At 40.4% G+C, this 136,113-nt stretch overlaps 3 protein-coding genes and 1 pseudogene across 3 annotated transcripts; 1 reads left to right on the forward strand and 3 right to left on the reverse strand.

The window, feature by feature from the left end:
* The first annotated feature begins 372 nt into the window (after positions 1–372).
* On the forward strand, positions 373–58,291 carry dock5 (dedicator of cytokinesis 5). The gene is made up of 51 exons (XM_084727834.1): positions 373–547; positions 12,857–12,940; positions 13,152–13,192; positions 13,827–13,882; positions 14,154–14,250; positions 16,242–16,390; positions 16,522–16,657; positions 16,756–16,913; positions 19,063–19,144; positions 20,379–20,508; positions 22,284–22,356; positions 25,229–25,371; positions 25,534–25,659; positions 25,795–25,919; positions 28,676–28,774; positions 29,025–29,097; positions 29,192–29,295; positions 29,519–29,699; positions 30,860–30,957; positions 31,068–31,157; positions 32,931–33,031; positions 33,176–33,310; positions 33,402–33,513; positions 35,478–35,548; positions 35,778–35,884; positions 36,062–36,198; positions 38,393–38,488; positions 38,681–38,779; positions 42,218–42,388; positions 42,511–42,611; positions 42,696–42,754; positions 42,995–43,149; positions 43,310–43,395; positions 43,771–43,927; positions 44,065–44,105; positions 45,434–45,524; positions 45,646–45,765; positions 47,230–47,319; positions 47,805–47,909; positions 48,203–48,344; positions 50,305–50,386; positions 50,498–50,582; positions 50,754–50,840; positions 51,925–52,101; positions 54,072–54,155; positions 54,237–54,374; positions 54,604–54,776; positions 54,957–55,104; positions 57,207–57,366; positions 57,639–57,757; positions 57,880–58,291. Exons 1-51 carry the CDS (start codon positions 505–507, stop codon positions 57,979–57,981), a joined length of 5,619 nt encoding a protein of 1,872 aa, XP_084583960.1. The 5' UTR covers positions 373–504; the 3' UTR covers positions 57,982–58,291.
* A 7,740-nt stretch (positions 58,292–66,031) lies between these two features.
* Positions 66,032–68,705, reverse strand: tas2r202 (taste receptor, type 2, member 202). The gene has a single exon (XM_084729412.1). It carries the CDS (start codon positions 67,892–67,894, stop codon positions 66,917–66,919), a length of 978 nt encoding a protein of 325 aa, XP_084585538.1. The 5' UTR covers positions 67,895–68,705; the 3' UTR covers positions 66,032–66,916.
* Positions 68,706–78,536: 9,831 nt separating this feature from the next.
* On the reverse strand, positions 78,537–90,204 carry vsig8b (V-set and immunoglobulin domain containing 8b). The gene is made up of 8 exons (XM_084727835.1): positions 90,088–90,204; positions 89,707–89,786; positions 81,110–81,270; positions 80,788–80,989; positions 80,423–80,575; positions 80,198–80,320; positions 79,306–79,444; positions 78,537–79,198 (listed from the first exon to the last, which is right to left on the reverse strand). Exons 2-8 carry the CDS (start codon positions 89,777–89,779, stop codon positions 78,955–78,957), a joined length of 1,095 nt encoding a protein of 364 aa, XP_084583961.1. The 5' UTR covers positions 89,780–89,786; positions 90,088–90,204; the 3' UTR covers positions 78,537–78,954.
* A 45,320-nt stretch (positions 90,205–135,524) lies between these two features.
* The window catches only part of LOC146319788 (leucine-rich repeat transmembrane neuronal protein 4 pseudogene), a 2,084-nt pseudogene continuing 1,495 nt past the window's right edge, over positions 135,525–136,113 (reverse strand).

The raw sequence follows: 136,113 nt of genomic DNA on the forward strand, positions 1-136,113 counted from the left end.
AATGTTGTAAGATAAATGTAATGGAGTAAAAAGTATAATATTGGCTTACAAATTGTAGCCAAGTATAAATCTAAAGTAGCATGAAATGATAATACTTGGGTAAAGTACTTTTAGTGCAGTACTTGAATACTTAGTTACATTCAACAACTGCAGCTACTAAATAAATGTTAAAACTTGTTGCCAAAGATGAAACCCTGTGATGTCATGAGTGTCGGGGGTGTATTCGGCTTGTTGTTGTTGTGGTTGTTGTTGTTGGGGTAGTTCAGTTTAGTTTGGGAGCCTCCTGCTGGTTCACGCCTCTCCTCCTCCCCTCCTCCTGCCCTCCTCTCTCCCCCCTTCTCCTCCTCCCCTCCTCCTCCTCTCAGTTCACAAGTCATGATGGCGGAACTGTAGAGCCTTCGGGACGAGCAGGAGTCCAGCACCGCCCGTCCTGTTCTCTTAATATTCCAGCTGTTGTATATATTTATTTATTTATTGAGACGGCTCCACACCTCCGCCGCCGCCATGACCCGCTGGATCCCCACTAAAAAGGAGAAGTACGGAGTCGGTAAGTTTATCTAACGGAGCTACAGACGTGTGTGTTTGCGCTCGGTGACTGAGTGAACTCCCAGAAACTTGAAGGGGAGGAGGACTCTGGAGTTGGAAACACAACTTATTGGCGACTTTGTTGCGGTTGGTGCAGGTCGAGTATTTGTTACACTGTAAAGTCTGATGTAAAGTTATTCCCGTGTTTTCCCTCCATGTTGTTGTTGTCCCGGGAGTGTCTTTGTGGATGTTTGGGTGTGAGGAATAACTTGTCCAACTGTCCAGAAGAGGTGGAAGTGAGGAAACGTGGAAAAGAGCCAAGAGTTCAATGAGCATACCACTCATTCTTGTGTTTAATCTCACTGAGAGGACTTAGTTGAAGTTACAGTGAACTTCATTGAATCCTCATTTTGCTGGAAGGTCCCCTGGAGCCCCCCTGAAGGACCCCTGTAGGGCCCCATGTGGGAGCCTGAGCTGTGACTGCATGTCAGATAAGAGACTGAATTTGCATAGACACACTGAGTCACATAGCCGGGCTGTTTAACTGGGTCTGTCTTCTGAAGCTATATAACAGGTTTTATGTTCCTTATAATCAAGGCTGGGACCAGACGCCTATTTGATATGTATCATGATTCTCAAAGGTCCAGTGTGAAAGATTTACAGGCAGAATATGGCAGAAATTGAGTATATCATAGGGTTGTTCTGATGGTGATACCGGTTCAGGAAATTGCCCCTGATCTGCCCAAAATGCTAAACCTGTGTATCAGTGAGTGTGTAACTCTGTGCACCGCTCTGATACCATCTAATTCAGTCCCTCTGGGAAGTTGTGACGTTGCGATCGCAACATTTCCTGCACATTCAACCAATCCCCATGAATTCTGTGCGGCTTCGCAATTTTGCCCAAACTCTGCAACTTTTCCGCAAATTCGACCAATCAGCGTAGCTTCCTGTGAGCTCCACCAATCACAGCAGTCCATCCCATGCAAATGTAGCACATGTAGGTTTCAATGAACCGAGTCAGTGTTTTGTTTTATTATTCTTTTTTTTTTTTTCATTTATATTTTATAATTTTGTGCTGTTTTTGAGCTCGAGCTCCAGAAAGATTTTGCTTCTTCATGGAATACCCCTCAGGTTTACTTTTTCATTTACTAATTTTTGGGGAACTTGAGTCTTTTTGGTCGAGCACTCAGAACAGAGTGTGGTTATGTTCCCTGTGGAACAAGCTGACTCTGATTTTCAATGTATTATACAAAACAAAAGATCCTGCAGTTTCCTATCTGTTGGAAAAGTGACAGGGTCAGCCCTCATTTAAGCTGCACAGGAGAGGCTAACGTTAAGCTAATGCTAACACTAGTTATGAACTTTACCACATCAGCTTGGTGCGATCGCATCCCTTTCTGAAGCTTTGAAATACATCCTTGAACTGTCTGGTCCTACAGACTTAAAAAACATCTTCATTTATTAAAGATTCCTGCAAAAAAATCACACGTAGTAATTTTGACATGCCTTTCAATCAAAATAAGAGTAATGATGTAAAAATTATCACTACCTCTAATATTGTAAATCATTTCACAGAATTCTTCAGCCCTAATGAACCGAATGAGAGTATGTCGTGGAGCGACACCCCCAAAAGTCACTCAGCCAATCGCAGATAGCCAATATATTGATCCAATCACTCAACCTTAAAATAAAATTGAAATAAAATGATGCATTTAGCTTTTTCTGCTTATCAAGCTTGTGCCATAAGAAAATAATACATGAAATCAGATATTAGTCCAAAATAAGTTGAGCCTTCAAGATCCAGACGCAGCAAAACATGAAAAAAAATTAACACCCTTGAAAGCCGTCAAAACCCTGACCATGATCATATATAAATGTGGTAAAGGTAACGTTTAATTCAATAAATAAAAACTTCATTCAGGAATCTAAAAATCAATTAAACAGCAACACAGCTGACACTATTTTCTGTGTTTCTCAAATAGAAAGTGCCACTCAGCAGCGAGAAAAAAGCAGTGATGAAGTGCTGATGTCCTGCCCTTCCTTAACCCAGAGGGTTTCTATGTATCAACGCCATCGTGCAGAAACCCACGTCAGGTCACATGGAAAAATGTTTTCAGAAGGACTCGGGGAAAATAGCATTTTGTCACTAACACACGTGTACTTTGACCCAAAAATTGATTGTTCACGTCTGAATACACAAGGACTAGCATTGGGAAGCTACAGAATAATATAAAAGCTGTATATTTTGACCATTTTTAAATTTTGCATTGCAGTAAGGTGTGGCCCTGTACTATGTATGTGTGTTTGTAGGCTCCTGCTATCAGGTAGTCCTCCTCCACACCCTGAAGGCAAATGAAGAGCTCAATGAGAAATTCCTCTCAGGTTTACTGAAATGACTTTATTGTCAGTGCAGGTCGGCTGGTCATTGGCCGCCTCACTGAGTCACCGCTCAATCTGAGCTTAAAGCTGCAGACACTCCACAGACAGACGGTGTTTTCCTGGTGTGCAGCAGATGTGTTACACATGAAGAACAGCCTGTATGTGGGGGCAGAGAAAAAGCCTGGTGTGTTATAGTGAATCAGACTCGTCTGTGCGCTCTAACCTGGATCCTCTCACAGACTTTATCTCCGGCTTTAAAGGAAGCGTTGTGAGCTCTGCTGCTGTTGTGACTAAAAACAGTTTTAACCCACAGATTCAGGTGGGTACGGAGGCCCTGCAGCACAAACACGCCCCCTCTCAGTTCTGTATGACCTTGTTTCAGCAGCTGATGTTGAGGAATTTTTCCCGTTAATCCTTTTAGATCCCTGTATGGCGTTCAGAACTGTTGCTCTGCGTGATTGTGGCATTCTCCTGACACTCGCCTCAGAAACAGGGCAGGAGTCACCAACACTGTATTTAATCCTTAAAATGCCATCAGACCCTGTACAAGGTCTTACATTTTTAATCCGATTAGTCAACCCGGGCTGCGCCCAAATACAGGCAGCCACACTTTGGGATGAAAGACGAGATCGCACGGTTTCTGATAATATCAGTAATATCATGCTAGCTAACAGGGAAATGTGGGTAATAAGGGGCTTAAGTAATCACAATCTGTAATGGTGAATTTGTGACACCATCATAATCAGATAGTTTCCTCATTCTTACATCCTGAGGAGAAAACTGCACTGGAGACTTGAGTGAAGCATTAGACTCAGCAGGTGAAGAACATGCACTCCCTCGTTAGTTTAATTTACTGCATCTTTTACATTGTTTGCATCCATAATGACTCCTCAAGGCTTTATTTGCTTCCAGAGCAAGGTCAGCTTAATAAGTAAATGAATTTTATCAAAACCCAGACACTGCTGGACATCTGTATTGACAGCTTACATGGACAGCATCAAACATTTTATACCCTCACTAACTAACAGGAAAAGGGGAACACTGTTCACCCCCAAATCAAAAAGTATGTATTTTACCCCTGGCCTGTAGTGCCGTTTTTACTATCCAGATGGTTTGGGGTGAGATGCAGAGTTTTGAAGATATCGGACACAGAGATGTCTGCCTTCTCTGTAACATAATGGGACTAAATGACACTCGGTTTGTGGTCCTCAAAGAACCAAAAAACTACATAAAATACATTTGAAAAACTGAACAGCTGTGTCCCTTTCTAGAAATCATGACCTGGTTCCTCAAGATAATCCACAGACCTTGTTGTCAGCAGTTTAATGTGAACTACATCTAGTAGAAAAGAAAGTGGTTCTGCTAGATTCTACTGCAGAAAGAAATCAGTTCCTCAAACCAATTAATAAATCATAGAAATTCTCTTTCTGATGAAGCAACATTAGCTGTTACTAGAATAACACACCCGAATCTCTGACCAATCTGTCTGCTGTTGAGTTGCATTCTGGGTAATGTAGGCGTCAGGTTTTGATGAGGAAGAGGAATACATGGAATAAAAAAGACAATATGTCTAGTACTACTGCATTGATTTTGATATTTTAAAAAAAGAAAAGTGAATTCAGTTATGTTGTAGGACTGCAATGCTCAGTTTGCGGGTGCTCTTTAAAGGGTAGTTCCCAAAAGTTTTTGAACTGATCCAGTAGGTCACCTCAGAAATGTCACAGAAGTTGGTGTTTTTAAAAATCAAAACATCACACATCAAGCTAACCCTTTGAGGACCAGCAGCTCCCACATTGTGAGGTAAAATGAAAAAAGTTGTGTGAAAAGCTCTGTTTGTGGGAACATTTTGCATAATGTTGTCAGACACTCAGAATAACAGCCTGTGCCTGTCAGTGGCAGAAACATGCACTTTTAGCGTGGATGTACTTTGACGGATGCATTCGGCCCCAAGGATTGCGTTGCAGCAATTGAAGCCCGTTTCACTGCCGACATTTGAATGCTGACTGGACCAGTTCCAAAACTTTTTGTCACTATTAGTCTGTAGACACCAAAATAATTTAAAATAGAGCCCAGGTAAAAAAAGAGAAGACATTTACAAGATCCTCCACAAATTAGTTAAAACTTCTAGGAGCAGATTTGCTTCTTCTCCCTCAGTGAAAGGTTCATATCTTTGGATATGTAAATCTGTTTCATTATAAAAGTTAACAGCTGGATGAGAGATGTCTTCAGCTTCACTGACCGCTGAACTCTCACTGTAGCTACACTGGAGGCATCAGCTCAGCTCTCCACGGCACGCTTGTGTAAGTTCCATATTGGGCCATAATTGGCTTCAAAACAGGTTGTCATGTAATAATTCATGCTCACATATAACCTGTAAACTCAGATTTAAAGGGATAGTTCACTTAAATGAAAATTTAGTCATTATCTACTCACCTTCATGCAGATTGAAGGTAGTTTTTAGTCCACAAAGTCCTGACATGCTGTTTGCACACCGTCACACCACACACACCTTCAGACAGTGTGCATGTGTGTGTGAACATGACTCCAAGCTAAGGATCATGTCAGAAAGACTTGGATAACAGCAGACGAGCAGTATGGAGGAACCCTCAGTCGACGTGAGGTTGAGTAGATAATGACTGAATTTTCATTTTTTGGTGAACTATCTCTTTAAGGTGAACACAGAGAAACTCTTCACCTTCATCAGATGAACGTGTAAATTGCTTTCTACACAAAACACAGTGATGCTAAATCATCCAACTTTACTTGTTGTTTGGGCAAGTTGATCAGAAATCTACTTGCCCAAAGTTTTTTACCTGCTTCTTTTATTTGTTAGTGGTTAAAATAAAAACAAACACTGAAGTTATTTGTCACGTTTAAAGGGCAGCACTGTCTATAAAATGTCAGAAGATAGTTAAATGTCCAATGTGATGTCCCTAAATGTCTCCTTCTGTCAGTCTAAAACCCAAAGACATTCAGTTTTATATGATAATAAATTAAGAAATGTGGGAAATCTCCATTAGAGCTGCAACGATTAATTGATTAATCAGCTATTACATTAATTGCCACCTATTCAGATAATGGATTAATCTGTTTGATTAAATTTCTTAGACAAAAAAGTTCAACTTCTCTGATTTCAGCTTCTTGAATATGAATATTTTCCAGTTTCTTTAATCCTTTGTGACAGTAAACAGAATATCTTTGGACTGTGAGTAAAACAGGACATTTGAGGACGTGAGTCATCTTATGCTCTGGGAAATGTTGACATTTTTCACAATTTCTGACTTTTTCAAACAAACAACTTTTGATCGATTAATGGAGAAAATTAGGTGCAGCCCTATGTTGTGTAATAAAACTTCAACTATCCCTTTCAATATTGTTATAATTACTACATTTTGATCCATTGCAGCAAAGCCCTGGAGTTTGCATATTCTGTGTTCTTATTTATATTGTATAATAATGTGTTCATAATAATTATAATTCCTTACAGTTGCTTACAAGCAGCAGTCCTGTAATCACCTCGACTTCTCTTCAGGGAGCTGCCTGTCGAGCCTCTGAAGTCGTAAAGACTGACTGATGATTGCACTCTCTGTGGTCGTTTGAAAAGGATTTCAAGCATGCAGCCGCAACTTCTGCTTTGTGAAATTATGCAACAAATAACAAATAAGTTTGTGTAAAATGATGAACGGCTCAGAATTGTTTGCTCTGCAGGTGTTCTGTGCAGCGTGGGCGTCTTATTTGCAAAACAAATCTGAAGCTGTTGGGATTTTCAGCCTCCGTAGATCAAAATCAATACATCCCTGTTTGTTCATTTCACAATGTCAAATCTGATCGCTGGCAGTGAGATACATGTTTCCTCCTTCTCCGGTCTGTTGGACGGAGCAGATGGAGGGTCAGTCATTTAAAACTCAGACATAATTTCAGAGTAATTCTTGAGGAACCTGGAGTAAAATGTCTTTCTCCTTCAGATAAGGGAATTGACATTTTCTTTCTGTTAAGCGTTGCAGCAGCAGGTTTTTAACCAGAATTAAAAGACAAACCCTCACTGGTCTAATTTTATCCCTTTTTGCTCTATTAGCTTTGAACTTGAGAATTAACTTTCTGATTTATGGATAACCTATAAGGACTTATTAGCTGGAGCACAGTTTTAAGAGCTCCAGATCGTTTCTGGCTGTCTAGACAGGAGACGGGAAGCTTTTCTGCCGAGGCCTTTATGTTTTGAAATGTCCTGCCTGAGGAGAATTGGCTCAAAAACAACCTTTAATAGACTTGCTGCTTTTACCTAATGGATTTTAGTAGAGACACTGTACTTCTCCCTGCTGTGGTAGCACTCAATTTTAATGTGCTTGAATACTAGTTTCATAAGGGTTTTATATATCACTGAGTGGTGGCTCACTGAAGACATCTATACACTCATAACATAAATCTCTGTTTATGTAATACTGTCATAGATTTGAGGGATGTTTTTTATGTCTGATACCGAAACCTTTTTCCCCTCTCTAACAACTTAGCTGTTAATAAGACTTAACAAATATTCTACTCCCCTAAGAGAAGAAATGCACAATAAGTCAATTAATCGATTAGTTGGCAACTATTAAATTAATCGCCAGCTATTTTGGAAATCGCTAAATAGTTGAGTCTTTTTTTGAATGTGAATATTTTCTGGTTTCTTGACTCCTCTGTGACATTTCTTTATTGATGTTTTTTCACACACAGGACTTGTAGCAGCATTTTTGATTGGTCAGGACCATTCAAACATTCAAAATGTCATTTAAAGGGACAGTTCACGCCCCACCAAATCAAAAACACATATTTTTCCTCTCACCTGTAGTGCTGTTTCGGTCGTGAGACCTATTTTTATTAAAGACCAAAAGCAAAAAGGTGAATTGTAAACACAATGTTTTGAATTTAAGTGTCTTATTTTTCACCATTTTATAGAAAAGCAGCTATTAATCAATTGAGAAAATAATCAACTATGAAAATAATCGACTATGAGAATAATCGTTAGCAGCAGCCCTGTTTGTTGTGTACTTTCATGATGGTTTGCATTTATTGAACAGTTTTCTCATACGAACATCGGCTGATACGTCCAAATCAGGTTTTTTTCTCTCTAATATTGGTAATGGCATCAGCCCCAGAAATCCAACATGTGTGGCTCTAGTTTAGGCTGATTGATTGACTTTTTTCTGATATCTGATCCAGTGATTTTGGCCAGAATCAGACCGATATTGATACAAAATATCTGATCATCACATCCCTAATTTTAACTTAAAATACTACTCTTTTTTATTGTGATGATTTGATCTTTTTGTGTGTTAAAATGTTTGAGCTCCATTGTACAGGTAAAAATGATGCTGGTTAGTTTGGCTGAAACAGAACGTGTTTTTTGCAGCGTGCAGCTTCCATCTGCCGCCATGACTGGACTTATATATTTCATCTCTCTCATGTATTAGACTGAAGGATTTTCCTGCTGAGAGTCAGAATGAATCCACTGGACCTATTTTCCCTTCAATTGTATGTTCAAGGCTTGGTTGCTAGGCTCTGCATCTTGCAGCATCATTTTCCTGTGTGTGTGTGTGTGTGTGTGTTTTCTTTTTCACTTGTTTTGTGAGTTTTCTCATGGCCAGAGCTTCTAATAGTTGTTGACATGTCGCTTTCACACCCAGTCAGTGATGAGAACAATAGATTGTGACTGAATTGTGTTGAGCAGCTGCTCACACTGAGCCGTGGTGTTCTTTAATTGTTTTCTAATCGACTTCTATGATAAATCGTTTAGGTTGAATCAGGCTGACTCTAATTTAACATTAGCGTGCGCGTTCACTTGAACCTACACAGATAGAGGCTTTATTGGACTTTACAGCAGCAGCTACAGGCTCAGTATTCCCAGTGTAAGGAGCAGATAGTTGTACAGATGAGCTGTGCTGCTGCCGAGACCCAGACTGTTGCCTTTAGTTTAGACAGCGTGGCATCACAACACGCTCAACTGGATTCCTGCCACTGGCACACTGCCACGCTGTTGCCAGGCCCGGACACTGTGTCAAGTTGGTGAATGGACCATTGTCACTCTCGGCATGACCAGAGGCAGATGTCATTTCTTCAGTGCACGTTTCATTCGATATTGTTCTGGCTGCACAAATAATTTCCTGGTGAAAACAAAATACTCTTTTCTCCAAGAGAACTCAGCATGTCTGTCTTCTTTTTAAATAAAACAGCACAGCGTCTTACTGTGTGAGCTCCGAAGGCCCGAACTTTCTGTTCATAACTCTGTGGTTTGTTCAGTCTGAAGAGGAAACTGTGATGTGAGGAAATTCACATTCTGATTTAAAGACAGTGTTTGTGTTTTTGTAGTTTAAAGCCACGCTGGCTGTGTTGTTAAGACATCACCTGCACAGGTTCATGTGGATGAAGCCTGACTGTGAGAGCCTTCATCTGCTTTAAGGAAGAAACACTGTGCAACACCAGTGACACTTTGCTACTTTCTTTTTTCCCTTTAAAGGAATAGTTCAGGTTTTTTGAAGCGTGGTTGTATGAGGTACTTTCCATAGTCAGTGTGTTACCTACAGCATCCTGTGTTCATTATACCTGAAATCTCGATGCACAGCTGCAGTTAAAAGACAGGACAGATGTGCACTGTGTTTTACTCTGCAGCTCGTCTCTGTGAAGTCTATTTAAGAGCCGTCACTTCCCTGCGAGTGAAATCCCGGCCGTGACTTCGGCCATTTTCGCTGGTGTAACTACGCTGTCGTCATGGAAACAGATAATGAGATGGTGATAGTTTAAACTTTGGCGATATCAGCTGTCTTAACTTCTGCACAGCTCCTCTCTGCTCACCGGTGCAACTCTGTGACTGCTGGTCTGTGACACAGTGGGTCTGTGTTGATTGGTTATTAATTGTGACTTCCAACCAATCAGATAATGCTGTGGGCGGGACATTGAACCAGACTACTGAGTGAAGCACTGTATTATACTGTACAGTGTATAATTATCTGTTATACTGTAGTATAATACAGTTTAATACATATATGTATTATGTATACATAATACAGTGTTTGGAGTATACTTATAGTAATGTTATTGTAGTGTAATTTTTATTAGATATAATTATTATTACATTAAGTTACATTACTATGATAATGACTTCAGACAGACAGAGATGAAAGCCAAGTACATGTTTTAAATAATTTAACCCTAATCACACCTTTTTACATTTTTTTTTGCTGATCTGAAAAATGATCTGATGCATGACTCAAAATCATGATACGACCTGAACTGTGAATTCGCTGCACCCCTCCCTACAGCAAATGATTAGTCAATTATTAAATTCAACAGCGACTATTTAGGTTAGTGATTAATTAGACCAGCTGTTTTCTGTGAGGTAAAATGACTTTGGTTTGGTTGCTCTGGAGAGAGCGAGACTTGGCTTATTTAACAGCGGTTTCATGTCAAAGGCTGCCTGACAGCAAGGAAAGGGGATGAAAATATTTTAGATATGACTTTATTAGCTGGCTAAAATACATTTTGCTGCTGAGCTTCCTGGCTTCCTACACCGGTTCTCCTGCTGCTTCTCATGGCGGCGGCCATCTGCTGTAGATAACACACTGACTGTGGATAAGTACCTCATATAGTCACACTTCAAAAAACCTGAACTGTCCCTTTAAGGGGGAAACAAAGACGTGCCATTGGTTTGCAGGTTTTCATACTTGTTTTCCTTTTGATCTCACTGTAAAGCTTCATCCACACGAACCTGTGCAGGTGATATCTTAACAACACAGCCAGTGTAAAGTAAGATTTTAAGAGGCTGTGGGGTGCTCACGAAAACACAGTCCTCGACTGAAAACTGATTCCCTGTGGAGATGTTTTGTCTGTTTTAAGGAAAGCTTGTAAAAATCTATCAGAGAGGAGGAAATCATGGAGAGAGAAGGGTAGTCGCATTCAGTCATGTCAAGTTTTGGTATTCAGACTGAGGTGTGATAAGCTGAGCCAGTCGAAGCGTGCTGTGAAATCTAGCCTCCAGCAACAAGCATTATCACCATGCAAGTCAGGGCAGAGTTCTGCTCATAGTTCCTCTATCTCTCTATGAGAATGAGCGGCTGCGCGCTGTTGCAGCTCCCTCAAGTCATGACAAAGACCTTTGCTACAGTATTGTTTGCCAAGGTTGCTCTTTTGCAACGTCTGTCAGGTTTTGTGTTTGTGTGCACGGACGTGTGCGCGCAGACTTATTCTTTTGTGATCCCTCCCATACATGTCCTGGTTAGAGAGCTGCAGAGGAAGGACAGGAGTCGCCTCCAGGAAAGCTGTTAGGGTAATAAAGTGAGTGTAGGACGGGGCAGGGCTCGCAGGTGAGCCAGCTGGCACACACACAACCTGCAGTGTGTGAGTGTGTGTGTGTGTGTGTGTGACTGTTGACCAAAGGCTGCAGTGGTGAGAGGATATCAGAAATATAGGAGGAAGTGATGCCATCGCCTTCGCAGCTCTGCTCCTCGCTGAGGTTGTCACAAAGGTGGCAAAAGTGCGCACATTCATTACACAAGCAGAGGTACAGAAAAAAGACTGGTAAAAGTAGAAGTACTGATTCAACTTCTTTACTGCAGTAAAAATGAAAAAGTACAGGCTCTGAAATGTGCTCAAAATATGAAAGTAAAAAAATCGCCCTCTGAAGGACATTTCAGTCCCTCCAGGCCCTTTTTGGGATTGTTTTCTAAAAAAAAAAAAAAACTGCGCACAAAATGTTTCAGTTTTTTTAGCCATTATTTGGCACTGAAATTGCAGGAACAGGTGAAAAAAAAGTTGCATGTTTTACTTTTTGTACTTGTACTTGTTCTTGTTTGAGGGAGAATAAAACGGCACTCTGTTCTGAAGGTTCTAAATAACCCTTCAGAAAATGTCGATCAGTGTTTCCTAAAACTCAAGATGACGTCCTCAAATGTCTTGTTTTTGTCCACAACCAAAAATATTCAGTTTACTGTCAGAGAGGAGTAAAGAAACCAGAAAATATTCACATTTAAGAAGCTGAAATCAGAGAATTTGTGCTTCTCTCCCCTTTAGAAATGACTTAAACTGATCAATTGATTATCAAAATAGTTGGTGATTCATTTAGTCATTGATTAATAATAGATTAATCAGTTGTTGCAGCTCTACGTCGCTTGTGCAATGTCAGATTGTTACTGTACTTTGTGCATCATGTCCCTGAAATACAGACTGTGTTTTATACATGTGTTACTAACAGTCATTTCACTCTGAGAGTTGGTTTGAGTTCTGTAATTGTACTTTTTTACAGACCTCAGTTCAGTTCGGTCTTTATTGTCCTGTCTCATATATGACTGCAGCAGAACCAGGCAGTGTTCAGTGATTCTTTCCGTATGATCACTGTGTGCAGGCTGTTAATGAAAGAAAAAGAAAAAAAATATATTTTATATGCCTCGGACTTTGTTTTCTGTTTTGCCATCAAGTTTAAAATTTTGGTATTACACTTTAGTCACTGCTGCTACCTGCTGCAGCACGGTCCCATTTACTGGAACGTTAAACGCAGCCTCAGGGCATCCGTTTCAATTAAGATTCGTCAAAAAGCTTTAAAGGTTTGAGTCACACTGTTCTGCTGCACAAACACGGGGCCTGCTGTTAGAGAGCGCAGCAAGAAGAGGAATAAATCAAAGATCAAGATCCTCTGTGCTCGTGAGTCCAAGCTCTGCAACAGGGGGGGTGAATTGGTTTCCTTTTCCTGAGAGAAGCCTGTGCAAACCTCTGATCCAGAACTTCTTTAAAAACAGACCTGCTCCTCTGTGCAATGAGTGATTGGAAAGGGATTTGGGGTTTTTTTCTTAATCCACTGGACCTTGAGGAGGAACAAAACTCTTCAGTCAAACTGTCGGCCAAAATCTTTCCTTTTAAGAGTTTTTATTGAATGTTGTGTGTGTCCCTCATAATGAGACAGTCCCCCTGCTTCTCTGTCCTTCAGCAATCTACAATTATGATCCCAGTGGTGAGCAGGAGCTGTGTCTACAGGTGGGGGACACGGTGCACATACTTGAGAAATTGGAAGGTGAGTGAGCCACGACAGGCCCAGACACATCCCTGTTCAAAGCAAGCTGGCACAGGAACGCTAATGAAATGTTGAACTAAGCAGCGCTCAATATGCTCAGCATAATAATGTAAATGAGTCCAGCACGTTGTCCTGCTGACAGGCTGGACTGTCACCACTGCTGTCCTTCCTTCACTCTAACATGTTTCTGTCTTAATGAATATGTCCTCAGGCTGGTACAGAGGCTACACACTACGCAAGAAATCACAGAAGGTGAGGCCGTCATTAACCCTCTGTTGTCCTGTAACCAATACTGTCAAGTATACACAAATACACTGTAAACAACAAGCCATTACTGCAACTATTATCCTGTAACCAATACTGTCAAGTATTCACAAATACACTGTAAACAACAAGCCATTACTGCAACTATTATCCTATTATATTGTTGAGTTTTGAGTCAAACTGAAAATATGACATTTCTATCTATTAGTTTTAAGTTTGGAAATAAACTTAAACTAAAAATGTTGAGTAAACTCAGCAAAGTGAAAGCAAATAATGGTTAATATTTTGTAACTATTTAATTTTCAAGCACGTCAAATTGGGTTCATATTAGGTGAACTATTTGTGAAAATTTAGAATTTTGGGGGTTTCTCAAACTCAAAGATTGAAATTAAGTAAAGAAGAAAAGTAAAGTACCTTGACTTATGATCATAGGTACTGTTTTACTTTATTTCAAAACTTAAAGGAGGAATATGTATCAAATGCACATCTAAAAAAGTGTGTTACAGTCCAAATAGCACATTGGAGCCATAGACAGTACATTCAATAGGTTAAAATCCTGTTTAATTATTTATTTATTTAAATTTTTTTTTACAGTGTACTGATTACCTCATTGTTTCCTCAGGGCATTTTCCCAGCGTCCTACATCCACCTGAAGGAGGCCACGGTCGAAGGAATCGGGTGAGATCACATATCAGTAAACATGTCGTGAAGATAATCCACTTTGTCTTTGGTTTGCCGCCCCGTCTTGTCATTTGCCAATAACACAGCAGTGGACTCGTAATTATCATAAAGATAATTCAGTAATGCTTTTCTTGGCTGAGCAGGGAAACCATCCAACTATTTATCATGTGTACAAATGCATTTGTGTCTGTCCACATTATATGACATGATCTGTGAGCGATGAGCCACTTTTACCAACATTTTATTTTTCTCTTTTTGTGGCTGGTAGCCAGCAGGAAATAATTATTCCAGCAGATCTACCGTTGGTGCAGGAGCTTGGGGCAACACTGAGGGAATGGGCGCAGATATGGCAGAAGCTCTTTGTGGTACGTGTGCAGTGGATTTCCTCTTTCTTTTTACACCTGTTATTAATGCTGCATTCATGTGCTCCTCGGATGGTCCCATTTCCCGAGTTGGGGAGTCTCTCTTCTGACTTCAGTGTGTTGTATTTTATTGCTCAGAGCATTTAAACAACACAGTCATGGCTATTTCCATTATTTATTTTCCCTAAAACCACTAAAATATTGCTTTACTCTCCTTGTTGGTAGAGTTAATGTTAATGTTTCCTTTTCTAGGAAACTCTATGTGGACAGCAACTAACGCTGACAACCTGATATCATATTACAAATTACATGTGAGCAAAAAAATTGCTATGCAAATCATAAATTCATTAAAAGTTTCTAATCATCAACCCAACATTTAGTCCACCGTGTTTCAGCGTGATATGACATCAGCTTGGCAGGTCTGGTACCAAAAGGTTTTACAGACTTTCCAAGTTGTTGTTCCAACTTAAAGGGGCGTTCACATGAATTTTCTCAGTCGAGAGCTCATTTTTCTGATTATCTGAACGCCACATGCATGCAGCGTACCATGCACCTTCACGCATTTCGAGTGACCACTTGTGATCAGATCTCACTTCCCCACTCAGTCTGCAAACAAACACATCGCTACATCATCTTATACATAATATCTCAAGGAGCTGCAAAGTAGCAGCCAGTATTGATTATTGATAATTGGCATTTTATGTAAAATTTGACATTTTACTGTCAATAAAATGCTGACACTGTTTTTTTTTTTACAAGGAAAGAAATAATATATGATTCATTTAATGCAGAATTTACAAGAAACCACTAATGATTAAAAATTTGATCCGTAGTCATTCCATAAAATCTTTCTACTCACTCCACTCCTAAAATTGTATGATTTTTTTATTTTTATTTTTTAAGGGAGTCTGTTATAATTGCAGTCACTGCTTGAATGGTGAAATCATTAGAAACAGACAGAGCGTCTCCCGTTTAACTTGGCAGGTCGGAAAGCCCAAACGCGTAATTCACATAATACACAGTGACGCTCACCTCCGAGTGTGGTCAGAGCGGTCGGATCACAATATATCATCAGTGTATCTTGGGTGCATTTACACCTGTGTTTAAACAGGGTTTCCGTGGTTCCTTAAAAAGTTTGAAATCCAATCATTTGAATTTTAGGACGATTTTGACAGATTTTAAAAATTTATTGGATTGCAAAGTTAACGTCGCTTTTATAAAGTTGCATAACTGGCATTTAATTATTTGTGGTAAAAATGTGTATCTCTCAGGCTGTAATAACCAGGAAAGGAAACCGACATGGTACCAGTAACCACTAACTACAAAAAAAAGCATCTTCTAGAATAAATGAATAAAAATAGTTGCTGTTAATGTTACTTTGATCTAATCTTGGTAAGTGTAAGTCCAGAGAGATCTGGCTGGAGTTCAGTGCATTTAGTGCTTGACTGAAGCCTGTTGAAAATGTTTTTAATTAGAAGACCGCTGCAGCTTGTGCAAGAAAACGCTCAAATTAGGAACTTTGGGTGTAAAGACATTAGTGTTGCATTGGTAGTCATTAAGCCACCAGAAAAAAACGTCTGCTATCGTCCAGTACTTCGTCCAGTATTCACAAGGGAAGCATCACCAATGTCTCGCCCACTCTGCCGGATCTACGCCTACATTCCTGTATATTAACTCCACAGTACAATAACTTTACACGATTCAGTTGAATGTGCATGAATTAATTTACTTTACAAGTAATTCTGGGCCTCTGGGATTTTCATTAACATGCTTTGTACGTTTTGTGCTGGTTTGGATGTAGAGTTGGTCTGCATTCATAATGATTTTAAAAAGTCTTGAAGTTAAATTTTTGAACTGTCCACTTGTGATGCATGTTAATCCCAGGTGTTTGTTTTGGTGCACACAGCCCCGTGCTCCCCTCTGTTTCACACCTTTCTTACCTGTGGAGGATGTTTGAGTGATGTTCTGAGTGTATCCATGTTTTCATCTGACAGGCGAACAAAACTACCCTGTTCAGGAGTGTTCAGCAGATGGCCTACAGCCTCATCGAGTATCGATCTCAGATTGTGTCGGGAACGCTGCCGAAGGACGACCTTGTGGAGCTGAAAAAGAAAGTTACAGCAAAGATTGATTATGGAAACCGGTATGAATAATGCTTCCTTATTGTCCTGCAGTGAGTCGCCTTGTGACATGAACACTGTTTTGTTTATTTATTTGAGTCTTGGCTCTAAGATGATCTCTGTACACTCGACTGATGCTGTTTGCGTTGCTCAGGATTCTGGGATTGGACCTGGTGGTGCGAGATGAAGCAGGAAACACACTGGACCCTGACTGGACCAGTACGGTCAGTCTGTTCCGGGCTCACGAGACGGCGTCCCGCAGCGTTGATGACAGGATACAAGAGGAGAAGGTGATTTAGATTTGTTCGTTACGTCAGTCACTTTCTTCCACAGTATCTGTCCACTTCAGCTAATATCTGTGTCCGTGCACTGACCTGCTCTTCTGCAGACGCGGCTACAGAACCTGGAGATGCGCCGTCAGACCCTGTTCAGTACGGTGCACACCTACAGTCTCCTCATGAACCTAAAGAACTTTGTGTGTAACATCGGAGAAGATGCAGAGCTGCTCATGTCTCTGTACGACCCCGACCAGTCCGAGTTCATCAGGTCTGCTCACTTTAATCAAGCTGGGATCTAAATGAATCAGATGACTGCAGTTACTTTTAACAGTTAAAGCAACATTGTGCAAGATTTGGTAGTTTTTGTGGTTGTAAATGGGCGTAATTCATTTCTTACGATTTAGGGCTCTGTGATATGGACAAAATCAAATATCTCCCTATTTTTGAACTTGATATTTGACAATATTGTGACGATATTGTAGGGAGAACTATTGTTGGGTTCACAAAATATTGCAGAACAGCCAGAACAGTGTGGAATGTCCAGAGAATACGTCACTTTACTTACATGCAGCCTTTAATACCAGGAAAAGGTAACGTTTACCTCAGTTTCCAGTTTTACCACTTGGTTAGTGGTCTGTGAAGTTAGTGTTACTTAGACAAAGGTGGCAAAGGCTGGAGAACGTGTTGTGTGTGTGTGTGTGTGTGTGTGTGTGTGTGTGTGCGCGCGCACTTTTAGTGTCCTGAATTTAAAAAAAGGCAATTTCAGTTTTTGCTCAGCAACTTGAGGGCAGAAAAAGAAACTGAAGAGAAAAAAAGACGAAAAGGCACAGAGCCTGATATTGAAATAAAATCATGAATTTTCCATTAAAAATCAAATAAAAAGATGTGTCACACAATTCAGTATTAATTTGGCATCACTACGCCACATTATATGAGAGCTACTGCAAAAAACTGCACTTATCTTCTCTTCAAAGATTTGTGTAAATAAATGAATTACACACTATCAGTCAAAATAGGTGTGACTTCGTATAACTTTTTAATCAAGTGTTCACGAGTGTGAAGCAGAGCAGCACAAAGACGTTGAAAACAACTCAGGTTTTTCACTCAACAGTAATTTATTGATGGTCCCTGAGTGACCTGACGGAGGTTTCTGCAGCACTTTTTCTGGCATCTGATCAGGTCAGGGCTGCAAATAACTTAATCTGTTGATTATTTTCTCTATTAATCAATTAGTTGTTTGGTCCATAACATGTCAAAAAAGTTGATCAGCCCAAGAGGACGTCAAAAAAAACAGTTTACTGTCAGAGAGGAGTAAAGAAACCAAAAATCTGAGAATTTGGACATTTTTTACTTTAGAATGACTCAAAGCAATTAGTCAGTTATCAAATAATTGATGATTGGTTTAATAGTCGATTAATAATTGATCAGGTAGAGACGGGACGGACGGGGGGCACCTTGTAAAGTGATGAGTCAGGGATCTGTCTCACACTTTTTAATGGACTTAATATATGGACAAAGAACACAGGAGGATACAAGCACAGCAGCTTGAACAGCTTTTGACTTGTTAATCAGGTAAAATATCCACGCTGATGTGCATCAGTGTATTCTAGATGATCTTTCAGGTAGTGGTGCTCAAAAAGTGGATACAGAGGTTCAGTTCAGTTCTATTTATGTAGCTTTTTATTGCAAACACACTTTGATATATGTATATATATGTGTGTGTGTGTATACATATATGTATATATATATATATGTATATATATATATATATATATATATATATATATATATATATATATATATATATATGTTTAAACCTGGGTTATGGACTGGACTGTGATTCTGTACTGAAAGGAAAATGTTTGAGGACTGCAACTGTATTTGGTGTCTTATAAACGCGTGAGGGTTGGCCACATTTGGTGCATGACTTAAAAATAAAAAGAAATCAATCAAATCAAATGAATGTACGGGCCACAGAGTGGGAATGGCACTTATTACAAATCAGTGTGGCATCAGCATGATTTTGAAGCTGTTATTTTAAGGTCAAACACTTACATAATGTTGCTTAAAGTCACTGTTACTGTGGGTTTTGTTGTTTCGGTCTATTGGTCCAAAAAATGTCAAACTCTTTGAAGAGTCACGGGGCGTAGAATTAAATTTTTGAACCCAGTAAGCAGAAAATATTCAAGTCAAAACGTCCCCTGTGAGACAGTCTACAGGGATCAATAAGCTCTTTTAAAATTGCTTTTCAGACGATGCAAACATCTTAGAGTTTGCTCGATACTTTTGGATTTTATCTGATAAAACAGATAAAACAATGCAAAGTTTTTACATTAGTTACTTTTGTATTTTTGTATTTCTCCTGATGCCTCAGACAATATAATATCTAACTGTGATTCTCATTCAAATTCATGCAGCGAGAACTTCCTGGTGCGCTGGGACAGTATGGGGATGCCTAAAGAAATTGAGAAACTCAACAACCTGCCAGCGCTATTCACGGTAACTGAATCCCAACCGGCTGACTGTATTCCCTCTGCTGCGTCTTTAAACAGTCCAAACGCTGCCTGAAATCTGTGACAAAGGAGACAATTTGCTTCTGGAACGCTCCTAATTTACTGCGAGTTTGCCTGAATGGCTCACATTCACGGCACATCTTTGAAAATTTGAATATATTTGCTTCCATTACAACGCTGCTGTTTATGTTAATGACACAGTCAGCAGTTCTTGCAAACAAGTCATTGTGTTAATCGGCATGTGTGCCACCAGGAATTAGTGGTTCAGAATGTGATAAAACCACATTCATCGAGACAAAGAACTGAAGGTTTATAGTTATATTTACTTCCTCGAAGCTCACAAGACTGCTTTGATTTAAAGGGATAGTTCAGACTTTTTTGAAGAGAGGTTCGGTGAAGTACTTGTCCTCAGTCAGTGTGTACTCGCTGACCTCAAGACTTCAGAACTAGGGAGGATTTTGAAACCAAAGCGAGGGGGCTGGGGGTCCTACCCCAGAAAAATAATGTCTTTCATTGACTTTTGTGCACAAAACAAGAAGCAGGTTATAATTTTTGTTGTCAAACAGATTCCTGTAGATCAGCCTTTTCCAAACACTGGGTTGTGACCCACAGACCCACCTGTGGGTCACAGGAGATTTTTTTCAATTCTAATACTGATATTAGGGACTTAAAGAAAATTCTGATATTAATATATCAGCCGATATTCTTTATATTATATATTATTATTTGTATTAAACTTTGATTAAGAATAACGATGGAATATACATAAAATGATGCCTATAAAACTTAAAAAAGAGACCAGTATAGCTGTGATAGGTGGAAGTTGGGGTAACAATATCAGCTGAATAATAGATTTCTGGCTCTTCTTCCTGCACCAGTACTCCCGCTGCTTCTACAAAATGGTGACATGCCAACTGCCATCTCCTCTAGGTAATACTCTGACTATGAATAAGTACCTCATACAACCTCACCTCCAACAGTCTGAACTGTCCCTTTAAAAACATGCAGGAAATGAATGCATAAAGATGTTTGAGGGGCGATATGTTTGAGGGCTTTACTGCAGGCTTTCTTCCTGTAATGTTTGCCATCTGGTCTGCAGCTCTGCAGCCGCATGAAAGCACATAATAACAGGCCAGAGATGCTTACAGCTCACCTCCTTTTGCATTGAAATGCACCTTATCGCTCTGTATGCCACCTAAATCATCTTTGTGGTTGTCCAGGATCTGAGCAGCAGCGACTTGATGAGACAGCGACTCTTCCTGGTGTGTCAGATTATCAGAGTGGGCAGCATGGAGCTCAAAGAGGGCAAGAAACACACCGGAGGACTGAGGAGGCCGTTTGGTGTGGCTGGTGAGCTGCCTTTTCACATGTCCTAATATTTGTTTAGGCGATACAAAAGTCCAGTTCAACAAAATACTGCCCCTCCTCTCTGCTGTTATAGTTGCATGAATAGTTCTGTGAAGGTGTAAAAATGAAGGATCCATGTGCTGAATGAAATGGGAACACCTGCTTCATGACCTAGAAAATGCCTCCACTCTGCCTTGGCAAAGGAGTCGGTGGAAATTGGTTTAGCACCCGGCTTTTTGTTTTTGGCCAGATGATTAGTGGAGTTGATGAGAAATGGTTTCCTCCACTGTTCCAGCAAATGGACTGAAACCAGAGTCAGAAACAACGTTAAACTCAAGAGTCACATTCTTCAAAGCCAGGAAAAAAAAGAGAAAACTTTAGAAAGAAAAAGAGCTGGGTGGAATGAACAATGCAAAGCTATTTGCAAGCTGGAGATCAAGAACCTTCAATCTGTTTCACTATGCTGGCTGTGTGCAGTGCCAGCCAACAGGTGAGAGAGATCTAACACCTGGTTCCACTCAAACACACAGTTTGCAAAGTTATACTGAGGACATTGACGTTTAGAGCCATTAAATGGGACTTATTATACTTTCTCTTATTTTCTGTTTTATATATGATGTTCATATTTAAAGGTGCTATAACTTCCCTTAGTTGAAGTCATGAGCACAAACCGTTCTCATTGTTATGGGAATTTATTTTCACATCCACGCCATCAAACATGCAGTGAGAACTAGATAGAAAAAAAAAGAAAAAAACATTAATCATGAAATTAGTTTACGGAGCATTCTCATGGAGAAAAGCAATCAAACAAATATCTCAAACAGAAAATATGTCATGCATATAGCGGTTACTTGTTAAATTCACAGATAATTAGCTTGCTGAAGATTCACATTCTTCAGTGTGTATGTATTAGTTTATTCTGAGACAGCTTACATGCAGCCTTACTTTTCATTTTCTAGACCAAAATGCTGCCAAACCACGCTGGTTTTATGAGACATCATCTGTTCCACTTTTCACCCTGCTGGTAAACATCCGGACACGAGCGCCAGCCTGTCAGGGTGGCAGTGTAACAACTAGATGCAACAGTTAACCAGCGTTGTACATTAATGAAATATTAATAATAAGTTTAACTTACTAGTATTCCTGGTGGCAGGACAGCAGCTGATAGAACCGCTAGCTGCACCGCTAACTGAGCAAACAAGCTAATAGCAGCTACATTTAGCAGCAGTTAGCTGTTATTTTAGCAACAAGTAAATCTATCTATCCTTGATGAAACTGTGAGTTTCTCCATAAAGTACGATCCAGTTTCACCAAAATCAGTGAACAAAGCTGTGTTTTCATGCAGTAATTAGTGAGGTACAACCTCATCAAATTCACTTCCCCGTTAGCTTGAACTTAGCTGTCATACGCTGTTGAGCACATAGATACAGAAACGCAGACACCTCGCTGGCCTCTGCTTTACGCTTAATTCTCAACTGATTTTCATGACATTTGGTTTGTTAGCGGTGGTTACTTGTTGGAATTAAATTCAGTTGCTGAGGGTGATCTAATCAGCAAAAACATTAACCTTCTGTAATAACCACAACTTCCTCTGGCACGTACCAGAATAAAAATATGGAGCTGGAGGATAATGGGTCCCCTTTAAAATTAGGAAATTCATATTTTGTCTTTTTTTTTCTAGTTTTTGTAATAACTAACAGACCGGGCTGCATCTGGTGAATGAGCTTATCGTCTACAACCGTCTGTGTCTCACTGTGATGTTCCCTGTGTCACTGCAGTGATGGACATTACAGATGTCGCCCACGGCAAGACAGACGACGAGGACAAACAGCATTTCATCCCTTTTCAGCAGTGAGTCTTTTGATGTTGTCACACTTCTTATACTGTTATCAGGCTCAACCTTGTTTTGTAACGTCACACAATCGAGTACAAGTAACAGAAAAGAAGCAGAATAAGACTCGAGTTATATTTGCTTACTGTGTTCCATCACATCACGTCTTTTTCAAGGATGCAGTTCCAACTGTTGCATTTCAAGGACAGAATATAAAAAAAACTTTGTGCCATCCTGAGTGTTAACTCCGCTCAAAGACGGGCTTCAAGGCCACGTTTTCACAGCACCTCCCGCACAACGGGGGGATGAGGACAATAATACCGTTCACAGGGATCCTAGATGGAGGAGCCCCAAAAATATCTTGACTGATTCTTGACATCTAAACCAAAATTTTCTAAGGTTTAGCTCCATTTGTCTCTTCTCAGTGTGTCACTGTTTTCTTGAGGAGGTACAGACAAAAACATGTTGTTGGAGGATTTTGACTGTTGTTTCTCAGGAATTGTCAAATGTTTGGATGATGATTTTAAATATTCAGTGTGAATTTTTATGACATTTTCTAACCTGAACTAGAAGTCTTGCTTTTTGTACTAATCAGATCCAAGCCTCCTTTCTGTTTGCACATCTGTGGTGTCTCCTCAGTCAAAGTGACTAAAAGTTTCCTGGACATTTAATTTTCTGCCCTTCAGTATTAAATATAAGTACTTTCCTCACAAAAGACAAATTGTAGCACACAAAAAGCTCTCCAGCCTTGACAAATGAATTTATATTTCATTAACACTGAGTGACTTATTTGCCACTGCTGATTATGAACTGGATAATTACAAATTAATGACAAAAAGGTCACGCTAAATGAATTTTCTAATGAACAATGGAAAACATACATTTTTCTAAGCTTGAAAGAGCAGCAGAAAACCTTGAGAATTTATTTGAGCATTTTTCTCAGTTGCTTGATCATCATCTTGCCTGAGACACAGTCGGTGTTATCAAAACATAAACCACATCCATCCACACAGCGCAGTATGACACTTCATTTGTCCTGCAAAAGGCCGGAAAAACATTTAAGTCATGAGTCAGAAGAAAATATCATCAGTGGATTCATCACTGCCCTCAAACTGACGCGTCCTTTTATTTTTGCTGAACCAATTGTCTAAAGAACTGTGTCGCTGAAGTCCACTGACATTTTCTTTCCGTCTATTGTTTCTCATTTAGACTCACAAACTGTAGGTCCAGTATCCACCGCAGCCAACTGAATGTCTGCAGACACCTCCTTTACAGTAACTGCAATATAAAACACAAAACATCAAAGCTAATAAAGGGTGATCTGATCAGCTAAAAGCGTAACCTAATAAAGGCAACAAGCCCCAAAAATAACCCCTATAATAAAAAATCCCTGAAAGGCAAACAGAAATGTTTTAGGCTTAATAGTTGCTTAAAATGAACAATTGAATACTGTCGAATGGATAATCGCTGCAGCATTCTCACATATGTTTCTTTCAGTTTGACTGACTTGATGTCCCTCTATGATACTTTTGTCGTCCAAAATCAGTAACTGTGGCACAGAAAACCCCGTTTCATCCCATGTGTGTAAATCTGTTTAGATTGCAGGAGTTGCAACTGTAATCTAAATTACAAAACCTGATGATTTACACAAAAAACTACTGTAATTGAATTTAAGGATAATCTTTTATCAGTTGTTTATTCAGACATTTCTAGAGATGAAAAACTAATGACATCCAGACGGCCAGAGTTGCACTTTGGCAAATGTTATCATGCTAACATGCTAAGAACATGAACATGATAAACATAACACCTGCACTCCAAATTACATTCTTTCTACCTTTAGTACGTCCTGCAGACACCCTTACAAAGTACGTGCTGTTGCATGCAGTATGCATACAACTGTGACGCACAGCCTTTTCATAACACTGAACCTGAAACTTGCCTCTTGTTCACACATCCTTTGCAGTCTGTAGCGTGAAATTTGAACTAAGCATTTTGGAATGCAGGTTTACAATTACTGTTTTACTGTTTGTGTTTGATGAATCTGTCACACACATTACTGGCTTGCATCAGAACATGTTCTGCACGTTTGAAGGAGCACGTTCAGATAACATCCTGACCTGAGTCTCAGGCTATAGTTAATGGTCCATAAGTAAAAAGAGCTCATGTGATGCACCACTTGATAAATTCAAGGTATTTGTACTTAAGCAGTGCACTTGAATTGTATATGAAAGCAACAAGAAATGCATTTACTGTTGGGTAGGGGGGCTCTCTGAAAAGCTCCATCTCTGTAGGGATGCTTTCTATAATGTTGTTCTACTCTTAAAATAACAATCTGAGCCTGTCGGTGGCAAAAACAAACACTTTTGGTGGATGCACTTTGATGGGTACATTTTCCCTCAAGGATTACATTTCACAGCTGCCGACTGAGGCGATCTACTGGACCAGTTCCAAAACTTTTTGTACCTATCAGTCATTTAAACCCCAAAATATGTAAAAGTAGGGGCCCGATTTAAAAGTCCTAGAAATACTCTGTAAGAATCCTGATTTTTACTTGATATTTTTGACAAAGCAACTGAGAACATCTGTAATAACACGACTCTTTCATCAATTTAGATGCTACTGATTAAATGTGTCCATTTTAAAACTCACATGTATGTTTTCCTGTACTATAAAGCTCAGTGTAGTGCTGTCACTCTGCACTGTCTCTCTGTTACTTTGCTCTGTGGTAGTCAGTTGAGGTAAGTGGGGTGTGTGCAGGGATAATGGTGCATCTTGTCAGGAGATCCAGAAAGCCACACGTTGGCTTTTCAGCTCCTCGGTCGATTTGTTTGTCAACTGTCAGAGACGCAGCTGATTTTTCTTCTTCTCGTCCTGATGCTTCTCTCTCAGGATAGCCATGGAAACCTACATCCGTCAGAGGCAGCTCATCATGTCCCCGCTCATCCCGTCTCGAGTCATAGGAGAGAACGAGCCGCTCACTGCCGTCTTCAACAAAGTCATCGCCACGCGGGAGGTCAATCACAAAGGCCAGGGTAAAATGAAGTGCTCGCAGACATTGCGTTCCCCTGTGATTTCCCAGGGTCGCTTTAAATTGACCTTTTTGTTTTGAGTGAAATAAATGATGTGTGAGGGGTCTGCAGCGTGTGTCCTTTCCGTGTCTGCCTCATTGAATTTCCTCACATGTTTGCTGGCAGGGCTGTTTGTGACCCTGAAGCTCCTCCCGGGGGATCTTGCCCAAGTCAGGAAGGACTACCCCCACTTTGTGGACCGCAGCACAGCCATTGTCAGGAAAATGGGCTTCCCGGAAATCATCCTCCCAGGTGGATTGAAGTCTTTGTTGCTGTGCATCGCTCTACATACACCTCTGCCATGTTCACTTTAATTGCTTACACAAAATGTGAGAGGGTTCATAAATTCTCGGCACATCACCTGATCATCTGCTGTCCTTTTTCCAGGAAACGTGAGGAATGATATTTACGTCACGTTGCTGCAGGGAGAGTTCGACCGTGGTAAAAAGAAGACCCCGAAAAATGTAGAGGTCATACTGAGCGTGCATGACGATGAAGGCAATCCCATGGAGGTAAAACAGAGCCGTGAATGCAACAAATGATCTTTAATTTATCTTATTAAGCTTTATGTGACTCAGTGTGATCCTTACAATAACCTTTCTAATTCCACTCTAGATATTTCACTCCTGTTCTCATGCTATACTAGCGGCGTAGCTCCATGTGTAGTGATGTGAACCGGCCAGGTTCACCACATTCGTCCTACGAAACTTTCTACCAACACTCATAGTCCCCAGTTAGAAACTGTTTAGAAAAGAGCAGACACTTTCAAAAAACATTTGGCAGATGATTGGATGAACCATCTGTCTATCACGTCTTCAACCAGTCAGATCAAACTCTTCTTTCAGTGAAGAAATACTCTTCAGTTCTGATATAACTGATGCTATCACAGTATCTACACTAACCTTTTCAGGAGCCGCCATTGTTTGTTCAAGACGAGTTGTTTCCATGGACGCTTCTCGCTGTCGTCCCACCTAAAATCACGCCCGTAGTTGCCAGCAGTCCCTCTGAGGACGCTGATTGGCTGCACCACCTTTGGTGTGGACACAAACGGATAAGTTGAAGCCTACAAGATGGATTCTCATGTGATCTTGTGATCTTGTGAATCCAGCTTACCTTGCGAGGCAGCTGGATTGAATACATCACGTTCAAATACTAAAGCCTCATAACCCTTTCCCTGCCTTATAGCCTTAATCTGTCTGGCTGAAATGCCTGAGGCTTTCTGGCAGGCAGGTTTCTGAAGGCAAACTCTTCCCACAGCTGATATTGCATGGCAGTCATCCAAACATCTACACCATGGATGTAGTAGGTTGTCATAGGTTGGGATTAAGTAATAACAGCCAATCATCGAGAGTAGTTTGTGTTTTGAATGATTTAATTTACTTTATTGTGGAGCTACATTCAGATCCTCCATCCTGAGGTGAAGTTGCAGTGCAGGCAGAGGTCAAATTCCTCTAATAAGCCACGCTATGAGAACGTAGCTACACAAGCTGTCATTTACTCGAGGCATAGTGGATGCAGCACAAGCTGGCAAACTTTACCAGGCTGCTCTGTGATGTTTCTCTGCAAACGCATCACAAATAAGGAAAGCACCAAAAGAGTGAATGATGAATGAAAGGACGTTTTGCTGCCTTTTCATTTTTACTACTTAAAGTTAGCTCACTGTAGACTGGAGAAAAAAATAATTTAATTCGGTGTTCAGAGGCCACTGGCAGCTAGCAGCAACTTTTAAGGTGGAATGTTTAATGCAGGAGTTGATGTCGTGAATCAATCAACCTTAAATGTCAATATGACAACTTTGTTCACTCCATTTCTTTTTTCGTAATTTTCTTTCTTGCAGGACAGACACTTTAGTGATGATTGATCTTCAAGTTTAAAAAAAAAAAACTAACTGGGTCAAGCAACCCTAGAGAAAAGTCCTGGTGTGCTGCAGCAGCACTACGCGTTCCCTGATTTTTCCTCCGGCTCCTCCATGAGGTTGATATTTGTGGTTTTGAGTGACATGTCTATAACTGGAGAGTGATGACACAAAACTAGGTAAACACCTTCAAGTCCCTCTCAGGATGGATTGCAACAGTTCTGGTTATCTCTTGCTGCATCAGCTCAAATTTAGGTCTAAGACCAAACACCAACACTAATGACATCAGCTTCAGCTGTATGTTGTGTTCAGTGCTCATTAGAAGTGAACACAGCTGCAACATGGAACCTCGTAAACATCAGCAGTTTATACTGTCAGTGTAAATTTGTTAGTGTGCCGACTTTAGCTTTTAGCTCAGCCTCAAAGGGTTTATTCTTCTTTATAACCTTTTCTATGGATGCCCAACACTGCCAAAATCAAAAATGAATGAATGAATGAATGAATATGCCTTTAAATGAGCCAGAAATAGTGTGTGTGTGTGTGTGTGTGTGTGTGTGTGTGTATGAAATCTATTCATTTTTAATTTTATTTATCTATGATTCATTTTATCTTTGCATTTCCCCCGTATTTATTCCCTTAAACTTATTTATGTATTTTCTTTTTGCATTTCTACTTCATTTTACAAAATGAAAATTGTGTCATGCGGTCAAATAAACAGTAATTGTGTCATGCAATAATAAATTGATGTCAAGGAAAATAAACACAAAAGCCAATAAAAACTGATAAATCAATTTATAAACCAGTTAATGCCTACATTTATTTTACATTTTTTGTGCATTTAATCGCATAATAATTTATTTATTGAGCCATTTATTAATTTTTGATTTTGACAGTTTTGGATCTTGATACTCTGTGACAGATTATGCTCACATCATCTTGTATCGCTGTAACCATGGTACCGTTTTTTTAATCAGAAAATTGAACATACTTTTCACTTTTTATTTTTTTTTAGCAACAAATGCCAGACATTGTCAAATGAGATGCAGTTACTGCTATTTCTGGACGATCAATTAATAATACATTTTTAATAAGTTAAAATCTTAATGGAGATCTGATCATGACAAATTAGAACAGACACATTAAAGACCAATTGTATATCACTTCTATCATGTTAACTTAATAATTCCAAGGGCAATAAATACAGAAGCAAATTAAAGCAGAAAAATCAATTTATGTCAGATTTTATGAATAATAAAATCATTTATATTTGATTTTGGTTTTAAAAAAACATTTTCTTGTATTGCTGTGACTATGGAACGTTTTTTTGGGTCAAAATTAATTGTGAACACATCAAAGATCATATTTAAATTGTTCCTGACATCTTAACTAATCTCCGTCCTTTGACTTCTGCAGAAAGCAATCTTTCCCGGAGCCGGTTATGACGGTATCACAGAGTACAAGTCAGTCATCTACTACCAGGTGAAGCAGCCGTGTTGGAATGAAACGGTGAAGGTAAGCTCGTGTCAGGGACCTGCGTGTGCAGCAGCTCCGCTCTGCTCCCAACATCATATCTCATGTTTTCTAATTAGGTTTTCAACTGGATTTACTGTAGCTCAACACAATGAAATAATCTTCTGGGGGAGATATCTGCAGCGAATGTGCTACTCATACAAATCTCCCTGCAGATAGCATTTCCTCCATATGTATAATCCTGCATTCACACTCGCCTTAATTCCCCTGACTTTTCTCTCCTCGCTGCAAGGTGACAATTCCCATTGAAGACGTGTGCCGCTGTCACCTGAGGGTGATGTTCCGACACAGATCCTCCCAGGACTGTGAGTGACTGTGCCTTATTTGTATGACAAACACCCACATGTAATCCTGCCACCGTGTTAAATACGAATTACGCTCCCCCTGTGTGTCCTTCAGCTCGGGACAAATCAGAAAAGCCCTTTGGCATGGCCTTCGTCCGGCTCATGAGGGGAGACGGCACGACGCTGAAAGATGGCAGGCATGAACTTATCGTCTATAAGGTGCTGTCGCAAGACTTTTATTTTGCATGAAACTTAATTCACTGCACTTGTCTTTAAAATAAAGAGATTGTTTTTATCTAATTACACAAAAAATGGTGTCTTGAGTGGCTGACAGTGGGTAGATGGATTATGCATGAGTCTCCCCTCAATCGATAAATATGAAATTAGATCTCCATCGATCAATGCGCTTCATGATTTATTCCCCGTTTTATGAATTTCTTAGGTTGATGTGAAAAAGGCAGAGGATGCGAAGGTTTATCTCGCGCTGCCAGCCACCTGGACGGAGGTGGAGGAGAAGGAGAAGCAGACGGGGAAGCAGTTCCACCATTCAGGAGTGATTCCTGTGACTAAAGACAGCTTCCAGATCGCCACGCTCACCTGCTCCACCAAACTCACTCAGAACGGTACCGCGGGGCGCCTTTTTCTATTTCTCCCCAATCTCCCCATCCCCTCCTCCTCCTCCGCGATAATTAAAAGATGTCCTGTCACAAGTCGTCTGTAAGTTAACTGGAAGCTAAAACAGAGTGGAGACAGTCAGCAGGTCTGTGCACCGATCACGCCGTGTCAAAACAGATAAATTCCATCATTTACACGTTCATTTTACAGAGCAGAGGTATTACTGTTTTCCTGTGTACCGTCTGTTCCTTTTAGGAAGTTAAATTTAATATTTTAATACCCTGAAAACAGAATGATTTACAATACATAGGTTACTGGTCACAGGATTACATAATCCGGAGGTAAAAAAGGTAACTGTATTCCATTACAGTGACAGATATGAGAGACAGACGTATGGTAGGATATTGTTTTTTATTTTAAAATTTTAATCCTCTAAATAATCCCCATTTTTAGTAAATGTATCTGTGATCTGATAACTTCTGTTTTATCTGCTACTGTAATGGAATAAAATTATCTTTTTTTAAAAAAAAATCCAGATTATGTAATCTCATTCCTTGTAATCCATTACTCCCCAAACCTGATAACCAGTGAGGTTCTGTTTAGTTGGCTGTTTATGATGCTGGTCTGACAGAAATCGTGCACTGATGGTTTTTAGTTTACAGGTTTTAGTGTGTAGTTTCTCTTTAAATCCTGCGCTGGATTCGGCCTTCATGCCCTCAAAAAACTGACAACACCAAAGACCAAGTGTCCTTGCTCCTAAAATGATGAAACTCCAGGCCACAACCATCAGAGAGCAGAACAACACAACATGAAATAAGACTGACACTTTATAAAGTTCGCTCCACTCGTCATATATATATATTTGACTTTCTTAATGTATTGATAATGTCAATCTAATTATTTGAGTTACTGAAGCAATTTTTTTATTAAAAAAACAGAAAGAGCAGCTGGTGGAGGTGCAGTGTCACCATCATTTCCTCCCCCAGATTGTCTCGAAATTAATTACGCTGATCTGTGTTGCTGATATTCTGCTGATGTGTTTATGGTGATTGATGTGGATCTAATTAGGTTTGTATTAAAAGTTTCAGGCTTTTAACAGAATTGTCATAGCTGATGTTGTAACAGAGGAGGTGCTGCTCCTGCTCACTGTGCACTGATGTGTCCACAGTGGATTTACTGGGCTTGTTGAACTGGAGGTCGAACCCTGATGATCTGGAGCAGACTCTGCAGAGGCTGATGGAGGTCGAGGGAGGAGAGATCGTCAAAGTGCGTCACAAACACTCCACTAAATATTTAACATTCGACTGTATTTTATAGATGCTGTATAATGTCCCTGTTAATGGGATTTCTGTAACGGGTTTCTGTTCTGTGCTCAGTTTCTGCAGGACACTCTTGACGCCCTGTTCAACATCATGATGGAGACCTCTGAGAAGGACACCTACGACACCCTGGTGTTCAACGCCCTGGTTAGTTTGTTTTCAGGCCACAGTGTCAGTGGGTGATAGATTTAACCACGCAAAGACCCTGCAGCCCTCTGCCTCTATTTCCTTATTTCCTCATTATTTTGCTGCTCAGGATGCTTTACAAAACCAAAACGCTGGTATTTGACATCCTGGGAATGAGACTCAACAATCAATCTACTGTCTTTCTGATACATTCATGAATAGCTCAGACAAATCCCGCTGATTTTATCTTTTAAACAAACAAAAACAGAAAAAGTCACTAAACACTGTCTGGCTCTGCTTTGCTGCAAGACAATTTTCAGGCAGGAAAATACATTTCTAAATTGATCTGAGTTCTTGAATGAGGACTTGGATCTTTTCTTTTTTTACAGCGTCAGTGCATTTAATACTATCAAATGTTAGTTTTGTATTGTTTTAAACATGTATCGAAATAAGTACTGATGTATTAATACTTTTCTGTGACGTAATTGTGGGGAGATGGGTTCGATACTTTTCGTAACTTTCCAAAAAAGACCATGCAACAATCAAACTCACTCATTTATTTATTTATCTATCTGTTGGTTTATTTAACAGAGACAGCGCACATGAATAAACTCTTTCATAAATGCCTCAAGTGGCAATTTTTCATCTGTCAAAGTCATTCTTAAAACAGAATGTAAGATCAGAATTATTAAGATCACTTATAAACATGCAGAACAATAAAGAAGGAGAATATTAATGTTAATAGAAACATCATTCAGGACACCAGCATTAAATCATGCAACATCAAAGCTCATATTACAAAACATGCAAAAAACAAATGAAACACTTGACTCTCAGTATCTCTCTGTTTGTGATTCATCACACAACCATTTCTGTCACTTTTCATGTGCATAGCTGAGTGCAGCGCTATGAATGCCCTTCAGGAGACACTGTATGAAAACAGAGCCATATTTAGACCCATATTTAACAGTCGTGCAGCTTTCTGTGATGGCTGGCTTTCAACTCCGCCTTTGAGTGCACTCGTTTGAGACACCTATAAACACTTTTGCCCTCATATGTGGTCAGAAAACACGTCGCACAAACTAGGCAGGACTTGGTCTGTAAAGTGCCTCTCCTGGCTTGATTAAACGTTAAAAAAAGTAATCTCTGTTCATAAAAAATTCATATTTAGAATATTTATTACCAATGAAAAAAAACCTTTCATGTCTTAAAATGGCTGAGATATTATTCTACACCTTTGCCCTGTGTGTGGATCTATGAATATACAGATTAGCCCCGCCTCTATCCCATCCTCGCCTCCACCACTCACCTGTAGCTCCATTGTACTCGTACCAGAAAGCCCTGAAGGCAAACCTCTCCCACGTGCCCAATGTACTTGAATGATCTTATCTTGCAAATGCTATACTTGCAGCTTTTGAGGACTGTCTTTATCCTGAAAATCTTTCTTTGTGAACAACCAGAGTCAGTTTTCTGTCAGAATTATCAGAATGAAAATCTTCTAATCCAGCATCTTTGCTGTAATCAGAAGTATTTATCAGCTTTAGCTCCATTTGGACACCCGAGTTGAAACGCTAACTTTTTCCCCTTTTCTTGTATGCAGTGCAGGAATGGCGGACTCCGCCACTTAAATGCATTTGAATAGTATCAGAAGTTTGATTTCATGAAAATGTAAAGGATCATAAACTGAAGGAGTTACAAGGAAAAACTGGTTTGGCGGCACAGATATACAGTCTATATATGTTTTCTGAACTTGGACAGGCTCTGATTTAGTTTCCCCGTCTTGTTTATCACCAGGTTTTTATAATCACTCTTATTGGCGACATCAAATTCCAGCACTTCAACCCGGTCCTGGAAACCTACATCAACAAGCACTTCAGTGCCACTTTGGCTTACATGTGAGTCTTCATTCTGTCTCTCCCACCTTTGATCGCTTGTACCCCTTCGTGCTGTTTTTATTTTTAGAGCTTCTTTTGCTCTTCTTCTACACCCACTCTCAATTTACCAGCATCCCTTGATGTCTGACTCATTCACTTTCCTAGGAAGCTAACCAGGGTCCTTAACTACTACGTGGGCCACGCCGAGGAGCCCATCCTGACCGAGAGACTCTACGCGGCTCTAAAAGCCCTCAAGTACCTGTTCAGGTTTATTGTGCAGTCCCGGGTCCTCTATCTCAGGTACCAGAGACGCTGATCACAACAATCCACTTTTCACGCTCTTGATCTAATGATGACTGCTTGTGATACAATGACTGGCCTCGATTCTCAGATTCTATGGGAACAGTGAAGACGGTGACGCTTTCTTTAACTCCATTCGCACACTTTTCCTGTCCTTCAACACTCTCATGGACAGACCGCTGGACGAGGGAGTCAAGATAAAGGTAAGCTGAAGAAGAACAGGTGATGCTTTGTTTGTATATGATTGAACAGAAAATCCTGTGGAAATATTTTTACATTTCACCAATTAAAGAAGCCATATTATGCTTATTTTCGTGTTTTATTTTGGGACTCTTCTAGAGTTTACATGCTTTAATGTTCTAATGTTTTGTGTCAATGTATGTTTCAATGATGGAAACCAACAGCCACAAAGCTGTGTAGCTCGGTGAGATGAGAAAAGTAGTTGTAGTTGCTAGGTAACAGACATAAAAGTTAATAAAAGATGTTTGATTGAGTGTTAAGGATTTTCTAACCTGAGAACAGTTGGGATGAAATGGGCTGCATTCAATAAAGCGCTTTTTTAGTCTTCTGAATGCTCAAAGTGCCTTTCAATGCCTGCCACATTCACCCATTCACACACACTTTCATACACTAATGGCAGAACCATTCACACACACTCGCACTCCATTCACCATTCACAAACCGCTGATTAGTGGACGACCCCGCTCCTGCCACCGAGCCACGACCGCTTCAGATCAGGTTCTCAAAAATCCACTTTTCATGAGGACGTACAGTCAGGGTTGATGGTAGTCCATTGAAGCCATTAAAGTGCCTACATGGACCAGGATGCATTGCGCTCATACTTCTGGCACCCACTCCCACGTCACAACCCCTAGCCTTCAGAACTTTTTTCATAGTCATCATAACAGCACAGAGAAGTTTCTGTAATGAGTAATCTGTGTAAGTCAGGGGTCCAAACCTGCGGCTCCGGAGCCACATGCAGCTCTTTTGCTTCTCTCCAGTGGCTCCCTGTGGCTTTGGCAAAAAAAATCTATGGAAATTGATATATATATGTACATATATATATATATATATTTTTTTTTTACATTGTCACCTATCATTAAAATGGAAAAAAGGCTACACAGCAAATACAAACATGTTTTAATACTATATCAGCTAAAATGTGAATCACAGCCTACATCTGCTCTTTTTGTTGTTGGTTAGTGTTTAGCCTCTCAAGGCTAGCAATGAATACCAACCCCCCCCCCAAAAAAAAACCCAAAACAAAACAAAAAAGTCTGTGAATTTAATGGTTGCATCTCCAGACAGATTTCTGTTTTCTTCTTTTGGACAAACATGGCTCCTTTGAGAGTAAAAGTTGCAGACTCCTGGTATGATCCTTAGCCTCACTGCCGGCCCACTAACGTTACAACAGCTAGCTGCTGTTTTCTAATCGAAGTTACTCCACGTCGCCAAATAAATGAATTCCATCAGTTTAACAAAGGCTGTGTTTTAGCAAGAATCTGGTGATTTCAGGCAGTTGAAGAGCAGGGTTTTCTGTGGGAGTGAGTGACTTTGGACTTTGTAATTTTGTAGACGTTTAACATTATTCAATCAATCAATCAAAATTTATTTGTGTGGCACCTTTCATACAGGTGGTGCAATTCAAAGTGCTTAACAGGTGGCTGACAGATTGACCATGAGACAGAACAAGTATAGACCATAATAGAGTGAAATTAAAACGATCAAATAAAGTAAAAAGACAAAACAAAGAATAAAAACGGTGACAATGAAATACTGGTGTAACTACATGTAAATACATGCACCAAACAGCAGTGTAACAAAGGAAAAGAGAAAATCCAAAAAGCAGAACATGGCCTCTTTAATCTTGTTTCTTTCTTGAAAATAAAACTGAACTGCAGCAGCTCAGACTTTATGAAGATGTTGCTTTAATTTTCATTTTTGGCATTTTCAGTGTTGCATGTAAAATGAGTGCAGTGGTCCTGCTGTGAAAATGTGCTACGCTGTTATGGACGAGTTATTGAAAAGTTTTACAAATTAACTGCATAATAAGTGTGGTCTCCCTGTTGGCAGGCTCAGTAAGGTGAAGAGAGGCTCTGGTGAAAAGCTTGTTTTACCAGAGAATGAAAAGCAGCCTGATGAGACCTGATTCTTTGCTTTTTTTCAGGGAGCAATATTGAAATACCTCCCCAGCATCATTAATGACATCCAGACTGTGTTTGATCCCGTGGAGCTCAGGTAACTCTCCGGAGGGTTTGCACAGCAGGAAATGATAATTGCCTGCCTCAGTGCAAATGATCATATTTACCTCTGAGTAAAGCAGGCGTTATTCTCAATTCTTGCTGCTGTAAAATCAACCTGTCATGTGTGCTTCTCATTAGCCCTCCATGACAATAATTACTAGATGTGAAATGTGAAGAGCATTAAAATAGTCACAGCTGCTGTTTTCTTTTCGTTCTGCTTGCAGTGTTCTCCTCTCGAAGTTCATCGAGAGCATTCCGGACTCTCAGCTCGTGCGTCAGAAGCTGGGCTGCATGTGTAAAATGGTGGAGAGTGACCTTTTCAGGCAGCCAGGTAGGAGTCCTCCAGGCTCAGAAATCACATAATGACTTTTCACACAAGAAGAAGGGAGGGAAAAAAACCCTCTGCTCCACATTACAGCAGCACACACGTTTGTCAGGTCAGCTCCATTAAAAGGAAATGTGCCGTGTGATCCGGTGAGCACAGCGTTTCTCTGCCGTGTGTCTGCAGATTGTCGAGATGTTCTCCTGCCGCTCGTCACCGACCAGCTGAGTGGGCAGCTGGACGACCACTCCAGCAAACCGGACCACGAGGCCTGCGCCCAGCTGCTCAGCACCGTGCTGGACAACCTGGACCGCAAGGATGTGGTGAGGAGCAGAGTTCACCTTCACACACGGGGATTAAGAGTTTAAAGCGTTTGTGCACAAATTACAGAAGAAAAAACTCGTCTAGTCATAATGAGATTGTTATGGAAGCTCGTTTTCACCGAAACTGAAATGACTTGGTTAGATTGCAAAATATTGACTTGGCATCGCAAATTAATGACTCGATACAACAAAAGAACTTGAAAGACTTGGTATCTCGAAATAATGACTTAATATTACAAAATAAAGGATCAGTATTTCACTGTCATGACTTTGAATTTCATGTAATGAGGAACTTTTTCAAAATAATGACTTGGCATTTAAAAATAACTAGTATCTCACATGTTTTTCATCACACTGGCAGACATGGGCTTGTGGATCTAAGTGGCTGAAATCAGTTTCCCCCACAGTGTGACACTCCTAACAATAGGTTAAAGAGCTCAGACATCCACGGGGACGTCGTCGTCAAGTAAAACTGCTGCTGTTTTGCCTCTCAAGGAGCCAGTTGAGGTGATTTTGGGCCGCTCTTTAGTTTTTTCTGGGCATGTCCAACTGGAAGGAAGCCCGGGGCAGACCCAGAGCATGCTGGAGGGATTACATATCCCATCTGGCCTGGTAGCATCTAGTTGTCTTACCCGGAGGAGGTGGAGGATGCAGCTAAGACGAGGAACGTCTGTGCTACTGGTTTAGCCTGCTGTCATTGTGACTTCGACCCAGACACGCAATTTTAAAGTGAATGGATGGATGGATAGTTGGAACATTCAGTCACGCAGATAGTTTTGGTTTTATTTACCAAAGTTTTGAGGTCTGTGATTTCTGCCACCAGCCCAATACATGGAGGAGAAGAGCATTTCTTTTCTATTCTTTCCACAAAGGATGACCCAGCTAATCACTAGACGTTACTGACATGTTATTCAGTGTCTCTGTATCACAAGTGTGAAACAGAAAAAATGGAACAATTTACAATGCAACTAACTTTAATGAAACATTTGTGTTTGGGTGAGCTTTCCTTTTATCTACCTCTGAATGACTTGTCTGCGGTTCGTTTTGATACGGCTGCTTAGTTTTGGGACAAGCCAAGTCCCCACCGTATCAACCATGACTGAACGTCATGTCCAGGACAGACTGACCTACACACACATGTCCTGTGAATTAAAAGGGAATTCTTTGGAATTATTCCCACTGAAGAGGAAAAAACTTTTTTATACTTCATGCTGTAAAAAGCAAAAAGGTTTCTGCACTTACAAATTCAAGATTTATTAACAACCTTTCAGTGACCTGATGAAGGTCATCTGGCTAATGAACCTTTTAATTGCTTTTTTTTTTGCTTTCTATCATTGACTTTTTGCCTATGAACCTGTCCGCTTACAGGTGTGCACAAGTTTTTGCTCTCTGACAGGCATTTAGTTAATTAATCCAGAAATAGATTGGATAAAATCAACAAAGGTTATTTCTACATTCTAGATTTATTTTATCGTCGTCGTCTTGTTTACTTACATACAAAAAAGATGATTATTTCCCAGCCCATAGCATTGTAACAGATAAAAATATGTGTTTTTTGTTGTATATTGTTTGTTGTTTTTGAGTGTAGAGCCTGGTGGGGAGGATTTATATCCTGTACCAGAAGACTTTCAATAAATAAAACTATCCATCACAGTTTCATAAAAGCCTGAGGTGAAACCTTTCTTTTCTGTTTGACCAACAGTCCAAAACACAAAGACATGTAGTTAACTATAATTCAGGACACAGAAGAGCCAGAAGCAAATCCTCCCAATTTACGGGCTGATAGCATGAAATATTTGGCATTCGTGTTTGATTGATCGCTGAAATCGTTCTCTAAATTGGACTAATTGTTTCAGCTCTTATTTGTATCTTCTTTGTACTGAAGAAAACTTTTGACAAAGTGGAAGAGTGTGTGTACAAAGACACACTGCTGTTGAATTTTTAAATGTATTTTTGATACTGTGAGCAACACAAAAGAAGGTGCTTTCATCTACGTTGTACTATAGTGGAAGATAAATCTCAGAGACAAATATCTCGAAGCAAATGAAACCAAAACAAATGAGAAAATAGTTGTTGCTTTTTCCTTTTTGTTTTGTCATTTTTTTTGAAGTGACCCTCTGCAGCATGTCTCGTCTGTCTCACTGTGTGTTCAGCTGTTAATTGCACCTGAGGCTGTTCTGTTCTGTGTGTGCAGGGTCCAACCAGAGGACACGTTCAGCTGATAATGGAGCGGCTTCTTCGCAGGGTTAATCGCACTGTCATCAGCATGGACAGATCCTCCCCTCTCATTGTAAGACACACTGCGATGTTGCAGCCGTGATGTGTCCTCGATGACTAACACCGCAGCTTTCATTTCAATATTAATAATACTGAAACACAGCAGGGCAGAGCTACAACAATAACACAGATACAGGGAGGAATATGTTCTGTAAATGCAGTATTTTTTCAAATCATGTGAGTAATGGTGTCTCCTCCGCGGCAGGGCCACTATCTCGCCTGCATGACGGCCATCCTGAAGCAAATGGACGACATGCATTACGCCCACTACATCAGCACCTTCAAGACGAGACAGGATATCATTGTAAGTGTCCTGGTTCCTCCCCTGTTGGCTACATCTTGTCCTGAAACATCTCATCAATAACAGACATTAAAGCAGCCGGAGCCACTTACTGCCCCTTAAGAGAATATTGATTATAGACATTTCATGCAATGGATTGGACTGACATGATGAGGATGTCAGTGAGCCTCCATTAAGCCGTGGGAGCATTTTGTGTGTGTGTGACATGTAGCAGCGCTACTTAAGATTTGCTTACTTCGGTTTAAAGGGATAGTTGGTGTTTTTTGTAAGTGGTATTGTGTGAGGTATTTATCCGCAGTCGGCGTATTATCTACTGCAGATGGTGGTCAGTAAAATTCAATATTTATCGATCAAAAAGTTTTGGACAGAATCAGTCCTGTACAAATACTGTTTAAGTCATTTGATTATAGCACTCAAGTAGTCAACTTAGAGTCTTTTTATACATGATAACCAGAGGTGGAAGTCAGTAATTACAAATACTCAAACTACTGTAATTAAGTAGTGTGTACTTGTACTTTTATGAGCAGATTTTCTGTACTTTTACTTGCATTACATCATGTAATCTATTTAGCAGTGGTGTAAAGAATGCTGAAAATCTTTACTCAAGTACAAGTACTGCTACATTGCTAAAATATTGCTCATTTACAAGTAAAAGTACTGGTGTTAGAAATATAATTAAGTAAAAGTACACAGTTTTTGTGTATTATCTCTAAATTATGTTGCAAATTTCAATCAATCAGTTCATCGGTTATAATTTATAAGATAAAAACACACATTCATTTCCTCATCTTCTTTTTTTCTCATTTAAAGTCAAAGTTTTGACTATTGATTAAATATCCATCAGTACATCTTTAATTGGTTATATTCTTAACGGCAGTTAATTGATTAATGATTGATAATGAACATCTTTACTCCAAACCTGCACAGTTGCAGCATTTTGTCTTGTTTTCTGTTTGTATTTCCTGGTTTGATTTGATTGGCTTGTTTGTGATCAGATCACCTGATTGGCCACAAAAATGCAGATAAAGTGTTTGGATATTACTTCAAATTGTACTCAGTACTCAACTATAATTTTAGAAATAACTAAGTAGATTACATAGTGTAATGCATACTTGAGTACAAGTAAAACCACAGACTTGAAAATTTACTCATAAAAGTACAAGTACTCCCAAAAAACTACTTAATTACAGTCATTTGAGTATTTGTAATCAATTGCTTCCACCCCTGTGAGTCGATTGTTTGCATTTTCAACGATGGTTTAAGTTTCAGAAGGACTCCTGCACACCGTCTAACCTGCAATATATAATTTATTTGCAACATTTTGGTACTGGACCATCGGGCAAACCGGTGTAACATCACGAACAAATGATATATTGCAAGTCAGACAGTGTGCAGGAGTCCTTTTGAAACTTTTCAGTTGACTCTCTCCAGCACACCTGTCTTATCTAATAGATGTGTAAAATGTTCCCTTTGTTCTAAATTGACTTTCGGTTAAGGAAAACTAAAAATCTGCAACTCCAGTTTGGAGAGGTGAGTGTGACCACTGAGCAGAACAGAGAGGATGCTGGGAGTAATTTAGACTGAAGATTCTGGAGAAACATCTTTGATTGAATGTCTTCTTTAAATAATGTATTAAGCATCAGTGTTATAGGTTGTAATTACCAAGGAAACTTTCTCAAAATAATGAGTTAGTATTTGGCTTAACATCTCAAAATAATGACCTTATCTTAAAATAATGCAAAGTCTTTTCAAAATAATGAGGTAGTTTAGTCAGGGTTTTACTTTCAGGACCATCTATGAGAAAGACAGCAGCACTATCACATAACAAACAAACAGTAATTCCTCTGTGTGTCACAGCAGCTCTTTGAATTTGAGGTCAGTCCAGTCATTTACTGGGTTTCACCTCGTCTTCTTCTTTTACTTTACTCTCGTGAGACTTTGCCTCGCTGTAACCCGTCTACTTCTGCCTCCGTTTGCCGCGTGCTAATCGCCGTCAGGGGAGCATGTTGTCATGTCCGCAAAGTAATGAAGTGCCAACGTGATTTCTGCTGCTGAACTCTGAATGCAAGCTGAACTCAAGAATGTGGCAGTAGATTAAATTTACTGACACTGTGACAGACAAATGTTCTGTTGAGGTCTTTGAATGAGCTTTGAATGTCTGTCGTTGTCAGGTGACGTCATCACCTTAAAAGATAAGAAAAAAATCTCAGTTTGAATAATTCATCAGTTTAAATGGAGTGCTAAGCACCAAGAGAATGCTACATAATATGATTTTTTCATAAGCAGAATGTTTCATTAGATGAGAACGTGTTGTGAAATTCAATACTTCTTCACTTTTGGACTTTGCAACCTTCTGGATTTTTGGAAATGTTTGGACCTGTGCAGCCACCAATGAATCTAATTCTACAAATAGTATGATATCCCACCAATAGTAGCATAATCTTCATTTAAAACTGTGCACAAATAGACGTACAAAAAAAAGAAGCAGTGCAGCATTTGAGTGTGTTTGGATTTAAACCTTCTTCTCCATCACATTCAGCAGCATCGTGGCTCTGAAGCAGATAAAACCTCTGGGGCAGTCACTCTCCTTCTTGCTGATATTTCTTTCTGATATTCTTCAAAGCTTTCTCTACTTGGTTTTAGCTCAAAGCTGAAGCTATATTTTGGCTTTGCAAGAGCATAAAAAACCAAATTATTAAAAAAAGCATCTTCAATAGCTGAAATGAAATGATGGTGTTTTTAATGCGGTCAATATGAAAACCAAGGCCGTTCAAAGGAGAAATACTCAGAACTCTTGTGTATTTTGTAATTTTGATAGAAAAACAATGTTAGGATAAAATATACGCACATTTAGGAAAAGTCATGCTCCTGTAGTTACATGGGATTTATTTCAACAGAGTGATCACATTGCAAAATTTCCAAACACTCAGATCGACTGTCTTGGTAGTTCTGCACTGACATGAATTGAAACTCGCTCCACTCGCGCTGCATTGGAAGTGTTTCCTCCTTTGGTCTCAGAAGTTCGATGGGACGTTTGCATACTGGTTGTTGAATTTATTATTAGTCCCTGATGATCCACCTCAAATGCATCATACTTGCGTACAGGGCTGCGTTCGCTGTTTTTGGCAGAGCTGTCAGCTCTGCACTTGTTGCAGTCTTCAGTGTGTTCTTGTTATTCCAGACATTCTTCTTCTTCCTTTGGCATTTAACAACAGACTAGAACACTTCTTGGCGTATATTCTTTCCCTGTAAGGTTCAGAAGAACTGCACATCATGTTTTAAGAATTTCAGTGTAATAATAATAATAATATTAGACTGACTGTGGATAAGTTCCTCATAAAGCCCCACTTTTAAAAGTCCAAACTGTCCCTGTAAGTCCACTGGATTTAATTTATTATTATAATGCGTGTTTTAATTCTTTAATTCCTCTGCCGCCGTCAGGACTTCCTCATGGAGACGTTCATCATGTTTAAGGACCTGATGGGGAACGTCTTCCCGGTTGACTGGATGATCATGAACCTGGTCCAGATGCAGGTCTTCCTCAGGGCCATCAACCAGTACTCGGACGTCCTCAACATGTACTTCCTGGACCAGGCGCATTTCGAACTCCAGGTGCGTCTCGTTTCCTCGCCTTCGGTGGAGGTCACATTTTTTATTAAAGACAAAATCAAAAGGCGACGTTATGAGAAGGTAATTATGGCATTAATATTTGAAAACCCTGCTCCCCCTCGCAGCTGTGGAATAACTACTTTCATTTGACGGTGGCGTTCCTCACCCACAAGACACTGCAGCTGGAATCCTTCTCTCAGGAGAAACGAAATAAGATTCTGAACAAGTGAGATCATTTACAATTCATCAGAAAGATTATTTAAATAGAGAGAACTTAATTTAACAGCTCTTTGATTTAACTTTGCCACAGATACGGAGACATGAGGAAGACTGTTGGATTTAAGATCAGAGATATGTGGTACAATCTCGGTGAGTATTTTGCTGCTATTATCATCGAGTTTGTGGAATTGTTTATTCAGTGCCTGCCAGTAATGCAAGGGGAATAACAAGACAATATTTTATATTGTCCAGTTTCACAGTGTGTTGTTGTTTTGTTTACCACATTATTAGATTTGTCCTCTGTTTGTCCAGAAATGAAGGTGCAGCTTTTATTGCCTTCTCAAATCAGACTATGATATTTCTGTGTGATAATGCTTTGTTGTCCCTCAGGCCCCCACAAAATGAAGTTCATCCCGGCCATGGTCGGGTCCATCCTGGAGGTCACGCTGGTGCCGGAGCCCGAGCTGAGGAAAGCCACCATCCCCATCTTCTTTGATATGATGCAGTGTGAGCACAACTTCAGCCCGGGACGCACTTTCGAGACGGTAAAGAGCTAAAAGCTACCTCAGAAGTTCAACACTTTGGTGTGTGTTTTTTTTTTTTTTTTTTTTTTGCTTAAATTTGACAGAAGCTGCTCCCGGCTAAATATGACATTTGAGATGTGTATGGCAGTTTGCTTTTTTAATTCCGGTCTTATCTTTGCAGTTTGAGAACGAACTGATAACAAAATTGGATCAAGAGGTAGAAGGAGGCCGAGGGGATGAGCAGTACAAAGTCCTGCTGGAGAAAACGTAAGGAAGAGAAGCAGATCAAACAAAAACTATTTCTTTCCCTCTGAAATTTGTAGAAGTATTACAACACACACTGATCAAAAATCCATCAGTTATGCATGATAGAGGGAATCCACATAGGATTGCTTCTAAAATGCAAAAAAGGCCTTTTATGATTGTGTTTTTGAAGAAGTCCTCGAGGAGCCAGAGGGACAAGACAGTCTGTAAGCAACCTCTAATCAATACAAACCCCTCAGGGACACAATATACCATCCCAAACAATTCAGAAACACATTTTAATGGGCTCAGGGTGGAAGACTAAAGACTAACCTTTTCAACTGATAAACTAGAAACAGGCTTTTACAGCTGAAGAGTGAAGGATGATTGTGTGTGCAGGTTGCTGGAGCACTGCAGACGCCACAGATACCTGTCACAGTCCGGAGAGGAGCTGGCTCTTCTGCTCAGCAGCCTGCTGGAGAATCTGCTGGCGTACCGCACCATCACACATGACGAGAGTCCTGAGCACCGCATGAGCTGCACCGTCAATGTGCTGGTACGCCCCGAGCCTGCATTCACCAAAGGGTTAACTCTGCTTGTGCATGCACATAAAGCAATTACCTGTGCTGCTCTGCAAATAGCTTCAGAGAAAAATGCCTTCAAGAATATGTAATTAATGTTTTTCTCTTGCAGAATTTCTACAAAGAGAAAAAGAGGGAGGACATTTACATTCGGTGAGTCAGACAGACTCCACATTTACACCTGAAATTAAAATGCTTCTTGGAAGATTCGATCACAGTGGACAGCTGCGGGGTTGGGGAATATGTTCGAATTTTTCAACCGATAATGGTCGATATATTCATGCAGGTGTGTTTGTCGTCACCTGAACAATGTTGCGTTTGCTACATCCAGTAAATAAACAAAATGAACTTGCAAAATTTCCTGAAAAGAAATGTTTTCACCCCTTTTTTCCTTATTAAACAGAAAAACAAAACCGAGCACCTTCTGAATTCAAGTTTCACTCTTTTACCAAACTAAGACGAGCTTTAATTGCCTTGTTAACTCACTTCTCTAGGAGAATCTTTCCACTGTCACTGTCACAGACTCTGGTTTGCTCAAAATAAATCCATAATTCACCAAGTTAATGTGAAAACAGTCTCTACAGGCTGTTTTCCTCTCGCTCATCCTCTGGCTCAGCGGGTGTTAACTGTGTCGCTGAATAAGAGCAGCAGCTGTCACTCATGCAGACCATTAAATTAGCAAAATGAATTGAAAAACAAAATCGCCCCCCCAGAAAAACCCAGCGATGACCTGAGCCAGTTGCAGATAACCAATATATTTGTCCACTTTCCAACCCCAGACAGCTCTGAGCACATATGTTCACAGCAGCATTAGAATGAGTCTCCATATGCGTCTCGAGTGACCACTTGTAATTAGACCTCCCTTCCCCGCTCTGTATGCAAATGAACATGTAGCTACATCAGCACAGTTTGTTTTTCTCACAAAGAAAGAAATAACTTGATGTAGAACATTTGCTGAATTTACAAGAAAGGCCAAATAATTAAGAGTTTGTCCCCATCAGCCTTCACAAAGTCTGATATGATTATTTTAACTCAACAACTCACAAAATTAAACATTGCTGACTTTCACCATGAGTGACAAAGAAGCCGTGGTGAAATCAGCTGAAATGCTGCTCAGGTCAGAGAGTCCAAAAACACGTCTTTTGCATCACAGTGAATCAAATGGAAATCAGACAGCTGATCCGTGTGGACTCACAGGACGTCAGTTGAGTCGGTCCTTCAGTGTGTTTCAGGACACATGCGTGTACAAACTGATGAAAGAAGTAAATGTGGTCACATGCGGATGAGATCACCTCTGAATCTGCTCTGAGCGATCAGATCTCACAGTTTCCTTCACACCTGTCCTCAGAGCTGTCCACGTTTGATTGGATTATCAAAGACGCGTGTTAACATCAGGTGTGAACAGCCTCAGAAGCACGGAGCGTCTGCTTTTTATACCACATGGCTAACAATGTCTAACCTGTGTGCTCTCTTGTCACCAGGTATTTGTACAAGCTGCGGGATTTGCACCTGGACTGTGAGAACTACACGGAGGCGGCCTACACTCTGCTGCTGCACGCTGAATTACTGGAGGTCTCTGACACTTCAAAGCTTAAACAAGATCTTTTATGTCCGAGCTCTTTAATCTTTGCTAATATTACTGTGCCTCTGAATGTTTACCTGAATGTTAATTTATGTTAATTTGCTTCCTCAGTGGTCTGACAAACCCTGCGCACCTCATCTGATACCCAGAGATGGGGAGCATGTGTGGACCCAACAGGAGCTGAAGGAGAGGCTCTTTCAGGAGATCATCTGCTATTTGGACAAAGGGAAGGTGAGTATTAACTGCTCTGCATGTGGGCTGGTGGTAAAAGTTCAGATTGACTTTTATTTTTTGCCTAAAGCAGGCATGTCCAAACTGTTCCATAAAGGGCCATGTGGCTGCAGGTTTTCATTCCTACCAAGCCGGAGCACACCAGGCTTGACTCATTCAATCAACTGATTTCAGTCTTCAAACAGCTGATTAGTCGAATCAGGTGTGCTGTAGACTGGTTGGAACAAAAACCTGCAGCCACTCGGCCCTTTATGGAACAGTTTGGACATGCCTGGCCTAAAGCATGTGACATGTCTTTGAAAGCTGAGATTCTTGTGATTCAATTGATGCAAACCATTTTAAGATGCAATCATTCCTACAACACCACAATCAATTACAAAATTCAAGCAACTCACCTCTGCAGCCTCATACTCCAGTCGATTCAGCCCAGTGTTACGTCCCATTTTGTAAGATAGAAAGGCAGGAGGGAAACACAACACAAAAAAGCACTCAGGTCCTTCCTGTCATGTAACACCAGTAACATATTTAGTCTAAAACAAACTGTCGTGTCAGTAAATACTCTGTGGGAGCATCCATGCCGTAACCACAGCCCATAATAGCCAATGAGAATCTGTGTTGAAAGAAAGACCTGTCCTTCCTCTCTCAGGTAAAGACAGAGCCAGTCGGAACAGATAATGCGTATGATTGGTGCTTTGTTTAGCCAGTGAAATCCCGAAAATGAGCATATCCTGATTCAAAGGGTGTTATAACAAAGCTGGAACAGGGAAATTACGGAAATTTAAATAGTTGTACCACAGCAGTTGTTCTGATGCCTTTATATGCACAAAGTTTAATTCCAGGAAGCTAAAAAACATTATAATGTTTGGGGGTTTTGGGTCTTTTTTGGAAGAGATTTAGACACACCCTTAGGAAAATGTGTGTAAATATTCATTTTCTAAGGCTAAATGCTCTGGTCTCATTGTGTTTTCCAGTGAATAAGACACAGTTGGAGGTCATCTGCAGGTATCTGTTTGAAAAAAAAAAAATCAGGTGGAAATAAAGGCCTTCTACTTCAGTTTGTTGAAGCTTCTATTACTCTGCGCCAGTGGCATTTAAAGTTTACCTTTCAAAAGAGAGCAAATCCATGCATGTCCTCCAAATGGTTCAAGAACAGCTTTCAATTTACTTCAGGTATGCCTGCGAGAGGCGTTTGAGCTGAATTTGACATGAATTTACAGGACAGCGGAGCGGATCTGCCCTCTGAGTTAGTACTGTGTGGAGAAGTTACTCAAGCTCACACAGCAGCAGCAGGTTTCTTCGTTGTCGGTGTTCAGATCTCTCGCTGCTCCGTATCAACTGTTTTCCACGAGGTGGGGGTTTCACAGAGGACAGCCGTGGGAGCCAGATGGCAAAGTCTAGCCCCTGTGTTTTTATGTCCTTTTTTTTATGTCCCCTCTTAACTGAGCGTTGCACATGTCTTCTCAGATGTGGGAGAAGGCCATTGAGCTGGGCAAGCAGCTGGCCAAGATGCACGAGAGCCACATGTTTGACTTCATGGAGCTGAGCCAGCTGCTGGTAAGAAGACGCGTGCATGTGTTCCTCAGCTGCACAAACAAAACACTGTCAGATGAACACGAATGTGGAGGATTCTTGTTACAGCCTCATTAAGACTGTTGACATCAGCCTGATGAGTAATAAGAAAGCTTGAGTGTGACTGGTTGATAAAAGAACTTGAGGAGGTGGGGCAGAGATCATTTGGTGTTAACCTGTTCACCCACCTCTTTTTTTCCCCAGAGAGTGTGAGTGCTGTTGCTGTGGAGTTTGGATGAAGAATCTATTTATAAAGTCTGTCTGCGTTAGTCGTTCAGTCTGATTGTGCTCCAATAATCTTTTCTCATAATTACATAAAAGAAAATGAGAGCAAACACATTCCTCTTTTGTGAGGATGTTATTGGAATTAATTTATTTTGAATGATTTCATTTTGTAACCACTAAGAGACTAATTACAACACACCGTATATGTACCGCCGACTCACCATCTTCTTTGTCCTCCGTCACAGAAAAAACAAGCCAAGTTCTATGAAAACATAATGCATGCGATGCGGCCGCAGCCGGAGTACTTTGCTGTAGGATATTATGGCCTCGGATTCCCTTCTTTCCTCAGGGTAAGAGAATGATTATTTCTTATTTCAATAAATACAGACCTGGAGAACCCGTCATGCACCGTTGTTATGCAATGAGCTGGCTTTTTGAAACATTTCCCCAGGCAATGTGCAATAATGCCGATAAAGGTTATTGGCTTTTTGATGACACAAGAGAATGTCAGGATGAAAACAGTCCCGTCACAGCGTTGCATAAGCACACCTCTCATATATTATGGAAAATAAGCTCAGTCATAATTCTAGATTTTTTATTAAGTTTTAGTTGTTGTGTTGCATGCTGAATTTTTCTGCTGCAGAACAAGATATTCATCTACCGAGGCAAAGAGTACGAGTGGCTGGAGGACTTCAGCTTAAAGCTGCTCTCTCAGTTCCCCAACGCAGTGCGGATGACCAGCACAGCGCCCCCTGGAGACAACATCAGCAACTCTCCTGGACAGTGTATCCTTATGAAAGCCACATTTGTTTAATAAGATTGTTAGTGAGTGGCGTCAGGGAAGGCAGTGGTGTTTACATTTGTGGTTTTAAGTGCAATATTTTAACAACTGTTGGATGAATTGTAATAACCCTGATGATCCTGTAACTTTTCATTCAGAGAAATAATCAGGTCAGTATTTAAATTTGTCTGATACTTTATGACTAAATCTTCCAAAACTAATGGTGCTCCCATCAGCCTCAGCTGTACTTTGTGTTCATGCTCCTTTCAATCTTTATTTTTGTGTGTATAATAAAGAGGAACAAAAGAGAAGAAAAATGCAACAACAAAAAACATAGAAGGGACAAGAAAAACCCTGAGGAGTTGTAAAAGGAACACACCTAGCATTGAAATTAAAGACAGCTGCATGCGGTTGCTGCAATTTCCAAAAAGATGTATTTTTGAAATATATAAAAGAGAGAAAAGAACACAATTTCTAAACAAGAAGTACTAGAAATAAAAGACGAAGGAAGAAAAATAAGGATTACAAGAAGATAGATTTGCACTGCTTTCATAGAGCTGATGTTGTTTAAGATCTTAACACGTAATGTTACAAAATACACAGGACAAAAACTACACACACACACACACACACACACACACACACACACACACACACACATTCAGACAAGCTCCTGACAATACACGTCCAATACTCAGTGACTTAACAGAAGATTATATCCACCACTTATCTGATCTGAAGTATACTGTATTTATACCCAGATAACCTATCAATTAATGAAAACATTTGTAATTGTAACATAGAAAACCCTCCACAAACACAAGACACATCAACACAATCAAACTAATGTTTATATGTGCACAAACTCTCCCATAAACGACCAGAATCATAGTTTCTACATCCGTTCAGTTCTCCAGTCACAAGATGCTGCTTTAGTAACATTCAACATTTACTGCAGTGTTTTCTGTTTTCATGCGTCTCACAGCACCACTCTGGTCTTAGAAACCAGCTAATCTTACAGCTGCCAATTCATTATCATGGCCTCTGGTGAAAAAAATGCTTCTCTGGGTGGAAATTTCAACATTATTTTGTCTTTAAATCAGAAAAGAGGAACAGCATCAGTACAGCGACAGTTCTGCCTTCATCTGTGAAAATCCTGACATCAAGAGCATTAACTCCACACACCAACCAGTAATTTTAGCAGAAATCCAGTTACAGTTAACCTGTCAATACTACTACTGCTTATGGCAGTTTGAGTGTGAAGTGTGAACAGCTACTTAATAAAGTACTTTTAAATAGTCCATAATTACTGCAGAACAAAAGAAGGAATATCTGGACAAAACATTATATACTGTCTGACCAAAAAAAAAAAGTCCCCACCTGGATTTAACTAATCAAACAGGTCAGATCCTTCCATTGGATAATTACTGCAGTGATTAATATGTTTCAGCTGGTAACAAGTTATTGAACTCTAACTGATGCAGTGAGCAGCTTCTCGTTTCTTCAACAACCATGTCAGAAGACATAACCTGTGGTCGAGGAAAAGATGTGACTCTGTTTCACTCTCCGGTTCATTTTTTTAAATAACCCTCCCAACAATAATCATCAGTGGTTCCTCAGAAGAACTTAACGAGGGAAACATGTTGAAGCACATTATCAGCTGTGAGACTGAGGTGAAGATGATCTGATGGGGTTCTGTTCTGTTTTATCATATAGACACTGATCATTTATTGATAATTAACAAATGTTAGCATGTTATTCAGGTACACAGTAATATGAACATGGTAAACATCTGCACGTAACACCAGCATATTAACACTGACATTTAGAGCGTGTGAGTGTCTCAGTGCAGCCTCACAGAGCTGCTAGCTCGGCTGTAGGCTCTTGACAATTACAGATGTTAAAAAATCTGCTTTTTCTTCTCCTCCACACTCTTCCCGGTCTTATCCTTAGCTGAACCTCAGACATTCAGTGCTTTACTGTCAAGCCTGTTCTCACCGTGCCGCACCAGTTTAAAGACAAGGGGGTTCCAGAGCAGATATTAAAGTGCGTAACAGAACACTTAAAGGCTGATTTATTTTCTCGTGAATACCCTGGGATTTATAGTTCTCTGGTCAAACCGCTAACTCACCGCTGTCCTTCCCTGTTCTCTTGCAGCTATTACAGAACCAATGAAGTGGACCAGTTCCAGTATTCCAGGCCCTTCAGGAAAGGTGAAAAGGACCCAGACAATGAATTTGCAGTGAGCACTTTTTAAATTTACTTCGAACTCATATATGTAAGCACACACCCGTAAATTCACAAAGAAAACGCATAAACAAGCCTGTGTTTGTGCATGCATCGCCCTGAAGATTAATAACAGCATTAAAATGTCACCCTTTAATATTTTATTGGTATTTATTTTGCCCTACAGACCATGTGGATCGAGAGAACGACTTACATCACCGCCTATCGCTTCCCAGGGATTCTGAAATGGTTTGAAGTCAAATCTGTCTCAGTGGTAAGAAGCAGCCTTGATTCTCAGACTGTTTAATGCGTTCCCTCGATCTCATGTTGGTAGAGAGGAATCCAAAAGAGAGGCACGGTGTTATTACAGCCCAGAGTAGAACAACGTATGAACAGTATAATAAATGGGTTTGCAGCTCAATACTCAGCTTTAACTGTAATACCAGCAGCAGTGTGAGTTCATGTTAAGTGCCTCAGGTGAATAATGTAGCCAGAAGTTCCTTGTTGAATACTAAACCTCAAGTTTTTAAATACACTAGAGACTTAAAGAAGTCAGGTTAGGACTTTTTTTAATGAAACAGATTTATAGTAAATTTTGCAGCGACATTGTTGGTTTAGCTGCCGTTGTTTTTTGATTTGGAGTTATTTTATTTCTTCTTAATTACCCTGTTTTACGCTGTCTTTGTGCCGAAGTGACTAACGGAGGCCAAACTAACTACGTAATCCCACAGAGAACTGCGCTCAAAGTTTGAATTATTTAAACTTTTAACTCACTTCTGGCTGATATTTCAAAGTGCACCTGATGAGATAACAGCTGTATGTGATGACATAGCCAGGAGTGACCATAGATACATGGAAGTGACACAAGCAAAGGATGAGAGAGAGTGATGGTCGAGTCATGAAATAAACCCCAGACCTGTGATAGATCTCAGGAGAGGGATGATTTTAATAGTTGTACAAATCTCACAATAACTTTGCAAATAAAGGGTTCCCTTCTAGACACAACTGAGAGTGATGGAAGAAAAGTGTTTCAGAGTTCCCCAAACTCTACAACACAACATTAAGACTTAGCAGGATCTCGCTAGTAAATCCTGAGTAAATCCATCCTGAGTCAAACTTGACAGAAACAAAATTAAACTCCCTAAAAGCATTTTGGTTTGTCTTTCCACAACAATCACCAGCTCTGGTTTAGTTGAAATAAACTCTTAATTCATTGGATTTGATGTGAAATTAGTGTTTTGACTTAAACATGTAATACTTTGTATTTTTTGTTTCTGTGTGTATTAATGAAAACATAAAAACAACCAAAAAATCCTCAAATTCACCTTCAATGATCATGTCATTCTCCTGATTGGCAGGAGGAGATCAGTCCTTTGGAGAACGCCATAGAGACGATGGAGATGGCCAATGAGAAGCTGAGTAACTTGGTGCAGCAGCAAGCATGTGATCGCTCGCTGTCCATCAACCCGCTGTCCATGATGCTCAGTGGCATCGTTGACCCTGCTGTCATGGGCGGCTTCTCCAACTATGAGAAGGTTTGACTTTTTTGTTTTCCAGCCGACTGCACAAAGAGACAAATACATAAACAGCCCTCTTTAATTGGCTCCTCTTATTCAGGTCAAAATCTTAAAGTAACCTTGGGACAAACAGAAACAGACGGAGAGAAGCACGACTCTGCTCTGCTTTACAGGCAACTTACAGAGACAAAACTCTCAAATCCCAACAAGACGAAGAGTCTGCAGCCGATGCAGTTAACAGTCCTGACATTACAAGCTAACATGCTGCTGTGTAGATTGTGGTGACTGTATTTTTAAATCACTAAACTTACTTCAGCACCTTTCAGCACAGTGGATGCTATGAACACATCATTTCAGCTGCCAGGTACTTTACAAAGGAAGGAGAAAGCCTGTTTTAGAAAAGGCAGACTTTCTCTTCGGTATGACAGCTAACTGCTAACCATCACATCCTGTGACTCGTGTCTGTGACTCATAGTCTGGCAATGTACAATGACATATTGATTGATTGATTGACACACATACAGATGAGAGAGATTCAGACGTGTGGTGCATTGTTTGAGTTTTTATATTGGGTGAGGAAATGATGAATGAGACAGAACACGATGAAATGTCTATGTAAGTGCTGAAAACAAGTATAATATTATAATTATTCTTTTAATTGTGGAGAAAACGGGACAGTTTGGTCGTGAATGTTGAAAACTGCAGATATCTTAGTGTATTGTTTGGCTCAGAGGACACCTGGTTTGAAAGCAGGACATTCCAGGGCAAACTGGGAAGTTAACATGTTAGCATGTTGCAGTGTTAGCATGCTAACATTTGCTAATTAGGACCTCTGCAGCCCGTAGTGTACACAGTATTATTTTTCTCAGGCATGTCCCACCCTACTCTGCCCTGGATTGGCCTACCCTAACCCATACTAAATGACCTAACCCACTGAAGGCAACGAGTACTAGCCAATCAGAGTCAGAGTTGGGTGGGTCTCGACTTCACCATCTTAGAGTAAAAGATGTTAGAGTAAAAAACTGAGTACTATACTGTGAGGCTGACCTAAATGCTAACATCAGAATACTAATATGCTATGCATGTTGATATTTAGCAGGTATAATGTTTACACAGACTTTTTTTTATAATTCAGGTTTTATGTTCTGTATTTTTGGTACATGATCATGAAGACAAAAGAAAAAAAATGAGAAGAAAAAAGGACAGAGTGAGGAAACATCAATAGTTTAGGAAAGGTGGTAGTTAAGTGTGTTGCCAGGTCATGATTTCTGGAAAGAGACACTGTTTTTGAATTTTCCAGATGTGTTTTTTGGTGCTTTGAGAACCACAAACTGCTATTTACCCCCATTATATTGGAGAGATGGCAGATATTTCTATATCTCCAAAAACTCTGCAACAAAACCACACAAATAGTCATGTTTTTCCACATCTGGGTACGTAAATGATCAAATGCAGGTGTTGTTTGACTGGTAACAACATTTCTAAAGTACTTGTTAGTGGGTTATTTTGTGCAACACTTTTAAGGTATCAAGCAGCGATACCCAGCCCTACTTGTCATACAATGTATTTGGATGGATTACTGGTACCAGTCTTCAAATCCACTATGCACAAGTAGCTACAGAGTCCCCCAAAATGCGTCATTGTCCCTTTACTTCCAGGCTGTATTTGTCTGAGTTTGGCTGTTCAGGTTCAGGTTGTGTGCACAGTTGGTTCTAAAGTAATTGGTTTGGAAATGAATATAGTGCTCTCAAACACTGCCAAACTACACTAATAACAGATAAATCACACGACTGCAAACATTAATATGAATTTAAAGTCCCTTTTTCATTAACATGAGTTCAGCTGGCCTCCAGCCTGTTAGGAATTACAAAGTTTTATTCATAAGAGGGCGGCTGCGGCCTCTTTGTCACGCTGTGGAAACCTGCTCACTGTTGCTTGCAGCTTCATAGCGAGCTGCCCAGTTTTCATCCTGTTTTCATCCTCTGCAGGCGTTCTTTACAGACACCTACATGCAAGAGCACCCGGAGGACCATGAACGCATCGAGGTCCTTAAACACCTCATCGCCCTGCAGGTAAACCCCTCCACCATCGTTGACACTGGCATCAAAGCTGAGCGTGTTCTGTCGTACTGAAGCGTCCGTCTTCCCCTCCAGATCCCTCTGTTGGCAGATGGGATTCGCATCCACGGGGAGAAGACGACGGAGCAGCTGAAGCCCTTACACAACCGTCTGGTGACTTGCTTCCAAGACCTTCGGGAGAAAGTGGAGAAGCATTATGGCGTCATAACCTTGGTGCGTTGCCATCCGCAAACTCAATTTAATGTAAGAGGGTGCCAACTTAAGCTATTGGCCCTGTTGCCTTCCTATCAAACGCTTCTCATTCAGAGCAGTGTACATTATATTAGCGCAGGACCATAAATCTTCCTTTAGCCAGTCCATTGCTGCCCGAGTCCTGCCTGTCATTGTGCTCCTCCCCTGCCAAGACTCCCCGATGATGCTTAATCCCATTTGTGTGTCCCAGCCCTGCTCGCTCACCGAGAGGAAGAAGGGTCGCGTGGGCTCCGTGGTGATGCCCTACATCTTGTCCTCCACCCTGCGTCGCATGTCCACTGTCTCAACCCTGTCCAACGCCTCCTCAGGCCTCTCCAGCGGCTCCGCATCCTCAGATGGACCCTCCTGCGTTTCCTCCCAAGAGTCAGTCCCCGTGTCCTCTCCCTGCTCCCTTTGTCCGTCTGTCTCCCGTCTCCCTCTGTCTGACATTGTGTTGCCGTCACTACAGAGACTGCTCTCTCTGCTCAAATCAACAGCCCTGTTTTGTCTTTGTGATTGTACATCTGTCTGCATCTCTTTCTCTGCCTCTTGATTATTCACCAGCAGTTCCTTGTTGTCCCGTCCCAGCGATCGCAGGGCCTCGGTTTTGTCCCGCTCAGAGGAGGACAACCGGATCGCCAGAAAGAACAGGAAGGAGTGGAGCGTGAGCAAATCACAGGTCCTGCTGGAGAGACAGTCGGATGCGGATGAGGTAAGGCCTCATGTTCAGCTGCCGTTTTTATAAATATGTTTTATAATTTTATTTAACTATTTTTTCTACTTGTTTCACACCAGTTGTTCGTCCGGTGACAAACACAGTGACAGAGCTGATTAGCAACATATCAAGTGACATTTATGATCACTTATGTGACAAAGCTGCAGGTTTTACCACACACACTCTGGCATTTGACAAAAGCACAGACAAATCTGGGACAGTTCTATTTTTTCCTGTTTTCAGGTGTTGAAATACTCAGGCCCACATCTCTCATTACTGTCATGTTCTTTCACAACAATATTTCAATAATTAGTTAGGAAAATCATTATATCCCATTCATTTCTACCTAGGGAGATTTGAAAATTTCTATTTGAAAAATCTTCTAAAATTGTTAGCAGCAAATTTAAATATATTCTTGTACAAGAGGCCCCCAAGTACCTCTGTGATCTGTGATCATGTTCAAGATGTTTTAGATTTAATAATTTAGTTGTACAGTGTTGCTCATAAAATGCTAAATCAATGAATAATGCTACATGATAAATAGAAACCTTCAAATAGATCCCGTGGACACAGTTTCCTCTCTGATAAGGACTAATGTTGGAGCATCAGCTCACATGTTGTTTACATGAAACACTACAGATTGACAGTGAAGATCTCAGACTGTACCACAATAATGTTGACTGGTTAACGGAGCGGTGTGACAGAAGTGCTCTTATCAACACTAAAAAGAGGAGGAAATTATTTTCAGCCTCCCTCATGATCGACTGCCTTCAGTGAGAATTCACAATGAAGTAATTAATGAAGTGTCTTCATACAAATATGTGGGACTTATGATAGACTCCACCCTGGAAGAAGATGCAGCAGCAGATTCTGTTTCTGTTTTTTAAAACAGTGATTCAGTGTTCTGCTGCACTGCAGTACGGTCTGGTTCAGCAGTCTATCTGTCAAACTTTAAACTATAATGAAATCCAAATTTGTGCAAAGATTGATTGCCAACATGCGGCCAACGCTCACGCAACTCGCAACAAGAGCATGCTCCGTCTGTAGGAAGAAGAAGAAGGCATTCTTTATTAATCCCTCAGGGAAGTGTTTTCACTCTGTTATTATTTTACAGACACAGGTTTGAAATGCACACACATGCAACAGGGTTTATAGACATACATTAATGAAGAGAAGCGTATATGGGGCTTTTCCACTGGCACTGAGTCGCAGTTCCAGTGCAACTTTTCTTGCACCGAGCTGCACCTGAGATGGACTTACCCTGGAATGGTGCCAAAGTGAGCCCGACCCGCCTCCGAGCGCCGACCACAGCCAACCTGTAACAAACTTTACTTTCTCGCCTGTGTTGCTGTGTTTTAACGTCCTGTTCGCTATGAGCCGTATAAAGTCGTGTCAAGTCACTGCTGATGAAAATCAAAAATTTCCTGTTTTCATGCTGCTTCATAATAAAAGCTTTTGAATAACACAGTACTTTTATTGTGGAGAATTTATAGAAGTTGAGTGTTTATTCGTTGTTTTACAGCTGCTCGACTCTTAAATTAAAGACACTTTCAAGCGAGTGGCTGTAATGGAAATGCAAATCCCTACCATGCCGGGTCACACCAAGCCAGCACGTGTATTGAAAACGGGTAATAGTCAGGCGGACCTGGGACCTCTCCAGCTACCAGTCTGTCTGGTCCGTGCTGGACTTGAGCCAGTGACCCTCCAGTTCTCAGGCCAAGTCCTCACGGACCGAGATACTGCTGCCTCCTCGCTCTCTCTTCTGACCTTCTGACTTTTTGTATGTTTTAAATAGAGAAACCCAACATCTGCACTTTAATAGGCATTTCAGAGTCCCACCACTTAACACAACAGGCAGAAGAGTTCTTTTATACATCAGTCTGTCCTGTTGCTAAACCAGAATCCAGAAATCCTGATCGGTCCACCCTCAGTATTTTCATTTGTGTGTGTGTGTATATCATTCTGTCACTCAGGTGATTATATAAGCTGTTTACATGAACACATCATCCTAATGTTAAGTTTGTGTTGTTCAGTTGTGAACTGGGAGAAGCTGTTTCACACAGAAGCCTGTTTCTGTTGTTTTCTGCTTTTTGTTCCAGACTCCTCCGGGAAAGCAGCAGAGACCCAAGAGTTTACAATTAGGGGACCGGCGGCTCACCCTCTCCCTGTTCCAGGGCGTTTCATCCCAGCTCAGCCTGTCTAACCCCCTCAGCCCGCTACCTGCCTCTCCACACACACCGCACACACCCCGCAGCTCCAGTATGTACAAAACACTGCTGCGCTGACAAACACCGCGCTGCATGTCATCACTTTATTTTCTCTTAAAAATCTGCCACACACACACGCACAGGGAGGAGCACCTTACCTCCTCACTGTGTGTAAGCACATTCTGGTCTGTAGCCCCAAATCAGGTCACACACTCACTCACACACACACACACACACACACACACACACACACACACACACACACACACACACTCGCAGCCTCCTGCGGTCTGAAACGCTCTTATTTCCTCTCTCCTGTTTTAGGTTATTCATCGCTTCTCAGTGACAATGATGTCAATACCATTGACACCCCAGGGACCCCCCCGCCCATGCCTCCGAAGAAGCACCCGCACGAGATTGACAACCCCGGGTTCTCTTCAGAGGTGCATCTGCTCTGAGAGAAATCACACCCCCTCACTAATGCATATTTAATGACATGTAAACGTTAAAATATTCTGTTTTTATTTTTATTTGAAGTCCTAACATGAACTCTCTTTCCCCACAGTTCACTCCTCCGCTGCCGGTGAAAATCGAGAGCAAGCCTCCTCCGCCGCCTCCGAAGACGCGGAAGTCGATGTTCCCCACGTATGATCACACCCCCCACTAAGGCCGCACCTACACACAGGCCTTCAGCTTCCCCATAATTCTCTGATTTGGCTGCGATTAAAGCGCAGGCTCGTTCTGTGGGCACAGATGCAGGACCGTCTACGGGGGATGTGAGCGAGATTTTCTTTCTGATGCAAGTCACTAATAATTCCGAGCAGTCCTTTGTTCTCAACTTTTAGCTGTTGTTTTGTTTTTTAAGCCGCGAGGAACAAAATGTTATTGGGGTTATTATCACAATAGGGTACTACTGTACAGAGATGGATATATGATTTAGGTACATACACTCTTAGAAATAAAGATTCACACTAGAACCATGAAAGTTCTGCAGTTTATCTCCATAGGAGAACCCCTTTTTGGTTCCTGTTGGAACCTGTAATAAAGCTTCCACTTGGATCCCTTTCAGAGAGTTCTAAAGTATAAATGGTTATGCCTAGAACATCTGTGAAAGGTTTCATCCAGAACCCCCAATAATGAGAGGTTCTACAGAGAACCCTCCTATGATGCAATGGTTCCACCCAAAACCCTCTCTGGGGGTTCTATCTAGAACCTTTCCACCTCCTACCTCTGCTAACAACAACCCACCTAGAAGGGTTCGACCATTTTTTTTTTTTTAAAGTTCCAAGGATTTTATCTGGAACACAATCAGGGTTTGTGACAAGAACATTTTTATATTCCAAAGGTTTTATCTAGAACCCACCAGTGGGGTTCTACAGAGAATCTTTGTACATTCAGTTTTACCTGGAACCCACCCAAAGGGTGCTAATGAGACCCTTTTAATATCCCAAGGGTTTCATGTAGAACACACCGAGGGGGTTCTACAGAGAACTTTTGTATTCAGATTGTTTTATCTAGAACCCACAAAGGGGGTTCAACAGAGAACCCTTTTATATTATGGTACATAAAAACCCTCGAGGAAGCTCAGTGTTTGTGGAACCCTTATTTCTAAGAGTGTGCGGTGACTACAGCCTGGATTCAGTGTGTTTTAATGGAACAGTGATGAGATGCTTTTATTCTTGAAGAACAGTCAGATCGTTGTACAGACTTTATCTCTCGCAGGGAACAGAAATGACCAATGCTGCAGTGTAATATTTTGCTTTTATGTGTTGGAGCGACACTGGATGACCCCCCCCCCCCCCCCCCGTTCCATACAGGAAGAAGCTGCATTAGACACACGTCAGACTTGATCACGAGCAGGGAATTTAATGTACAGAATGTAGCTCTTAGTCTGTAGTTTTTTCATGTCAGATGAGGTTGTTGAATCGTGTCATGATCAAACCCGTTTTTTTTCCTAAACCACGATGTTTCAGAGACACTGGATGGCATTAATGAATGTGCAGCAGATGATGATTTGTTTTAATGTTTGTGATGAACTGAAAACTGTAACCGGTGCTTCCAAACTGCATCACGTTGATGTTGGTGTTCAGAGGAAGCCAGTTTTTCTTTAAAGAAAAAGTTTGACTTTTTTGGGAAATTTGCTCTTTTTCCGAGAGTTAGATGTGAAGATCCGCGCCTCTCTCACGTCTGTACAGGAAATATGTAGCTGGAGCCAAAAGCCAGTTAGCTTAGCTTAACTCGGTGTAAAAACTGGAAACGGGGAAACGGTTAGAGTTGCCACCTTGCCAGTGACCCCATGCCTTAATACAATGTCATGGTGATTATTTTTTTTAATGCTGTTTACTTTAGTCTAACCTGAGTCTTTCAAACTCAAAATGATGCTTGAATGCAGACAGGTGAAATTTGTGGCGGAGATGTTGCAGAACTTAAAATTAACGCGCGTGGGTTTGATGTTTCCATCACTGCTGATCGGAGCCGAAGCCCATAAATACCTGAGACTCCTGCAGAGATTTAAGCTGGGAACAAGTGCTGATTGTACCCTTTCACACTGCAGACAAAAGCCAGATGTTAGTGGGTCCAGTGTAGAGGGAGCTTAATTAACATTTATGCCTATAATATAAAAATGACTGTTTGTGGTTTTACGAGGCATTTCGTGAGTGGGTTTTCCGCCGATCACATGGTTGGCGTTTCAGTCCCAACACTGAATCCCAAATGAGCGTCAAATACTGGATAAAAGCATTACATAAATGTGGCCAGTTACCATTTACTCCAGGGAATTACTGCTCCCAGTCAAGAAATAGTCTGGCACATAAACCCCCATAAAACCACAAAATGTGATTTTTTACACTTTGGTTTATGTTTATGACTTGAGAACAAGTGAAAAGAGATTTTGCCAGGAGAATCCGTACACGTTTCTTACAAGAAGAAACATTTTATCACCTGTTCTTGCAGATAATTTAGTGTTCTTCATCTTGGATCCTATGGTCTCATGCTTGGGGGTCTTTAGGTGACTAATAAAACTAATAAAATTAGTGCAGTATTTGAGAGCGCTGCAGCTGTCAGGAGCAAAATTCAACTGCAGTGTAATCCCTCTGGGCAACTGCACCATCAAAAATACGTCCACTAAAGGTTCTTGTTTTGTTGCTGACAGGCTCAGATTGTTATTCTACTCCGCTGGTTTGATCAGTTTTTAACCCTTTAAAACACACAAGTCACACAATAATGCAAACAAACTGACTAAATATGTAAACAAACATGATATAATGTGTTAATTAGTGAGCTTTAGAGTGTTAGTAGGTGGATTTTGTTACCATAACACAGTGTCAAATTAGCCACTTCCCCTTGTTTCCAGGCTTTTGCTATGCTAAGCTAAGCTAGCTGGTTGCTGGCTAGTCCCAAAAACTGGTCCTTTAAAGAACTCTAATCGCTGTTTGGTACAAGCATGAATGCCTTTTGAAGTTCACTTTAGTTTTATATTTCAGGTGTTGGTGTTTAGATTTTCTTTTTTTATATATCAGTTCATTATTGAAATTTAAATTATTCTATTCATTGAATTTTAAAATCCTCATTGTTTTGCACACCCGGTGTGTACAGAGATGCTTTATTTTTATGCAGCATAAATCGAGTCTAATTTCCACGTACTGCTTTACTGAGCGCTGTTTAAATTTTTTAAAAGAACAATTTATGTGCCTTCAGAATGCTAAATCTATGCATGTAAGCTGAAAATGATCAAGTTGAATCGTTAATTAAGGTGTCAGTATTTAGTTTCATTGCTAGGTTTTAAATTGTTTTACAAGGGATTGCCTTTCTTTTGTACAATACACACATTTCCTAACAAGCATCAAAGAAATTTTATACAAACAACGCCTCAAGAGATGTATAATGATCTTTTTTTTATGAACAAGCTGTTGTTGACTGAACAAAAATAAAGACTTATTGAAAGAGCGGCACAGAGCAGCTCCCATTTTTTGTTGACATTGATTATTTTAGAAAGGCATCTTCTCCGTCTCTGTAACTATGATCCTGTCAGCAGAGTGAATACAGATGACTCTCCGCGCCCTCACTGTAAACTCGGCGCTCACACTCCGTCATTTGGATGCTGCTGATAGCATGAAAAATTACCCATTCACGCTCAAAACATCCAACAAACTGATGATTTATGTTTTTCAAATACAATTAGAGGAGGTGCAGCGAAATGATGCTGCTGTGACTGAAGATTATCACAGGAGGCCGACTGCAGGAGGAGTTTATGAGATGTTTATAGGAGTCGTGTGACGGTGCTGGTCGTGCTAATCTGGATTGCTAATGGCCTGTTCCTTCCTGTCAGATAGTGAAGTCTGGGGTATCACTCTCCCCGCGAGTCTCAGGAGCAATAACTATTTGAAGTGATGCTCACCCATGCAAGGAGAGCAGCGCCGCGGCTGCCAGGTTTCACTGGATGCCCGGGAACATCTCCATGGAAACAATCTCCATACAGTAGACATGTTTACAACATGGTGCAGTATAGAATCTGAGGACATCCATCAGTCCTGTTCCTTTCATCGCAGACGTCTCTCCAACCTCCTGTCGGAACTGACAATACACTCTGACAATGACACATCTGTGTCGAGCTGTTACACAGTCTGAGGTCGCTCACACACACACACACACACACACACACACACACACACACACACACACACAGTTTCCATTACCTTGAGACAACACTCAATGGAAAGCAGCTGGAAAGTTTTTTCCCAACAGAGAGCCACACAGATGGTCACTTAAAAATAATTTTACAGTGATGGAACATTACTGAGTGCATTCACTCAAGTGCAGTTTTGAGGTACTTGTACGCACAGTAACTTGAGTATTTCCATTTCATGCAGGTTTATACTTCTTTACCGCCAGCTGGGAGGTAGTCCTGAGAAACTGTTAGGAAAAAGGCGGCACTTTCAAAAAACACTTGTACCAAATCCAGCCCTTTAATGAAGATTTCTTCTGAATATTATTTCTTTTGTTAAGCACAGAGACTTACTGTATTCAAAAGTTTTAACTTAAGGCAGAAGGAAATTAGGAGAGTCAGACTGAATGAAAAAAGATGTTAAATGTGACAACAACCTTCTTCTAATCTACGATTACTTTGTTGTTTCCTGCACTTTTGCTCCTATGTTTATTTGCCAACTGTGATCACCAATTAAGTGGATGAAAAACATGAAGGCTTGGATTATTTTACACATTTAGATTCCAAACTTTATTGGTCAGACAGAAAATGTAAACATCTGGCCCCTTGGTACTTTACTTTTTCCAAATCTGGCCCTTCTTAAAAAACAAATTGAATAAGCTTGATGAAGTTAGTTGGGAGATATCAGCAGTAGGGATGTCTGTCTTCTCTCCAGTATAATGGAACTTGATGGCACTCAGCTTTCGGTGCTCAAAGAGCCTAAAAATACATTTAAAAAAATCAACGGCAACTTCTCTTTCCAGAAATAATGACCTGGTTGTGAGCAGTTTCATATAGGAATTACTTTGTTTCTACCAAAATACACCGGCCAACCGAATCTCTGCATCGAGGAAGTGCACATCTACTCATGGGCGAGAGGTTACAGCTCAGCCGAGGAGGACGCCATTAATGTTTATATCCTGCGCTGTCATGAGCATGAGCCTCTCATCCTTGAGTCGATGCACTCTTCCTTTTGTGCAGAGATGCGGTCGGTGGGTGTAGTTTAGTGGGAAGAAAATACTTCTGACAGTGAGTGTTGTAGTGAAGTCTGCATCTCTAAATACATGTTGTATTTGCTTACCAGAGGATCTTAATGTCTCTAATATGACGCACAGTGGAGATTTATTCAACTTATATCGTGTCTGACTTTAGTGGAACAGAATATATCAGATGTGGAATTCATCTGAAGATGCTCTGCTTTCAGACGATGCCAGGTTTTCCTGTGGATGTCAGTTTTTTTGACCCATGACTAAGTCCAAAATGTGGCCTGCAGCAGATTAGGTAAGCCTTGTTTTTAGCCTCACAGTTGTTGATGACCTGCTGAGGAGTCAGCAGGAGGTATAAAACAGAGTGGTCAAAATCATTGCAACCGTGAGAGGTCCTTCAGAGAATATACAGGTGGTTCAGCAGTATGTGAGATTAACTGCAGACACGGACAGCTGCTCCAGTGCCCAGCTGCACAAACCACCTTAAGTTTAACAAGTTTGTCCTCAAGAAAAAATATTTCTCTAAGCCAAGAGGTTCACTTAGGAATGTTGCATAAAGCCTCTTAGGTTGTGTCCTTGTGTGAAGGTTTAGACCAGGAATCTGCAAACTTCAGGATCAAAAGAGACATTTTAGGCCAAAAAAAAAAATGGCTTAAAAAAATTCTCTTTTCCCTGAAGACTTTTTAAAAAATTTGGCATACATAGTGAGCTTCTGGAGACTCACGAAGATGAGCCACTGTCAAACTTTTCTAAAATTTGGTGTACAAGCTATATATTTTTACAGTTGGCAGTCCAGAGTTACTGAATCTATTGCAGTTCATTGCCTTGAAAATTTGAGTTGTCTCAACTTTTTCATAGACCTACAATAATGACAAATAAAAATTAAAATGTAAAACAAAATAAAGTCACAGGGAGCCACTGGAGAGGAGCTGAAGAGCTGCATGCAGCTCCAGGGCTGCAGGTTGCAGACCTCTGGTTTAAGCCAAGTCTTGCTGTTAAACTACATGTTTGCATTTGTGTATGCATAGTGTTAATTTCTGAGGAAGCGCAACAATCTACACATGAGGGAATACTTAAGTAACTCAGGACAAATACTTAGAAATTAAATATTTTTCCCTTAAATCACTCCAAAGAAATCCTGAGGGTGATTGTATGCAGCTAATGTTTTACTCAGGCATCCTTAGATGAGAATATAGGGGAAAAGTTAGACTTAGCTTAGCTTAGCCAAAAGCTTAAGTGCTTTTATGCCACTGGGCACAGCTTCCTTGGTCGCACACACACACACACACACACACACACAACTTATCACACAATCTCCCCCCAGCCTTATGCCTGTTGGAGATAATGAAAGCATTGGAGCCAGTTTATCTGCCACAGCTTCTTCAGCGTCACTGCCTCTGTAGTTTCTGCAGTCTGTCTTTGTAGGTCAGAAAACGTCCTCCGTACTGTCATTTCTTAAACAAAGAAGCATTAAGATAAAGAATAATATAGTGAGGATCTGCATGTGCACTTAATAATATTGAGCTGTATTTGGCCCCTGTGACAGAGAGAGAAGGACAGGAGGGATGAAAGCTGAGGCCTTGGTACGACTTAACTCCCCTGCATCAAAGGAAGATTTGCCCTTTCTTACTTTGTCCATTTAACAGCTGGAGGGATCTGCAGCCTCAGTGTGGAGTGGGATTAGCCGCACTATTGTATCTCTGCTTTGAACCTCACTAGGTGGTGCCAGAGGGTGTGAACTAATGGAGCATTGCAAAGAGGTCTGCCGAGTTTTTTTTTTTTCCAACCTCTGTTTACTCAGGGTAGGTTTGCTGGGGCGTGAGTGCACTCTTCAGGAACGCCCCGCTTCACACCCACACACACTCACACACACAATCACACCTGGGAGCTGTTGAGTACAAGCATGCACACTTCTGCTGTGGACCAACGAGCAGAAGAGAGGACGGTGATCATAAGCTCTTTTCCCCTTCATCACGTTTCTCCTCTTTTTTCTCGCCAAACTGGTGCAGCAGTTTGGACTGGCAGCGCTCCAGTTACACACAGGCTCCCCGAGTGCAGCTTAAATCTGCAAACTGACTGAGTACAAACTCTTAAAACCTCTGTGATGAAAGAAAAGGAAAGAATTCAGGTTGCGCGTACTTTCTTGTTTTATTAATATGCTCTGTACTCTCACCACAGTCACATGTATTTTTTAACATTTTTAGATGGGTACGGAGTTACATCATGTCCAGGCAACCATGTCTGGGGATCTATTTTACAGGCCTGACTATTATTTGTCCCACTGAAATATTCATTTGTAGGTGCAGTCTGATGAGACTGTGATTTGATGGAAAGCTGGTTACCTGGTCGCTGCGATCTTGTTGGGAAGAGCTCCAAATTTAGGTTAAATGTTGGCGAGGGAAAAACTGTAATGGGCATTTTCAAAAGGTTATTTGACCTCTTACTTCATAATATCTGAAGGACACTGAGTTTCTGGGTGCCAAAAACATTTCAACTTCATGTTAATCTCATCCAGGTTTTTGCATAGTGCATAAATGATTAATTCTTGTTGCCTATTCAAGGGATCTGCAACCTTTAGGATCAAAAGAGCCATTTTTGGCAAAAAAAGAAAGAAAAGTCTGTCTGGAGCTGCAGCTATGAAATTCTCTTTTTCCCTCAAAGACTTTTTTTAAAATTTCCACAGCGAACTTATGGAGACTCAAGAAGAAGAGCCACCATCAAAATGTAGAGGAAAACTAAACTTTAGAATGTTTTGCTGACCTATAATCTTTAGTTGAGATAATTTACTTTTCTTCTTTCGCTAAACTTTAGAAACTCAATGAGCTGTGATGCTGATTTATCACTATTTTGATGCCTGAAAATGAAAGGGTTTTAATTGAAAATATTAAAATTTTTAACCATCATTCGCTTTCACTTCAGTGAATTTACTCTATATTGTTTAAATACCATTTTTGGGGCTTTCTAGAACTCAAATATTTAAGTTTTTCTAAAGAAGACAACTAAATTATCTCAAGTGGGTTTGATTTTACCCAAAAATCTAACATACTTGAAACAAAATAGCAGCTTCAAATCAACATTTCAGAGCCTGGATTTCAGTTCTTTCTGTAAATTGCAGCGATCCATTTGCTTCTCTCTTCTTTTGGCAGTTTGCAGAAAGATGGCTTCCATTTTTTGTTGAATCAGTTTGTACTGTCACATTTTCCCATTTTACTTGTGTTTTGCTGCATTCAAGCTGAATGTTAATGCTAAATGGACTGCATTTTATAGACATTTTTCTAGTCTATCGACCACTGAAAAGGGCTTTACAGCACATGTCACGTTCACCTGGTCACACATGGATGGGACAGTCAGCGGGACACCTTGGGGTTCAGTATCTTGCTCAAGGACACAGCCACAGTGGATGTAACAGCATGCTGAGACATTATGTGCAGTCCCTCTATTGTGACCCCTGGGATAATCATGAAAATCCACAGCCACAAAGTAGAGACCCGGTGCATTCAGAGGATGGATAACTTTCCTCTGTACTCTCACATTTTTTAACATTTTCAGATGGGCACAGAGTTACATCATGTCCAGGCAACCATGCTTGGGGATGTATTTCACAGGCCTGACTATTAATTGTCCTACTGAAATATTAATTCCTGGGTACAGTCTGATTTGAAAGCTGGTTACCTGGCTGCTGTGATCACTCGAACAGCTCTACCCTCTCTGCTCTAACTGGCTAACACAGCTGAAATACCTTATTGATGTAAGAAATTGTAATTAATGGTGATACAGCAGCAGGACAGCAGTCATTACTGAAATTGCTCGCACAAAAGATAAAAGAAGAAAGTTCCCTCAAAGTTTTTAATAAGTTCAGACAATGACCAATTGATTTCAGCACAAAGACCTCCAGAGCGAAGCAAATTGGCTGCTCAGTTTTTAACTTTTGCAGGAGTGCTGGCTTTAGCCTTTTGTTCAGGCACCTTCAGACAAGACAAACAGGGATACTCGTCTAAGCAGACGTTAAAGTCATGAATCAGAGCTTTCCAGAACGTCTTTTTCCCGTAGGTCAGCACCATGGCGGTGACGGTCGTGTAGATGGACGTGAAGAAGAACGTGAGCATGATGATGTTCTCGTGGTTCACCGCAATCTCATATTGGACGTACAGGTCGACCACGAGGAAGACGGTGAAGACGGCAACCAGAGATAAAGACATCTGGATGACCCTCATCTGAGAGCCCAGCTTCGGGGCGTGGGCTCCGTTGGTGCTCGCTTTCATGTGTCGGAGGTGGATGGCGAGGTGGACGGAGATGGAGATACAGCACTTGAACATGATCACCCCTGGGAGCACGTCAGCGAGGAGCAGGTACGCTGCCTCGTAGATCTGTCCAGGGCGGGTGTCGGGGATCAAAATGCCGCAGTCTTGGTTCTCCCTGGTGTAGTTGTCGGGGTGGAACACCGCCAGCATCGGCATGCAGGTGCCCAGGCCGCACAGAGGGATGAGAAACAACGCCAAGGTGACGTGCTTGAGGATGACGGCCTGGATGTGCGTGTAGCACTGGTTAGGCGTGTTCACCAGCTTGGTGCTGTAGTAGAACGTGAGGAAGCTAGTGTCCCACATGATGGTGAACTTGAAGCTGTAGACCAGCAGCAGCATGATGGTGTAGGGCACCTGAGCGATCTGGCACCCTTTGTCCACCTCGTCCATGGTCATCCAGAAGTAGCAGATGAGCTGGTGAGCGACGGCGGCCAGCGACAGAGCCGTGATGATGGTTTCACTGGGACTCCACTTCTTCTTCTGCCTGTAGTTCCACAGACTCATCAGGAAGATGTAGCCATTAAAGAAGACAGTGGTGACGGCCAGCAGGCCTGTCATTACCCAGAGGGCCAATTTAACCCCCCCATACATAATGATAATCTTTACCCCAAACACATCTAACCCTTTATGAGAAAAACTTAATCTTTATAGCTTGATGGGGCACTCAGTCTGTGTGAGGTTCTCAAGTGTTTTGTTTTGTTCAAAGAGATGACAAACAGGCAGAAAAAAATTATGCACACACACACCAAACCAGACGATTCTTCATTTCTTCCACAGAATGGAATCAGTCACAGTTTGTCAGCAGAGCCTGGGGAAAAAGATTCACACATTTAGCTTTTTGAAACACATTTAAACTCTTCTATTGTGGTTAAAAATACAGAAGAAATCTGCAGTTTAGGTGGTCACATGCTGAACACTCTTAGAAATAAAGGGTTCTTCCTGAAGGGTTGAGGTTCTTCAACCATTTGTTTCTGAAGAACCCTTCTTTGAAGAAAGGGTTTGTCAAGGGTTCTTTGTAAGACTTCAGGTTCCATTAAAATCCGTTTTCATGTGGGAACCCTTTTTGGAAAAAAGCATTGTTGAAATCCTCCTCTTTCATTGTACCATATAATGGTTCTGGGTGGAACCCTGTGAGACAAAACCCTTGGAATATATAAAGGTGACTGGTAGAACCCCCTGACTGTGCTGTAGATAAAAACCTTGGTATACAAAAACGCTCTGAGTAGAACCTTCTTTATGGGTTCTAGATATAACGTGGACTACAAAACATTTCTGGGTGGAACCCCTTGGGTGAGTTCTACATAAAATTCATGGAACATAAAAAGGTTATTAGTAGAACCCTGAGTATGTTGTTATGACCCTGTGGGTCATTTGTGATTGTGTGTGTTTTCCTTTGCTGCAGTGTCTCTCTCTCCCCTGTGTGTGTGTGTGTCTCTCTCTCCAGTGTGAATTGAGAACAGGTGGCGCATGATGATGATGATTGCTGCAGTGTGATTGGTCAGGGGGCGGATCCCCAGGCCTATTTGAACACCGGCGGCCGACACTCTGTCTCCTCTCCAGCCTTTCCACCACAAGGAACCACCAACATGGTGTTCTGAATTGTTTGGTTAGAGTAAGCTTTGTAGAAGAGTCGATGTAAGATGGTTTGTACTGGATAGAGTAATTATTTGGTAGATCACTGAGAGGATGTGCAAATCAAGTCTCAAACTTTTGTAAATATTGTAAATACTTGTAAATAGTAGGGCAGTTAAGGGAGAGAAGCTTTTTGTTTTTTGAAACCCTTTTTCTCCTGGTTTCTATGTTAGGAGCTTAGGTTAGTAATTTATTATATTTTTCTTTTGTTTTCATTAGGTAAGTTTAGGGTGATTTTAGTTTGTTCTGTTTGTTCTGTTGGCCCGTTCTTCCCCTGAAGCTAAATAAAACTTTGTTTAACTTTACTTGGTCACTGGTCTTCTTTGGAGTGGAAAGACTGGGGGAGCACCTTATCTGTTATGTCAAAGGTTCCCTTAGACCGGGGCATAACAATGTTCCAGATAAAACCCTTGCAGGTTCTTGGTAGAATCTCCTTGGTAGTTTCTAGATAAAACATTTGGAATATAAGATGGTTCTAGGTAGAGCCCACTGGGTGGGTTCTAGATAAAACCCTTGGTGTATAGACTGGTAGAACCCCCTGTGTGCATTCAAGACAAAACCCTTTGCAATATAAAAATGTTCTCAGTAGAATCCCCTGACTGTGTTCTGGATAAAAGCCATGGAATTTAAAAAGGTTCTTGGTAGGTCACCCTTGGTGGGCTCTTGTTAGCACCCTTAGAAGGTCAAATGGCTCTGGATAGAACCCCCAGAGAGAGTTCTAGCTGGAACCATTACACTATAGAAGTGTTCTATGTAAAACTGCTTGGGGGTTCTGGCTGAAACCTTTCACAGATGGTTCTAGGTATAACCCTTTATGTCTAAAACTTTATGTTTATCTTTAAAAGGTTTTTCCAGGAACCAATGAGGGTTCTTCCATGGGGAGAAGCCAAAGAACCCTTTATGGTTCTTTTTTCATTTTCATTTCTCGGAGTGTAGCTGAGGTAAGAAGGTTAAAGCAATTAAAGTCAGACACGTCTTCCATTTTTACCTCAAACGTAGCTCCCGTGGGTTAGATGAGGCTGAATCAAGGTTCCTTTCATTCTCTTCCTGCGAATCGTCACCATACATCGTCTGACTCAACACCTTTGGCTACAGTGAAAGAATCCTTCGCTTTGTTTTTGTTTATCCGAGCGTTAATCCCAGCCTGGAGACGTCTGCAGGATGAACACAGCAGCAAGGTGAAGTCCTTGGATTTAAGTGTTCTGTGACTGGGATTTATACAGAAGCATTATAGGGGTGATTTGCATCAGTTATGACCACAGGTAGTGGTGACGCTGGGTTTGCATGTGCTCATCATGAATGTCCGGTGACTTTACTGTGTGTCGATCAGTGCAGCGTGACAGCTGAGCCAAGCCACAGACCGCACACACCACCGGACTCTGCATGCAAATGGTTATTCCTGCAGCTCGGCCACATATTTACACCAAACCACACACACACACACACACACACACACACACACACACACACACACACACACACACACACACACCTATTTACCTGATAAGAAAAGCAAATCACCTTTGAATCACCTTCAGCAGCTTTGCTAATGCAACACCTTATCACTGTAGTTTGTGCTGTGGAGGACACTAACTAACTTTGTAGACACACTTTTAAGAGCCATATGAAAAAGAGTTTAAAGGACTTCTTAGAATCTCTCCACTGGCTGCAACAGTAAATGTTTGTTTATATGTCTATACTATGATTTGCTCCTGAAAGTGACCACTTTAACATAAACACAGAAGTTAGTTCTTTTCCCAGAGTTCACATGTGATCTGTTTTCAGTAGAAGCAGAAGCTCATCAAGAGGTTTAATATATATATAAAACTCATTTTCACCCAAAATGTCACTCATGCCCCTCTAGTTCTGGCCGCTCGGTAAGGATTCTGTGGCGAGGACTCAGCCTTGAAACAAGACACTATTAATCTCCCGGGGGTAACCTGAATGTCACCATACACACCAGACAGACAACAGGCAGAGAAAAGCAAACACACCTCATGGCAGTACAAGGTAAGTGGAGAGAACAGCAGCATAATAAAATATAGAAACCATAAAAAAAAAACTTAACAGGTATATGTCAGTATGTATGTAACATCAACATATTCATGGTTACCAACATTACAACAACCAGTGGTGAACCGTGACTTCAGTTCAGCCAAAACTCAGTCAAAGTTTTTGCTGGAATAAGCGTCAGTCAGCAGGTAGGTTGTGACGTGTGTTTGTTGTGTGTAGTTGCCACATGCAAAAAACCCAGCAGAGGGCAGCAAACACCACACAATGATAGCAGAATAAGTCATGTTTTTTCTTTACTTAACTTTGTATTAAACAGTACATAACTTTACTCTGTTAACTATTGTTTGGATAAGTTATAATTAAGTTTGTGTTTGATGTTAAAAGCTGTAATAATCTATATGAATCATTCTGAGTTTCTTTTTTCTTCAGTATCATACGCACAGTTACATGTAGCATGCTGTTGATCTCCACTATTATTTCTGTCTACCAGCACAACTCTGTCTGCTGAGCTGCACCGATGGAAGGAGCTTTAAAAAAGAAGTTTCAAGCTGACAGACTCGGTCGATTTCAGTCTCCTAAATAACGCAGTCCTTTGCAGATGCTCTGCTACGCTGCAAAAGTCTGCTTTGAAAAAGCCAGTGTTGTCGTGTTAGCGACCATCAGTCTTAACTGCTTCAGGATATCTCTGTCCTTCAGGAAGGCCTAAAGGTATTAGTTTTAGTCCCACCCACTGGACATCAAAATGTGATTGGTTAATTCACCTGTCACTCTGTAAACAAACACACAGGCTGTGACCTTCTGTCCCAGTGAAGTCCTAACCAATGAATGAGTCAGCTCTAACTTTTCTCTGCCTAGAGACAACAACAAAAAAAACTGATTGGATAACTCTATTTTGTTGTTTTCAGGACAGTAACCCTTTCATTTCTGAAGTTGATAGATAATGAGGTTTAAATTAGAATTAGAAAAGAATGGCCTGATAATTAAATAAATCAAATATAACGTATTTAAATATGACATTTAAAATACTGATGTGTTTGACCTTCTGGAATAGAATGTCACGTTCTATGCATGTATTAGTCTCGATCGCGTAGCCAGAATGAAAAAAAAATCATAATGCGTCTCTGGTATTGTTCAGGGGGCCGGGCCAAATGTGGAGGCGGGCCGCGGGCCTTAGTTTGGGGACCACTGTTCTAATGAGTGACACTTAACAACCTTTAATATCACTAACAGGATTGAGAGGGTTATTTTAAAAATGTATTCTGATACAGTTCCTAAATACCTGTTAAGAAATTGCAGTCAGTAATGTAATCAAAGTAGCACAATATTAAAATAATGTAACTTGATTACTTTCTGTTACTTTTGGATTACCTCAGTATGAAGTAGGGTGAAATTGTTTTATCTAAGAATGTGTTTTTAGGGCTGCAACTAACAATTATTTGCATCATCAATTAATCGCTCAGTTGTTTTCTGAATTAATTGATTAGATATTTGGTCCATGAAAAGTCAAAAAATGGTGAAAAGTGTCCTCAAATATCTTGTTTTGTCCACAACTCAAAGATATTCAGTTTACTGTCAGAGAAACCACAAAATATTCACATTTAAGAAGCTGAAATCAGAGAATTTTGTTTAAAAAATGACTCAAAAAGGTTAATCAATTGTCAAAATGGATGCAGATTAATTAATAATGAATTAATGATACATTAACTGCTAGTGTTTTATGTTTGTTACTCTCCAAACCTGATTATTAAAAACACAATAACAGATAAAACCTTCAATTGGACAACATAAGACTAACATATCCCGTGTTACATATTACTAAATCAGAACATTACACTTTACTACAACATCCACCTTGATCTTGCGAGGTGATTGTTGCTCACATGTGCATAACGTCAAATGACACACAAATCTATTGGCATGTGTTGTGCAGCGATCACCAGTGAACGATGCTGTGCAGGCCTGCCTCATCTCACACATACTGACACCACGGTGGTGAATATTAAAGGAGATTTATTGCAGGGATAGTCGGGTGAATGCAAGCAGGCAAATGAACAGCGATCAGAAGCACAAGAAAAAACACCATTGACTTGGAGAAAATGTGAGGAATAATAGACCACCAGGGAAAACACGAAACATGAGGCCTGAACTCTTACAAGTTTCAGACTGAATGAAGTGGCACTGGATGTGTGGAGAGCAGGCGCTGATAGACTGACGGACTGACGAGGTGCAGGTGAGCTGACCGGGAGCGGTGAGCAGAAACCAGGAGGAACCAAGAGACCAGAGAGGGAAAACCACACCCACAACACAAACACAAAGACAGACAGGAGACACAGTGGGAGAGGGGAAAAGAGACATGCTGTGGCCTTGACAGGTCATTTTTTAGAAATAGAAATAAAATAAGTTAAAGAGAGCTTTATTGATTTTGCCTTTTGCACAATGTGAAGAGAACACAGCTCGAGAATCACTCATCACTGCGTGTGGCTGTGATGGACCTGTCAGGGTTTTTTTTAAATGTGTGCTCTCTGATTGAACAGTAAGTGAGGACAGACAACAACATGCTGGGAAGCTGCAGTTTTAATGACTGTTGGCTTAATAATGAAAAATACAAATCATGGTTGAAACGAGGACCAGATCTTCACGCAGCCTCCTGAAAAGCAGTGTTCCCCAAACCTGGTCCTCAGGGCCTGCATGTTTTAGATGTTTCCCTGCTCCGACACACCTGATTCAAATGATCAGGCTTCTGCAGAGGCTTGATGACGAGCTGATCATGTGAATCAGGTGTGTTGGAGCAGGGAAACATCTAAAACATGCAGGACAGTGGACCATGAGGACCAGGGTTGGGGAACACTGCTGTAAAGTGACATCCAGCTTTCCAGTTTGGAAGGGTCTGCACTTTCCACCCATGTAAAGGGTAAGCAAGAAGGGAATTTTCAAATGTAAGCTGAAGCGTTTACTTAGACTTGAAGTCTATCTCAGCATTACTCATGTGAATACAAGGCTGGTGTCCAGTGAAATGCTCCAGAGCCTGAGATCAGCTCGCTCTGCTCTGTAGACTTACTGCCACTTTAAATTGAGGTTATTTTAGTAATTTTAATTTTAGTAGTTTCATCAGTCTCAGTTGTTTTCTTTGTTTGATGTAGGTCAATAATTTGACTCTTCTGAAACAGAGTCACATCTTTTCCTCGACCACAGGTTATGTGTTCTGTCATGGTTGTTGAAGAAACAAGAAGCTGCTCACTGCATCAGTTAGAGTTCAATAACTTGTTACCAGCTGAAACATATTGATCACTTCAGTAATTATCCAATGGAAGGATCTGACCTGTTTGATTAGTTAAATCCAGGTGGAGTCAGGCAGTGTATGCTACTTACATGTTTCAGATAAAAATATAAATATTTAGTAATGTATTCATATCTTTTCCATAATTATCTGCAGTCTCGCTCATCTGGCAGTGTGCAGGGAAGAGCTGCTCCCTCTGCAGATATAAAAGGCTCATTCTGATGTAAATAAAAACATGAATCTTAATCTCAGCTGATTATACACTAATGAAAACATACTTATGATTATTATATTCCAGTTCTGACATATTCTGCCAATAAATCCACATAAATCTGACACACTGGACCTTTAACAGATTCTGTTTGCTTGTTCTACATACTACCAATTATTACACAGATGTCCTCACTCATGTCTTTGTGTGTTTTCTATATGAACAGCACTGTAGTGTGGTTAAGTGTGTCACTCTGGTGAATAAATGATTTTATAACAACACAATCCAAAGCCATATTTCAAGGACAGATTCTGCCTTTTTGCACAGTAGAACCAAAAAGCTCCTTTTCATGCAGAAGCTCTCTGAATCCAAATGTGAAAAGAACACTGTGTCTGCAGTGGGAGCCTTTGCTTTTTTTTTTTTTTTTTTTTTTGTAAAAATGATTACTAACCCTGTTAGAAGTTCTGCCCTCTAGGAAACTTCTTATTAAAAGAACCAAGAGATTTTGTGGCTTCTTGGTCTGGTTGCCAGAAAATTATTTGTAATTAATTATTGTATTTATGTCTCCAGTTCATGCGTGAGTCAAAGGACAGACGCGTGTGCACACAGAGAACTGGTCCTTCTGACGGATGTGACTTTCTTTACAAATTTGAATCGAGCAAACACAAAGACACAGACTGACACAGAAGTTGACACTTTTCAATTTGTCTTCATCTGAAACAAACAAGTAAGATACACTGCAGACGCACAGAGCAAACATCCTTTGTCATGGTGTGTGTGTGCACGTGTGCGTGTGTGTGTGTGTGTGTGTGTGCGTGTGCACATGTGCGTGTGTGTGTGTGTGTGTGCCAGAGGCAAATGCAAACTAAAGTGCTGCTGGTTAAATTTTCACGAAAAGCTCATCTAAAAGTGATGGAAGTGTGTCTAAAATTGAAAGTCTAATTCATTACTGATGATTTGAAACAGTAATGCTGTTTCTAAACAAATGCACAGACTTTACTGATTAATGCAGGGAGGCTGCCGTCCTTAAAGGGACACTTAGGGTTTTTTTTGAGTGTGGTTGTATGACTCATTTATCTCAAAGGTTGGGGAGTAACACAGATTACATGTAGTCAGGATTCTGTAATCAGATTACAAAAATAGGTAACAACAATTAGCCCAGACATTTGAAAAATGTGTTTGTTTTTTTTATTTGATTAGATATTTGATTATGTCTTTATAATATGGCATATTTATAATTATGGACCTGGTAGGAGAATAAAGAACCTCATGTAAAAATGCATTTTATTTGTAATGTTTTGAGATGTTTAAAGAGTTAAGAGTTTATCTGTGGAAATTTTCTGAGGCTGCATCCATTTTTTAGTATAATATTTTATTAGTGCAGAACTTGGTGTCGTTATTGTGCGTTGCTGTGTTGAGTTTTTTTGGAGTTGCTGGAGTTTTTGTGTTTTTGTGTGACTGCCTAACCCAGTCTAACTGACTCAACCATATCTTCAGAGGCTACTGACAGCAGGTACTTATGCACCACAAACACACCACAAACATGTTAAACATGAAAAAAAAATTCCTTAACTCCCTACGCAAACTTTAAAAGTGAAACCAGGAAAAGGAATCCCCAGCTGCGACGTCACCGCTCAGGGAATCCACTACTCCTGCCTCACCACAAAACAGCAACAATCAGCATTTTATCAACAAAATGCATCACTTCAACACTGATAAAAGCCCTACTCTCATTACAATGAGCCCCCACTTTATTATGACTTAACTAAAATGAAGGAATTTATTCAACAAAGATAAACTGAAGTTAATAAATGTAAGGAGAATCTTGATGCTGACAGAAGATGCTGACAAGAAAACATACAGACAGTTTAACTTTGGATAATATTAAATAAACTAACTGAAGGTTAAAGAAACTGTATGAAACATCAAACCACTAAAACATGCTTGACAACCTTGAGATCTCAAAAATAAGGAGGAGACTTTTCCTGGATTTTTTGTCACTTTTATTACACCGCAACAACATTTTTAATCCAAATACTTTTATTTGTACCTTTAATTCTTTGGAAATAATACAGAATATTTCATCCCTCATGGCCTGAATTTGTGTGAATCTTTGGCATAAACTACTGCCCTGCCCGTAAAAGAAAACTGACACATCAGATTTTACAAAATGCATGCCTTTTTCTTTGAAAACCTTCCTTAAGAAAGATGAATTGTTCTGTCAGAGTCTGGTTTAGTGTAGCTGTATTGTTGTCTGTGTGGAAACAGTGGACCTTTGGAGGCACAGGACTTATACATGCTGTTATCGCAGGCTGTGATAATTAAAAGAAAAAAGTGTGAAAATTTGTGGTAAATTGTGAGAAAACAGGAGAATCCCGGGAGGAAACAGGGAAAAGGGCAATGAAAATTTTAGTCATCTAAAATACGTTTTGCTGCTGGCCCTGTCCACAGCAGTGCGCTGCTGCATCCCTCGGTGGAATCTCTTACCAAGGGCCCATCACTTCTTCTTGCAGCTCTTATTAATTCGACACCTTTTGAAGAAGAACGTTAGAGACGAGAGGTGAAGCCGTGGGCATAGTGCTGACTCTTGATTCTTAGAGTTACAGCTTCAGGTTATGAAGCCTTCACTACCAGCTGTTGGATTAATACTGTAACTAGTTTACTGGCTGCTCTGCAAAAAACTGGAGAAACACACAACACAAACAAGGCAGTTTTGGCTGCACTTTGTTCTGCAAATGAAAAATATTTCCAGGAGGCAAACGGAGAGAGGATCAGGGGCAAAACTGACTTCACTGTGTGACTCACGAGCAGCTCAGTTTGAATTCATATTGATCCAGTTGCAGCCCTGAAAATAGTGCGTCTGATGCTGTTTGTCTGACCATGTTTATGCACTAAGATGAGTATTTTGAACCTTTTTCGTTTTCAGTGGCCTCTCCAAACTCCCACACATAATGACCCTCTCTGATGTGATTGAACTTGTACTTAAACCTCTGACCATTTAGATATTTTGGCTGTTTTTATATAATCATACCTAATTTTGCATACCAGAACAATCTGTCTGATTCCACTAACAGTTGGTGGCTCCAGACCAATTTTACACAAAGTACGGTAGCGCACAGAAAGGACTGTGAAATACAAATAGTTTTTCATTTTGGCAGATTAGCACCAATAAATGAGCCAAATTAGCAGTCGCTGTTTGCAGTGTATCCATGCATGTACAGACTTTTATCATTGAATCATGTTGACACTGAAGAAAACTTAAATTGATAACTCTCAGGCAAGTTCTAGAGTTATAAAGAGCATTTTTTATGTTTTGTAAGTGGATTCATGGACCCTGCATCACTCTGTGGAAAATTTGTCCACTGAAACTGAAAGTCTTCACTTTATAAGACAAAGAGTTTGACACTGTATAGAGGTGCAACTACGACTATTTTCCTCATCAATCAATCTGACGATTATCTTCTCAATTAACTGATTAGATGTTTGATTTATAAAATATCAGACAAATGGTGAAAAATGTCCAGTTTTTCCCAACAGCGCTGCCCGACAGCTGTGACGTATCCAGTCCAGACCATCAGCAGGACAGACAGGGCGACCATAACTGACCAAAACCGTATTTTTTAGGAGGTTTTGATATTTGCTCTTCAGGAAAATATATTTCAAAAAGGTCAAACTCTTGGCTGTTAAACCTTAAAACAGACCAGCTTTATAGTGACTTGACTTTAAAGTAACTTTCTTTGTGTTACTCCTGTGTCCTTGGTGACTGGTATATGTTTCAGTAACATGGTGTCAGCATCATATCATTGCAAGAAACTGATAACTTTATTATCATCATAGCGTTCTGGAGGTAGAGGACACAGAGGGAGGTTCAAACTGTTACAGTGGCACCGTCCCCTGTTGCTCCCCACCCAGAACTAGAACCACCCTGTCCATCAGGACACCAAAAGAAAACTCAGTTTTAGCTTGATCTTATTCAGAGAGATAAGAGTTGTTCCATGGAGTCGGAGATGTGTTTCAAATGTTTCATCAGCCCAAATATTATCACGCAATAAAAGATGGAACCACAAAAATCTGAATGCTGCATTTAGAAAGAATTCTCCTTATCAGTTAAAAATGTTTTATTGTACTCATATTTTAAAAAAGTAATACATGCTTTATAGAAAAAAGCTCAATAAAAATACACATTCTTTAATATATACATTTGACATACAGTTTTAGTAAAATCAGTGTAGTAATGACTTGGATTATTATTAGAGCCTGTTCTTGTTGTTTACAACAGCAGTGATGTGCTGCAGTGCATCATGAAAGTCAGCCAGTTGGACATTTATGTTTGTCCAAGGGCTGATGGAAGATTTTATGAGTCCCCAGTAGTCGTATACCAGCACTCCCATTATTCTCCAGTTAAATATATCGTATTGCACCATTTGTCACATACATCCTTTACACAGAGGATCCTTTACAGAGTCTTTTCTTCAGAGGGCCTAAAATAAATAAGGCTATCAGGCATGTGGAGTGCAGTTATACAGGATATCCGTATCGATGGTCGTATTGGAGGGGAGCCCGTCTGTCGCCTGCAGAGGCGGGCTGTGACGTGCCGTTGCTCCCGCCGCTGTAGATGGCGCTGTGGCCTGATTCGCTGACGCTGGGAAAGTTCCTCCTCACGGAGCTGTAGACCACCCCAGCGTGGGTGCGGTACCCCATCACCGAGCGGACGCTGGGGTTTCTGCTGGCGGGGCGGCTCTCCGGGGCCTGGGCGTCCTCCCTGAGGAGACAAAGAGACACACGGGTCTCGGTCACATGAGCCGCAGATTTTATTGTGATCATGATGATCATTTCATGAATTTTTTGAATTGTTTCAAGCTCTGATACCTGATCTCATTGGCAACCTCTTTCTGATAGCGGCGTTTATGGCAGCAGCAGACCAGGAGCCAGATGAGGAGCAGGAGGAGGAGCAGCAGCAGGATAGCTCCGATCACCGCCCCGACTATCACCCCCACCTTGTTGGTAGCTGGAAGACAAAAGGTATAACTTAAGTGTTTTGAAGGGCGGTTGTATGACATACCTTTTGAAAATTAGCAGGAGTACCGATGCAGTCAGTTAAGCAATGAGCAGCTGACATCGTGACTTTAGTTCTTTATTAGAAAAGTCTGTCTGACAGCAAGATGAAGCAGTGAAAATATTCTAAATACAGCGTACCCTTAAACTGATATTTATTTTTTGAGGTGCTTAATACAATTTTGCTGCTCACCCTGTCCACAGCAGTACATTACTTAGCTTCCTACACCACCATCTACTATAGTTAATCCACTAACTATGGATAAACACCTCATACAACCATGGGAAAAAGCAAACTAGAGGCATAATGATTGGTTGATTAACTGATTGATCAAAAGAAAATCAGTTGCAGTTGCAGCTTCTTAAATGTGAGGATTTCTGCTTTTTGTCATTTCTGAGAGCAAACAAAGAGTTTATGGACAAAAAAAGCTATTTGAAGATGTCACTTTGTGTTTCTGCGAAAAAAATAATAAAAATAATTGTTGTTGCAGCTTAAAAAACTTCAAACTGTCCCTTTAAGATCAAACAGGAGCAGCTCTCCTTGTTTGCAGTCATGAATTCTGGCTTTAAGAGGCTTACATGTGACGTTACGACTTGCTTTCAGACGAGAGCAAATATTTATGCACTAGAAAAATGAAAAGGTTCCTTTAGGATGTAAGAGTGTTAGGTACTTAAGAGTAAAATTAGATGATAGTATCAGACTCACGGTTGTATGCTTGCAGTGCATATTTACACTGAGCTGTGCCGACAGCGTTTTTCGCCTCACACATGTAACTTCCAATGTTGCTGTCTGTGTGGTTCCTTATCAAAAGCTCCCCAGTCTGTGGGTCTTAAAGAAAGAAGACAACATTCAGTACAACAGTATTATACAAACACAGCAGCATGAATGTGTTACAGAAAAGCCTTTTTGTCTGTCAAGTTTCCTCCTCACCCTGGGTTGCATCGGCTGGGATTGCACCTCCGGTCTCTCTCTTCCACACGTAGCTGAGCGGGTTGGAGCCCTGGAAGGATTTGCAGCGAAGAGAGACGGGGCCACCTTTCTCCTCGGCGCCTTCAACCCAACACTTTGGCGCTGTAGGGGGAACTGGTGAAAGGAAGTGACACAAAAACAGTCTTCAGTGCTTTGGTTCATCATGGGGAGGGTTAAATGTGTGAGAGAGGAGAACAGAGAGGAATGGCAGTAGAGAAGGGTGTGTTCACTGACGGGGACATTCCACGTGAATGACAGCAGAGTTTCAAACAAGACGTCTGGGAAAATGAACAGGTAAAACCGGTAAAAAAGGAAGTCCTCCTCACCCATCACCACCAGAGTGACTTTTCTCGTGTCCACGCCCGGTGCTTTCTTGACTTTACACAGGTAGGTGGCGGTGTCTGAGACCCTCGCATCAGAGATGGAGATGGAAGCGTCCCCCTGCTTTGGGTTCCCGATAAACTTGAGCCTGCTGGACACACTGGGGTCACCGTATCGGTGCGTCTGGCCCCCTGTGAACGATAAGATCTGACATGCAAAGATTGCATTGAGTGAAGACACGTTCTCAAAAGCAGGTTTTTCCAGCCCAGATAACCCCCACTTGACTCCTGCATGTGTAATGAAGGACAGGTTTCACTCCAAACCTACCAGTTTGTCTTTCTGTGTCATGTCCGGGCTGACGTTGGACCACTCGATGTCCAGCTCCCCTGTGTCTTCGGGGCCGGGGGTGTAGGTGCAGCCCAGGTTGACTGTCTTGCCTTGCGCCTCCTGAATGGTCTGTGGCCCCGAGGACGTCACCTCCATCGCATCTGGTGGATCAGAAAAATTCAGACGAAGCTTGGAAAAAGGCTCCCCCTCTGGGTTTATTTTCTTAGTTTCACTCAGTTCCAGGATGTCTTTGTTATCATGATTATGTTATTTGATTCCATAAATACTGAACAGTTGAACAAAGATTGCCTAATATTGCTGTTTTACTCGGCTTCAAATACAAAAAAGAGTCTGCCTAAAGGCATTTATTAGTTTCTGATTCTGGGAAAGAGGGAAAAACAGTAAAAATTCCTCAATATTTTATCTCTGAATTGTCTGTAGAACCAAATCCTGCACATGTAAACTTTTCTATGTGATCTGCTGGATAACTAAAGTAATACTTTTGAATTTCCATTCACATGTGCCTGCCCTGAAACCATGTGAAGCTGCACTGTCCCGCCTCACACTTTGAAAACCTCTGATCTGATTTCCAACACCTTCTCATCCCAGGTAGTTAAATGCAGATGGTACTTTGTTGCGCCCGTCACCGTCTCATACAGATGCTGAAGGGTTTCGCTTTCTCTTTTATTCATTTATTAGTTTATTCTTCAGGTACAATGCAAGAAACATTGTGGCAGGTTACCATACCAACACAGAGACGTGTTGCCTGCAGAGTTTCTGGACTTGCAGCCTCGGTCACTGGTTAGGCTTTTCTACTTAAACGGTCATGACATGAAAAAACAAGAAGTCTTTATAAAAATGAAGTCCATTATAAATATTGAAATGCATCAACAGAAATCAGTGATCACTGGTCACAGATTTGGTTTTGTTTTCACTAAATGTTTTCAGATCAGTTTGTGTTTTCATTTCTGTTGGTGGTAATTCTGACAGAAATCTTGCTATTTAACCTAAAGCGTGATTGTTTTCCCTTCTAAACCTAACAAAGAAGAGTTCTCTGGCAGAACGCCTTGAAGGTTAACTTCTCCTGACAACATGTGTTTGTATGAAACACAGACGAGCGTGACAATGTCTTTATTTGATGAGCGAGGAATGAGAATCGGCTGAATATCCTTCCTCCGATTTTCCTGAGCTAAAAGACAAACATAAAACAGACAGAAAAACTAATTTCTCTCTCAAACACATTAATACTTTTCCCACTTAATAGCATTCAAGCTCTGGGCCTGAGCTCGTAAACAGTCTCTGAGTGGAGACTAGGTGCTGATCTGAGACTAATTGGCCTCTTAAGTCAAACTGAGGAGGATTTGGAGCTGGAATAAAAATTAAAGTGGTATTTTTTGCGAAACTCTCGAGGCTCATTAGTTGTCAGAAATATATTAGTAAATGATGACGAAAACCGAATAGATGAGCACACATGAAAAATGTGCTTGACAAGTGGCAGTTAAAAGCTGTCTGTGAGATGACACACACCCTGCTGACTCACTGTTTATGGCCATGGATTTTAATTATGGCTGATAGCCTGATGTTTATAGAAAGGACGGCAGTCCTGATTATTATTACGCAGCTTTTCAGCAGAGCCAAGTTATTTATCTTGGTAATGTTGTCATTCAACTTCTCCGACATCTGGAGCAAACGTCTTTTCACCATTTCCACATTTAGATGTTTAGCCTGAGTTAAATATCTTAATGGAGCGTGTTGATAAATCAAATCAGCCTCTCTTTTGACACCACTCATCAGTAAACCCACTGTGGCAGTCTGAAAGCACTTCAACAAAACAAAGTATGTCAGAGGTATTTATGAAATGGCAGACGTGATGAAGGGAGTCTGAAAAAAGCTCAAATTAGTCACAAATGTTTACACTGCAGAAGCCCCCTTGGGCGAAAGTGCTGCAATCTAAGGACAGCGTGTTTTCCATGTAGAGAGGAAGCAGCTAAGCTAACCTGATTGTGAGCACAGTCACTGAGTTCAACACAAAGAGCTGCGACTCAAATCCTGTTCCTCTCCTCAGACAATATCGTCTCAGATAACACCTTCCTCTCAGTTTACTGCACTGGAACTTAAAGAATCAATCAAGGCAGTGAGGTGCTGATTTAATGAGGCGGTGCAACACGGAGATTTAAGGGTGTGGAGGTTTCTGTGTGACATGAGTTTTGCATGAGTGTACACTGTTTACTCTCACTCTGCTGCATGCTTTCGATTTGATTTCACCTCTGTTTTTATCTTGTCTATTAAAGTAGACAGCTTGGATGGAGGCCCGGGACTAATGTGTCCACAGGGGACAATAAAGTCTCCCAGGGTCTCACTTAAAGAGGAGACACTACAGGTGAATTGAGTAAAATTTTTAGACATCATGATGAAACTTCTCGTTCACCCTCTTAGATCACGTTCGTTTGAGCAGAAACAGCTGTTTTTATCACTCTCACCAAACTCCACTTACAGAAACAATCATTTTATCATCATCAAAGACTCTTCAACTACTAACTTGACAGAAACGAAATAAAACTCCCCAAAACTGTTTTGGCTTGTCTTTAATCTTCTTCAGCGATCACCAGCTCTGGTTTGATAGAAATAAAGTCTAAATTCACTGAATTAACTGTGAAAATATTCTGGCTCTACACGTTGTTTCTCTCTCTGCTGTTTCTCTCACTCCTCTCCTGATATGAGATGTGAATGTGAATTAAGAGATTATTTTTGACCCTACCTGAATTGGTGGAGAATTTTGTTTTGTTTCTGCTGAGTTTGGATGAAGATGACAATGGCAATGTAACAACCTGAGCCTGTCAGTGGCACAAACAAGCACTTCTAGTGGACGTACTTTCCCTCAAAACTGGACCAGTTTCTAACATTGTTGTCCCCATTAGTCACTTAGACACAAAAACATGGGAAAAGGATTCATGCAAATGATCCATTATCTAATTAAAGGTTTATTTCTATATAACTAACAAAAGCCTGAATGTTATTTTATTTTGTTGACATGTTAGAGCCAAAGGTTTTTATACAGGAAATTCTGGATTTTTGTCACTCCATGAATCAGAAAATACAGCCATAAAAAAAAAAAAAAAAAAAAAAAAATCAATTTTCACCATGTTTTTAGGAATAAAATGTTTTATGAATCAGGGTATATGAATGATATATGAGAAAAACCTCTCTGTAAAAACCTTCAGAATATAGACAGGAATGAAACTGGAAAGTCTGACGCTGCTGAAGTGGAGATTTCTGGCTCAGAGTTTGAGAAATAACTCCGTCTTTAAACATGCATTAAATTCTCTACATTTTAAGTAAATAGGGTAAAAACTGAACTAATCACCATGAAACTTGCCCGGGTCGATTACTTATTTGGTCAATTTAGGTGAAATCTACAGACACAAATAGAAAAGTGCAGTTAAATAAACAGCTAAATGTGTATTTTGGATATTTTCTTTCAACTAGTCTGAAGCTTTGTTGTTACTAAACACACCAGAAAGACAGCTGATTGCTGATTGTACGACATTCCAACTTTTCTGGTTTGGTTAAACATCCCGAGCAGCAAAATACTGAGAAAATAGGACGTTACAGGTGGTGGGCGGGCGGGATGTCTGCAGACGCAGGCGCCACCACACACCTCTGCTGGGTCGCAGTTGATGATTGAGATTATTTTTGTGTGAGTCTATGCATTGTTGCTTTTTTGGGAAAATTTGCGTTTCACAGCTTGGAGGTTTCTGTGTGACATGATAAGAGTTGTGCTTGTGAAGATCTGATGCTGCGGATGACAGAAGTGACTGTGAGATATGAAAACATCTCCCTGTAGACACGTCTGTAGTCATCAGTGACGAAGATGCTGCCGCCGCCAGTCTGTTTCAGCTGAAGCCCACACGGTCCTAAAGCCCGTCAACCTAAAGACTGTGTTCATCAAGTAAAAGGTTGTTCCAGTTCCTCATAGATGAACCCTTACAGAACCAAAACTGTGGAAACTCCTGTACCAGAAAAGCTGCACTAGAAATAAAAGTGCTTACAAGAATAAGAAAGGGTTCTTTGAATGATAATGGTTCTTGATGGGACCATTTGTCTTACAAAGAACCCTTGATAAACCCTTTTCTTAAAAAAAAGGATCTTCAGAAGCAAATGATTCTGGGTAGAACCTCAGCCCTCCAGGAAGAACCCTTTTGGAACCCTTGTTTCTAAGAGTGCAGGTGTAAATATGCCAGATGATTTTCGACGTCTCTCATACTGTGTAGAACCGTGGAGCGGGTTCTATCCAGTCACTTTACCTCCAGTGTGGGCACCATGTTGGACCCACTGCAGCTCACATAGAGGACTCAACCGAACAAACACCTTGTGCATCCTAAAGGACACATCAGGTTTTTATTTGTGTGTTTAAGCTCAGACAGAAGACACGCTGTCCTGGAGAGGCTCGCTGATCTTAATATTAATTCCGACTTAATTCTTTGGATCAGAAATGTTCTGTCTTGCCGCCCACAGAGGGTCCGTGTCAGGGGGAGCGTGTCAGATCAAGTGTGTTCACTCCGGCTGCCCACAAGGCTGTGTTCTTCCCCCCGGTTCTATTCTCGTTCTTCACAAATGAATTTATGGTTCAGTGACACACATTTTAAGTTGTTAGACGATGTGGCCTTAGTCAGCCTTCGTCAGAAATCCTTTCAGGCAGGGCTGCGCGATTTATATCAATTATATTTACAGCAGATCACCACTTACTTTACTTCACCTCTGTGTAGATCACCTCACATCCCAGTTATAGTTCAAATATAACTAAATATTTTTTCTAAAGCAGCAACAGTGATGTTTACAACAACAAAAGTCTCTATATAAACTCAATTTCGCACTGGAAATAAATCTAAAGTATCTATAAGATAAATCATATTTCTGACAACAAAATACTGAAGCACTTAGTGAGGTGTTGTCATGTTTTGTAAGTTCATGTGCAGTGTTCGTATTGCACATTTTAACTTTAGACCTCCGACAGGGGAAGGTCTGGCTGGTAACACACAGGTGCAGCGGGTGTGTAATCCAAGCCCATTACTTAAGCAAAAGTACTAAAACCCTATGCTGAAAATACTACACTACACTACAAGTCAAAGTGGTGCTCTCTAAACTTGATTGAGGTAAAAGTATGTCAGTATTTCAGCAATATATTTATATGCATATTGTGGAATAGCTTAAAATACAGAGCTATTATTTTTAAGCCCGTCTATTCTAAGCTGTTTATTTGGCTCACACTCAGATGCTTCAAACAGGGTTGTTGCATTAGTCTAATTAACATGGCCAGAGCTAAAAAACAAATTATTTGCACAAAGCAGCTCTGAAAACAGTACCAGTTTGCCAACATGTGTAAACTGTGGAAAACTTTAAATATCGTGGCACATTTCTAAAAGATGCTCACAGCAACTTTGTCTTCTCAGGAAAGTGAGACTTCAGATTTAAAAATAACAAAATCACCCTTCCAGACCATTATTTTGTGAATTACAAGTATTCTGAAATGATGTGTTTAAATATGCAAATGATCCATTATCTAATTAAATACTCACTTATTAGCATAAACTAAGAGAAATCTGAATGTTGGATAATTTCTGGTTCTTATTAGAGTCAAAGGTTCATATGAAGGGAAAATCTTTTTTTTTTTTTTTTATCTCTCCATAAATCAGAAATTACTGTCAGACAATAAAAAAAAAAAAAAGAAAGAAAAAACCTTCAGATTATAGATGCAGAGAAATCTGGAAAGTCTGGTGAGTGTAAGTGCTGCTGAGGTGGAGATTTCTTCTTTCAGAAATAACTCTGCTTAGAACTCTATGCACTTGAAGCATCTTGCAAAATATATAGAGTGTGAAATTTTCGATTTATATCATGAAATTTGTGTGGATTCCCAGAAGAGAAATCTGAACACCGGGTGAAGCTGGGTTAAAAATTCTTGATTTTGATTTTGTTGATGTATTATAATCAAATGTTTTTTACAGAGGGGATTCTGGATATCTCTTTTTTATCTCTCCATAAATCAGCCTAAATACATTTTAGGAATAAAATGCTTTATAGATCATTTATGAATGATGCATTAATAAAACTGTAAAGTTTGGTGTCTGTAACGACTCTCATTCACACCTCCCCCCAGGTGAAACTCACGAGTCACACAATGGAGGGGTGGGCACAGGAGTCACATGCCCCCCTAGGTGCTAACGACCCCATTAGGTTTAATACCTGAACTCCCAAACCAGTCAGGCAGAACTGAAGAAGCCTCTTGGATGAGAGACGGAACGTCTTCAAGAACGCTATCAAGTCCAGCTGCCTACTACAAACTTTGATACAAAGTGTATGTAAATGCTACTGAGTCTGAGAAATAAACTCATCTTGAGAAAATGGTCTGTAACAGTATCTTTTGTAACATTTCAGACATTTTATAAGACACTGCAGGTGAACAGGATGGAAAGTATATTTACAGGAACATATATCACCATGAAACTCTGCAAGCTGATTACCTATAATTATTTTTTGCACTACAAGTTTTCTGACATTTTACATTTAGATATGCAAATGAGGCATTATCTAATGCTAGTTTTTGATGAATTTAGGAGAAATTTACAGATGCAAATAGACACAGGGCAGTAAAATGACCAGCTAAATGTGTATTCTGGATGTTTATTTCTACAAAATTTTAAAGAAGGAAGCAAAATAGACCAAAACCTCAAAATCAAGCGGTGCATGAAAATGTTTGGTGTCTCGCCTCAAGGCACCAAACTACTGATCTAATGAGGCGGAGCAGCATGAAGATTTATCAGTAGAATAAGTAGAATTTGTTAAGTTGCTGATTGTAAATGCACCAGGAAGACAGTTGATTGTTGAGTCTCATTCCAAGGAGGCACCCGGTACTGAAGCTCTGGGTTGGTAAAACGTCCCGAGCAGCAAAATAATGAGAAAATAAGAAGGTGCAGGTGGTGGGTGGGGTGTCTGCGGGTGCAGGCGCCATCACACACTTCTGCTGGGTCGAGGCTGATGATTGAGAGGGTTTATTTTTGTTTTTGAGTCTTTGCATTGTTTTTGGGGGATAAATCCTGCAAAGTGTGCCTTTAAGGGCTTGGAGGTTGATAAGAATTTTGCATGTGTGCTCTGTTTACTCTCACTCTGCTGCATGCATTCAATCTGATTCCTATTTTTATGCTGTTTGTGTATTAATAGACAGCTTGGACGGAGGCCTGGGAATAATTTCTCCACTGGGGACAGTAAACTGTCTCAGTGTCTCACTTTAAAAAATGCAGTTTAGCCGTTATCAACGCTATGAGAAGAGGAATGAATGTTATGCAGAGTATCTGTCAGCCACCCACATCATATGTACATGGTTCATTGATCGTCTGCAATGCAATTCACTCAGTGGTATCACTGCTGGATGTAAGAGCACGTCAGACTGGACAGTTTACAGCATGAGTCACACATCAGACAGTACACACCTGTTCTGTTCTGTTAGGGAAATATTCTGTATATTCTATATCCTCTGCTCTCCTGTAAACCGTCAGTCAGGAGGACATTTAAACACATCAAGTGTTGTATTTGCTTTGGCTGTGCTTATCTGAAACATAGAACAAGAGGTGGGAACTAACTAAGTACAAATATTTCATTGCTGTACTAGATTTTTCATGTATCTTTTCATACTTTTCTTGAGTATTTATTTTTCTGACAAATTCTTACTTTTGCTCCCTACAATTTAACACATATACCTGTTCTTTCTCCCCACATTTTCAAAACAGGTTGGTTACTTTAGTTTTAATGCATTTGAGGGGAATTATTCATTATTTTTATTTTGCCACCTTCCCAACATCAAGACCGATTTCAGCCTAAATGGACGGAACAATAACACACAGCTGATGACAGAGATTAATGATTACCTGCCATCGCTGAGTGGTTCAATAAATATGTTGCTGTGGTGCTTTTCTTGATCAACATATCTATCATCTGTCATTCCATTAAATACCAACATCAAGACTGTTTTCAGCCTAAATGGATGGAACAAACACGCAGAGGAGACGATTCCTTGGTGCATTCATCAGATCAGTGCATACCAACAGTAAGAAACAGACAAGAGAGGATATGGAAGCTCATTTCCACCAGCAAAAGAAACAGTTATCATTATGAGACAAAAATGGTGTGTTAAAAGTTTAAATAATCAGTTAAAAGGTCATAATTATGAGTTTAAAAAATTGAAATTATGAGTTAAAAAGTCATAATTGTGGGGTAAAGAGTATAAATAGTTGTAATTATAAAAAAAAAAAAGTCTTTCATTTCATAATTCTGACTATGAGGATTTCTTTTTGTTTTTCTGGTGGAAATTGGGGAAGACCTGATGAGGTTCAGTTAACTTTGCATAGAAACAGCTGGTCCAAACGTCCTTCAGAGGACTTTTTACTTTTTCACTTTTACTTGTGTAAAGAAGTTGAGTCAGTACTTCTACTTTTACCAGTCTTTTTTTTTAACATAAGTATCTGTACTTCTACTTGAGTAAAGAAAGTTTGGACTCCTGCCACATCTGCCTAAAACTCAGGGATAAAAATAAAAGTTGGACTCACCTGTCCTCAGCTGAATTGTTAGCAGAAGCAGCACAGCCACCTTTAGCCCCACACTTCTGAATACAGGCTCCATTATAACCCTGAGAGCAACATGAAGGCAATAAATTATTCAGAGAATGTCACTTCTTTGAAGTCTTGTGTGTATGGTCTCTAATTTAATTTCACAGAAGTGGAGAGATCTGCACTGTATGGCTGTCATCCATCTCTCATATGCACTTTTTGTTTTAAATCTAACGTGCACCTTGGAATCAAAGAATTACTGCTCTTGTTTTCCCTTTTTTCAGAGCAGAGTGAATGTGAATAAAATGTAAAACAGACAGAGATGAGACACAAACTGGTTGGTTCTTACAGAGAAAATCAAACAGAGCAGCTGTCACATACCTTAAAGTGAAAGAATAATCCACAGTAAACGTCTGTCCTCCTCTCAGGCCTGGCTGTGTTGCACTACTGGTGCGTCTTGCTTATTTTGCTCTCAGGTGAAACTCAGCAGCAGTAACTATGGCCACACCCTCTGAGTCCATAGTGCATCTGTTGGCCACTCCTAGAGCTGCATGGGAACATTTCAACCGCCCTTCACACAGGTTTTATTTTTGGAAATTCGTTTTTGTAGCTGGGAAGTGTTTCCATTTGTTTAACATCATCATAATAAAAAGAATAAGACTGAAGAAAGACAGAAAAAAATTTTTTTTTATGTTGCTGTCAATATTTGTCTTGTAATTGCAGGCCTTTGGACAGTAGCTGCTGACAGAGATTAATGATTACCTGCCAGTACTGAGTGGTTCAACAAATATGTTGCTGTGCTGCTTTTTCTCTTGGTCAACATATTTATCATCTGTCATTCCATTAAATATCAACATCAAGACTGTTTTCATCCTAAATGGATGAAACAGTAACACACAGAAATGACGATTTCTTAGTGTATCCTTCATCAACAAACAGAAACAGACAAGAGAGGGGGTGGAAGCTCGGCTTATAAGATAAAAAGTCAAAATTATGAGGTGAAGTCGAAACTATGCAATAAAAGTCAAAATTCTCTCAAAAAAATTGAAATTATAAGTTGAAAAGTGGAAATTGTGAGACAAAAAGTCACAATTATGAGATAAGAGGTCAAAATGATTACATAAAACGTTGAAACGATCAAATAAAAAGTCAAAATTATTAGATAAAGTAAAACTGCTTTTTTAAATAAGGTTTCTTTAAGCTTTAAGCTTGAATGTTGTTAAATAGAATTCTAGCCTCTTTATTTTTAAATGACCTGACAAGTTGTTGCTGTTTCCTCCGACACACCCTCCTGACACACCCATGCAAACAAACCCGTTGTTGTTTAAAGACGGTGCACAATGAAACGTGTTGATTTGCAGCTCAGTGCCAACACAGTGATCGAGCAGCAGGCTGCAGACTGCTGCCTCTGCTGCACTGCTCAGGCTGTAAATAAAGCCTTTATTAGATTATTAAAGCTTATCACAAATACTACGAGCTGCTTGAAACCAGCATACAGTGTCACTGCTTCTTATCAGCTATGAATTATTGACCAGAGTCGAGAGTTTTGATGTGGAGTTAAAGGCACACAGGAGTCAGCCTGGGAAACATTCACATCTGCCAAGCTCATATTTTCTGTTGCTCTGGCAGATTTCCACCAGCCTTAAATCCGATCGGGCCAATCACTAATTTATGTAACAGAGGGCGGGTTCTCTGCGATGATTGTCAGTCACTGGTCCAGATTTAAAAAGTCACATGCCACATGTTTCATCTGATTGGTTGTAGGTGTATCATGAACTGAGAGGTTCTAGATGCCAGCACAAGAATGAGTAGGATTTTTCTAAAAAATAATCAATAGACAAAAATAATCTCGCTCAATCATCATGTGTGACCCACCAGTAGTGTGTGTTGGTGTCTGTATCTGCAGACATCCTGACCTCTGCCTGCATTTTCTTACTTTGCTGTGTTTAAGACACTTCTGGGCATCAACCTTTGTGAAGTGTTGTGTAGTGTGTGTGCAGCAGCGTGCATGGTGTCAGTGCAGGACTACAAAAATGTAGCAACAACAAAACCTAGAAAAATATTTCACCCATTCTTGAGCATTGGAACAAATGAGGTCCTACCAAGAAACGTTGTCATTACACAGTTTGGCCACCGTGTCACACTGGCTTTGAGGCCCGGTGCTCTTCCATGGGGTCCAAACAGTCAAATGAATGGCAGCATGTGATTTGTTGACACCATGGGACATTCAATTTTGAATTTCATCATTGGAATTTACATGTAGCCTATAAATCCATAAGACAGTTATAGGATGTTAGATGTTGATCTGCAGGAAAATAAATCTTTTAAATCAATGCAGGAAGCCTGAGAACCTTATCGCATCATATTTTGAATTGTCATGTCTATCCATCACATAAATAAAGACATTTACTTCATAAAGTGATGCAGAAAAAAAGCACAAATAGGTTGATAAAAATTCTCCGAAATGCAGGACATGTTGGCACATTTGATGCTCAAACATTTTGCATCCTTCTCTCCTGGTGTCACGACTTTTTATCAGAGTTTTGATTGAGTTAAACAGCTCCAGACAAGTTGTCATTGTGGTTCATATCATCTGTTTTAATGTACCAAATCTCACTGTGGCTGATGATCCGGACATGGAAAGACAGACATTTTCAATAATGTGGGATGGGGTGGTGAGATTATTCAGTATTGATTGTGAGTCTCTACAGTATGTGATGTGAGCACAGAGCATGACGTGAGCCATTAGGAAACTTAAGTGCTGGGTTAATGCAATCCTGCCAATAATGTTCATTAAGGAGATGAACAAATTAGTAACGCTCAGGATGAAACATGATCAGAAAGCAAATCTCAAACTACTCCCCCCCCCGTCTCTTCTGTGTTTTTGCCAGCTGTGTACCTGAGCTCCACGCAGCGTGTGTGCGTGACACCACATCTATAAATCTGTATATGTCTGTAATCATGAGTGATTCTGAAAATGTCAGGGTGTGTGTGAGGCTGTGTTGTACGGCTGCTTTACCAGCAGGTGGCTAATTGCCCCTGCTCCCCTCCCCCCATGGTGTAAGAGGAGGTTCTGGCACCGGAGCGCTGCGCTGAACAGACTGTGTGACAGGACAAGGCGGGACCAAACAGACAGGACTGGGACGCTGCACAGGACCACCATTAAGACTGCAGCAGAGAGAGTGTGAGCGGCACGGTGACACTGCGCCCTTTTTGTCACCCAATGATTTCTTAATTATCCTACAAAAGTTGGTGGATGAGAAGTCGCCAAACTCTGGCTTTGTCTTTACAGGAGCACTCGCTCTAACCTCATCTATCCTTCCAGATTTGGCAAAGGAAGCCTAATCACACCGCAGGGTAGCAAACAAACCACCTTGACAGATGTCCAAATTACAAGTAAACAGCCTAGCAGGAGAGGCAAACAAATGACCGAAGCAGGGAGGGGAGAGGCTACAGAGAGAGGCTGGGCTTGCCAGCAGCCATACTGAAATAGCATGGCAGCGTGAGTCACGGCGTGTCAATGTCAGGCAGCCAGTTGGGCACATATATTCGTCTTTTTAAGGTGGAACGCCACTGGGACAGGGATGGCGCTTCTGGCAGAGGGAGGCAGTCACTCAGCCCCTCAAAGAGCTACGTGAGTGGAATGCAGCCAGCACACTGTGGGCCGAACGCACACCATATTCATGACCCCCTGAATCTCTGCAATTAAATGTCCACTCTGGCAGTGAGATTGATTTTTTGTCTCCCTTACAACAATCAGCCTTTATTCACAGACGTCCAGCCCGTCATAAACATACACTGTTAGTTACATTGCGCAATAATGAGGACAGAGTTTACACGAGTTGCCAGTCGTCCTCCAGTTTTAACTGTTGTCTTGTTATTCTGTGGAACTGGTAATATTAGTTCCTCTCTCCAGGCAGGGAGCATTTTCAGCTGCTCCTGCGCCACATGTTTCCATGTGTCATGCTGCAGAATAAATAATAAAGAGGCGAATGCAAGGATTCCTCCCAGCCTCTGTGATTCTTTATCTCAGTGAGTAACCCACTCAAGAAAGGGCACATCTACCATCAAAGCATGCTCAAATGGTGCTGGACGCAGCAGGACAGAATCGCATTGGTCGCCTACGACTCTTTCATTCTCAAGTATTAATGATATTAAAACCAGTGCAGCTAGAGACAGCATTATCATGATTTTATTTTTACATTTATAGAATTGAGAGAAGATATTAAAGGAGATGAGGGCAAATGAGGAAATGAAAGAGAAAAGATTACCAGAATACAACATCCCACACTGAACAGACTGAAATCTGTGAAGGGTGAGCAGGGTTACTACATCCAACAGGCACCAAGGACCCAAACACAGAGTGTTTCTGTTCCAGTAAATCACTTCCACCCTGAATCTGTCCATATGTAGACAATTATGGAGAGCTGATGTCATCAGCAGAGAGTCCATCTAACCAAGAATGTGTCTCCAAACTAAATCTGATTTTTCTGTTTGGCCTTGAACTGAATGGCACATGCAAAAGAACAATAACACAACATATGAAGTCAAGCACAACAAGCTGTTGTATGGCAGTGAACATGGAGCCCACTGAATTTGCAGAGAAGATGATAATGCAGATTTTTTAACTAGAAGAGGTCACCCAGTAGAGAGCAGATCACCACCAGGCAAACTGTGAAAAAGATATTTGGATTTAACACTTGGTTTATGGGATGAACTCGCTGCAGTCGTCCCTTTATGTTCTCACTCCTTTACACAGAGCAGCTTATACAAGCATGTTGAATAAACAACATGTATTTGTGGTGTGCTAGTTAGCGACAGTAATTTGGCTAAGCCAGTTAGCCAGCTAGTGTCAGGTCAGATTTTATTTCTATATAAGCCCAAGTCACAAATCACAATTTACCTCAGGGGCCTCACAATCTGAGCAGCGTACGTCGCCCTCTGTCCTTAACATTAGACCTTTCAAAATTTATGGGAGGGGTCCACTGCAGGAAAACAGGGGAGGGTCAAGCTTCTTAAATTTAAATCCTTGGGAGCATCATGCGAATTTGAATTGATCAGTTGAAAAAAAAATTGGCTCAGTTCCCTCAAAGACTGCTTGGCCTTTGCAGACAGAGGACGTGTACAGCATCTTGTGAATAAATGGCGCTCTGCTAGTGATGATGGGATAGAGTTCCAGCGCGTAGATGTATTTCCTGGATGTGGGAGACAGAGGGACAGCTACAGTAGCTGCACAAATTCACGTCACCCTGTCTCTGCTCATAATTGTAACATTCGGAGCAGATCAGACCCTGATCCAATGTCAGTGTTTTTTCTTTTTACAATCACTTGGGGAGGGTCAAGGAAAAATCTACCTCAGTCAGAGGGAAAGTCACAACTTTTCATGACAATCTACGAGCTAAATAACTAGACTTGCATGACAAAAGAGAAAAGTTACCTCAAGGTGCTTCCTCAAACTAGATGTGGAAGCTTTTGATGCAGAAAGCAGTTTGTTTCATGGCAGAGGAGCCGCACTGCACCGCGATGTTTTGACCCTGTGGACCAAATGTGTTGTTAAAAATCTTAACATTTTCATGACAAAAACACATTCCTGACAGTGTCCTCACTGTGCATCTCCTCTTGTCTGCTGCAGGTGCACTGCAGGCACACCTTGTTTTTTAAATCTCTTTATGTGAAATGTGTGTCTCATGAATTTTAGAGTGAATAAAACAAAAACAAATAAAGTAATCCCTTGAAGTACTCCATTTTTAAAGACAGTAATAAGTATTCAGAATACCACCAATTTAAACTCTAACAGAATACAGTTCACATTTAGCGTCTAATACATATTTTACTCTCACTCAAACACACACAACCCATCACATTATATCCTCCAGGCTTACTTCCAGGCTTTGAGGAGCAATGGCTGCTACTTCTGTGTGGAGGTATTTATGGATGTGGAGTCGGAGCCAGGGGTGGTGGGATTATGACGTGAATGTTAAACAGAAACAGATTTCATTGAAAATTTCAGGATGTCAATGGGGACTTTTAACTACCTCTGTCAGCGCCTCAGAGCAGAGTCTCACGGCGAGTGAATGACTTGAAAGCTGCCTGAATTTCGTTTTGACTGTATTGCAAAAAGTTGTATCTGATTTGGACCATATATGAACGTGGCCCAAATCAGAATCGGAGAGCTGAGATTCCAGGTGATTTATGCTGTTCACACTTTTAAAGGGATGGTTCAATATCTGGTTGTACTGAAAAAAAAAACTGAATATTAGTTTAAGTGTATGATAGGTTTAGAATATTTCCACCGCTTTACCTCGCTGGCAGAGAGTCTTTTCAAAAGGAAAAACCCTGTTATATAAGCCAAATATCAGTCTCTCCATATCAGCCATATCCACGCGCTAAATCAATAATTTTACATCACAGAAAAAGGGAATCAAAATGATCCTTTCAAAACACAGAAATCACAATAACACAAACAGATCAAGGCAGCAGTAGAACAGCATCTCCTGTGTTCTGTGAGGGAAAATTACTGATTTTGTCAAAGGAGTCTGGCAGCTTTGGAGAGAGTTGGCTTATGTAACAGCGGTTCCCCTTTGGAAAAGGCTGTCTGCTAGCAAGGCAAATAGGTGAAAATACTCTAAATATAGCATACAGTTAGTAGCTAAAATATATTCTTCTGCTGACCCTGTCCACAGCAGTACAGTGGCTAACTTCTTGCCCTCATCTCCAAACTGGGGTACCTCATACGATCTTACATCAAATAATGAGCAAAAAAAAAAAAAAAAGCCCAAAATATCAGATTTGGGCCACTTGTGCCTTCAGTCTGAACAGGTGCAGTTAAATCGACATGAAACAAGAAGAGCCTTGACGGTCGTGCTTCATTTACAGCAGGCTGCTCCTCAGGCCCACTTCAACTTCTAACCTCTGAACATGAAAAGGCAGCGATCTCTCAGAGACTCTGCATACGAAATAGGAAAGTAAATGGGAATTTATCTTGTATTTACTACTCCATCCCTCCCTTTGGTTCACAAGCTGCCCACCCACATATACCCCTGCGCACACACACACACACACACACACACTCACACAGCCCCCAGCAATATGAGCACAGTGGACCCCATAATCCAATAAGTTGTGCTTCTTGTGCTAAACCCAGTGAAGTCTGGCACACACAGAGAGTCCATGGAGACTACGGTCCCCTAAGCCTCGCTTGCAGGAGAGGGATAGAAACTGTATTCTGTGAAAAAGAACTTCAGATCTTTCTCCCCCTCTCCGCTTCTACGATAGCTCATATTTCCCACACACACTTTGGGGAATTATGATATAATGATGTAATTTAAAGCTGACTTCTCTCTTTTTTTAAATATAAATTAAGAGAAATATTCCTGGAATAAGAGCCCGGTTCACCGACTGTGTTATGGAAAGAGACCGCTTGTTTATTGCCTGTTGTTTCCACAAACACACATTCATTTGAAAAGGAAATTATTTCTGCAGAATTGAAGCTCAGCTGAATGGATTCGCATACATTCTTGGCCATGCTTGAAAGCAACATAATAATTCATAGAGTAACGGCAATTTTCATCAAAACACTCACAATAGTTTGTGGAGTAGAATTTGCATTTGTTTGATGCTGTTTGTCTTTGTTGTCTGTCACAGCTACAAATTAGTGAACTTTGTTGTACTCAGTCAGTTACAGTCGATGCTGGGCAGCAATGAAACACAAGAATCTCTTGCAAACACGAGACACTCCCAGAGACAGACAAACACTCCTGCTATGATACAGCTTTGGAGGACACACTTACAAACTGCTGCTAATCTTTGCTCTAACCTTAAATGAAACCCAAATTCTGGGAAAGAAGCTTATTCACTTTCAGTGAAGTCAGTAAATAGTACAACAGTAAATAAGTTGGTCACTTCATGAAGCTGTGTGGACAGACGTGCTCAGTAAGTTTGTGGTTCCACTCAGAACTTTGCTCTCAGTAACGTGGAGCATCCAGCGAGAATTCAAAAGTGCCCCTTCGTAAATCTTCAGTGGCACAGCTGTTTCTGTTCGAGGGATCCAGATGTGGAATTCTGTACCTGTAGAACTCAAACTGGATCCTGACTGGGATCGTGGAACTGCTTTTTAAGAGGCACCAGTCATGTGTTCATCAATAATCTCTTGTGCTTTATTGTGTTATAGCTTGTGTCTTGTATTGTCTGTCTGTATTTTCTTGTTGAGTTCTGAGTTTTGTTCTGTCTCTATATTTAAATTAGAAAATTAATTTAGCCTATAAATGCGGTGGTGTGTAGCACTGGTTTATGCTACTTTACTTCCCTACACAATAAATATTTAAAAATAAATATTATCAGCACCTTTTTGACCTGAATGAAACCACAAGTGATTCATTATTTCTGAGTTATGTCCAACACATCCTCATACTTACAGGATCAGAGCAGAAAGTTCGTGAAGGCTTTGAAGGCCGCGCCCGCCGCGCCCCCGCAGTTTAAAAAAATTACCTGCCCAAAGGCCACAGCGTCTTTGATGCCCCGCCCTCACCGCTCCAGATGATTTCACTGTTTTCTCCTCTGCTTCTTTCCTGTCTGTACAGTTTTTAGATACCGGTGTCTTTTCTGAATCCTTATTGGTCAACATCGAGTGAAACACTGTGCAGATAACCGGCAGTGGGTTCAAATTCTAGCCTTGTTATTCTAATAACAATGACCTGAACTAAACTGTTATGAGCCTAATATATGTAACATTAAAGTTAACAAATATGATGTTTGTCCCCCTGACTCCCCTTTGACATCTTCAAACGAGTCCAGTGACTCTGATTAGTCCAGGGTTTAGCACTTCTGACCTATGGATTTAAACTCATTGTTTTATTTGATGGAGTGTTTGTCTGTTGTTTGGTGCTGAAAACAGCTGGACACAGGTTGATAAGAGCTGTGACACTAAACCAGAACAGAATGACCCAAATGTCCCAAAACATGGGTCATCAAATCAAAACAATGAGCTGAAAGATGCTAAAACGCTCCGTAAAGCTGCTGGGAACTGCAAAGTCGATTGATAATTCACTGTGGGTTTGTCGTTATGAGCGACCTTTCACATTACACACAGTCATTTGATGCATTGTTAATTTAAAAGTATTGATTAGAGCAGCTTTAACTTATTATTACCCCGAACCCCGTCCTGAAATCAAACTGCAAACCATAAACTATCCTGTTAAGAAGCAAGGACGTGCCAGAAGACATCCCAGCATGACCTCACATAATACTGTGAAGGTCTCAAACTTCCCTCTCTCTCTGTCACACACACACACACACACACACACACACACACACACACACACACACACACACACACACACACAGACACTCCATCCATCCAGATGAATGGGTGGTGTGGGTGGATTGGGTGCTCTGAATTGAGCTGCCCATTTGAACTAGAAGGAAAAAAGGAGTTTTGACACAAGTCTGGTGGGATGAAGAGAAAGAAATCGGACAGAACTACTCGATGCTTTTCATCTGTGATTCTGGTGAACTGTGAACTCATACCAGAGAGGCCCTGCCTGCTTTACTCCACTCACCACACACACAGATGCCGAATAACACACAGTTCAATAAGGATTAGGTAGCAGGACCCTCCAATCTGTGCAGTTTTCCTCCATTGTTCAGTGTTAGCGCTGGTTTGAGAATAGCTGACAGAAATGATGTAACAGAGTTTCAGTCTGTAAAATCTGCTCAAAAGGTTCAGAAGTGTGTCCTCAGAAGTCTGCATACCATTAACAAAATAAAACCATTTCTAAAGACAGAATACTGTCACGCGAGAGACAACTCAAAGAAAAACAGCAGAAAAGTTCATGAATTAGTAAACTTAGATTTAGTTGTTGTTTGAAAAATACAGTACAGTAAAATACAGTCTAGTAGCTTTTTACAGCTCCGTATCTTTCTTGTCAGTTACATCTAACGATAGATTCTCATTAGAGGCGATATGTTCACTGGCCGGACACATCAGATGAAATGAAAAAAAGCTTTGTGAGTCTGGATTTTGGTCATGAGTCATTATGAACAGACCCGGCTCTGAGAACAACATGTGGTCTCATTTGTTATGTTGCAGTTGGAACATTGTTGTGCAATGTGTGTGTAGGTGTGTGTGTGTGTGTGTGTGTATGATAAGGTACTGTACGCTCGAGCAGTTGCATGGGTCAATCCTCATCAAGATGTTTAATGAGTGTTTTAATGACTCACTGTGCACATTAGCTGAGAGGATTTGATCAGGTTACAAACTGACAGAGATGTCCAGTTGTTTGTCTGCATTGTGTTACACAAGATATCTAGAATGTTTGATTCTTCATATGAAGTTTGTGATCATTGCTATGATGCATGGTTTACAATGTGTGTTGACTATAACTATGGTGTTGGTCTGTCATGCACAATATAATAGTCTGTGCAAATAATTAAAGAGATAGTTTGGATTATTTGAAGTAGGGTTCTATGAGTAACGGTGTAGGAAGCTCAGCAATGTACTGCTGTGGACAGGGTCTGCAGCAAACTGTGTTTTAGCCACCAAAAAATCAATATCAGCTAAACTGTACACTATATTTAGAATATTTTCAGCTCTTTACTTTGCTGTCGGACAGACTTCTCTGTTGGGAAATTGCTGTTATATAAGCAAATATTTCTCTCTCCAAACCAACCAAACTCCAAAGGCAAAATCAGTCATTTTACCCTGCAGAACATGTGGTTGCTTCAGTGTTTTAAAGGGTTCTTTGAAGTGAAATTACTGTTTTTGTCAGAGGAGTCTGGTAGCTTTGGAGAGTCTGTTATCTAGTTTATATTACAATGGTTTCCTGTTAGAAAAGCCTGTCTGACAGTAAAATTAAACGGTGAAAATAATCTAATCTAAATGCACAAAATAACATGTAAGCTTATTGATCCAGGCTGTGGTTGACCCGTTCTGTAAGGTGAAATTACTGTTTTTGTCAAATGAATCTGAGGAGTGATATAATGGCGGTTTTATGTTGGAAAAGACTGAGGAAAAGATTAAGTGGTGAAAATATTTTGAATATAGCAGTCTTGCATAGCCAGACCACATCTCTATAAAGATAGTGCTGGAGGAAGGTCTGGTTCCACACACTATAATTCTGGTGTAGGGAGAGAGATAGTTCTGACTGGCTTATGATGATGTAATGCAATGAGGTCATGTGATGAGGTCATGTATCTAGTTGTGGTTATGTACAACTGGGGATACACCATTGAGCCAAACTTCAGCTTGCTGTGCAGTGTTCAAAGGGGAGTGAGGACCAATCAGCTGCTCCCGAAGGGCTGCTGGACACTTGGATGAATTTTTTTTGGTCTCATATTTGAAACAGAGTCACGAGTGAATTCCCCAAGGTCAAAGACTTTTTTTTCTCCCTGCACCTGCACAAAGTGGCAAACAAAGCACCTGATATTGCCATGGCGACACAACGCATCATGAGGATGAAAAATATGGACAGTGAAACGTCGCTAGCTTACCTCCAATTCTCTCCGCAAAATGGATAAGGCACGCTGTTCACGTCCTCACCAGAGTCCACACACAGCACATACCTCCACCTGCCTCAGAGCTTTCAAATGAAACTTTATCGACAGTTGTCATTAGAACGGTCCACAGGGGGTTTTATTTTTTTATTTTACTACTTTTTAGTTTACGTTCTGTGGGTCTAACCGTCCCACGTGGGTGATCTGACTTAGTTATTTGATTTCTTTTGCTCCTGATTTGTCTATCACGTCTCTGGTTTATTTTGTTTTGTTGCATGACATGACTACATAATTTCCACCACTAATTCTCTTTTGAAGTTAATGTCAGTTATTTTGATTAAATTGCAGTTTTTAGTTAGTTTATTTCTTGTAATTTGCTTTTGGTCACTTTTGTTTAATTCTAGTGATTTTGACAAGTTGCAAATTGAATTCTAGTGCTTTGAATTAATATTTCCTTTTTGTTTGTTTTCTTTATTTTGTTGCAACTACATAGTTGAATATTTTTGGCAGCACATGTTGATTTTGTGATAATTTAGTTTCTCCTGTGTAATTTGTAATTCTGTGGCTGCCAACCACCTTTAAGAAGTCTAATGTTGTTTTGAGGTTTATTTTGTTTTTAATTAGTATATTGTGTGTTTTTCTTGGTTCGAGTAGAACTCCACTAACTGTTGTCCTCCTCAGAAAATGATGTTTTCATGGGCTTTACAAATTTTTGAATCTTTTAGTAGAGTAAGATTAATCATTTTTAAATGAAACCACATCTCCTGCTCTCTCTTTGTATAATGAAGCTGAATGCCTTCTCTGGCATTGGTTCTAACAAGGTTAATATAATTCCTTGAGTGAAATTCTCACATCGTCTGGTTCTTTTTGTGATTTAATAAGGAAATACTTCCATCTTCTACCACCAACCACATAAACTTCTTTTTAGTTCTATTTAAACACCTAGGTCAGTGGTAAGCCTGCAGCTAACAGATTCGGTTGCTCTGTAACAGAAATTTTAATGAGAAAGTTAAGTTACCAACATTCCCTTGTAATGTCTTCATAATAATAAAACCAACAGCAAGATATTAAAAAAAAAGTTACATTATAAGTCAGTGGTTTTACAGTCATGTCCACTTTGATCTCCACCGTCTCACAATGTATTTCCTAAATAAAATTCTAGATATATTACATATACCTGTCTGAGGGAGAGGGACAATTCAGGGTTGTTTTTGAATCCTGCAGTTTTCTCCATCTGTTGGAAAACCAGCCAAGGTTGACAGACTGTGTGGCCTGTGCTTCATCACTGTCCCTTTGTCTCTTTGCTGATCCTGCCCAGGTATCAGCTATAACCACAAAATACCATGTCAGAAATAAATTATATGCTGAAAAATTGCTGGTTGCTGTACTACTCGCTGTAACTTTGCCTGGGAAAATGTAAACACAGGCTCTGACGGTGTCTTGACACTCGCCTGAGGTGTCCTGCTCCACCCCGTCCTGCCCAGAGGCCGTCCTCCGGACCGGTCCCACCTGTTTGTCCTGCCTCCAGGCTGTACGCCTGATTATTTTTATAACTCTTTCCTGGTTTGGTCCCTTCTCCAGACCCCTCCACCCTCGAAGCACCACTTGAAACATCTCCTGAAGGGATGGTCAAGTGTATTAGTTTTTTTTGTTACCACTTTTTTGTTGTGTTAAGTAGTTTTTGGTCTTGTTATGTCTTTTACATTGCTTTCTGTCTCTTTTGTCCAGTCACATCTTGTTCATTGTTTTCCCTCTTGTACATCTTTCTTGTCTTCTCATGTCATTTTTAATTTTGTTTTGTCTTTTATGTCAACAGGTCGTTACATCTTTTTTGTCTCATTACATCATTTTTGTCGTTACATCTTTTGTGTCATTTTTTTTGTCTTATTCTGCCATTTTTAGTCTAGTTACGTCATTTTATTCCGTTTTTTGTCTTGTGTTTTACACTGTTGTTGTTCTTCTTGTAACATCTTTTAAACACAGTTTTTAATGTTTTTCATTTTGTTGTATCTTGCTTTCTGTTATTGTCCCATCAATTTACTGTGGGTTGAAATAATGCCAAATAAAATGAATCACTAATTCTCATCACATGCATTAAAGTAACACGCTTGTTTTGAAAATGTAATGAGTAGAAAGAACAGATATTTGTGTTAAAATGAAAGGAGTAAAAGTAAAGTTGTTAGAAAAATAAATAAGTAAAATACAGATACCTTAAAAATCTACTTAAGTACAGTGTCAAAGTATTTATATTTAGTTACTTTCCACCTCTGCCAGAAAGACTCTCTAGAGAACCAAACATGCCTAAAAATAGTCCCAAACACTTACACTAGTGAATCTGGTTAAATTCTGTTTGAAACTACAGTGACCAGCTGTTTGGAGGGAATATAAAGCCTTTTTATACATTTATGAGCCTTCTTATAAAGATTTGGCCTACCTCTTCAGTTGGAAACAAAAGGCTTGGGGCTGAAAACCACAGACAAGCTGCAGAAGTGGAAAAGATTTGTTGATAAAAACAAAAAAATAGATCATTGTCACCTTCATCCTTGAACTGTTCGTAAGAAATGACTGCACTGCTGTAAATATTCAGATCAGTGCAGCTGCTAATATATGGATTTATTACATGAGCATGTTTTATTTATTTGCTGGTTTTGCAATTCAGATGCACATTTGAGATGTCAAGTACAGTTAAAGGCATGTTTAAAAGTTACTGTAAATATTTTCTGCAAACTCCCAGACTGGATAGTTGCCCCTTGGAGGTTATAGTACCACAGATATGTTAAACACACACATTTCAAATGACCAAATAAACCCCCAACTGTCTGTCTGTCTGCTGCTGAGTAATTCCAGTTTGCTCGCTGCTCTGATATGCATGCATGCATTTTCCATCCATGGAATAAAGCAGATAAATAAATAAAATCTGTTTAAAATGTTAAAATCTCTTTCTGGTCTAACCAGGCAAAGCTATTTGCTATGACAACACTCGTCGCACATGACTTCACAAATTATCATAACATTATAGAGACGACTGCATTAAGGACAGTGTGCATGAATATTACTTTAATGTATTTTAATTGAATAAAATATTTACATGTTGCATAAGATATGAAAATGGAAATCATGCTAATTGTACCAAAATTAGATTATTCAATAGACCCCCAACAGTGGTGAATGGTATTATTTTGAGAGTAGTCAGGGAACTGAAGTCAACAAAAAGAAATTCTCATCAGTTAGCCGCTAATTAATGGGTTCACTATTTCTATCTACAGAAATCACTACACTCCTGATGATCTGCAAACGAACACCTCTGTCTGTGAGCAGCACAAAGCCAAAGGTATTTTAGTCAACTCTTTACTCATAAATGTCATGAGTTATAGATTAGACTGGAGAAATACAGAGCAATCATTACTTCAGCTAATTAATGTGTTATTGAGCTGCATGTGAATGTAGCTTTGAATTGTGGAGGAGAAGTAAATGTATTCTATAGATGAAAAATCGTAGCAGCAGCATTTCTCAGTCTGGCTGGTTGTTTTGAGACATACAGAAAAAAAAGCAGGATGATAATCACTGTTATCAAACCATCACAGCCGCTCGCCGTACAGACACATCCTCACAAGGAGCTTTGAAAAAGATCAAAATTTGAATCATGTTTTGCTGTCGTAGAGAAAGCCTAAAAACAACAAGAAGTGGAAGTTCAGCCCAGTCTCTTCAACCTGAGAACAAATAACACGATTTTATACTTTCAAATGAGATGCGGTGAATACGCCAAAGTCCAGTTTGTGTGCAGGTCATACACCAATCCTTCATATTAAAGAGGCACTGCACATTTAAACATGTTTCTTTGAGCTGTAAATTAAATTATATTACGGTGCTGTGATGAAACACATCAATGCTGCTGTTAATATTGACATTTCTTTCTAAATTTATGAAAATCTGCATTTCGTGGCTCAAAACGTCACCTCCTGTTGAAATCATTCAGAGCTTTGCAAGGCAATGCTGAGACAGAGCCGACTGGGTTTGCTCTGTGTCTTGAAATTCCTAGCAAAAAAGGAGGTTAACGCCCTCTAACCACAGCTGGGACACCAAACTCCCCCAGCCCAGCTCTTGAGCAGAGTCTGTGCAACATTGCTTATTTTCTTTCAATATTTTGGGAGGCTTTTTATGCCTTTTTATTTAGACAGGACAGCTGAAGTGCAGACAGGAGATGGAGAGAGAGTGGGGGATGACAGCAGCAAAGGGCCTCAGGTGGGAGTCAAACCCACGGCTGCTGCAGAGGACTCACAGCCTCAGTGCATGGGGCGCTCGCTCTACCAGCTGTGCTACCAGGCCACAAACATTGCTTGTTTTCAACTCTCTGTTGGTCCGGACCAGAGTCAGGCACGGGTCCAGTTTTGCAAAGTGCCCCCGCCCTCACCTGCACAGCTGAGAACCAAAACAAACCTGTTACCTGCAATTAATTCCACATCTGCACCCACCTGGACCCGAGAATATAGTGCCGTGAGTGGACCCACACTAGTGATTAAACACACATACGCAGTCATTCACACGTGTTCTCAACTGGTGCAGCGCCTGTGCTCCTGCAGCTGATGACTTTTTGCAAGCAGCAAAACCACTGAAAGTGTTATTATCAGAGTCTCTGAGTGCATCAAAATCCTCCCAAATGTCCGAGTTGGCCTTCGACGATGTATTGTCCACAATTTGCCATCTAACACCAACTCTGTCTATCTGGCTGCAGTTACAGCTGCAGCTCCACAGGGTGGTTGTCCTGTGCAGCCCCACCCTGCCCCCCTCCTCAGCATCTTGCTCTCTTTTTTAATATTTTTCAAAATGCAGTGGGTGGAGTTAAAGGCCATCCACACCAAGAACTATGACTAACTATGAATAAAAATCCTTCTAACTCAAGTGGACGGTGGTGCCCAGACTGTAGCTTTATAGTCGAGGTGTGTGAACGGCTCTTTAGGCTCAGACCTGAGGTGCAGTTACACTTTAACCTCCTGTGGAGAACAGATGCAACCAAATTAGCATCAACTGTAAAACTCTGGGTCAATACAGATGTTTAAAATGACAATATGGCTGATAGCTGATACCAGTGTTATTTTTGGTGTTTATTGTTGTCACCTCTTTGTGCCAGAGGAAACAAAGAAATCTTCATTATAGATTTGTCCAGCCAGGCCTCTCCTCCAAATTAGCAGCTGGTTTGCTGGATACTGTTGTCCAAGCCCGACCACAAATAACCGACACAACATTTAGTGACAAATTGACATAACAGATAAACATCTGCCACTGCCATCAGTGAGTGCCATCTTATTTGCAGGTGAATATCGGCCAATACTGATGTTCAGCCAATATATCATGCATTCATACGACGCATAAAAATATCAGAGGACGTAGTGTAAAGAGTGAGAAAGTCTGGGTAGGGTGGAGGTTGGGGTTGATGGATGGATCAAACAAACACAAGATTTTTCCCCAGGAGCTCAGGTTCAGTGTGAAACAGAGTCAATGTAGAGTTCTTGTAATGTGGAGTTCTTTTAACATACATCTGTACATCTGGTATGTAGACTTTGATCGCTGGTGAGAGGTCTTTTGTTTGCTCCCAGCTAAAAACTAAAGGTGACAGAGCATTTGCAGTCAGAGTCTCAGAGTTATGGAACGAGCTGCCTGAGGAAATCAGGTCAGCAGAATCAGTGGCTTCTTTTAAATCTCTTCTTAAAAGATGCTTCTATCAGAGAACCTTTACTTGATTTTCAGTGACTGACTTTCACTTCTTTTAAATGTTTTTACTGACAGCCCCTTTTTGCTTTTTTTTTTTTTTTTTTTGCTAGCATAACATAACGTCAACAGTTATTGCCATCATTAATATGAGACCAAAGTTATATATTTTGTTGAGTTGTGCACTTCCATTATCCCAAATGATTCCAACGATGGTTAAAGCAGAGACATTTATTCAAATTAATGGTGCGTTTCTTACCAGCTGCTAGCTGCTATAACTTCCTGGAAAACATGGGGTTTGTGAGATACATCAGGGAGGAAAGAATTTGGTGAATGTGACAAAACATGAATAAGACCTACCTCGTCCGTGAGCATGACTTCTGCTGGAGACATTGAGTAGATTTTGATTGGTACCAGTGATTGTTTATAAATGAAGAAAACAACTCGTATGATCCCACTCTACCTCACAATGCTGTCAAACTACGTATTATTTTAATGTGAGAGACCCCTAGTGACAGAACTGGTACTGTATGTTGGGTGTTTCAGGGCATTTCATCAGAGTTTTGTGCTGGAGTATAAAAATTTTGATATTTAAGTAGTGCTTAAACTTTCTTTAGCCAAATCAGACTTGGCTGTCATGTGCAACTATTCAGCGCACGTTCCTAGATGAGCTTACATGAGTATGTTTTATCAGATAGACTTGCATTTTAATGTTTTCTTCAGTGCTGAGGCTGCGGCCGCCGTCCAGTATCACCAGAGCTGCACGCTGAACGCTGCTTTGCACCGTGAATTTAGGATTTATTTCAACCAAACCAGAGGTGGTGATTGTTGGGACAGTGGAAAAACAAATCAAGATGTTTTTTGGTGAGTTTTAATAAGTTTGTCTAAAGTCTGAATGGAGTTACAAAAGGATTTTGGCGAGTTGAGCGAGAACCATGACGCAGCTGTTTCTGGTTAAATGAAACATATCTTTAAAACAAGGTCTCTCACTGTCCTGATCCTTTCCGTAATGTCAGATGCTAATAATAACAATCTGAGCCTGTCAGTGACAAAAACAAGCAAGCGTCACCTGCTCTGTGCGCTCTGTGGGTGCGCCTGCATTGATGAGATGTCTAACAGTGCGTCACACTATCACTCTCCTCCTTCCATTGCAGTTAGTTTTGTGGTTTGTGGTGATTTAGAGACACAGTTTGTAAAGTTTGCAGCCTGTCATGCTGTTGCATTGCTGTGTTCGATGACTCAGATAAAAAACAAGAGCTGAAACTTGTTTACCAACCACTCCTTGCACCCTCTCTCATCAGTCAACAAACAGCGCATGAGGTCCCAAGGACATTTTTTAAAAAGTGCACCAGCTAATATAAAAATATATTTATGATTCTAATTCCTTATTGAAATGTTCTCCATGTGCGTTTTTGTGAGTTTCTATCTGTCTTATCCTGTAACTGTAATGCACACTGACTGACAAAGAAAAGACAACTCTCAGACAACTGTGGGGGCTCAATGATTCAAAGTGTTGACTATGAGGGGGCAGACCTACAGCTCACATTGTCATTTTAACTGCAAATGTATACTGGTTCGGTCATCGGCCACGAAAAAAACCTCATTAGTCGACCTCTATGCTGGTGTAACACGCCGCACACAGTTTGAAAGTGTAAAGTTATTTGTACACAGATTGAAGAGACTAACTGCGATTTCAATCATGTCAGTACAGGATTGCTCTGTTTGTCAACTGAAATGATTTGTCAACAACCGAGACTTTCCTGTCCCACAGGCAAAAATGAGCAAAACATCGTTAATAGAGCCACGGAGGACGGAGGTATGACCAAGATATTTGATTCTGAAACCAAAACATGAAATAAGAAAACGGATTTATAATGACATCATTGTCAGATGTGATATACGTCCACTTCTGCTGATGGATCTTTGCTCTAATTAGCAAACAGGCTCTGCTGAAAATGTGGTTTTATTATTTATGCCACAGTGTCAGCTGTGCCAGACTGATGCTGATGTTGCCTTGGCTCTTTGGTTGCCAATAGAGGTTAATAGATGCCACAGATTACTTAACGCCACTTTAAAAACAAGTGAAGAAGAATCTGGTGCAGGAGATCTCTCAGCTGCCATGAGGTTCAACTTGTTAAAGGCAGTCAAGCCTCAGTGATCCCACAGAAAACCACCACTGCTTTTTTTTTTCCTTCTACCCTTTAACAACATTCACTGTGGAGTCTCTGTGGTAATAAAGATGGGTTTGGTACTTTTTATCTTTATTAGGATGTTTCAGAGCACCGTGGCACCGCTGTACGCCTCGGCTGCACTAATGCCGCCATCATTCATGCAGTAGCACAGAAGCCTGCAGCATTGAGCCTGAGGGACTTCTGTCAGAAAGACTCCCTAAGCAGAAAAAAAAAAAAACCTTAATAAGAGCGATATTTTACAGCCGTTTATAATGGCAGGTTTTGTGTCTCTGCTGTTACATGCAGAATGTTGAAATGAAAACATTTAGAGGGATGAATAAAACCTGTTTTACCACAATTTTAATGTGTTGTTCCAGGGACCATTTCAGCCCAGTGAAGCCTGATACATTTCCAGAAAAATTTAAATTGTTTAGAGATTTTGATGACATATAGCTCTCATTTCGTTTTTGAGGTTAACTTTCCAAGTATGCACAAACATACATTTTAAAAGATTAATTTCTTGGCTATTAAACCTTGTAACAGGCCATATTTGTTCATTAAATGTAGACATCCACTCTGAGTTGACAAAATATTCTTTTTTTTTTTTTTTTCAAAATACACATTTTTAAACCATTTAAACCATGTACAGAGTTGACATGCTATGGTTGAGACACATGTGATAGCAATATTATTGAATGAGTTTGTCTAAAAATAGAAAGTTTACCAGTGCCTGAGCAGTATTCCCACCTTTTTTAAACCAGGAAGTGAGACAAGGGTCCTTAGGGTATAGCTAAAGATATTTTAAAACAAATATGATTATAATAGCACATTTTTATATCTGTGTTATCAGCGGATATTGTTAGTTTTTGACATTTTTTTAAATTGCTAAAGTTGTTAATTATCATCTGAGAAAAAGTGTGCAAATTAAAAAAAAAATAAAGCAAACCAAACATTTCATAAATCAGCTAACTTTAGCAGCTGTTCTGCATAGCTAACATTAGGACTTGGCGTTAACTGTAAATGTTTGTTTAAAGTAGATGTTGAGTTCTTGGATGATGATAATATTTTCACAGCTGTTCCACCCAGTGAGGCATTTTTTCACTAGAGGTCATAATAATGATTTGGCTGGAAGATCAGATTGGTTTTGTGAGACTCATTAAGTTGTGTAATGTGTGCACACTGTGCATGGTAGTTTATTGTTATTTTAACATTTCTGGAAATAATTGTTTTGTTTGTTTGTTTGTTTTTTGTGTCCTAGTCATGTAATGCTATTACATGTTATCCATTATTCCCCAAGCCTGAAAATAAGCTACAAAATATTTAGTAATTATCAGTTGTTTCAGTAAATATTCATATTGAAATATTAGTTGCAATATAACTGTCATTCTTACCAGAACTTTTTAGCAAAGATTTCCCTGCCAAAAACATGTCAGTCACTATGTTAAAGCAGCCATGTTGGATTTTGCGCTCACAGGTCAGCTGCTACCTGCAGTTCACTGATGATCCACCAGAGGGCAGGAGACATGTCTCCAGTTACATAAAACAGTTTTTTTCCCCAGGAAAATATTGAGCATATTGATGTTGCAGAGGTCTCAGAAACTCATGTATCATGTATGATACAAACAGGGGTTACAGGGTTAATATCTAACCTGCCTCTCAATGATCAGTCAGACTGCATTTTATTTCAGCTCCTCATGATTTAAAATGACAACGATGACAATGGAAAGGCAGAATCTGGACAGGCTGTGTTCCTGTTTCACATATTTTATTTATTATTGTTATTTTTTGTTCTCATTTTGTCAAGTCAGCTTGTCTGTCAGTCACATAGGCAGCTGTCAAATCACAGGATTTTCTTTGAAATGAAAGCGCGAGTCTTGTGTGTGTATGTTTCTCTCTCTCTCTCTCTCTGTGTGTGTGTGTGTGTGTGTGTGCGTGTAACCAGAGGAAATTTCTTCTCACCAAACTGAATGACTTTCCTTTTTTACCTCTAAAGTGGATCCCCGGTGGACACCAGCACACTGCCTTTATCATAGGTACCACAGTGATATTTTATTACTCAGGAAACAACAATATGACTTCCTGCACTGCTTATAAATCTTATACATTTAATTGTTGTTGGCTTTTGGTTGATTTCCCTGGTGTGGAGAGCAGAGCTGTTGAAGAATCCGGGGAAATAAATCAAAGAAACAATGAAACACCTCCAAAGGAAGCATTATATTACTGTTATATCATACAGCGTGCATGTACAGCATGTGTTAGACACAAGACAACTTAATCTAAGTTCTGAATCTGTGGCTGCAAGATATCTAAATATTACATAAGGCTCTAAATGTAGCAGACATGCTGTCAAAGGGAAGTAAAAATGCAGTTTTAAAGGTCAAGCTGTTAACTGGCTTCACGCTGCAAGTGATTTCCTCATGTTAAGTAAACCAAAGCTGGTCTGGGATCACTTGTTATGGATGAAGAAGTAACTCGTAAATGTAATATATCATTCTGGATGTTTGGAACAACCTTTCCACTTCTGGCTCTTATAATGTCATACAAGTCTGCTGAAAGGATTTTATTGTAATAGAAAGATATTTTATTGTGAAAACCGGGATACAGAACAATGTGATCTCACTGGAGCTGCCAGGAGGCAGTTTAAGCACCAAAACTACTTGCACAGGAGGAAAAGATCATGTTTTGGGTTAAAATAAATACTTTATGGCGGCCTGGTAGCTCAGTCTATGGAGCTTTTGCCCCATGTATCGAGGCTGTGAGTCCTCTGCAGCGGCCGTGGGTTTGACTCCTGCCCACGGCCCTTTGCTGCGTGTCACGCCCCCCCCCCGACTCTCCCTCCCCCTTTCCTGTCTTCATCTCAACTGTATTGTCTAATAATGCATGTAAATACCCCCCAAAAAATATATTTATATATATATATATAAAAAACAGTACCTCATGACATGATGCAAGGCACATGACACACTTTGTTATGCACTGTTAAACCTAATATAAACCTAATAAAATGATGTTTTGGTTTCACATCACTCCTGGGTGAAAGACCTGCGCTTGCTTGATACACTGTCTTGTCAGTAGAAGTCAGTAGAAATGCCGTGAACCAGCAAATCAAAAACAAATGTTGTGATCAGGGCTTGAAATATACAACGGCTTACAGGGGAGCCCTGTTCTCCAGTGTGCATCACAACTAAACATGTCACATACACATACTACATATAGTTAACACTTGACATAACATTTCATACACTTCAGAGAAGCTGTAACAACAACTTAAGGCTACTGACTCAAAATCAAACAATAGGCCTTATCAAAGTCAATAAAATAAAATAAAACAAAAGATTTTCAAGAGTCACAAAATCATCATCACAGGCAACGTTTTTCTGCTTCTCATACACACCCCTTCAAGTATCACACATCACATGATAAAACAATAAGGAACTGTTCATTTTAAACTTGTGTTTTTAACTACAGAGAAATAAAGAGATGAAACTGGATGATATTTCAGAGCCCCCTTGAATAATTCAAATGAGCCTTTCAGGGGAGATTGTGTGCTTTGTAGAGGAGCTGAGCTCCTCTTAGCTCCCCCATAATTTGAACTATGGCTGTGACAACACGTAAAATAAACACAAATCACCTGACAAGACAAGAGCACATAATAAATATATTTGCTAAAGGTCTAATTTGTAAGATTTGGGGGTATTTTATAATATAAAAGGCTCATTTTAAGGTAACAAGAACACGATTATTATTTTCAGGTGATTATGACAAAACATTATTATGAATATACTACCCCATTTATTCTATGTACAGAAGGAGCAGCTCCTCGTCTGTGGAGTCCATCATGTCTTTACAGCAGCTCAGAACAAACAAAGCAGACGCTGGCTCGAGATGGGGCCTTTCATGTTTATCACGAACTTCACCGCCACCATCCTACACGCTTAGAAGGGGAGGATGAAACGAGGTGTCTGCAATCTGAAAGCTCAATGCTAAATGTTACTAATGCACACTGGTCCTTTAAGTAAACTAACGCTGCTCGGGGATGAAAAAACAGTCACATATTATAGATGTCTGCAACAAGCTTCTGGTTCTTATAATGTCATACAACACTGCTGAAAGGATTTTACTGTAATAGAAAGCAGTTTTATTGTGAAAAACCTTGTGAAAACTGGGAACATCACAGCAACACAAATCTCCTCTGCAGATACTGACCACACAAGAACATGCAATGAATATATATCTGTTCAGGAAACTTTCTGTCTCCTGCTTTAAGATGAAATGCATTCTGTCTGTCTCATTAAACATCCTGTATATGTTCAAGTTTGAAGTGAGTGATGAATCAGAGAGATGAATATGAATGATTGAATATCTTACGGAACAAAATCATTTTCTTGAAAGCTGCTTGAAATTTCTTTGTGGCGACGCTCTGACTAATGTCCTCCTGTAACAGACAGTTTGCTTTTACTGAAAGTTCTTTCTGACCACCAACGCTTTGACTTGAACAAAGCAGCAGGAGCCATTTTGTCCCCTCTGAGGGTCCACTGGGACGTGTGACAAAAGCCGTATAGCATTAGCATTCAAATGAATTTTACAGGTGACATACAGCGCACAAAAGGTGCAGGAACAAAGAAGTCTTGTTTGGGAGGCAGGAGACAGGACAACTTTTTTTTTTTTACCCCCAACTGTGACAACTGAAATGAAATAAACTGTCTTTGAATACTTTCATACTTCACTGACTCTATTTCCAGCTGACGCTAATTTTGAATTTAACGACCTGGAACTCATTATTTCAGCTAGCTAGCTTCAAGGTGCTACTGTACATGTTTGATCCTGAAATTCATAAAAGAGTAGATGTGAAGAAAGAAACAAAGGAAGACAAAAAGAAAGACAGAAAACTCTTCTGTCTAGTGAGCTCATTTTATCCAATTTAAGAGCTCTCTGGCTCGATCATCCTTGAAGAGATCCCTTCAGTCGATGGTGGACTGGTGAGTACAAATCTAACAGGGAGTGCAACAATGAAGGAAAGGAGCTGTGAGAATTTATAGTGCCCAGTTTAGAAAATCAGGACAAACCATGTCCAACCAAAAAATAAAAAATAAAAATAAAAAAAACTTCAGACAACTTTAAACAGTTTAAAAATGTGTCAAAAGCCCACAAAATCTAAAACTAACAATACCTACTGATAAAATAGGAGTAAAAATAAATAATCATATTTGTTTTAAAATGTTGGCACTTTAAAGTTGTGTCCCAGATTTCCATCAACTCTATCAGATTTATGACAAAATCATGATTTAATCAGGCATAAAAAGGCTTAGCTACACCTTTAGGACCTCTGTCTCACTTCTTGGTTTAAAAATGGTGGGAATACTGCTGAAGCAACCGCTCAACAACTTTAAAAAATAAAGTGTCTGCTCACTATGTCTACGCTGTAAAATGAAAACGTGGAACATTTTGTCAACTCTGTAAAACAAAGTTTAAAATCAACTAGTTTGATTTTTAAAAAAAATATTTTCCAGCATAATTGAATAAAATTCAAAATGTCCTAAAAATATATTTTTGTCCTAATGCTCAGGAGTTGCTCGACACTTTGGAAAGCATGCTAATTCACTTTCTTGCTCAGAGATAAAAATATGAATATGTGACTTTTGTGTCTGTGCACTAACCATGAAGCTCTGGCCAGCAGCCTAGCATTAGCTTAGCATAAACATTGGACACGGGGAAACAGCCAGCCCAGCTCTGTCTAAAGGTAAAAAGCCACCTGCTTTACAAAGGCAGAGAGCCGGAGCCTATAGTGAAGTTGAAAAAAAAAAGCGTTTGAAATGTGAAGGCTCTTAGATAGACGGGGTAAAACATAAATCTTATTCCTTTTTAGGATGACTTTTTATCCCTGCGCTCCTTAAGATGTCCAGTTACATCCTCCTGCCTACTCTTATATGATTTTTTTGTCATGTTTGTATATAAAATCCACTTGAAACTGTGAAATACTCAGCACAGGTTAATGAGCAGGATGTGCTTGAGAGGACACACATAACTCTGCAGTGTTTGGCTGAATTTGAGCGAGTCTCAGGCTTAAATTGCTTTCCACTCACAGTCTGTGCCTGTATTTTTCAAATCACTTTTTTTCCCCGTGTACCCTCTGTATCACTCCACATAACCCTGGGGGCACATGTATCCCAGTTAGGAAATAGGGAAACAGCCTATAAAAATGGCACAGGGAAAACAAAGCTTACAGACAAAATAGGTTCTTGTTTATTCTTCAGCCTGCCTGTCCATTTGAACTAAAGAACAAATTTCATTATGTAACTTTTCATTAAATACTTAAAAAAAAAAAATATTTAAAAAAATATTTAATTGTAGCTTGAAGCAATTGTGTGTACAAAAATGAGTGAAGCGGTCCAAATAGTAAGCTGAAGTCATAAATAGTATATTAAATGGGCTGAAATCCTATTTAATACATGAATGATCTTAGCAAGCCCCCCCCCATCAACTCTTTCCCAAACTCACTGAAGCTCAGGCAGGCTGCAGGAACACTGCAGGAGCGCAGGACATGCAACACATGGTAAATTGACAACAACAAGTTACGATGAGTCCTAAACTGTAACTTGATTAGCTGTGAATAATTGTCATCCTGAAAACAAAAGCCCACTGCTCTGAAAAAACTCTCTGGAGTTTGAGTCCAGTGTCTGCCTGTAAGACTTCATTAACATTTTGCTAAATTTAACTGTTATAAACATCTACTCCCACTAAAACATTAATAATGATGTCTTATGGACACTCAGCATTAAATTCTTAATTTTTTGTGACATTGTGAAGTGGGATCATGGGAGTTGTAGTCTTCACCTTTAAAGAAAAAAACACCTCATGAAAATCTAATATTAAATTTTCATTTTGTTACATTTAATCACGTTTGCCAACTTCCTTCCTCACTCAACATGTCCGGAATTTTCCCAGAAGTTATAGCAACTAGTAATGATTAGATGGAAATGCAGTGTTACCTTGAATAAATTATGAATTTCTCTATTTCTGACACATTTTAATGTGGAAATGTCACATATTATAGCTAAGAAATATGTGTCCGTCTTTGAACGGAGCTAGGCTGGCTGTTTCCTCCAGTCTTTATGCTAAGCTAAGCTAACAGCTCTGCCTCTGACTTTTACCCTGACTAGTCTAACTCCTCATGCCTAAAGCTAACCAACCAACCAACCAACCAACCAACCAACCAACAGAGGCAACAGGTACCAGCCAATCAGAGTCAGAGGAGGGTGGGTCATGACCTTGCCATCCTGGGGGAAAAAAATGTCTCACAAAAGCCTTACACTTACTAGACAGACATGATGACATCGATCTTCTCATTTAACTCTCAGCAAGAATCAAATGAACATTTTTACCGAGATGTAGAACTATTACTTTAAATTACCTCATAAATGGAAATCAGGCCGGCAGATAAAAAGAGAAGATGTATTTGAGGTGTTCTGACAATAAAACCCAAAGCAGCAGTGATGAAATATCATCAGTGCAGCTTCTAGTTTATTGTGCCTACCTTTTAAAACCTTTGGCAAAGATGAACAGAACGTTGCACACACGTTACCTTAGAAAAGATCCCCAGTGAGAGATGTAAATCAAAATTTCATGGCTGCCAGATAGGGCTGAGCAAGTTACCCCTCACGCTGACTGTTTACAGGAAGCTCAGAGAAAACATGCAGAATTTCTTTCCAGGCATGATTTTACCGATTCTGTTTTTGGCCTTGCTCGTCTGCTTGGAGAAGCTCACGCTGTAAGGCACCTCGATTAACTCAGAAAGACATTTTTCATTTCTTGGAGCATATAGGCTGCACTTTTTCCCCCCAGATTTTGCTGGTGGAGTGTGGTTCTATTTGTGCATTGTTGTACAAAGTCAATACTGTGCACTCCCACAATTTTTCATCCAAACAAATATCCTCAATAATGATCTGCACGACGCAGACCACAGCTCTCTAATCAGCATTCTGTTCTTCGCCACACAACACCGAAAGATTTGAAAACACGACCACATTGCTTTTCATCAGTCACAATATGACAAATCAAACACTAATTACAATATCTGCCAAAATTAGATCAACAAATCATTTGTTCTGTTCATATTACATTTTTGTATGGCCTCGCACATTTCCCCACTGGCCCTCGAAAGAAATTCATCATATATGCAAGAGCTGGAAACTAAATATATGGATATGAATTCTGTTGGCAGCGAGCCTCCATCCTGCCTGCGGGCTAAAGAAAGCCTGAGTCATGTTTAGAAAGTGAATCATGGGAGATCATAAATCCTTATCTGAACAACCTTTGACCACTCAGAGGCTTTAATACGTCCTGCGCAGGAGATGTGTGAACATGCTAATGGCCGATAACAAGGATCAGGAACCACCACAGGTCTGAGAGAGCAGCTGACACACAGTGGTGGAAGAAATATTCACATCCTGTACTTCAGTAAAAACAAAGACGTGACCAAAGTCCAAAGCGTCTTTAATCAAGTACAAGTACGGATATTTTTTGTCTTTTATGTCATCTTCATCTTGTTGTGTCATTTTTGTCTCATTATGTCTTTTTCTTCTTGCTTTGTCTTTTCTGATATTTTTGGTCTTGTTACATCTTTTACATTGTTTTCCACCATTTAAGTTGATATCATTCTTGTTGTTGGGGAGGCGTCATGCAATGACGTGAAATAGAGATAATCAGTAATTCCCATTAAATGCATTAAAACTAGATAAAAAATAAAAGTTGTCAGAAAAATAAATACTCAAGTAAAAAAAAAATTTACAAGGTTTTTGGTGAAAATTTAGTCATTACACATTTATATATATGAGAAATATATGTAATTTATAGAATGTTTTAGTTTGCTTAAATGTTTTAATTTCTAAACTTGCTCTGTGCCAGAAAACAGCTTCACCAAAGACAAGAATTCACAACTTCAAACAATTTATAAATGTGTTAAAAGTCTTAAAAAATGTGTATTGTGATTAGCAATAAGAGAACTCTGAGCAACAAAAAATACAGTTTTGTCCCAAACCTGCAGAAAGTGTGGTGCTGTCGGCTGGTTGAATCTACAGCAACACATCATATTCTATAAGACAGCGCTTTTCAAAGTGTGAGGCGGGTCTCCTCAGGGGGGCTTCAAACGGTTTCAGGGCAGGCTCAGTGAATGAAAGTGAAAAATATTACATTAGTTATCAAAAGGAGATCACACAGAATTGTCAAAATATCTGTCATGTGGTGAAAGAGATTTCAGAGATACTGTATTGAAGATTTTTTCCACAGAGTCAGAAAGTGATACCTGCCTTTGGACAGGCCTTTTTAATGTATTTGAGTTAGGCTTAAGTTACGTCAAACAACATTGTTGGGCTATTTTGGCTCAATTGTTGAGTGTCTACAGCAAACTGTTTCTTCTACAGACAAACCATTTTTACAGAAGAGGGCAGAGGACTGATAGAGAGCTGAACATTATTTGCCAGTGAAGTTGACCTTTGACCTTTTGCACGTAAAATGTCATCACTTTATCATTTTATCCTTTAAGATATTTGTGTGTAATTTTGCTTGTGTTTAGTGAGTTCACAGGGACTTTTGCCAACCAAAGTCTAATCAGTCTGTCCTTCAGTCAAAATGAACATTTGTGCCAATTTTGAAGAAATTCCCTCAAGGTGTTCTTGAGATATTACATTCAGAATAAAGGGATGACCTGAAAACATAATGTCCGTGACCACAGCTGTGGCCGGCACGGAGCCATGAAAAAAAGCTTTTCAAAAATTATGAATCACAAAGGTCCCTCAGTATACAGTCATGACTGCACAGAAAAAAGACAGTGAAGGAAGAGTTCCTGAGTTTGTGTCCAGTGCACATCTGACTATTGTGTATAAAAATGTATTGAAACTCTTGTTTACATTTGTTAAATATGACAAGAATATATTAGTAATGGAAACAAAAAGTTACATTTTCAGAAATACTGCACATTCTTGCAGTACTTGAACACTGAAGTGGCCTCCTGTGAGATGACAATACCATCATCAGACTCCAAGACAATTTCTCCTGACCTACAGGATCAAATGATTCCAAATACATCCAGGATTTGAGCAAAATAAGCAAGTATGTCATGTCTTGTTTTTTTGTTGGTTATTTCCTGTTTTATTTTGGTAGTCTTGGTTCTCCCTCATGTGTCTAGTCTTTACTTCCTGTCTTTGTTCTTTTTCCCGCTCTTTTTGATTGTCATGTCTTTCACCTGTTTGCCCACCTGTGTCTTGTTAGTTCCCTGTATTTAGTCCCTGTGTTCTTCTGTGTCTTTGTCATTTCGTGCTTGTTTTCCATGTTTGTCAATCTGCATCCTGTTTGTCTCCCTTCTGTGTTTTTCCCCTGGAAGGTTTTTTGAGTTTGCCTTTTGTGGATCCTGTTTTCTTGGACTTTGGATTTTACCCCCATGTTTTCAGTGTAAGCCTTTGTTTCTTTTTTTCTGTTTTATTTAATTAAACTTTTTTTGAACTGCTCTCCTCCATCTTGCGTCATCTGCATTTGGGTCCTCCTTGTTAAACCACAACAAAGTAAACTAAAGCAGGCATCTTTTTCCAAGCTTCGTCTGGAGGCAGACGACATTTTCAGACTCTGATCTAAAGCGATGCATCATGGTCTTTAAGATCATGATATGTTGGTAGTGAGGCTGTGCTGCGAGAACCTTGTGTCTCTAAAAAATACATATTAAAAAGTGACTTGGTGAAGTGGTGAGCTTGCACCTCATCTCACTTTTCCCATTACATTATTATTAATATTTTAATCTTATTAAAAGGCTGAGACTGAAGTTAGAGTTTTACTTCAACATTAAGTCCTGTTTCTCCTTTGAGGTCAGAAAAAGGCTGCATTTAGTCACGTTTTCACTGATTCTTGTCTGTTGTACGTGAGTGCATCTGCACGTTGTTTGGACAGATGAGATACTGCACATCACAGTGCACTGAGGGTTGTAATAAAAATGTAAATCCCTCAATCATCACTGTGCACTTTTCTCCAGGGGTGCTTGGTCCATCTCTGACCTTTCATAGGCTCAGACGTTTGCTGATTTCTACAGCCATGCTGGGTAAATTCCCATCATACATTTGTACTTTCATTGCCCAGAGACCTGACTGTAGTTATAATCTGAGATAACAAGAGTTGGTCGTATTATCTTTATCCAAATGTGAGGACAGAACTGGGAAAAAAAGCTTTTCTGTGATCTGCTCCCCTCATGTGGAATAACCTTCAAAAAGGTTTGAAACGAAGAGAACAGGTCCTGCTGCCTGATTTTACAGCTCTTATAATGCAATGGTGGATTAATCAGGTGGAACTATAGCTATGTTGACACATCAGTGCATATCTTGTGTGTTTTTATTGTGGTAATAATTGTAACCTTTTCTACGCTGCCGTCTTGGCAAAAAAAATAAAAATAAATAAAAAATAGATTTTTGGTCTCAGTGGGATTTACCTACTTCTGCCATTTTCTGCCAATACATTCCAGTAAATCTCACACACTGGACTTTAATTCTTCGATTTATCACAAACATGGTTACCACTGGACAGGAAGAGTATGAAAAACTGTAATCGGAAAACTTAATAGTAACTAAAGCTGTCAGACAAATGTAGTGGAATAAAAAATACAGTATTTGTTTTTGAGATGTAGTGGAGTAAAAGTATAAAGTTGCATAGAATGGAAATACTCAAGTAAAGTACAAGTACCTCAGATTTGTACTTAAATGACCAGTGTTTGGTTTGTCCATTCTGGGCTTCTGTCGAAACATGGCTGACTTCTGCCTCTGTAGATATATAATCATTCCAAGGCACAAAAACAAAACAATTCTTATTTTCAGGTGATGTAATATAAATAATAAATATACTTACATATACAAACAAAATTATATATTTATATTTCATCACTGCCTTATTCTGACAATAAATGGTCCTTAATGTTACACACTGGACATTTAATGCTTCAGTTTATCACAGATATTCAAGATTATAATCACCAAATGTGGAGATACATGGTTTGACAGGAAGGCTATGAAAAATTGTAATCTGAAAAGTAGCTGGTAACACTTTATGATAAGGGTGCATGACTTATTGTGAGTTTATACATGCAGGTGAACTCCATGGAGCGCAGGAATGTACAGGAATTCACATTATCTCATGCAAGACTTAAAGACTCCCTCCAGAGAGACATTTTAACAAGGTATCTGAACATATTTTGCAAAACAAAATGTCAGATAATTTATTACTTCTTGCAGAGCATTTTATATTGTTTAAAACATAACTGGAGGGGAACTTAAATGCAACAGCTAAGATCATGATCATGATTTCTGGGTTATTAATCATGATCTGAATCAGATCTGCAGTTAAAGCAGCAGCAGCGTGTTGTAATCATGATTAACAAAGCTCTACTTCTTCATGATGTCGTCTTGTTTGTGGCCCTTCAAATAAAGTGGTGACCTGTATGTTTTTACCACCGATGACACAAGATTAATGGTTGCATAACTGTGAAATCATGTATTAACCATTGATGATAATACAAATGTTCTTTTCCTAATTAAATAACTGATAATTGAGTCCAAAAAAGCCCTGATTTGCATTATTTCCTCATACATAATGAACAAATATACAGAAGGGCTAATTTTATTTGAAGGGCCACAAACATGAGGAAGTCATGAAGAAACAACGAAGGGTATTATAACATGGGTGAATACTGTTTTCTGATTGGCTGGCAGGTGTGTGCTAAAACCATTTAACACATGAATAGTTTGGCTCAAGTTTAATCACCGTACAGAATTCATTCATTACGCAACTTGTAACCATAGCAACATTAAAGAGCACAGCTGACAAAGCTCACGCCTCTTCAAACGAACGAGTGAACAGCTGATCACTTCAGTTTTCCTAAATGAGGACGTCCTAACTAAGTGACGTGTCACTTGCGTGAAAAATCACTCCGCCTGGCTTTATTTCAGTGAAATTTCATGCACCAAAATATTTTATCTGGTTAAAATTGTGATGTTCTTGAGATTTCTGTTGCCTCTTGTCGAAGCAGTCAAAGGGAGGATGAGAGATTCATTAACGAGGTTGAGAAGAAGCAGCACCTTTTATGTGATCCACCGCAGCCTTTTTATGTCTTCAAAAATTACGGATTTTGGAGGGAAAAAAGGGAACTTTTGGGAGTAACGAGTGAGTAAACTGTCTCCTGATTCAAGTAAACCACATTAGTTATGAATAAATCATTCAGACACCTGATTTACACAACCACAGAGGGACGAATCTCAAGAACACTGCTGTAACATCGATCATATATGTGGACAATTGAGCGCTTCTAGTTAGGAAGACATCTTACTTGTTGCTACAGCAAGCAGCTGAGTTTGGTTGTAAAAGGTACCAGAATTATTCCTTGTCATGACAACGGTGAGCTCTCGCTTCATAACTTTTGATTTTAAGTGCAAAACCTTCACCAAAACATCTGTGAATATTTTATTTCATATTCTTGGCAAATGACCGTGGTATGAGCGGGATAATCAATGAGTAGGTGTGCATTAAACGGTTTGAAGTCACTTTGTGGAGGCAACGTGTGGTTCTTTGCCTCCATGTCGTGTCTTTAAAGCGTTTAATGCACACCTACTCACTGATTATCCCTTACACAGAGTGCATGAGCACAGTTTTTTGTCCTGCCCCTTTAACTGCAGACCCACCTATGAAGAAGACAGGAACATCATTAATAAATCAGACGAATGAAATACCATAGCTGTTGCATTAATTAAGATATTGTTCTTGCATTAAGTCATGCATGAGTTACTGTTAATTGTTGTACAACCCTGATAGTTCATCATGAATAAACTCATGTTTTTTTCATGCATGAGGTCATTTATGAATTCATGTCATTGTTACATCCGTTTAGACTGACTGTCTTGGTGTTGGGAAGGCAGCACACAACGATGTAAAAAAAAAAAAAAGTACAGATACCTGAAAAATCTACTTAAGCACAGTAACAAAGTATTTGTACTTAACTACAGAGTACTATATTTGCCTCTAAGATGTAGTGGAGTAGAACTATAAAGTTGCATATGTAACCGGCGCCAGACCTAGGGGTATCTGTGCCGGCGACATGTGATCCACAGGCTTAAGAGCACTGTGGATCTGTGGTGCACTGGCTGTGGATCAATGAAGAGACAGACGTACGGTTACCGTCTTAATCAAGCCAGCGCCATTTTATTTTCTGACAATATAAAAAAATATTTTCCTTCATCTCAGTTCTCAATATTACTCACTAAACAGTAGAAAAATATTTCATTTCAATACTGGTCTATAAACTGCATTGTATGTATAGTCAGATGCATAAATGTTCATATAAAAATAAATGTGCAAAATAAAATGTAAACAAGTACAAAATAAGTGTAAATAAAAAATTACTAATTAGAAACGACTATTTGAACATGACTGCATCACGAATCCTGCGCTAATATCGCTTATTCAACATAACACTCACAATACACTTGGCAAAACACACAACATGGCGGCAGCGGTTTAACAACAACGTGAACAATAGAAACACTACTCTCAACAAGAGGGTGTATGGTTAACTCATTTCTAAAAAACACTGGAAACTCAATAACACATTTTAGTGACCTGAAAATACATTTACATGTCTCAAATCATCACTATGAAATCTACAATATTACAATTACAACCTTGTTTGACCACGAAGCATGCTAACTAGCATGTCGGCTATAGCTACAGTGCTCGGCAGCCTCACACAATTAACTACACACCAAAACACTACATATCTGTCACAGTCATCCTAAAACACAGAGTAGTGGTTTCTTAATCATTCACTTTTGTGTGAGCATAAACTAGTGAGTTTAGAAGGTGTTTTTACAGTACCTGTGGATCAATGAAGAGACAGACGTACGGTTACCGTCTTAATCAAGCCAGCGCCATTTTATTTTCTGACTCGCGCTAGGAAGGGCTTGAGAAAAGACCACTCGGCTTGATCCACAGGAGCGCGCGAGCGCCATCTACTGATCTGGTGGAGTAAATCCACGATGTGTTCAAGTCAACTGTATTAGCGTAGTTCTTTACAGTGTTATCTCAAAAAAAATAAGGGGGTGTTTGTTCATAGTGAAAAACTCAACATATAGCATTTTCTGCCTATTACACTCTCCCCTGCTTCAAGAGATGTCTCCGGACATCTAGAACTAAACTAACACAAGTAAATGTAGTTGTCAAGAGTCAAAAAAAAGTCTGATTTTTCAAAGTATAGTCTAGTGCAGTCGCACGAGTGAAAGTCTTCTAGTCACAGTGTATGTCATCACAGGTCTAGCATGCCCATACTGGTGGGTAGTAACAGGGCTCAGGAACAGCTGGGTAATATGGCATTGGGTAAGGGACACAGGTAAACATCAGGTTTGCTCCAGGCCTCCAGGGCTGATAGGAGGGTTGTCCAAAGTGGTCATATGTGAGCATTTCTCGAGGTTTTATTGCTCGGGTTGACCTTCTCACAGGCAGCACTTCCTCCCCTGATGGCTCTGTAACAGGCACACTATTGTCAACCTGCTCCTCTGAACCTGCTTCATCCATAGTGTCATCCCTTGCTGGTTCCTCCCGTAGTTCCTCAGCAGGTGGTGTAGCAGCCGGCATCTGCACCTGCAGTGGGTCTGACTCGGTAACCGGCTCAGGGTCAGGTGGCTGCTGTCTTTGAGTTGTCTCAGTTACTTGTCTCAGTGGCTGGAACTCTGGAGCTACAGCGCTCAGTTCTCTGTGTGGTTTCAACTGAGGCAAGGGGGGTCTGACTCTCTCCCTATGATACACAGGTATGGTCCTGAGGCAATAGGTATATTCCTCCTCTTCATCAGAGTGCACAGACTCCTGCTCCACAGTTTCACTGTTGTTTATCTGATTGTGTCGTTTTTGTCTTTGTTTTGACTGACTTTTCTCATCTTGTTCCAAGGGTAAGTCATTAACAGGTAGCAGAAGGTTGCGATGCAGGACACGGAGGTTCCGGTCTCCTGTTTCTGACTGAACTTTGTACACAGGTCCATCTCCAATCCTTTCAATAACACGATGAATTCTCTTTTCCCAGTAAGCACGAAGTTTGCCTGGGCCACCCCTCTCTGACAGATGTCTGACAAGTACCCGATCTCCAGGCTGCAGCACAATGCCTTTAACATGCCGATCATAGAGCTTTTTTCCTTTAGCTGAGGACTTTTCACTGTTTTCTGAGGCGATCTTGTATGCCTCCTGCATGCGAGAAGCCCATTTCTGTGCATACTCTTGTCTGGACTGTGGCTCTTGCTCAGGTTTTAGATCAAAGAGCAGATCAACAGGCAAGCGTGGAGCTCTTCCATACAGGAGAAAGAACGGTGAATAGCCTGTTCCTTCATGTCTCGTACAGTTGTACGCATGAACTATGTGGGGTAGGTGGTCTTTCCACTCAGCCTTTTTCTCCTCTTGTAGAGTTCGCAACATTTGTAGAAGTGTCCTGTTCAGACGCTCAACAGGATTTGCCTGTGGGTGATAAGGGGTGGTTCGAGAGTGGGCAATTCCAGCCAGCTGCTGGAGTCTCTGGAAAAGGTTGTTCTCGAATTCCCGCCCCTGATCGTGATGTAGTTTTTCAGGGTACCCGAAGCGTGGAATGAAGTCACAGAAAATCTTTTCAGCTGCTGTTCTGCCTGACTTGTTCTTGGTCGGGTAGGCTTGTGCAAAGCGAGTGAAGTGATCTACCAATACTAAGATGTATTCATAGCCACCTTTACTTGGTTCAAGATGGAGATAGTCAACAGAAATAAGCTCAAAAGGGGCACTGGTTGCTATAGAACCCATGGGTGCTCTTTCTGGGATGCTTGGCCGTTTCTGTTTAACACACTGGCATTGTCGAATAACATAGTCCTCGATTTCACGTTGCATAAAAGGCCAATAAAACCTTTCTCGAGCCAAATGAATGACCTTGTCTGCGCCGACATGCCCCATGTTGTCATGCAGGTGTTTCAGCACAGTCAATTTCAGTTTACTGGGGAGAACCAACTGTTTCCGTTGTCCTGTCTGCCTGTACAATATTCCCTTGTGAAGTGTGAGTCTGTTCCACTCATGTACTAGCCTGCGTGTTTCTCGTTGCATTTGTCTCTTGTCTTTATCATTTGGATTCCATCCTCTTTTTTTCAGGTTTATCACCTCACAGATGGGAGCATCTTCCTTTTGAGCAGCTCGAACACTTTCTGGAGTGATAACCGGAGTGCCTTCATGAGGTGTCTCATCTACACCAGTACGTAGCTGCAATGTGGCTACCCATGGCACATCATTGTCTCTTTGAGCTTTGTCCCCCTGCCAGATGGCTGAGACTACATCTGGGGGCATTGTTTCAGTGTACTCATTCAGGTGTTCATGAAATTGCACTGGATATCGTGACAGGGTGTCAGCGTCTGCGTTTGACTTGCCTGGCCGATACCTGATGGTAAAATGGAAGTCGGCTAACTCACCCACCCACCGATGTCCAACTGCATTTAACTTGGCTGTGCTCAATACATAAGTAAGGGGATTATTATCCGTGTATACAGTGAAGGTGGGTGCATAATAGAGGTAATCTCTAAATTTATCACAGATTGCCCACTTTAGGGCAAGGAACTCGAGCTTGCCAGAATGGAGATGGTAGTTTTTTTCAGCAGGTGTGAGTGTCCTTGAGCCATAAGCGATGACACGGAGTTTGTTTCCCTGTTGCTGATAGAGCACTGCCCCCAGACCTTCATTTGAAGCGTCGGTGTGAAGAACGAAGGGCAAATTGAAGTCTGGGTAGGCTAAGATAGGTGGACTGGTTAGCATGTCAACAAGGCGCGACACCACGGCACTGTGTTCTAGTGTCCACTGGACAGGAGCTTTGGATGAGAGCTGGCCACTTTTTGTGCTCTTAGGCTTAGTCTTGCTAGATCTAGCTGGGGGGGGTGTCTGGTTAGCCTCACTTGGACTTTCTATAAGCTTAAACAGGGGTCTGGCTATCCTAGAAAAGTCCTGTATGAAGGTTCTATAATAGCCTAGAAACCCTAGGAGGGCCCTGACCTCTCCTACATTCTTTGGCTCTCTGTCCTTTAAATGCTGAACCGCCTCAAGGTCTTTAGGGTCTATCTGGACACCTTCACTGGTCACTAGACGCCCTACATACCTGATCTGTCTTTTGAATAGCTCACATTTTTTTGGGCGTAGTTTAACACCATGCTCTCTCAGGCGGCAGAGTACCCGCCTCAAGTCATCAACGTGGTCATGAAAGGTCTTTGAAAAACAGAGCACGTCATCCAAGTATGGTGAGCAGCACTCATCCCTCAGGCCGTCGAGGACTCCCTCCATACATCTTTGAAATGCCGCCGGGGCATTGGTTAGGCCAAATGGGAGGCGGATCCACTCGTATAGGCCCCAAGGCGTGCTAAAGGCAGTCACGTGTCTGGAGGTCTCATCGACAAAGCCCTGGTGGTAAGCACTGCCTTGGTCGAGTATTGAGAACCACGAGTAGCCCCCTAGGTTATCCAGCAGATCTTGGATGCGTGGAAGAGGGTGGCGGTCGGGGACAGTTTTGCTGTTCACGCCCCGGAAATCAACACACAGACGTAAGCTCTTGTCCTTTTTTCTGACACAGACCACTGGAGACGAGTAGGGTGAGGTGGACTTTCTGATCCAGCCCTGGTTGAGCAGATTTTGGACATATTCCTTTACTTCTGTATACAATGGCTTTGGAACTGAATTGTAGGATGTTTGGACTGGTGTTTCATCCTTTAGGTGGATTTTCAGTTGCAAATTTGGGATGCAACCAATGTCAGAATCGTCCTTGGCAAACACATCTGATTCTTCATACAACATGTCTCTGGCAATCTTTTGTTCATCCTCTTCCAGGTGTGACACATCAACAGGTGGGTGCCATTTTTGTTTTGTCATGTTTCTAGTGTCATGTTTATCACTTGTTTTTCTCTGCGTGTCAGCACCTTGTTGGGCTGAGTTTACAGTGGGATGGTAATTGGGCTCTGAGCCACCTGGTAAACAGTTAACTGGTTTCACTTCAGTAACTTCCTCCAATGTGCCTAGAACTGTTCTCTTTGTGAGGTAGATATCATGTTTAGTGGGGTTCTGAACAGGAATTTTAACTAGTTTTGTGGACCCACTCGGGACATCTACTAACGCTGGAAACAGCTCTAATCCCTCAGGACAGTTACTCACTAAATTGGGTTGAAAGAGCATTGCCCCACCCCTTGGCCATTCTCTGACTCTACACTTAACCTCACAAATCTGCCCTGCTGGAATAGTTACACCTGTCTTCCCTGTTCTTACACTGCATTCAAAGGCTATCTCATCAGGGGTCAAAACCTGGAGAGCAGAAACTAGGGCTTCAACTGCACTGTTGCTGATACTTAAAGCTTCTTTGAGTAAAGCAGAAATATCAGTCTCACTTCCCTGGTCTTTATGTGATTCAATGATCTCAGCTATGACATTACTGCCTAACAAAGGACAGTTAAGAAAGTTGTGGCTGATCAGTAATGGCACTTGTATGGTGACATGTCCATGACTACTACTACAGATCTGAAGTTCAACATCTGCCCATCCATCGAAGGGAACATCTGTGCCATTAGCTGCAGTAATCTCGAAAGGTAGGTTGGACAGTAGGGATTCAAGTGGCTGGATTTGGACATGGGGGAGTATTTTTTCCATCCAGGCTCTTCCCACCATAGTCACTTGAGCCCCTGAGTCGAGTAACATCTGGAATGGGACTCCATCAACAGCACATGAAACCATACATCGCTTCCCTATCAGTTGTGCAAGGCGTTTCTTTGGTTGTTGTTGACACTGTGTGTTTGTTTTTTTAGGGTTGGCTGTTTTAGAGTGGCTGGCTGGTGCTGGGGGCCCTTCAGCTGTCGCGGTCATTGGCTGCCCCTCTCCAATGACCTCACCCCGTTTCCCGACACCTTCTTTTGCAGACAGCCGATGGCGCGATGTCCAGCTTGGCCACAAGCAAAGCAGTGAGGGCAGCTCACCTTGCTCTGCTGTACACAGTCGCTGCACCTGCCCCTGGTCTCAGATGTTGGTGCTGGAGAACAGGCTGCGGGTGAGCAGGGGCCCGCAGGTGTCACACTGTCAGGAGGTTTCACCATCTGGGCCAGATGTTTGGTCAGTGAGGACACTTGTGCAGTCAGTTCTTTAATAGCAGCACGATTAGCCTGTAACTCAGTGTCAACTTTAGTCTGCTTGGCTGAGTCACTACTGTCAAGCTGAGCTGTACTTACAGTCACTGGTCGAATTTTAGCCACTGTGCCAAGGCGTTTTAGTCTCTCTGCCTCCTCACTAGTAGACTTGGTGATTTGATCTAAGAGAAAGTCGTCAGTGACCTGCAAGTCTGTAAGGAGGGGTTTGAGGTCATGTCGAACATGGCTGTTTTTCTCATTTAACCCTTGGTAAAGCGTGTGAAGAAAAGTACCTTGAACAAGCTTTTTATCATAGCTAAACTCAGTACCAGGCTGTTCTGACTCAAATAGAACACGCTGTTTCAAACCCATGATTCTATACAAAAACTGCTGTGGGTTCTCTTTGTCTTGCTGTTTGGCATTACTTAACTCTTGAAAAAGTTCAGTACTGTTTTTGTCTCTGATATGTGCGCGGAGAAACCGCTTTAGCTCATCAACAGTTAAATCTCCTTTATTAGTTAACATTTCTCTGAATGTACCAGGTTTTATTATCTTAATCACAGTGCGAATTACCTCTGACTCAGTAAAACCTTCTTGCAACCCTTCATCTATTTGTTTACAAAGGTTACTGTAAGACATATCAGAACCAAAATCAGTGATTTGTCCACCATGTAACTTAAACTCTCTGCGTGGGAGCAGAGCTGCAACATCATTCAATCTCAATACCTGGTCTCCAAAACTGGAAGACGAACTCACTCTACCAAGGGGAGCACTACTGGCACCTGCTATGAGTGACCTGGCCGCTGCTGGAGAGGCGAGGTTCCTGGCTGGCATGCCGCTGCTCCTTCCTGTAGTTGATGGAAGTGATTGAGCGTCTCTGTTCTCTGCAGCTGGACGCACATCTTGGCTCTGTGGTGAGGGTGACAAGGTTTGACTGTCACTGTTCATGTTCATTGGATGAGTGGGAATGTCTGGGGTCGGTGTAGCTGGAGGTTGGTCTAGATGGTTGTAGTCAGAAGGAGGTGGAGTGGGACATCCTTGTTGATGGGTTGTCGCATCTCCCGTCGCATGGGGCGTGGCCTGGCTGGCTTCGACTTCTCCGGCATCTGTGGCAAGCAGATCACTCAGCACGTCGTCGAGGAGAAGGAGCTGGGCCATGCCTTCATCCTCCAGAGTTCTCAACTTTTCACTTCTTAAGTAGTCGATAATCAGGTCATACAACTCGGGTTCACTCAGGTCGTCAATACTGTGGGTTACGCTGCCATCATCAACAGAACTTGCAACTGTCATTAGCTGACTTTGATTCAAATCAGAAAGTCTCTTTTGGATCTTGAAGATCAGCATTCGCCGTGGAGTGGCAGTGGACATGGTGACGTTTCACAGGTGGCCTCAACTCTCTGGATGACGTACTGGAATACAGCCTTCCCTGAAGCTTTGGACAGGAGTTTCACGTCGTCTCGGCACTCACTTCACCTGGCAGTGATGCTAGATCATCCCGGACGAGCCCCCAAATGTAACCGGCGCCAGACCTAGGGGTATCTGTGCCGGCGACATGTGATCCACAGGCTTAAGAGCACTGTGGATCTGTGGTGCACTGGCTGTGGATCAATGAAGAGACAGACGTACGGTTACCGTCTTAATCAAGCCAGCGCCATTTTATTTTCTGACAATATAAAAAAATATTTTCCTTCATCTCAGTTCTCAATATTACTCACTAAACAGTAGAAAAATATTTCATTTCAATACTGGTCTATAAACTGCATTGTATGTATAGTCAGATGCATAAATGTTCATATAAAAATAAATGTGCAAAATAAAATGTAAACAAGTACAAAATAAGTGTAAATAAAAAATTACTAATTAGAAACGACTATTTGAACATGACTGCATCACGAATCCTGCGCTAATATCGCTTATTCAACATAACACTCACAATACACTTGGCAAAACACACAACATGGCGGCAGCGGTTTAACAACAACGTGAACAATAGAAACACTACTCTCAACAAGAGGGTGTATGGTTAACTCATTTCTAAAAAACACTGGAAACTCAATAACACATTTTAGTGACCTGAAAATACATTTACATGTCTCAAATCATCACTATGAAATCTACAATATTACAATTACAACCTTGTTTGACCACGAAGCATGCTAACTAGCATGTCGGCTATAGCTACAGTGCTCGGCAGCCTCACACAATTAACTACACACCAAAACACTACATATCTGTCACAGTCATCCTAAAACACAGAGTAGTGGTTTCTTAATCATTCACTTTTGTGTGAGCATAAACTAGTGAGTTTAGAAGGTGTTTTTACAGTACCTGTGGATCAATGAAGAGACAGACGTACGGTTACCGTCTTAATCAAGCCAGCGCCATTTTATTTTCTGACTCGCGCTAGGAAGGGCTTGAGAAAAGACCACTCGGCTTGATCCACAGGAGCGCGCGAGCGCCATCTACTGATCTGGTGGAGTAAATCCACGATGTGTTCAAGTCAACTGTATTAGCGTAGTTCTTTACAGTGTTATCTCAAAAAAAATAAGGGGGTGTTTGTTCATAGTGAAAAACTCAACATATAGCATTTTCTGCCTATTACACATAGAATGTAAATACTCAAAGAAAGTACAACTACACTTACTCAAGTACAGGACTTGAGTAAATGTACTTGGTTACATTCTACCATGCTGACAGCTGTGGGCGACAGGCTGTCATAAGCAATAGGTTATTGTTTTTAGTTGAGTGTTACACATTAAAAAAAAAAAACACCTTTTTAAAGGCTCTTCCGTTCCAGCACCAACACTGACTAATCCTGCCTGGCTTAACACATGCACATATGTCCCCTGGCACAGGTTAATTTTCTCTCCTCACAGTGTGCGAGCTGAAAGAAGAAGAGGAAGAAAAAATGAGGCAGGGAGAAAAGGAAGGAGAGGACGGGGGAGAAGACAGACCGAGGTGGGCGATATCTTCTTAATAGCATAACTTCTCTGACCCGTAACACCTTCTGTCCCTCAGCAGCCTGCTTCTATTCTCTCATCCCTTTCACAGCACATTTCCAAACTGACAAAGAAAACGTGGTTATATAAAAGGGAGATTCTTAATCTGTTTTTGGTTTCAGGGACTGGAATTTCTTCTTTTTGACAAGCAATGAATGGCATCGCCTACTTGGGCTCCACTTTCACTAAAAGCAAACCTGTTTACGAGAAAGCTGAGAGTATAAAACAGCTCATTTCAGTCATGTCCCAGGGACTGACACCGGCCTCCGTTCCCTGAGTTTGAGGTGTGTAACTCAGATTCAAATCGATAGTGGTGTCAATACGGAGGTGCCAGCAGAGGATAGACGAGAAGAGAGGCAGAAAACACGACACATGATGGAAAATATGTCAGCTCCGCTCTCATGCAGCAGAAAATCCAATAAAATGTATAACATCAGGAGCACAAAGCGTGGATTTTGAGGAGGGATTTTTCTCTCTCCGTGTGATGCTCCAGTTGTCAATATTCTCATCACCCACACAGGTTTTCATCAATGGTCAGTGTTTCTTTTAATTATACAGTCAGTATCACACAGAATGCCTAGTACCCATATTGTCATGTCTTTACACAAACAATGCATAATCATAATGATAGGAATAATCAATACAAAAGTCTTTATGAAAATCAACATCATTACCTTTAACACATCGAGGCCCTCACTGGACCCGACACAATTTTACAGCTGGGAAAATATCAGTCCTGAGATGAGACTTTTTAAATAGAGTTGATTTGTTTGTCTTGAACCAAAACAACTTTATCATCAATTAGAACGGATCCTTTAATAAAAGAGACGAGCATCTTCAGTAAGGACAATGAATTCATGCAAAAAAAATCTCAGGACAAGATGCTCCCTCTATGATTGTTCCTTCAGTATTTTGTGGAAGTGCTACTTCTAATTGCTGCACTAGTCTGCCGAATACTAAACAGTTTGAAATGACAGTTCACCCCAAAATCAAAAATATATTTTTCTTCTTGTCTGTGGTGCTATTTATCCCTCTGGATTTTGTGGGTGTGGGTTGCAGAGCTTTGGAGATATCAGCTGTAGAGACTTCTACCTTCTCTACAACATAATGGCACTAAATAGCATTCAGCTCCACCAGCCACCCAAAAAGAATTATTAATTAAACCAAAGTACATGTAACTAGTTATTCCCCAACAGTATTAGTTAGGCCTATGCCTTGTTTTTAGCCTAGCACTTGTTGATGACTTGCAGACCCCATCAGCAAGTTAAGATGTTGCAAATTATGGGACGAATAAATATATCTAATCTTATTGTTCCCTTAGATCAGTAAAGACCACACAGGCCCAAATCAGGATTCAAACCCATGATCCTCTCGCTGTGCGGTGAAAGAGTTAACTACTGCACCACATGTCAGCAGCTGGTGTGGGTCAGTGGCTCCCAAACTGGGGGGTACAGAAACACTGCAGGAGGGGTGTAGATTACAGCTGCAATTATTAATTGAATAATTGATTTTTGATTAACCATTAAATTATCTGCCAACTATATTGAGAATCAATTAATTGTTTTGAGTCATATTTCAATCCAAAATGACCAAATTCTCTGATTCCATCGTCTTAAATGTGAATATTTTCTGGTTTCTTTACATTTCTCTGACAGTAAACTGAATATCTTTATGGACAAAACATAGAGATACTGGGCTTTGAGAAAGACTGATCAACATTTTTCACCATTTTCTTGACAAAACAACTAATCAATTAATCGAGAAAATAATCAACAGATTAATCAATAATGAAAATAATCGTCAGTTGCAGCCCTAGCATGGATTAGAGGCTGATATTTATTAGGGAATCCCGAGGGACGAGGCATTCCTGTGGGGTTCATTTCATGAATCATCAAGGGAGTGGGACGGGACAAGAAAAAGAGCCAACAGGAGCAGGAATCACAATAACAATAGGTCTGTTTTTTATGTAAAAATGTGTGTAATGATGTGTGGACTGTGGACGGGATGGGAATCATTCTTCCAGGGTTCTGGGACAGGAGAGGAGTAATTTGTGGGAGTGAGATGGAAAAAGTGTGAAAATCCACTCCCATGTCACCTCATAGATGACCAGGGGAGAAATACTGACAAAAGTTGAATGTATATGCTTTATTTAGGGTAAATAAGCTAAACTAACCGCTTTTTATTAGTTGCTTTCCTAATTATTGTTCATGACCAATAATAATTGTGGGACAGAGATGCCAGAAAAAGCTTGGAAACCGCTGGAATAGGTCATTTACAAGTTTTATACATGTTTCAAGGTTTTTCAAAAAATGTGAATCACTGCAACCATGAGAGGTCCTTGAGCTTGCAGCCATAAATGTGCACAAAAAAGTTTAGGCTGATGGGTCCAGTAGTATGAGAGATTAGCTGTGGACAAGCTCCAGCTCTTACACCATATTGCATGATAGGTCAGCAACAATATCTTTTTCAAGAAATTCTTACCTGTTTAGTCAAGATAATGCACAGACCTTGCTGTGTGCAGCTTCATGTAAGAACTACTTTCTTTCTACCAAACTACACAAACCAACTGTCTCAACATGCAAAAATAAGCGTGCATCTAGTCACGGATGAGAAGTTCATGGCCTGATTCCACCGGGCACGGCTGTACAGTCGTCCCCACAGCTTATAAAGGGATTCAAGACAATGCTTGTGATTCTACCGGATGCATCCCAGAAGCAGCATACCGCTCCGCTCTGTACATGCCAAGTCTGTTTTTGGCAGATGACACGTCAAGCTGCACAGAGCAGATCGTGCAGGGAGGAGTCAGACACAGGAACGGTATAACAAATCTCCTCAGTTTTCAAAATAAAACACCCTGTGCAGACTCATGATCATAAAAACAGGCTTTTTAACTCACTTAGCCTGTTGAAGCACAAAAATCAAGGAAAATTATCAAATCAACAAAATCTAAGTAAATCAGCATAATCAGATTAAAAGATTAGAAAGAAAGATTAAATCTTTTGGACAGAATAATCGTGCACTAAAAATCTGATATTGCAAAAGCACTAGTACCATTATACTTGAAAGAGGGTAGACATCTATTCAGCCAATATCTCCAAAACTCTGCAAATCATACTATCTACATTAGATGGATAAACAGCACTACAGGTAAGAGGAAAAATATGTATTTTTCATTTTGGGGTGAACTGTCCATTTAACTGGACAACTCGTATCGGTGAGAATAAGGTGCAACACTTTAACTCTTCCAACCAGAAGTCAGTAAACCAGGAGATTCAAGAGATCAGCTCATCCCTATAACACACACACACACACACACACACACACACACACACACACACACAGGATGCACACACACATCCTGACTCTCGACAAGCTACATCATAAAAATGAAAACTAGCAGTAAAAAGTGGCTTCGTTGGTTCAGATGTTCTATGGCGATATAGTTGAACTAAGAATAAGGTCAGTCTCTGTGCAGAGCTGACTAATGCTGTCGCGGAGGTCCCGTCGTAGGATCACACACAGATAACCTGGCTGACCCCGCCACTGTTCCCGTGTCACTCAGGGTGATAATTAGTTCCAAATATATCCCTCCGTTCCACACGTCTTTTCTGTGCACATAATTATATCGTACTATGCCCCCAAGTATTTCCTCCAGAGCCGCAGAATCTATCATCTCACATTAGAGATAAAACCACTTAATGTCGTGGAAAAACCATTTACCTCTGCTTAGTAAGTGCAGTTTTAGTCTCTTAAGGTGGAGTGAGTGTGCAGCTTAGACCTCACACTCTATGGATCCTGAGATGGTGCACGTGCACGGTCTCGTCTCATTCACCAAAGAGTCCATCGTCTCCGAGTTTGAGTGGTAGCTCAGATAGT

This window comes from Lutjanus erythropterus, chromosome 10 (assembly GCF_056507025.1).
Source record: "Lutjanus erythropterus isolate fLutEry1 chromosome 10, fLutEry1.hap2, whole genome shotgun sequence".
Classification (NCBI taxonomy): domain Eukaryota; kingdom Metazoa; phylum Chordata; class Actinopteri; order Lutjaniformes; family Lutjanidae; genus Lutjanus; species Lutjanus erythropterus.

Excerpts from the sequence above, each read along its gene's own strand:
- dock5 (XM_084727834.1), top strand. The coding sequence starts at position 505 with ATGACCCGCTGGATCCCCACTAAAAAGGAGAAGTACGGAGTCG. Across the intron at positions 33,032-33,175 it reads AGTGCCACTTTGGCTTACAT|GAAGCTAACCAGGGTCCTTA; the intron begins GTGAGTCTTCAT and ends TCACTTTCCTAG. Across the intron at positions 42,612-42,695 it reads CGAAATAAGATTCTGAACAA|ATACGGAGACATGAGGAAGA; the intron begins GTGAGATCATTT and ends ACTTTGCCACAG.
- tas2r202 (XM_084729412.1), bottom strand. The coding sequence starts at position 67,894 with ATGTATGGGGGGGTTAAATTGGCCCTCTGGGTAATGACAGGCCTGCTG.
- vsig8b (XM_084727835.1), bottom strand. The coding sequence starts at position 89,779 with ATGGAGCCTGTATTCAGAAGTGTGGGGCTAAAGGTGGCTGTGCTGCTT. Across the intron at positions 80,576-80,787 it reads AGTCACTCTGGTGGTGATGG|TTCCCCCTACAGCGCCAAAG; the intron begins GTGAGGAGGACT and ends TCCTTTCACCAG. Across the intron at positions 79,445-80,197 it reads TGCACTGCAAGCATACAACC|CTACCAACAAGGTGGGGGTG; the intron begins GTGAGTCTGATA and ends TTTGTCTTCCAG.